This window comes from Podarcis melisellensis (genome assembly GCF_964234715.1).
Source record: "Podarcis melisellensis genome assembly, chromosome: 2".
In the NCBI taxonomy this organism is placed as follows: Eukaryota; Metazoa; Chordata; class Lepidosauria; order Squamata; family Lacertidae; genus Podarcis; species Podarcis melisellensis.
In genome coordinates, this window is record NC_138529.1 from 66,964,800 (window position 1) to 67,086,695 (window position 121,896).

The following is a 121,896-nucleotide window of genomic DNA, read 5'->3' on the forward strand; positions in this document are numbered from 1 at the left end:
ATAAAGGAATGCTGCCTGTCACAGATTCCCAAAACCGCACAGGCAGATACTTGAAATCTTCCATGTAGTTGGTTCTCAGCATCCATATCATGATGCTCTCTGCCTATCACTTACCCAGATCAGCACCCTTCTTGCTCTACATCTACCTTTCCCGCCCCGGCCTGGCCACAGTGATCCATGCGACGGTCATCTCCAGGCTTGACTACTGTACTGTAATTCGCTCTATGCGGGGCTGCCCTTGAAGCTGTCCCAGAAACTCCAGCGGGTACAGAATGCTGCAGCGAGGCTCCTCACGGGGTCTCTGCCATGGGAGCATATTCACCCAGTGCTTTTCAAGCTGCACTGGCTCCCGGTGGAGTACAGGATCAGATTTAAGGTGCTGCTTTTGACCTTTAAAGCCCTTCCCGGCCTAGGACCCTCGTACCTATGGGACCGCCTCTCCCGGTATGCCCCACAGAGAGCCTCAAAGTCCATAAATAGCAACACCCTTGTGGTCCCAGGCCCTAAGGAAGTTAGATTGGCTTCAACCAGAGCCAGGGCCTTTTCAACTCTGGCTCCGGCCTGGTGGAACGCTCTGCCTCATGAGACCAGGGCCCTGCAGGATCTGATTTCTTTCCGCAGGGCCTGTAAGACAGAGTTGTTCCGCCTGGCCTTTGGCTTGGAGCCAATTTGATTCCCTCCCTCTCTTTTTCCCCCTTTCTTTTCCTTCTCCTCCTGCGATGAGGCTACATTTTAATATTTTAATGTTCCATTATTTTAATGTTGTATTTTATTTTTGTTTTTAAGTTGTAATCATTCATCTTGTTTTTATTATTGCTTGTAAGCCGCTCTGAGCCCGGCCTTGGCTGGGGAGGGCGGGGTATGAATAAAAAATTATTATTATTATTATTATTATTATTATTACATCATTCTCTGGCAGCCACCTCCATCCCACTTCCCACCTTCAAAGAGGGGATTTGGCACTGTTGGCCATCTCCTATTCCAGCTTCCTCCAGCAGTATTGTGACTATGCACCTGTTGCCAGCTGGAGGGATGCCTGCATCTTATTGTTCCTCCTCCTCTTCTTCATAAGGTGATCTCTGGGCAATCCATCCAGGTGGTGACTAGCATGCCTTCCCTTGCAGAAAGATGGCACAACTGTGACCTGCTAATCAGATTTACCTTGGAATCTAGGAGCACTTCATTATATCCTTTCTTGGGGGAGGGAGAGCCACATGAGTTTCTGTCTGCCCTACTCCTCCCCAACACACAACACATCTTCTCCCTGAGCATGGCACAGGCTTCATTGACATTCCATCCTGATAGGTTGTTAGTGATCAGATAATTTTAGGAGAAACTCCTGGTTATTAAAATCAGACGCAAAATCTGTTGCAGCTGACCTGGTGTCAGAGATGCTATCCTGTCCTCTCAGAGACTGCATTGCTTTCTGGCTGCGCTCACCTAATTGCTAACACCTTGCCTGGTTTTCTAGTGGTTCCTTCCCATTTTGTTCAAAGCGGGATGCTTGTTGCTGGGATCTTGGTGATAGTTTTGAGAGTGTGTCTGTGAGACAGCCGCTGCGTGTTTCCACATAGCTGTGAGAATGGCAAGAGAAGCTGGTTGCTTGACTAGTAAAGGCCAAGTGAGCAGAGGCTGGAGATGAACTGTGGATTGATGGATTCCCCCTGTGAGGCCAGAGAGCGTAAGGAGAGCCCCCACTCCCCAGCTGTCGCATGGATCACTGTGACTGTAGTGCCCTTGTCTAGAGCGGAAATGGAACTTTGTGCAACTGCGAAGTGTCAGTTTGCAGAGGTGGGCCTGGAGATTTTGAAGTGGTAATTTCTGTATGGAAATTAAGAGAGACTTTGGAGCTCATTTGTTTCAACTCTGATCTGCATAATATGGAAGTGCCAAGCAGATCACAAGCAAAAAGAGACACCCTCAAAGAAGGTCAGAACTATGATAAAGATGGGCTTTCTGGGAACATTTGGTACTTAATGGCAGAGTAAGTGAATACCCCTACTGCTGATACCACTACACATACACACACGTACATAAATCCTTTAAGAAATGTCAGATTTTGGCCTTGAAGTGTGAGCTACAGATAATCATTACAATCTCAACATTTGGGAATGTGAATGAGCACCCCCTCTATCCCAAGTGGATTTATTTCAGCTCTGCCCTCCACTACCACTGAACTCAAGCAGTAGGGAGAGACAAATTGTACTCATTGGCCTTGCTAAGGCTAGACACTACAGAGTTTCTGCCTTCCTTTTCTGGTGAATAGCATGCAGGAAATTTTTCTCAGCCATCAGTGGACAGTGTTCTTACTGTTGGGGGAGCCTGTAGAGGCAATGTCATGGGCGTTTCTTTTCACCATAGCCTCAGTCTGCTGAATCAGGCTCAGGAAGGTCAAGTGCTGATGGTTTTTGCAGTCCCCCAGACTCCTAAATATTTCCTTGCTTCTTCCCAAAATATGAAGGGGCTGCCCATTCACTCCCGGACCTCACAGTGGCTGGACTAAATTGGCCTTCCTCCTAAGCCAGTTGGACAGGGTTCTTTTTTCATTAAAAAAAAACTTTTTAAAACAATGTCTGTGGAGAAAACAGAAGGTGAAACTTGAATGGAATCACTAATATTTAAATTGTTGGCCTCTGTCTGCCTCAAGAGACAATGGAGGGTGCCTGGGGGTGAAGGCAAACCGCTGCAGTGGCACCACAGGGTGCAAGCCTGGGCAGTCTGTATGGAGGGAGGTCCTGGGCTGCCCAGATGCATTGCTGATGTGGTCCAAAGGAAAGCAGAGCAATACATTTGGCACCACTTGGCTGCAGGAGTTGCTGGAAGGAGGCGTACAAGGCGCCTCCCACCATCTTATGGACTCCACTCCTTTGCTTTTTCTTCTCCCAAAGATGTCCTGCAAGCGGTGGAGGTTCAGGGCCAGAGTTTTCCTTCTAGATGAGCTACCTTCCTGGGTGGATGAGCCCCACCCTCCCCCTCGCTTCCCTCTACAGCACATGCAGAAACTGCCTTCTTGACCATTGGACCCACTATTGGTCTTGTCCTCTCAATCCACTGGAGCCTGCCTTCGCATGCAGGGAAAGGGTTTGAGACCCATTGGCTACCCTCGCCAGCCAGTCGAAGTCGTTCCCAGGTTGTGGCTGCTGTAGCATGCTGACAGTTTCAAAAAGCCACAGGTGGGGACCAAAGCAGTGGCGTAGTGTGGGGGGTGCAGGGGGGGCCGGCCGCACCGGGCACAACATCTGGGGGGGCGTGCACTCGCACTCGCAGCTCTCTGCCCCTTGCTAAAATCCACGGGTTAGGGGGCGCAAATTACTTGCCTTGCCCCGGGTGCTGACAACCCACGCTACGCCACTGGACCAAAGGTGGACAAGCTACTTCAGAAGGAGCATTTCATGTCCCCCACCAGAGGTACTACCCCTAAGCTAGCACCCCATACACCCTGATTTAAATATACCCTTCTGTTTTCCTGGGATATAGCTGTGTGCGTGCAAAGGGTATGTGAGTGTCGGGGTGGGGCAGGTCCAGCCCCTACCAGTACTGGTATATGACCCAGTTCTGGCATGATGCCTCTGGCAACTTTCCACTGGGGTTGTGTGTGTGTGTGTGTGTGTGTGGAATCTGGCCCTTAGCCTGAAAAAGCTTCCCTCCCCAGCTGCATTAGCTAATCCTCAACAAAACCAGCTGGTTTCGCCCTGCAGTGTTTTGAGAGGAGCTGCCTCTGGGACGAACCGCTTTGGAGAAGGAAGAGCTGGCAGTGGCTTTCTCCCCCTCCAAGAAGCAGGCAGAGGGAATAACTACACGAACAAAGCCAGTGGGGAGTAGCTTGGGAGTTTGGTCTTCAAAGCAAGTCAGAGAAGTGTGGTCTTTTCATCTGGAATAGTCGCTGGGCTGCCACCTTTGTCATGAAAGAAGAATCCCATCTCCTCCCCTCAGGTAACTACTATATTCTTTGTCGAGCCAGGAAAAATCATGTGCTGGCTGAAATGGCGTTCGCATTCATTTCCTCTACAACCTTGCCATTCCCTCCCTCCCTTATTCAACTGTTTCCCCTACTGATTTATTTTTTTATTATTGCAACTTGCACTCTGCCCTCCCCCCCTTTTTTTGAAGGAGCTCTGGCTGGTGAATGCAGTATGGAGCTTTATCCTCACAACAAGCCTGTGAGGTAGGTTAAGCTGAGAAGCACTGACTAGACAGTCAGAGTGCTTTACAACTGAGCAGGAATTTGAACCTCCTTGGACCACATTGAGCATGTTTAGCTGTCCATTTGGCTTACCATCATTGGATGTGAAACGCTGAGTGGGAACTGAGGTACACCAGTAAATACAGGAGAAGCTGACTTTAAGGAGACATATCAGTCGTTCTCTAATTCTTCTTAAGCCCCTTGAAGGGCTCTGGACTTACAGACAGACAGACAGACAGACAGACAGACAGACAGACAGGAGATATGATAGCCACCTTCAAACATCTCAAGGGCTGTCACATGGAGGTGGAGCAAGCCTGCTTTCTCCTTTTCTTAAGGGTAGGACCTGAACCAATGGCTCCAAGTTACAGGAAAGGAGATTCTGACTAAACACCAGGAAGAACTTTAAGATGGTAAGACCTGTTTGACAGACTCCCATGAGACGTGGTGAACTCTTCTTCCTTGGAGGCTTTTAAGCAGAGGTTGGATGGTCATCTGTCATGTAGGATTTAATTAAGATTCCTGCATCACAGGGGGTGGAGCTATATGACCCTCAGAATCCCTTCCAGCTCTACAGTTCTCTGATTCACGAAGATCAGATGAGGGGAAAACAAATTTTCAGAGAAGTGTCTATTGAAGATACTAACAATTTCAATATGCAAAGAAGCAAAAACACTTCGTCAATAACTCCACAGTAAGACTGTTCTGGAATCAGGCAGTCTGTGTTTCCCATCGGCATCAGTGGGAGTTTTTCCTCTCAAGGCAAATTGCAGCAACATACCTATGCACATAACCAATCTGGATGGACGTCCTCTCCTCCCCACATGCTACAGCTCCAGTCCCTTGCAGCTGCTATTTCAGAGAACAAAAACAGGCATGATGGGCCAGAGACATGATTTACATCCTCTCTAGCCTGGCCCTTAGTTTTGCCATTTTCACTGTGTGCTAAAGCTTTAACATCCAATTGTTTGTGGCTTCAAGCTAAGTCTAGGTTGAAGTTTTAAAAAGAGTTTCCAGCATGAAGCATGAAACATCTGGGGTCAGGATGCTGAAACTCAAAGGAGAGGATGCGCAGAGGCTTTTTCAAGCTGGTTTTGGATGAGCAGCAGCTAGTCTGACCTGGAGATGGAGTACTAGACAGACCTGTGATGGCACCAGATCCTCAGTGGGAAGGACTAAGGTCCTCTGCTGGCGATGGAGGGGACCTGTATGGAGCGTGTGTTATGATAGGGTGAAGGAAGGCAGCAGCTGGCCCAGGCCTTTTCTCGCCCACTTCAGCTTTTAAAGGCATCGGAGCATCTTGTTAATTGTTCATTTCCTGGAGCTACAAATGAAATTAGCTCTGCAGAGCATGCTGGCACATGGCAAGGAGGAGATCACCTCCCATCACAGACTGCAAGGCCTGCCTTTTCTCCTCTGCTGTCACCTGCTTCTCCTTAACCCTCTCAATTCACTGTTTCCCCCTTTTGCTGGCTTCTTGGCTTCCACCTGGCCCATACTGAACCAACAGTATGACCACTGGTCTTGCTTGCTAGGGATGATGGGAGTTGTAGTCCAAAAATAGCTGGAGACCCAAGTTTGGGAAACCCTGGTCTAGCCCCAACACTTTAACCGCTGTGCCACAGTGGCTCTTTCTCCTACTAACCCACAGTATGAGTTGCTCTCCAGCACTTGTGGTCCTAAGTCGACTCTTGCTGCCCCAAATGAGCAAGAGAGAGCTTCACTTGCCCTCCAACACACCAGCAATTCTAGACGGCAAGCAGATTCTCTTGCGCTACCTCAGTCTTAGTTCTGTTTCCCCAGGAATCAGAGAAGCTGTTACATATTGAGTCCTTTTGGATCCAGCTTCTTAGGGCTCAGTTCTCTTGCTTGAGGTTTGAGACTTAATGCTATCATGGAGTCACTGCACCCAGAGTCGGCTGGTCTGCCACACTGCACTTCAAATAGAATTTATAGTGCAACATCAATACGTTTATTAAGGGAAGACATGAGGTAATCTGAGGTGGAAATGAGGTTTGTGCGAAACAAAATGGCTGTGCAGAAATAAAATGCCAAACAATTTCTAATTTAAGATAGAGATTCCTAATTAATATTAATTTCTCAGAGATGCTCTAAGATTTCCTTGGGCGCCTTCTTGAGTTGCCTGCTGAAAGATCAACTCCTCATACTGCATGCAGTTCAGAGCTTGTTTTTGGTCCTTTGAGGATGCTCCATAAAATTCTTTGTTCTTTGCTAAAATTTGATAGGAAATCCCCCAAACAGGCTACATCTTCATTCCATGGTCAACCACATCAGCCAGATGTGGTGAGAAACTGGTTGTACCTTGGAAGCTCTTTGAGAAGAGGAGATGCTCACTGCACAGGACCACGAGCAAGTCCCATGGTCACAGCAGCTGCATCCACACACTCCCATTTGCCGACTGATGGAAGCCCTTAGGGACCACTGTTGGCCCACAAAGCCACTTGTTGCTGATTCCCACCTTAGACCCTCTATCAAAATCCTTCCTCTTTCCCCCCACAAGAAATTGACAATCAGAGCCTAGTCTGATGGCTATTAAACCAAACCATTGCCGCCCTTCCTGAAGCTAAGCAGGTCTGAGCCTGGTCAGTGCCTGGATGGGAAGACAATCTGTACACTGCCCTGGGTTCTATGGTGGAATATAAGTGGGATTTAAACATATGGAAATCTCAATAATAAGAGGAACATAACAGAGCTTCTTTCATGGGCACTAAATGAGCTACTATAGCAAGATCAATTTTGATCAGAGAAAGGAAAACGTAAAAACTCCAGTTTCCAAAGAGCCAGGCTGATACACCTCCCCTGCGGTGCATTGTGAAAACCCGTTAAAGTTTTTGACTGTGAGCTGTCAGATGAATTGCCTGCACCTATACCACCCTGGAATATTATGTCGTTATCAGAGTTTTGAGTCTGTTTTTATTTTTGTGATTCTGTTTCATTATTGACTCTATATGGTGATGGAGGGGTGATATACTTGTAGCTTTCATTGTTATAAACTACTTTGGATGGGCTTGCCTGGAAAAGTGGCATATAACTATTTTAAAAGAAAATATATTTTGAAAGAAGAAGGGGAGAGAGAGGGAGAGAGAGAGAATGAGGCTATAAGTTTATGGGGGTGATTAACAAGCACTATCTTGCATATGACGTCTTGGGATAGCTCAATTGGTACAAGACTCAAGGTAAATCTCAAGGTCATGGGTTTGGGTACCACATTGGGCAAAAAGCTTCCTGCCTCACAGGGGGTTGGACTAGATAACCCTCATGGTCCCTTCCAACTCTACGATTCTATTATTTTGACTGTCAAGTTGTTGTGACGGTATTCTGCACTGAATAAGTCCTCTTACCAGAGCTGAGAATGGGAAGCAACATGGAAGTGCCCCTTAAATCTGCAGAAGCATTTCTACTGGGTCATCTGTTCTTCTGGTTCCCTCTCTGTTCTGGCAGCCAAGGCCTAAAACACAGCAAGTAGGGGAGAGGATAGTGTCATTGCTAATAGGGCACCTTGACTGCAATGTTAACTGTGTCCAGCAACTGGCTGGGACCACTCTGTACTCCCGGGAAAGAGCTTGCCTAGGCAGCTGCATGACTGATAATAAGCCGAGCCAAGAAGGAGCAAGTGCTGCTGGGAAAGACAAGCCCAGATGTGGCACGAGCATCTCCTTTAGGACTATTTATCGGCTTCATGCAAATAGAAGAGGCTAATGAGTCTCCAACTTCACGCTGCCAAGTGGATGTAAATAAATATCCAAGGGACGGGACTAGTAAGTGGGAGCAAGTATGGCTTTGTCTCATTCTCTCGCTCTCTTGCCAGCCACCAAAGTGTTCCAGAACAGCAGGGACTGTGCCATGGCTGGGGCCTGTCACATTATTTGCAGGAGTTGATTCCTGGCAGGTATATGGCAAGGTCCTTCAGAAAGGCTTGGCAATTGCACATAATGTTGGAGGACAGGAGTGAATGGGCAGAGGAAGGGGGTTCTGGGCATGGCGAACGGACACCCAGAGGGAAGACTCTGCAGGACTTGTTGGCTAGGGAAACCCTTCTGGGGAAGAAGAGGGACTGTGGGTCCATCTGATGGTGTGTAAATGTGTCATCTCAGAGCCCAGGATTACATGGAGACAAAGTAGCACAGGAGACGCCTATCACTGCAACCACGTTCTCTGCCAGCGGACCTCATGAAAGCCACTCTTGATCAATTGTGCCCTTGCAGCACACAGTTCCACTTTTTAACTGGTGACATCTGTACTTATTCCAACAGTAGTGATTTGCAAAATTTGGAATATTTTGGCAAAGAGTCGGACAGCAGAAAGGACAAAGCTAGAGGAAGGGTAAACCAGAGAGAGTAAACCCGGCTTAAGGATAAGGGAGTAGGGTTTGATGGGGCAACACAACTAGTTTTTGAGAGCACAGAATACCCATTTCATTCTGACCAGTGGGAGCCCTGGCCAAGATTTTGTATATATTTTTTAAGGCAGAGCTTTGAAGCAGGCACAGTCACATCAGTTTTCACCCCTTGGGACCAAGGAAAGCTGGAGGCTTGCTCTACCACCCCCATCACACTCCCTTCAGACACACACACCAAGGTTCTCTGAAAGAAGTCAAATTCCATAATATATCTGTGCTACTCAGTGTGGTGTGTGCACATATACGTGATGTGGGAGAAAGTGTTGCAGTTCATAATGGTTGAGCCATGGGTAGGCAAACTAGGGCCCAGGGGGCTGGATCTGGTCCAATTGGCTTTGAAATCTAGCCATGGACGGATCAGGAATCAGCATGTTTTTACATGAGTAGAATGTGTCCTTTTATTTAAAATACATCTCTGGGTTACTTGTGGGGCCTGCCTAGTGTTTTTACATGAGTATAATGTGTGCTTTTATTTAAAATGCATCTCTGGGTTATTTGTGGGGCATAGGAATTCATTCATTTCCTCCCCTCAAAATATAGTCCGCCCCCCCCAAGGTCTGAGGGACAGTGGACCGGCCCCCTGCTGAAAAAGTTTGCTGACCCCTGGGTTGAGCCCACACTCTCTATCCTGGCAGAATAGTTTCAGAGGCACTGACTTCCTTTCAGCCGTTAAACAGTTCTTATAAGCAACCCTCAGCCTAAGCTAAAAGATGTGTTTCCCCTAACCCTGGCCACTCTCACCTGACACCAGGCCTGTTCTGCCCAGTTGGCAGCTCAGCACAACAGTGAATGCCTGCTCCCAGTGGCGTAGCGTGGGTTGTCAGCACCCGGGGCAAGGCAAGTAATTTGCGCCCCCTAACCCCTAACCTGCCGCCGCTGCCAGCTTCTTCTTGCTGCTGCCTGGTCTGGTCTGATGTGGTTCTCTCCCGCGCTCAGCGGTGTGCTGGGCAGCCGCTGCACTGTCCCTCCCCCAGATAGTCCCTCGCTCTCTCTCCGCACCGCATGCCTGGCACCCACCCCCTCCACAGTGGGCGGCGACCCGGCGGCTCGGATCAGATTCTCACAGCCAGCACTGCAGTGAGAGAGAGTGAGTGAGCCAGGTAGGGGCAGAGAGCTGCGAGTGCGAGCGCGCGCCTCCAGATGTTGCGCCTGGTGCGGCCGGCCCCCCTGCACCCCCACGCTACGCCACTGCCTGCTCCCCAAGTCTCGCTCTCTCTCTTTCTCTCTCTGTGTGTGTCTCATCCTATATTTCCTAAACTGCCTCTAACATTATCAGAATGTGTTTGTGTGGGGGGTGTTATCTGTCACTCTTGGGGCCATTTGCTGTCACCTTTCACTGACATCAGAAGAGCAGCCAAGTAACCAGAACATGACCACAAGCAGGGATCAGTTGTGCATTCACATTTACTTGATACTGCTCAGTACCTGAAATTCCTCTCCCCGTCAAAACCATTCAGGGGATGATGAACACCTGCTGGCTCATGGCCAGATCTTCCCCTCAGCCTCCCATCAGCTCTGGTCAATGTGTGCTGAAAAGAGGGGGGTGTTTCTATGGAAACCCCAGCGCTGGGCAGTGATGTCACTACCAAGGCAGTGTCTCATGCAAGGGGGTGGGGGGCTGTGGCTGCCAGGCTGGGCATCCCCTCAGAGAGCATCACCCCTTTTTTCCCCTCTGACATTTAAAGTGTTCCTGTGCTGCTGCATGCTCTTTGTAGGATGCTGGGACCTGTGGTGGCAGAAGTCAGGCAGTACTGACAAAGCAGAGCAGGCTCAGGCTGGGGTCTGTGGTGGGGAAAGCACCCTCCAGCGAGACTCTGGGGGGTAGGGCATGGGCCTGGCAAAAAAGCTCTCAGGATAAGCATACACACACACAGAGAGCACAAGAGCATTCTGTAGGAGGCTGCAGCAGGAGCAGATTTATTCAAAGTTCTATAACAGACAATTCCATTCAAAAAGCCCAATGCATTCTGGGCCACAGGGGAGTTGTGTGTGTTAAGAAAATGCAAGCTTTAAATAAGCAGAAGAAGGTTTTCTCTCTCTCTGTGTGTGTGTGTGTGTGTGTGTATTTAAAGGTTGTGAACTTCTTAACTTTGGCTAGACCTGCTCCTGCACCACCTACTTCCAAATTGCTCTTAGGCAGCCCACCCTGCTTGAGGAGCAGTCGAGGGGTGAGAAATTGGGGTGGGGAAGGGGTTACCCTCAGCCATGTGTTTTGCTTATTCCTTGGAGTGATGGGGTGAATGTATTACTGGCAGCAATGCCTGGCTGGCACTTGGTGCTGCAGAGAAGCAAACTGTGGCCAGCAGTTTCCCTCTCCACAAAGTCAGGGTAAAAGATGGAAGCCTTTATGCAGCTGCCAAAGAGATTCCCGGAGGCTGGATTTGGCCCCACTTCCCAGCGCCCACAAGACACACAGCAGTGCGTGTCTTGCAGATGAGGGATGGGAGACTCAGGCACAAAGCTCACTCGTGACCTTGGGCCAGTCCTTGCCCCGCAGTCTGACCTACCTCGCGGGGTTGTTGTGAGGACGGAATGGGGACGGCGAGAACCATGCAAAACACTTTGAGCTTGGAGAAAATGTGGAACATAACCAAAGGGTGGTATTCAGCTCCGCCCTACTCAGAGTAGACCCATAATGAATCTATGCGAATTCGGTCCACTTCATTCCAGTGAGACTACTCTGAGTAAAACTTAGTTGCAGAGGCCACCCTAAATAAATAAACAAACAAAGTGTAAGGGGGAGGCTCCCGCGTCCTGCCCTCCTAGTACCATGTGGTGAGCGTGGGACCTGGTGTGTTGAGCTGCGAGCCCCGCTCTGTACAAAGAGGCAGCGCTGTCTGCGAGGGTTGTCGCCCTTGCATCGCGCGCGCGAGAGAGTGCCCGGGGTCTGCTCCTGTTCCGTTTGGTCTTTCTGTGCGAATTGTCTGTTGTTCTTTGTGTTGCTTTGTCTCTCCGCCTCCCTCCCTCCCTCCCGCTCCCCTCCTCCTTCGGCGCGTCTCCGTTCGCCGTGTTCATATCCTGCGTGGTGTTGACATGCGATGTGCATGCATGCATGTGGCTTGCGGTGCAACTCTCCCCGCGATCATGCCATGTGCCCGCCGCCCTCCGTACGTGCGCCGGAGTCTGCCCGTCTTGTTCCGAGCCTGTTTTGTCCCGTCTTTTGTGTCTCTTCCTGCGAGAGCGGCGTCTCTCTCCTCTCTCTCTCTCCTTGTGTTGCAAGAGGCGCGGGCTTCTTCCTCGCCAGCCCCCTCGCCTGACCCTGGCGCCCTCCTTCCCCGCCCCCTCGCCGGGCAGGGTTGCCCCGCGGGCTCCTTCACACCCTGCGCCCTTCCTTCTTCCGCCCGCCCGCCTCTGCTCCCCGCCCTGCTGCGGCAGAGACGGCACCGGGAGAGCGCGGGGGTCCCAGGCAGCTCCTCAGGGGACGTTTGTCCAGAACATAAATGCCGGTGATTGGCAGTCCCTGCTCCAGACAAGCCCAGGACTGGAGTCCGGACCAGGCGGCAGCCGGACGGGACTCTCTGGACCCCTTGGGAACGAGGCCTTGCGCCCTCAGAGACGCGGGGGGGGGGGCGGGGGACTAGACCCCCTTATGAGGGGAAGGGTCCACTCTGCTGGAGCGGGGGGGGGGGCTTCTCCCTCCCTCCCTCCCTCCTTCCTCAGCCCTTCTCCCGCTCTTTCCCTTCTTCTGCGATGTGTGAATGCTGCTCGCTCGCCTCTCAGGAGTGCTGTGGAGGTGTGACGATGTCTCCCAGAAACAGCAGAGATGGCTAAGGGGGCGGCGGCGGCGGCAGCGGGATCGCTGCGAGGGGGGGCTGAGAGACCTTTGGCCCCGTCCTGTGTGAAGAGGGGGCTGGGGGGCAGGCTGGCCGTCGGCTGGGGGGCGGGACTGGGGCTTGCTTCGAGGAAGCCTGCTCGCCTCGCGCTGCTGCTGCTGCCGCCTGTTGCTCCTCCGGGGGCGGGTAGGGAAGCCTCGGGCCCGCGGGGAGGGAAAGTGCTGTGAGGCCGGCCAGCCGAGAGGATTCAGCCTCCTGCCCGTCCCTACCACGCTATATAAAAAGAAGAGACTAGCAAGCGCCGGGCGCCGTTGGCCCCCGAGCCCACCTCCCTCTCCGAGCCGGCGGCGGGCTTTCCCTCCCTCCCTCCCTCGCCGGCGTTGCCGAGCGAGCCCGGCGCGGGAGGTAGGTGCGCTGGGCTCCGCCTGGCGGCTGCGGCTCCCTCTCCCTCCCAGAGGAGGGCTTGTTTGCGTCTCCGGAGCTTGTCAGTCTGGAACCAGCTGTTGCTCCGTCCCTTCCCGTGGCGGAATCCAGTCCGGGTTTTGCAGCCCCTCGCTGGCTCTTTCTTCTTTCTCTTCTGCATTGCCGCGGACAAGGTGCTTGCAGCCAGCCCGGCGCTGCCTGGCAGTGAGTGGCAACGAGGGTGAGACAGGCAGAGAGAGAGAGAGAGGCAGAGAGAGATTGGCATACGCGCAGAGAGAGAGAGAGAGAGAGAGAGGCGCGCACACAAACACACGCAAGACGCACCGTCGCGCCGCCGCGACCGGCCGGCGAGGGGGTCTCTGCGGCTGCCCGGCACGGAGCTCCAGTGCTGGCTGCCGGATCGAGCCCCCTTCTCCTGCCGCCGCCGCCCCCTGCCAGCTGCCCCTCGAAGCCCTGGCGGCGGGTCCGTCCGGCCATGAGCAGCAGATGGAGCGCGCAGGGAGCCCGCGGCGGGCTGGGGTGCTAAGTGCCCCCGAGGTGCCTTGAGGAGTTGTTGCGGCGGCGGCGGCGGCGGCGCGGAGCAGACTCCAGCTGGGACACCCCTCCCCTCTCCAGTGCTCCCTGGGCCGTCCCCATCCCCTCCTCTCCTTTCCTCTCTCCCTGGGCCGGATCCTGCCCGTCCTCACACGACGACCCTCTCTCCTGCCGAAGGATGGCTTTATGGCAGCAGCTGGGAGCCGGTGCCCGCCTGGGCACAAGGCTATGGCATGTCCTGCTGGCTGGCACGATCCTCACTAGCCACATTCATCCCAGCGGTGAGTCAGAGCGCTCTTTACGCGCGGTGGCGTCGGTCTGGTTGGAGCAGCGTGAGCGGCTCTCGCGCTCTGCTCGGGTGCCTTCCTTGACGGGTGGCAGCCTCGGGGACGGCGGGGGGGGGGGTGGCGGCGGCGTGAGGGGGCGGCTGGAGCGGAAGATGCATCTGAGTTCGGTTCGACGGGGAGTTCGGTGGGCACTGGCGGAGGATGCGGCGCCGTGGCTTCAGCCAAGGGGGCACTGGAGCCGCCAGGTGGCATCGTCCTAGGAGTGGGCACGAGGTGTGTGTTATGGAAGCCAGGGGCTCGGCAAGCGGGAGTGGGCGCGGGTCGACTCGACAGGGAGCCACTCGGCATCACCAAGTGTAATCACAAACTTTCCAGGCCGACTGCACCCCCTGCTCTGTCTAAAGCAGCCATTGGGCTCGGTGCCATGTGCAACGCTGCCTCCGCCACCCGCTGCCCTGGCACTGCCAAAGTGTGTCTTGTGGCTGCAGCAGAAGGACCCTCTTTTCTGGAGCTCCGTCATGATCTCTCAGTGCTTGCGTTTCTGCCCATTGCTCCTGCCCTTTGATTGAGCTAAAACAAGAGCTGGGGAGCGTGGGGGTGTCTGGCTGCATCTCTGCCCCCTCCCCACCCACCCTCTTGCCACTCCTCTTGGCTTCAGTGGAGCTCACAGTCTTATTTGTCTTGCTTCTCAGATCTGGCAGGCAGCTCTTTTTTTTTTTTGCAAGGTGACCGAAAGGGTTTTGTAGGAAGGATGTGAAACAGAGACTGCTTGACTGCTGTTTGACTGCTCTGGCCTCAGCAGGATAACTGGGACCTCTCTGAACAGGAGGAATACTGGAAGTGGGACTTCCAACAACTATGGGGGCAGTTGTGCCTAGAGGCTGGCAGGGGAAGTTTGTGGTTGGGGTAAGGGGAGAAGATTATGGTACATATATTGAACCTGAAAAGCCCTGGGTCTGTGATGGGAACCCCAAGCTGAGGATTTGACGAAAGGTATGGGGCCTAGTGGTGTAGCTGCGTTCAGTTTGCCCTGTGCCAAAGAGAGGAATATTGATGTGGGAAGGGGTGTGTGTGTGTGTTATTAGGATGACAGAGGGTGTCTTCAGAGGGTTGGCTAATTGTTTCACATTCCTCTCCAACAAAGACACCCATCTGCTCACCCAGAGTTCACTGTCCGGCTGGGCTCAGAGGCAGTTAGTTTCCTGATCAGACCAGCATCCAAGGCTTGAACAAAAACCAACAGTGCAGCCCTCCAGCCTCCATGAGGCCTGGCAGGGCTTTGATTCCCAAAGTAAACTGTGGCGAACTGAGGCCCAGAGCTTTAGGGACATTGCCAAGGTCAGCCAGCAGGTCAGTAGCAGAGCGTGGAACCAAAGAAGGATAGCCATTCTCATTCCTACCACCCTCCTTCTCTAAGCAGAGTCTTGGGGAAGCTAACCTGCCATGCACAGGTGTGTCTCTGGAATTGCTTCTGGAGCCTCATCAGCAAAAGGATTTCCAAGCTACAACCCCAGCCACTCCGTCATAATGCACCAAAGATACACACACACACACACTCATGGACACACGCTTTTCAGGATCTCTTGAGGATTAGAAGGGTCCTTTGCAAATTGTTTGCAGCTCCCACCAACCCCATACAGCAAGAGGTTTGAACATATGCTAGGCACTCGTGTGCATGCACGACAAAGACAGACACATTCACAAATGCAAAAGATAATGTGCACATATACAAACACACACACACACACACACACAGAGGGTGATTGCATTGTCAGCAAACAACCACACATTCACGCAACTGCACACATGTTATGCTGCCTTTGATCATAACAACTCCTCCCTAGGCAACACGCCTCCTGGCCACACACTTGTATGTCACAGAGCCCTTCAGTTACGCACCTAGCCAGAACACCTGGCAATGAGAAATACATGCCCTCTACAGAGCAGCCACTACCAACTGCACAAACAAGCTGCCTATTGTAGAGCTGCACAGTGATTCTTTGAAAACCCACACATGCCACAGGCTGCTTTGAAGGATGAGGACCTGGACCTGGCAGCAGAGAGGAGCATGAGTGGATACTGTTTTGTCTTTTCACTCCGCTCTTCCCACTGATCTCAGTGCCAGCCTGTAGGGAGACAGCCAACTTTCAAGCCAAGCAGGGGGTAAGTCTTCCCATCTAGAGGCACAGTCACAAAAGGGGCCCACATAGAGGGGGGGGCTCTTCCCTGCTGAAGATGGTGGGCGTTCCACCAGCCTGGAGGCTGCGGCTCATCCTGGCAGCATAGGAAGCTTTTTGCCTATGGATGAGGGCAATTTGACCCCTTTGCACAGAGCGGGCAGGCAATTCCAGAATGCAGACAGTTTGTTCTGTGCTCTTCCAAATCTACAAGAGCCCAAGCCAAATGCATCACCCCACATGCCCCAAGTTATTGTGCTGTTCTGAGGACTCAGGGAGCCACGGCGGTATCAGCTGTAGCCAGGCACAGTGTCAGAGCTGAAACAAGCATTGAAAAACTGCTGGACTAATTGCCTCTCCCCCCCTACCAATGCTCCATAATCCTGACTTTCTCAGCCTGCTCCCTTAGGATCACACAACTACCTTTTTCATCTCAGATTGTCTTTGTCCCGTAGATCTCTTTTTGCTCCCATGCATTTCCCCCAAATTCATGTCTCTTGGTTTTCCTCACTGGCTTCTTAAGACGAATGGCCCTCAGTTCAGCTCTATGATCCTCCGCTGCCTTGATGCCAATTTCCCTCGACAGTTGTGTTTGTGGGGAGTGAGCAAGGAGATCATATGGGGAGAGGTGATCCGATCACTATCAACACATAATACAATATCACCCCATCTGATACTGCTAGCCTATGGTTGGGTGCATTCCCTACACAGCACCGAAGTGGATTAAAATCTTTTCCTCCATTTCATTTCCTCCAGAACATGGAAGGGGTCCACCCATTGACTCTTTTGGACTGCCCTGATAGCTTGATGGTTTGGTTAAAATAAAAAGTAGTATGGGGTAATTGATCTCTATTGAAATTGATCTTGTGACGCCAGCATGTGCTCCAACGGAGGGTTGATTGGAAAACTCACAGTGGACTAAGATGTCAGAAATCAACAGCTGTAGATGAAGGATGCCTCTGAGCTGTGCCTGGGGTGGGACATAAGGGGCCAGTGGATGTAAGTAGGAGGGATCTGAAGCCTTCATTTCAGTTGGTGTATTACTAGACTGCCTCTCCATTAGGCAGCCAGGTCTGTGATTTGCCCTGCCTATATGCCAGTGGTGAGATAAGACAAGGCATCATCTGTTTATTTTCACAACTTCATGGTGCCCCCAGAGTGCTACTTGCCTAAGCTAAGGAAGCATACAACCCCACTTCCTTTTGATAAGCAAAAGGAAAGGACAGGGTTGTCAGATCAAAATAAAAACAAAGGACACCCTGGAGATGTGCCTTGTGCTCCGCAGAGTTATGCGGAGGTGAAATGTTCTCAGATAAAAGGGGTGACCTGACTGCTTGGTGTTCTTGATTTGCTTGAATGTGAGGTGCAACCCTCTATAAAGCCTGAGATTTGGAACAAGTGAGCTAGTGACAAAAGACAACCCTGGGCGAATCCCATGGCAAATGTCATACGCTACCTGGTCTGGTGTGAGAAGGTATGTTCTCTCATTCACTCACTAGAAGATGCTGTCTTCATAAGGACCTTTGAGCTTGGACTCTGCAAAGGCAGAGAGAAGGATGTAGGTGGGGGAATTCTCTTGGCAGAACTAGAAAGGTGAAGGATTGGAGAGATGAAAGAAAAGACTGTGGTGGCAGGCGCCAGGTCCCTACATTCCCACAATTACATAATCAAATACTAATGCAGGGATGTGGAACCTGTGGACCTCCAGATGTTATTGTACTACAATTTCCATCATCCCTGATCACTGTTCATGCTGGCTGGGGCTGATGGGAGCTGGAGTCCACAGCAGCATCCCAACCCTGGTACAAACAGCACACAGTGGCCATGGGATGCCTATGGACTGTTGGAGGGAAGGAGAAAGAGCAACAACAAAAAACAGGGGTAGGGAAATGGAATGGAGTAACCTGGGAGAGAGCAGGGCTCTAGCCAGCCAGCCAGCCATGAACAGGTGCACTCCATGCTGCAATATTTTATTGTCAATCTCTCCATGTTATCATTCTTATGGACATGGGTGGTCATACTTAGAAGCTGAGTTATGAACCAAGGGCCCTGCTGTACAAATACTCAGCAATCAGATGCTACCCCAGCCCAGCCAGAAAACCTCAGAGGCATGCTTTGTAGAAAGAAAGGGGGAGCCAAAGAAGATTCCTGATCTAGGGACTGGTCTCAGTGCACCAGATGTCCCTCCACAGTCTTTCACATGCCTTATATAAGCACCTCTGAACTGCAGTGGTTTGCAGGATTTCCCAACCTGGTACCCTCCAGGAAGGTCTTGGTTGGACCATGACTCTTGCTATCCTTGCCCATTGGTTGTGCCAGCAAAGGATTATGGGAGTTGATACTCAAACATCTGGAGGGAACCAGATTGTGGATGCCAGAGCTGTTGTGCCCATGAATACCAGTTTCTGGCAACTGCAGGTGGGCAGAATGATGTTGGGCTCAAGTCCAGCTTTCAGGCTTCATCATCTGGTTGGCCATTGTGAGAACAGGATACTGGACTAGTTGGCCCCTTTGGCTTGATCCAACAGGGCTCTCTTCTTATGTGGAAGGCAGGGGCTTCAGGTATGGCACAATATATTCATTTTCTCCATGCCACAGAAACAGAGGTAAGGGCTGACTGCAGCCAAGAGCCATTTCTAACCACTATGGTGGTTTCCACAGTTTTGGAAGCCTTGGTTTTGATAATGTCAGTATGGCTTGGGTAGGATGGGGCAGTGAGAATTGTCAAATTTGCACCTTTCTGGAGCTGGAGAAAGGTAACAGTCCAAAACCAGAATGGGCTTTGAGAAGCCTTTCCTAGGCTGACTCCCTCCCATTGCCTAGAGATGAACCTCTATGGCTTTTTGTTACCTCCACCCCTTCTTCCAGCAGTCTTGGTGGATCACCGGCATATAACCTTTCTGCCCCCACAGCTCCAAATCAAAACCAGCCAGCCTACTCAGACTGACAGCTGAACGTCACCTTTCCCAGAGATGGAACTTGGGTGAGAGTTCTCTATGAGTCTCTCTGATAAATACATATAAAGATAATTTAGGGGAGCTGTCATAAAGTAACACATTTTTATTCCCGATTAATCACAGTCACCAATGTGGATTAGCATCACCACTCTAGCTTTTAATGCAGACGCGAGGAAACTACCTCTGTTCAATGGCCACATTCCTTCCAAAGGGCCACATGCCGGTGGTGGGCGGGGCCAGGGGCAAAAGTGGGAGGAGCAAGGGATGTAAATTTTGCCTTTGCAGACCTGGACAATTTCTAAATACACTCACACACCCAGGCACCCAAGAGGCATGATCAAAGCTCAAGGACACATTCCAGCCAGGCAAAAACATTCAAGGAGGGTGTGGAGAATCCTGAGGGCCATATAGAGGGGTTTGAAGGGTCTGAGGTTGCCCACCTCTGTTTTATTGTGTGTTCTCAAGATTGCTTAATGTGTGTTTAATCATCCTTTTGCTTTGCGTAATTGCAGAAGCTAAAGCATAGTAAGTTAATGGACTCCCACCTCCTTCTCTTTCAGTGCATCTTCTGGGGAGGGTACTCCCAATTCCGTGCTAATCTGTCCTTTTTATTCTGGGCTAATTAACACAGAGTGTTCCTTTATAATCCTCAACAGGTAGTACAATCACCTTCCCCTTCTTGGAACACTCTTTGTAAGAGAAAAGAGGGCTGGTCCACCTTTTTGCTAGTCTTCAAGCATTATGGTTATAGAGTGGTTTTTCATACATTTTAAAGTGTGTGGAAGGTTAGCCTTATATTATCTTGTAAACAACCCCTTAAATAAGCAGGGGTCATTGCAGCAGGAACGGGAAGACGGTGACGTTACCTTTGTGTGAATCGTGAAGACGAACATTGCTAAAACCTGCATCCTGAGCCCTGCTTATATTGCAGTTTTTTTATTTTATTTTTTAAAAAAACGTGTCAGTAAAAATGTGTTCATAAATCAGAGGAAGTAGGGAGAAGCTGTAAGAATAACTGGAGGGCAGGGAGCCCTGCCTTACCAAAGCAGTTCGATCTGTTTAGTCTCTCCAAGAGAAGGGTAAAGGGTGACTTGATCACAATCTCTAAGTACCTACATGGTACGGAAGGAGATTTCTGACGGCAGGCGGCTCTTTAATGCAGCAGACAAAGGCAGAATGAGAGCCCCCGGCTGAAAGCTGAAGGCAGACAAATTCAGACAAGAAATTAGGTGCAGATAAGCTGCACCCTCTTAGCATGGGGAAGAAAGAAAGTAACCACTGGAACAATCTAGCTAGGGAATTGCCAGACTCGCCTTGCTGCTGCTGCTTTTTTTTGGGGGGGGGGGGGAAGCCCTCCTTCACAATAGCCCCTTACGGCAGAACGAGGTATGTGCAAGATCTTTCATTATCTCTGCGTTCCAAGCAATGTGAAACCAAACGCTTCCTGGTGACTTTGGGATGACATCAGCTGGGCAACTTGCACTGAGCCGTTTCATTTTGTTTCTTACCAGCTCATGCTGGGGTCAGGTGCGTTCAGCTCCTTCCTTCAATATTGCAGGAGAAGGAGATGCGAGGGGCACTTTCTTCTTTTCTTGAACCAGAGAGGCGTTCGTGTGAAGTGAGGCTAAATGCCACCCAACCTTTCCAGGAGCTATATGTCAAAGTCCCTTTGAATGTTTGGATAAGAATCTCCAGCCCAGCAGGTGCAGAAACTCACAATGGACACTTCCAATGTTCTGATATTGGGGTCAGAGCTCAGTGGTAAAGCTTTGCATACAGAAAACCCTGGGTTCAATCCCTGGTGTCTCCATGTAGGACTAGGAGAGACTCTGGAAAGCCACTTCCATTCAGGGTTTTCACAATATTGAGTTAGCTGGAGCAATTGTGTGGCTTGAAATAAGGCAGCTTCTAAGCTTATACCTATGTCCCTACAGTTTTCTACAGTTCCAGGGTTTGAGATCGAACGACTTTCATCCTACCTGCAGTTCCTTGAGAATGCTCGGATGAGGAGCTTCAAGTCTTTTTTGCCTGTTATGTAGTTCTCAGCTCCTGGTGAAAGGAGAGAGAGAGATATGCAGGAATTAGTTCCCCGTGGTATGGTAGGGGGCCTCTGTATGTGTCCATGTGTGTATGAGAGAGAGAGAAACAATATCACAACTACGTGGACAGGACCAATCATGCATCTCTTTCCCATGATACTGAAACTGGCCTGCTACTGGAGTCGTAAGCAATGGGGAAAGACCCAAACAATCAGCTCTACCTGCATGCTTTTTCTTGCTGTTGGCATGGCTGGTCCACCCATGAGGCAAAATGAGACAACTGCCCCAGGTGGCAGGATCCACAGGGGCAGCAGATCCAGCCTCCAAGGAATGCATGTTGATTGATTGATTGATTGATTGATTGACCCACGACAGTAGGAACATTGGAACCCCAATAGATCAGACCACTATTGTCCACACCAAGGATGGCCACACTGGCTTTCCCAAAATTGTTGTTGGACTACTCCTATAATCTTCAAGTATTGGTCATGCTGGCTGGGGCTTATGGGAGTTGGGAGTCCAAAAATATCTGGAGTGTTACAGTCTCCACCCTTGGTCTATCCTGACTGGCAGGAGATCTTCAGTGTTTCAGGCAGCTATATCTGGAGAGACTGCAAATTGAACTTATGCAAGGGCTTTGTTTTTGCACACCAGGTTTTCCTTGTCCAGGTAGATAGAGGAAAACAATACTGAGTGAACAACCCCTGCAACAACTGCAGGCACTCGTGTTAATATAATCACACCAATATAAGAATAACAGAGATCCTGAAGTGCATCTAAATATGAGAATTTTGCCAGTGGTGTGACCCTCAGTCCCTGCCAGCATCTGCTAGTATCTCCATTTAAGATTCCTCCTATTCAGGCCTTTCTTGTACTGCCACCCCAAGTCTGACCCCCCCCCGGGGTTGTTCTGATTCTGCACACACACCCAATAGCCTACTAATTAATTATCCATAGTTGTAGCTCCCCCACTTCCGCTGTACCCAAACTGAGCTTCAAATGTGACCACAAGAGCATAAGCAAAGACCCACTGTCCCCAACGCTGGAAACTCAAATGACCTTTGGATCATCACAGGCAGGTCATGATGAAGATTTGTTTGTCCCCAGCAAGTGTTAATTAGAAGTAAACTGTTCCTGAATATAGAATTCCTTTATTCATTCTCATGGCTAAGACACATTGATCAAACTATCCACCATTAATTTGACTGATCCTCATGGCCTCCACCACATCTTGTGGCAATAAATTCCACGTGCTAATGATGTACTGCATGGCTATATTCTTAAGTATCCTGAGTCTGCTGCCAATCAATTTTTATTTGGATGATCCAGAGGTCCAGTATTTTGAGAGAAAAATCTCTCTATTCATCCTATTCATGCCATTCAAAATTTTATAAACCTCTATTATGTTCTTTCTAAGTCATCATTTTTCCTAAACTAAGAAGCATCTCCCTTTTTAGCATTTCCTTTTAGGGAAGATTCTCCAACTTCCTGATTTGTTCAGTTGACTTTTGCTGCGTCTCCTCCAGCTGTGCTGAGGATGTCCCTCATCAAGTCCTCCCTATTTAGACCAAGCAGGCTGTCAGAAATTAGGGCATGCTCCACCCCCCTTGTAAGCAAATATTGATTAAGGACTTTTTTCACTCATGACTCAACAGCACATGTATGGTCAGATACACCAGGGTTTCCCAAACTTGGGTCTCCAGCTGTTTTTGGACTACAGTTCCCATCATCATTCCTGACCCCTGGTACTGCTAGCTAGGGATGATGGTAATTAAAGTCCAAAAATAGCTAGAGAACCTAGTTTGGGAAACCCTGATATACACAGACACACAATGTATTCAAATGGGGGAAAGGCTCTTTCTGCAAAGTTAATTCTACCTCATACCCCTTCATACGAGCAGCTCTGCTGGATCAGACCAAGGGCTATCTGGTCTAGCATCCTGTCTTCACAGTGGCCAACCTGATGTCTATGGGAAGCCCACAACCAAGACCTCGTACCTATTGATAGCCTCATCCTCCATGAATTTGTCTAAGCCTCTTTTAAAGCCATCCAGGTTGGTGGCTGTCATTGCCTCTTGTGGGAGAAAATTTCCAAGTTTGCCTCTGTGCTGTATGAAGAAGTACTTTTGCCTGTCCTGAACCTTCTAACATAATTGTTTGCATTTGTTTATTGCATTTATATCCCACCTTTTTCTCCAAGGATATCTAAGAGGCATGCATGTGAGGTAGGTTAGGATGACAGGCTGTGACTGGCTCAAGGTCATCCAGTGACCTTTAGGGCCAGGTGGGGATTTGAACTCTGGTCTCCAAGATTCTAGTCTGACCCCTCTTAACCACTACACCACACTGGTTCTTCATTAGGGACAGGTTGCCTTATACTGAGTCAGGCAATTAGCTCAGTGTTGTCCACACAGGTTGGCCACAGTTCTCTAGGGTTTCAGATGAGACTTTGTCCTATTGTCCCAGCCCTACCTGAAGATGTCCAGGACTGAATCTGGAGCCTTTGCCATGGGCCAGGAGTCAGCTTCGCCTGCTGAACAGCAGCCTGAAGGGGGAGAAAGGGGAGTGACTCCACCTGCATCTGATCAACCTTCAAGGACTTAAGAGGAGAAGGTCTGATGAGAACAAGCTGGCTTCAGCCTTCTTAAGCAGAGCTTCAAGCAGCAGGTGGATGCTGGTAGCAATGCTAGTAGCTCCTGGCCCTACCTTGCTGTTTCCTGCTTGTTGTGACCCTGGACCCCATGATCAACAGGTTCCCTGGCCCCTGAACCATCTGACCCCATGGATCACTGTTCATCCAGCTGTAGGACTGGACCTGACTTTGGATGCTGCCTCTGCCTCCAGGCAAGTGCACCTCAGAGACTCTTCTTGTAACAAGACCATGACAACCTTCTGTATGCAATGCAGACTCTCAGTGGTGGAGCAAGGGCCATAACCTAAACATTCAGCTTCACTGACAGCCAGGGTTCTACTATTATGAGAAAAGCTGCTCTCTATCTGCTTCTTCCACACCTTGCATAATTTTGTGTGCCTCTATTATGCCTCCCCTCACTTACTTCCTCTCTACTCAAGTTTCGGAACAGAGGCAAATCATTCCACAAATACAAATGGTACTGATCGCTTGGGACTGAACCACCACTTCAGAATGCAGGACAATATTGTGTTTCAGTGCCCCCCCCAAACATGCAATCTCTTCTTGCACATAGAAAATGAGGAACATAAGCACATACAGAAGAGCCCTGCTAATTTAAATGGTGTTCTAACCTTTGGGAAAGATACAAGCAGAGCGTAAAAGCAGCAGCCCATTTTGTATCCCCCACAAGGAGTATTTGGGGGCTTCTGATCTGTACCATTCAGAAATGGAGGGGAAAGCTTGCGAGAATCCTCTCTGGCATCCCCCCCCCCCCACAGGCAAGAGATGCTTGGTGTGTTTTGTTTTGATGATGTGGAGCTTCCCCTCCTATGAGCCCCTCACCTGCATTCCAAAGTGGTACACTCCTAGGACAGCAGCACCATGTGCTATTTTTGGAGGTGTAGTTCAGCTTGGAACTCTTTCCCGGTCTTTCTTAGGCTGGATCGATCTTACTGCCTGAGGGCCCTTTCAAGTGCTAATCCTGTCTGAGTCTTGGATTTTCCTTCATTTGTCCCTGTATTACAAAACTAGTCCCATGGGTTGTGGGGCTTTGCATAATAGGCAGCTATGGGGGTTCTCTATAGGAGAATATAGGAAGTGAGACCATTGGTCCACCTCACTCAGCATTGTCCCTGCTGACTGGCAGCAGCTCTCCAGGGTTTCAGGCAGGGTTGCAAGGTGGTAAACGGTTATCTAAAGCTTCCTAGGGATGCCCTGGGAGCAGCAGAGCTCCTTTCTCAGACAACCTGGCCATCGATCCTCATATAGACGTGGCAAGCCCAGCCCCAGGACAGACTGGGCTCCCAGGAGGGATCTCCTAGACAGCTTGCCCTCTGATTTCTGGCTTCCGTATGAGAAACCACAGATGTGTGTGCAGGCCCAAATGCATTGAACAAGGCAAGTTGGTGTGTTTTGATGTGCATCAAAGTAAGGTAGGTGTGTGTGTGTGTGTGTGTGTGTGTGTGTGTGTGTGTGTGTGTGTGTTGGTATGGTGCCTGGGGGTCTGTAGCAGCTTGTGCTTATATCTCTGAACTGGGCTATGGATTAGCTTGCGGTGCTGAATGTCAGCCCAGGAGCAGGGACTGAGAAATGGATACTGCTCCAGAAGGGGGGCTTCTATAATTTCCAGAAGATACACCTCCCTCAGTAGCTGACCCACATGGTAGCAACCTAGATGCCCCACAGCCTCTAGAGTAAACCTAAGGGTTCCCACATCCATAGCTGTTCTCCAGGCAAGGTAGTTGGTTGTGTGCACATGTTTTTGAACTCCAGCTTACGTCAGCCATCAGGGCCAACGGTCAGGGGTGATGAGCACTGTCATCTGACAGCAGGGTGGCTCGTTCCCCCCCCCCATCCCTGCTATGTGTGCATGCATGGTGGAAGTAAGGGCCAGGGAGGAAGGATCAGTGACAGTTTGAGAAAGTTTCCTGCGGCTGTAATTATGTGCTTGGGTCATCAAACAAGCGCTGGAGCCAACCCAGCCATTTCGTGGAACGAAGCAAGGAGACCCCCTACTGGGCAACTCTAGACTAACTGGCCTGGAGCTCTCCCTACTCAACCTTTAGGAGTTTCCCCCAAATGTCACTCAAAGCCATTATGCTGCTATTTGTGTGCACATGCGGGCACTGTTTATGCAGGCTTGAAAGTGAAAAAGAAGCATTAACACCCCCCAACAACATCTAAGTAGAAATTGCATTTGAATTGCAGAAGAGATAAATACGCACACATCAGATGTGTGAAAAGGGCCACAGAAGAGGCTGGCTGGCTTTTGCCCTGGAATGGAAAAGGAATTGTATGTTAGGTCCGTGGCTGGTCATGCCCGTGTCAGAGATCTATCAGAGCTTGACAAGCCCCAGCCACACATAATAGATCTGTATGGTTTTGCGTTTTTGTTACTGTGACAATCACTATGGCTGACAGAAGCGGCAGGGCTGGAGCAGACCACAGAGACAGAACAGCTGAGGAAGGTGCTAATTGTGCAAGGCCTTACCTGCCAACATTTCCCTACTTCACAAGTCTGCTTGCTAAATAATTGCCCCATCTCCACATGGATGCATTTTGTGAAGGAGGCCAGGAGACAGGAAATGTGTGAGTAGCTGGAAATCACCCTATCTTGTGGGACACACCAGAGGCTGAACTGGGAGAGGGATTGCAGGGGGGGGTTGTGGTGGTGGTGTGGGGGCACCACCACCGCTCAGAATTACATCTCTCCTTCCAGGCAGGGCAAGTTACATTGCACCAAACACAATTTGCCCCCAGGGAGGAATAGGCAGAGGCACTCTGTGCAGGGCAAGAAGAGCCGAAAGCCGTCTTCCCTCATTGCATGTTCCTTCTAATGTGGGGCAAGCTTGGGATCCCATTGCTGGGCACTGGCTGTGCGTATGTGGGGAGTATACAGTGGCTGCCTCTGCCTGCTGCACCCCCCCTTCCTCCTCAAGGCCTCTGTCTCCTCCTCCACTCTGCAGCTGGAGGGACCAGGACTCAGGGTGACCTTGAGGCTCCAGCAGGAACGTTATTGAATCCAAGCGTTTGATCCTCAGTTGCAATTAAAGGAGAGGCAAAGAATTTGCTTGGCCTCCTGGAGCCACCGTGACACTCCCTACTGGAGCAGCTGCTGTATGTAGTCTTGCCCCGGAGGGTTGAGAGGAAGGGAGAGAAGGGGGTTCACAGGAATTTTCAGAACCTCAGTTTCTTCTCTCCCAGCCCAACAAATGCCCCACAGACCCCAGCAGGCACACCCCTATAGCTTCTCTTCTTCCACCTAGTCTTGCTTTCATCCTTCTGTCTGAACCTGGCCCTCTCCCGCTCCGCCACCACGGTGATTCCGACTCCGAGCTCCATCCCCCTCCCCATCTCCAACTCTGCAGCGGCCCCTAAATCTGGGACAGGTGGAAGTGGCTGTGGCAAGCGGTTGCTGAGGTGAGTGGTTGCTACGGCAGCACGGCTGATGCCTGACGACCGGGGAAGCATCTGCCATTAATCAGGGCAATAAGTGGGTCTCTCAAGGCAGGATGCTTGGTGCAGATCAGCAATTAGCAAGGGCAGCCTCCCTGTAATGAGCAATTGTGGTAACAAGGGGGTGGGTGAGGAGAGGCAGGAGGGAGGCAGCAGGAGGAGAGTACCCGGCAGCCCCTTTCCCTCCCCTCCACCACCCCATGAAATGCCTCTGTGCTGCAAGGGAGCTGTTAGCGGCTTCTGTGCTGAGCTTGTTGGAGCCCAGCTGCCTCTGCCCCAATTAGCCCAGTGCCCTTTCCGCTATAAGTCGATGTTACCAATGTCGGGTTTGTAGTCTGGCCTTTGAAAGAAGCGGCTTTAATGTATTCAGTGACAACTGGGGAGCTGTGTTAAGATATCGCTGTCAGACCAGGAACGCAAGCTCTGGATCTTTGTTGACCTAGACACTGTCTTGCACCCCTGGCAAAATAGCAGAGAGGTGAGCTGGTGTGTGAGCGAGGCTGGCAGGCTTATAGATGCTCTTATCTGTTCATCCTTCCTTATGTCCAGGCTCCACTGCTTTCTGCTGCTATTCTTGATGCACACTCCCTCCAACGTATGCTCTGCCCCAGGATTCAACAATGAGTTGGTCAGACTATTGAAGTGCTGTCCACGTCCGAAATACTGCCAGGTTTCTGATCCTAATTTAACATGACATGTGTTAATTCTTGGGCCTGATTCTCTTCCTCAGTCAGGTGATAAATTTGTGTTTACTTCAGGCTTCCTCAACCTCGGCCCTCCAGATGTTTTGAGACTACAGTTCCCATCATCCCTGATCACTGGTCCTGCTAGCTAAGGATCATGGGAGTTGTAAGCCAAAAACATCTGGAGGGCCAAGGTTCAGGAAGCCTGGTCTACTTCAAACTGCAGGCGGGAACTTGAGGAACTGAGTGTCACTATTCCGTACAAAATACTCCCTGCACATAGAAAACAAGCTGTCAAGTAGAGAAGTGTTCTAGCCTAGACTTTTCTGCCTGGCTTCCAGGGTCCCCCCCCCCCACTCTAATGTGCAGGCAATGTTAGGAAAACACTCCACAATTTAAGTCCCCACCCTGCAATTTGAAGTGGTAAAGTCTAGGCACATGTTCACCATCTTGGTGAGAATTAGTCCTAAGAAAGGTTAGTAGGAAAAAAGCAACAGAAAATGGAGTATGGCTGTTCCTTGGGCACAAGCATAGGAAGGAACGATGAGTTAAAAATGGGAAATGACGGCCTCTACTATCACAGCTGTGTCGCTTCAAAGCGTAGACCAGGGCTCCCACAATGAAATGCTATTCCACACAAACAAAAACTCCCTGTGTATAAAATGGTAGTATGTAAGGGAGATTCCTGTGCTTAGTAGAACCTGTTGCCTCTGGCAAGCTGGCTGGCCCCAGCTGTGTGATTGGTTTTTTCCTTTGATAGCTTTTCTAGGATCCAGTTACTAGACCCACACCACTTGGGATGAGCGTATGGGACTTGGCTTCCCAAGATGCAGAACTAACTCAGTAATTCCTATAAGACAGGAGCTCAGTCATTGTCACCATCACATTCCATAATGATGCAGATGCATTTTCCTGTATCAGGGATGAAGAAACTGTGCCCACCCCAAGTTGTTGGGCCCTAACTCTTGTTAGTATCAACCAGCATATCCAGTGCTTGGGGATGATGGAAGTTGTTGTCTTGATCAAGATAGCAAATTTAATTTTTAAAAAAATTTAAAACAACATTTGGAGGGCCACATGTTTGCTACTCTTACGCCATACATACCCCCAGCAATGCATGTTATCTTATTTTGCTCTGGTATTGGGGAATGGGGTGGGATCTGATTATGCTACAACACAAGCGTCAAGGATTTCTGAGCAATACACCCTCCATTTTTGGGATTCTGGGTGGTCTTTGTAGCCCAGCCCTAGCCCTGGGGATGTGCTTGTTGGCTGGAGGGGCGGCAGCAGAGATCTTTGCAGCCTCTAGTGCTTTGCTAATTGCATGTAATGGGAGAAGTGTTATCAGCTGAAATACTTAATTAGCTAAATTCCATTGTGATGCAAAACCGCCACTGACAAATTCATTTATAACAATCACTGACTTAATCAGCACTTGGCCCTACCGTTTATTGCGAGTACAACATGAGGCTGGGAACTGGGAACCAACTTCAGTCTCATGAGCGCAACTCCGTTTGGCTTTCCAGCCGAGAGCCTGGCGGCAGGGAGTGTGCTAGAAGCTGTGTGTGAGAGAGAGGCACTGGCTGAGGAAGGAGCTCCTAACCTCCTCAGGTGGCATGGCAAACATTATACCTTTGAAACATATCCTTTCCCTCAGAGAATTCTGGGCACTGTAGTTTACCCTGCACAGAACCACAATTCCTGGCAACCTTAACAAACTCCAGTGCCCAGAATCCTTTGAGGGAAAGAACATCCTTTGAATGTGCTTCAAGAGGCATAGAATGTGCAGAGCCAAAGTTGCAGCATCCAAAATTATGACAGTTGGGTCTGAAAAAAAATAATAAAAGGGTGGTGGTAAGACAGAATCAGATACACAGTTCTATGATGCTGGGTAAGCCATGAACTGCTGGGTTTTTAACTATGGTTTTAGGGCAGTTTCCCCCAGCTTGGTGCCCTCCAGATGTATTTCGACTCCTAACTCACATCAACCTCAGTTAGTATAGCTAGGTGTGATAGAAGCTAGTGTTTAATAACATCTGGAGGACACTAGGCATGGGGAGGTAGATTTAAATGGGCACCTGGTGCCCACTGGTACTGTATTGTGAAAGGCAGGGAGGCCAACAGCAGGTGGCGCTAAAGTCAATGAGAGGCAGAGCCAACTACCGTATTTTTCGCTCTATAAGACGCACCAGACCATAAGGCGCACCTAGTTTTTGGAGGAGGAAAACAAGAAAAAATAATTCTGAATTTCACAAGCCAGAACAGCAAGAGGGATCGCTGTGCAGTGAAAGCAGCATCCCTCTTGCTGTTCTGGCTTCTGGGATAGCTGCACAGCCTGTATTTGCTCCATAAGATGCACACACATTTCCCCTTACTTTTTAGGAGGGAAAAAGTGAGTTTTATAGAGCAAAAAATACGGTAATTCCAGTAACTTCCTCTTCCCTGCTGAATTCTATAATAGCAACACTAATGGTTTACCCTCACTTGCCCTACTCTTTCCAGACACAGGGCCACTCTTTAATGCTACATGCATTGAAGCATTTTCTTTTTTGCCCCAAACTTTCCCCGCAAAACCATACTCTTAAAGCTGAATCGGAGCAAAAGTCAGTTCAGGTTCTCCACGGATTGATATTTCCTCTGACTGAGCTTTAAAGAGTAGGTTTTTGGCAAGGAATGCTCTGGAGCAAACAAAAGGGTGCTTTAACACAGAGCTTTGAACCATGGACTATATCTGGAAAGAGCAGAGGAAAGGCAAGTGCAGTGGTACCTCAGGTTACAGACGCTTCAGGTTACAGCCTCTGCTAACCCAGAAATAGTACCTCAGGTTAAGAACTTTGCTTCAGGATGAGAACAGAAATTGCGCAGCAGGAGGCCCCATTAGCTAAAGCAGTTCTTCAGGTTAAGAACAGTTTCAGGTTAAGAACGGACCTCCAGAACGAATTAAGTTATTATCCCAAGGTACCACTGTATGGATAAGTGCTGAGACTAAGGAGGAAGCTGACAGCCAAGGCTGCCCCCTGGATTGGATGCAAGAAACGCATAAGACTTTCCCAATCTGGGTTCCTTTAGAACAGGCATGGCCAAACTTGGCCCTCTAGCTGTTCTGGGACTACAACTCCCATCATCCCTAGCTAACAGGACCAGTGGTCAGGGATGATGGGAATTGTAGTCCCAAAAACAGCTGGTGGGCCAAGTTTGACCACGCCTGCTTTAGGAGGAAGCTAAGGACATAAAATCAGTAACAACAGCAGCAACAGCAACAATAATTATTTAAAAGGCAGGCAAGTGGAGGCTGCTTAGGGCAGATTGAGATTGCTGGGGCAAACCAGCCTCCATTGCTGATTTATGATATGACTCCCAAATATAGGCTCTAGCCGGGGTTAATTTATGTCAGGACCCAGCCCTCCCTCTCCATAAATGTTCAGCACCATGGTAGAATAATAAGCATTTCTTGAGCATGTGCAAAGTGCCTCCTCCCCATCTCTCTCACCCACCCCAAGGTGTAAAAGATAAGGAGCTGCTTCAGCCCCGACCTCTGTTTCCAGAAATGATGCACCTGCTCTTGCCTGCTTCCATCCTGGGTGGGCCATGCTCACTCTTGACAAGCCCCTCATGGGAAGCTATATTTTGGAAATGGCACATCTTATCCTGTCAGTGATATTTCTGGCTTGATTTTGATAAGAGTGGGAACTCTGGCCTGTTTTGCATCCGACCTCTGCTGTATGGCAAAGCCCTTTCTCTGTGGCTGCTTCTTACGAAGCATGGGTCACATGTCAAAGTGCCACTCAGTTGGACTGGCCCAGGCCCCATAGGCACCACGCATGCCATGGATCACCCCCTGATCGGGGATGCAGGTGCCTAGGACTTTTACATATTTCTAACAGATTGCAAGGACCAGCCACAAGGAAGCTGCTTTGTGGTGGCAATCGCACCTCACAAGGACTTCCTGATGACAGTGACAGCAGCAGTGGGTCTTGGGTAACTCAGACACTGTCAGTTTTGGAGTTGTTTGGCACTGGGATTCACAGGGATTCCTCCAGGCAGGAAAGAGGTGGAGGTGGGTGAGGGAGAGAGCAGCTTTCTGTAAACCTCTTCATGGCTGACATGTCCTCCCACCCCTTTGATGCTCCTGGCTTCAGTCTGGCTGGTGGGCACAGTTCCAGGTCCACCAGCCAGGACCTCCTGCCAGATCAGCTTGGCCCAGGTGTGGTGGATGTAGCTTGCTGCTCATGCAGAGCCAGTGACATAAACAGTGCATGGATCTTGCAGAATGAGGTTCAGCCTGCTCAGTGCGTAAAAGGACTTGGGGGAACCCAAAGGACCAGGAAGAGGCCCCAGAAGTAGAAAGATTTTAGATCTTTCCCAATATTTTCAAAGGAAGACGTGTGTGTGTGTGTGTGTGTGTGTGTGTGTGTGTGTGTGTGTGTAACAGAAGCAAGGAACTTGTTGGGAGGTACTCACGTGGGCAGCTGGGTAAGCCTGTAAGGAATGTCTTGCACCTCTCTGTTCTGTTTTTTATGTCCAATTTTGCACAGTGTTCATCACCTAAGCAAGTCTTTTTTAAAAAATAGTAATGGTCCAAATATTGTTTTTCAATCTCACCCAGTTATGACTTCCCAACCTACCTCCACTCATTGGGGTGGGGGCATCAGGCTGATGAAATCTTATGTAGAGAAGAGCCACTTTTGCAAAGAGCATGATTGCAACACTGATTACAAAGAATTAGGAAATGAGTTATCAAGTTCTTTTCTTTTTGCAAAGGCATATAATAGCTTTTGCAAATAGCATTAGAGAAACCAACTGTCCCAGAGGCTACCAGTTACCAACCAGTGCAAGCTCATCCCACTTCCAGTTTATGGGACTGGAATATCCAGAAACCAGCTTGCCCTAATACTGCCCTGATAGTGTCATCAGGTGTAGTCTCTTCAGCTCCAGTACATAAGGAACCAAGGACCTACCATCAATATCCTCTGTGAAATGAAAGCCTTGGAGATAGCAGAAATGTTGCCCGTGGACTGCTTCTCTCCATTTGCATGGGGATCATGCCCAGTGCAGAATCAGGTCCCCTCCTGGGTTCTCTCCTAGTTCTGGGAGTGTTTGTTCTGCAGAGATCAGTAACCTGGCTTTTGTTTGCTTCGTAAACCATCTAATGCCTTTCTCATTGATGTACAAACAAGAAATCAGTCTAGAGGTCAGCACAGTGGGGACTAGATGTCAGGACTCCTGGGTTCTTTCTCTGGACATGGATGGATGAAAATAAAGAGGGGAAGGTCTCTTTCTTACCTTTGGCCATTTTCTGTTATGTGGCTTACTTTCTTTGCTTAGGTTGGGAAGGGGTTGTGCACTGGATCTAACTGTGTGTGATTTTGTGTGTGGCTTCTGACTCATTGTGGGGAGAGCATACATGTTTCTGGAGTTTTATAAAGCTGAACTTCTTGCTTTGGGGCACTTAATTTCCCTGATGTATCCAACTAAAAATCACTTGCCCAATGATTGGCTAAGATTTGTCTCAGTCAACAGGGAGGTTAACATTATTTTCATCGGTTAAGCCACAAAATGCTGAGATTTAGACATAAGTTTTAGGTCCTGTGGCTCCTGGCCAACTGGTGTCCTCTGCTACTGCCCCTTCCCATGAGCAGGCACCTACTTTCATCTCAACCTCCCTCCCCAACTTGAGTTTCCTTCTCCAAAGGAGCACAGGTGATCCCACAAAGTACCTCATTTCAAATAAATTTGTCCAGAGCCAACGTGTCTCGGCAATGAAAACTGCCAGTCCTTGTTGGCTGGCCCAGCTAGCCTTTCCTAACCTCACTTCCCGGTGGTCTAGAGACACCAGCCACAGCTTGCCAGGCCTAGCCTGTCTTTGGCTGCTAACTCACTGGAGCACAGCCCAGGTAGAATTGGTGCTTGACAACTCCAGCTGGCATATCCCAGTTTTCTAGTATTTGCCCAGCTGGATAGCCATCAATATTGCATTCCAGTGTCATTAGCAATAATGAATCGGTCTTCCTTCCTGACAGTATGTATCTCAGGATATATCTTCTCAACTGTCGTGCAGATTTCACTCCAGGTGCTCTACAAATGATCCGTCTTGGGGTTGGTATTATTGTGGGGCAGTGTGGAATTGGCTGCATGAACGTGGAAAGGCATATATTGGCTAGTGACCATGTCATCATTAATGATTAGCAACACCACTCCATTCTTCATGCCATACATTAGTTGTAAGTACATTTAAACACACCCTTTAGAGAAGGGATACTTACAATTGTATAGTAACAGTGAAAAGCCCTCACTCTGGGCCTGTGAAGTGGCAAAGACCAGCATGGCAAAAAACAGCAACAACCTATTTCCACATATACATTCACAGAGTCTGAACTGGTGGTGACTGAACAGGAAGGAGAACCAGGTTGTAGTGAATAGCTCAATGGCAATATTGACCCAGTGTGCATCAGCTGTGGAAAAAGTGAATTCTGTGCTAAAGGATAATTAGGAAAGGGATTGCAAACACACACACACACACACACACACAAAATCTGCCAATATCATAATGCCTTTACTGTATACAAATCTCTGGTGTTACTGCACTTGCAATACTGTGAACAGTTCTGTTTGCCTAACCTCAAAAGGGATATTGTAGAACTGGAAAAGGTTCAAAAGAGAGCAACCAAAATGATCAAAGGGATGGAGCAACTCCCCTTTGTAGAAAGGTAGATTTGGATCTTTTTACTTTAGAGTAAGAGGCGACATGATAGAGGTATGTAGAATCATGTGTGAAGTGGACAGGGAGAAAGGAGAAGTTTTCCGCCATTGCTCCCAATACTATGACTTGGGGCCATCCAATGAAACTCAGTGGTGGAAGATTCAGGACAGACAAAAGAAAGTACAACTTCGCAGAGTACTATGACCCACAAGAGAGCAATGGCCATAGACTTGGATGGTATTAAAAGAGGATTAGACAAATTCATGGAGGACATCAAAAATGACTAGCCACAATGGCTCTGTTCCACCTCCACTGTCAGAGGCAGCATGTCTCTGAGTACTAATTGTTGAGAATCACTAGTGCAGAGAACCCTGCTGCACTCGGGTCCTGCTTGTGAGCTTCCCATAGGCACCTGGTTGGGCACTGTGGGAACAGAATGCTGCTCTACTAGGTGGGTCCTTTTCTAGATTCAGCAGGACTGTTCTTATGATCCAGATGGTACTACTCTTTCTTTCTGCACTCCAGTGATTTGGTTATTTGTTCTTTAGTAAGGTCCCGTCCCCCGCCATCTCCTTGATTATGTTATGATGTGGTTGATTCTGAATCGTAACAAGCCACAAACGTCCACTCAAAATGCAAAACTTTTAATTCTCTAGGTTTATAGATTGTTCACAAGAAAGCTCAAGGTATCCCTGTGTGCTGTTCTCTGTTTCTTACATACCATACTCTAGATTTTGTGGGTAAGCCTTTGGGAGGTGGGAAATCAAGTGTGGATTTCTACCTCTATTAAAGGTAGAAAATGGGTGTATTTCTTGCCTCCTCCAGTCCTAGAATGCTATGCTTAATATAAATTATGCAAAGCAGTAATATGTATGCAATAATATGTATGCAAATACCTTTAATTAACATAACTTGCTCAATTGGCATATTTTCTTCTTAACCAAATATTTGAGTGTTAGGAGAATTTACAGTTCTTTTGGCAGAGAGTGGTGGAATGGCTGGATGGAATGCATGCATGGGTGGCAATAGGCGAACAAAGATGAAGGGCACAAAGGTGGACCAGGAGGCTAGGAAGAGCCACCCAAACTTGCTCCCTTAAGTGCTCCAACGCATAAATTTATTATGGGTGCAGGAAACCTGGCACTCCCATGGGTTGGCATGTTCTCTTGAGCACATTGATCTTTTCTCTCTACTGAAATTAGTGGGGCAACCTGTGCTTATTCGAGTTCTCTGTGTGCATCACATCTCCAGGCTGTGGCTCAGTGGCAAAGCATCTGCTTTGCACACAGAAGGTCCCAGGTTCAATCCCCAGCATCTCCAGGTATAACTGGGAGAGACTTCCCACCTGAAATCCTGCAGAAGAGCCACTGCCAATCAGTGTAAGCAATACTGAGCTAGACTGACAATAGTTTGACTAGGTCTAAGGCAGCTTCTTGTGGTCTGGATGGGTATTTTTTGATATTCTCTATGAAAACTAGACACACGTTTTGGAAAAAAGCTAAATTCTGCACCTGATGCCATACATACTTCTGTCCATACATAACTAATGATGTTGTTGATGATGGAGTCATATTTATAGTGGATCACAAACTGCATGTGCCAGAAAGTGTCATGTGCGATTGCACTGACTACTAGAGCACCAAGCCTTAGATAATATCACTTCACTTGGCACCGGATAGGTTGCAGCTGGAGGATGGTATGTCCAGTTTCAGTCACCAGATTTTAAGAATGCTGCAAAGAAACTAGAGGGAGTTCAAAGGAGGGTAGCTAAGATGATAAATGGTTTGGAATGCGAGACGTATGGGGAAAGGTTGAAGGAATTGGGGATGTTCAGCTTAGAGAAAAGAAGATTAAGAACATGATAACAGTCTTCAAATATTTAAAAGCCTGCTACGAAGAAAATGGGAAACAGTTGTTTTCCCTCACGGCAGAGCAGGACAGCAGAAAATGGCTTTAAGATGCAGGGAGGAAGATTTGAGTCAAATAGTAGGGGAAATGTCTAAGTTGGGCAACTGAGTACTCCCGAGGAAATAACAGAACATTAAGTCCCTATGTAGGGAAGTCATGGAACTGCTTTCATTTGTGATTTATAGAAAGTGGCTAGATAAACACCAATCAAATATGATATATTGGATTTAGATTGCCAAATGTGGCTGATTTCCCCCCCCAAGAATAACAACTAACACCCTTATTCTGAAAGATCACAGCTCCATTAAGCTTAATGGATGTGCCTTAAGTTATTCCAGAACACCTCTATGCATCTCTTAGGAAAGAAACCCAGAACTCCACATGCCTCCTCCTTTTTTAGACTCGCATCTGGCAAGTGTAAAATACGCTCTCCTTCGTTGTGACAGGTGGAGCGTAGACTGAGCCAAACAGTAGGCTGATCCTTGAGGTTCTTTGCAGCCCATTGAGTCTGTGAAGCTGTATGTAGGAGCCCCACTTCTCCCCAAAAGTGTTTGTGAAGCTGGTGGGGAGAAGGGAATCTCCAAGGCCTTCTTTCCTTGTCAGATCAGTTGTAGGGAAGGGGAAGCATAACACTTTCCATCTGGTATTGAAGGTGGTGCTGCAGTTTAGCAGATACCAAATGCTAGACCTCCCCTTCTCCAGCTTCATAGGTCACATCAGAGGGTACCTGGTAAGAGGTAATTTGTGTATTCAAGAGGAAAAGAAGGTTGGTCCATGTGCATTGCCTGAGACCTCAAAAAGCTGGTGCTATTTGTAACAGACTGTGTGAGGCCTGCCTCAAAATAAGGCTGCCTCATATGCCCCAATATTCACCATCTTTTCAGTGTGGTCTAGTGGTTAAGAGCGGTAGTCTCGTAATCTGGGGAACCGGGTTCGCGTCTCCGCTCCTCCACATGCTGCTGGGTGCCCTTGGGCCAGTCACACTTCTTTGAAGTCTCTCAGCCCCACTCACCTCACAGAGTGTTTGTTGTGGGGGAGGAAGGGAAAGGAGAATGTTAGCCGCTTTGAGACTCCTCCGGGTAGTGATAAAGTGGGATATCAAATCCAAATCCAAACTCTTCTAAAACATCTCCCAAGGTGCTTATACTTGAATCCCTCTAGGTTACCAGCTGATTAGAAAAAGGTTTGCTCTTGTACCTTCAGGAGCAGCTTGTTCTGTAGAAACCAGGAGAAGCGAGGAGGTGCTTTTTGATGGTACAGAAATCAGCACCATCACTCTAGTGCCTGTAGATGAAGCTGATGTTAAAGGCAGAGGAGCACAGGATGGTAAAAAATGTTGATAACCTTATTCCCCCACCATTGCCTATGGCTATTCTACCTGCCACAGCAGGTGAGCACATCTCAGACAAGACTATTTCCCAGCCTTGAAAGTTTGCTTTGTTTCTTGATCCCTGCAGAAATATGTAAATCTGCAATATGTGCAGATATGGTGCCTCAATATAGCATTTTAATCACATCTAAGAAGACAATTGGGGATGGGGAAGAAAAGTGCAAAACACAGAGCTGCCTTTTTTGGCAGGGGATAACCTGCTGCAGCGCAAACACTGGATGCATCTTTAATTTGGCAGCAGTTAAACGAGTCAGTGGTTGGATGCAAGAGCAGAAGAAGCCCTTCTGAACAAACCTCATGTCCAGCTATGTTTTTGCTTTAGGAAAGTAAGATTTCCTAAGCATCCTCTTGGGGCTTCAGTGCTGAGGGATGACAGGAAAAAAGGTAAAGCATATGAGCTTGCTAGGTGAAGCCACTGAGTGACTGTAGCTTACAGGGTTTCCTTGGGCCAATCTGTATTCCTTATCAGCCCAGCCTACCTCACAAGGTTGTTATGTAGATACTGTACAAAGAGAGAAACCACCAGGCCACCTTGAAGGAAGAGATGGCTCAAAATGGAATACATAAGTAAATAGAACAATAGAGCAACTTTTTTGTTGTTTAGTCATGTCCGACTCTCCGTGACCCCATGGACCAGAGCACGCCAGGCACTCCTGTCTTCCACTGCCTCCCGCAGTTTGGTCAAACTCATGCTGGTAGCTTCGAGAACACTGTCCAACCATCTCATCCTCTGTCGTCCCCTTCTCCTTGTGCCCTCTACCTTTCCCAACACCAGGGTCTATTCCAGGGAGTCTTCTCATGAGGTGGCCAAAGTATTGGAGCCTCAGCTTCAGGATCTGTCCTTCCAGTGAGCACTCGGGGCTGATTTCCTTAAGAATGGAGATGTTTGATCTTCTTGCAGCCCATGGGACTCTCAAGAGTCTCCTCCAGCACCATAATTCAAAAGCATCAATTCTTCGGCGATCGGCCTTCTTTATGGTCCAGCTCTCACTTCTATACATCACTACTGGGAAAACTTTAGTTAAGCCAAATTACCCATCAGGAGTGGGGGCAGCAGGGCTTTCATGTGATAGTCAAAATTAGGCACTTACTGTGTTTTTTAAATATAATGTCACTTGCACACATCTTACACATTCATTTTAAACGCAATGTTTACAAAAGCAAGCTTTGGGCGGCGGGGGTGTGATATGCAGTTTGTCTCACATATAAAATAAAACGTATGCTGTAACACATACGTTGCTCAGACATCACTGTCATTCAAAATAGAACGGTTTTCGCGTAGATGGAAGAACACACACACACATTGCACTTTTTAAAAATATAATTCTAGAGACTCGCGCGCCAGGTTAGGATCCCGCGGGGCCACCGTGGGGGCGGAGCCCTCGCATTTCCAACCCCCTCCCCTCCCGGGTGACTTGGCCAACCCCTCCCCCCACCCACAGCCTTTTCGCTCTGCAGGGTTAACACCAAAGTTTCCTCGTTTAGGAAGCGCCATCAGAAGCAATTATTGCTTTAATTACCTGCTGTCGGCGCGGGCCGGGGAGGTTGTAAAGTGCGCTAAAATCTTTCATTGTAATGGAGTGCCAGCCCCGCGGCGGGAACTCGATTTATAAGGCTCCAGATGGTATCTTTAACTCCGCCGTGAAAACCCGCAGATTCTTAAAGGGGCCCCCGGGAGTGGGCGGGCCCGATCCGGGGGGCGAGGAGGGAGGGAAGGTGGCGGGTCCGGCAGAGTTAGCCAGAGGCGTAGCTCAGGGCGGGGGGGGGGTAGAGGCAGTGGGCGCTGGGCGCCACACCGCAGGGGATGGCGCTTACCGCGGGGCCTGCAGCACGCACCAGCCACGCGTCTCTCTTGGGAGTGACGCGGTGGCTCGGGCGCCTGTAGGCTCCATGCTGCCCTAAAAAGCAACGAGGGTCTGAAGGCAGGGCGCCGGAGCGGAGCACGGCTCGGGTTCTGGGATTCTGGCGCGCCCTGCCCCGTCCCATCCCACGGGCACCTTACCCCACGCCCTGTGCGCGCCGACGTGGCACGGAGGTAAGAAGAGCTAGGCTGGAACTGGGGGTGGGGAGGGGAGGGGAAAGCGGGAGGGAATCCCGTTGCATTACGCTGACCAATCCTTTAACTTCCTAACCTAGAGGAAGGCTGCTTCAAAGCCTTTCTCCGCAACCCCTAATAAAAGCCTGCAGCCTGGTTATTTATTGGTAAGGTAAATAAATGCACCGCAAGTTTTCAGAGTTGATTCCCCTGATTTATTCTTTCGCCGGTATCCATCCAAATAAAGGGTTATAAACGCTTGTGAATCTTGGCCTCCGTTATGCCCCATCGTCAGTCCTGCTTCTCCACCCAAACATGCCAAGCGCAGCCAGCTGTCAAAAGTAGGAAGGCGAGGTGCAGGCCCCAAAATGTTCACATTCAAGAGTGTGTGGAAAAGGCAGAGATTTCTAGAAGCCAGCCGGCAGGGAGCTTCTGCTGCCCAGAAATGGAAAGGAAGGGAACGGCTCAAGGTCATACACCCCTCCTTCAAAGCAGGAGGGGTGCCAGAGAGAAGGACGTTTGGGGTATTTGGCCAGGAAGAGGAGCACAGGCCCCATAAGTAAGTGTTGCTGTGAGGTGAGGAGGTGCACCTCCCCATCAAGGATGAACAAACTACACTGGGAACAAGGGTGCACGGAAACCAATAGTACTTCCTATTCACCAAGAGGCCACTAGAGGTGGCAGTGAGGGGGACTGCTGAGGAGGATCCAGCCTCCAGGGAGTGCTGCTGCAGTTGCCAGTGCCACCATGACAGCAGGAGCGGGCAGTGTCTTCCATGGAGGCCAGATCTTCTGCTCCTGTGGATCCTGCCTCATCTTGACTTAAGGGTGAGCAAGCCCTGGGTATAGCATCCGAGGTTCAGTCCCAAGCATCTCCAGGTGGGGCTGAGTAATCCATCTAATATTTTGTGGAGAGCTGCTGCCAATCATAGCAGTTGTCCACCTGTGGGTCCCCAGGTTTCTAGAAGCCCATCATCCCTGAGCTCTGGCCTTGCTAGCTAGGGGTGATGGGAGTTGTAGTTCAACAACATCTGGGGACCCACAGGTTGAGAAAGGCTGGCTGAGCTAAATGGACCAATGGACTGATTTATTAAAGGCAGAACCTATACTCCTAATGTAGTTTATACCTCACTGAAGGCTCAAAAGGCACTCTCTGAGCTACTATTTCTGTGCTGGGAAACACAAAAAAGGAGGCCCTTCTTCTTCCTAGGAGGTGGTAGTAACTGGGGGTGTGAATGGAGTAGGACATGGGGTCACCCCAACAAGGAAACCTGTTACATTCCCTGCTTTCCATCCTTGGGCATAGCCAGGATTTTTCTAGGGGGTAGGCCTTTTGTTGGGGGGGGGGCAGAACCTCAGTTAGCTATGGATTTCTGTTGATTTAGAGGGGGCAGCTGCCCCCTTGGCTATGCCCATGTTTCCATCCCCAGAGAGTCTCCCCACACCCATAGGGTTTCCTATCTGGTTACTGTGAGGTTGGAGGGGTGGTGAATAAGCCTGCCCACCACTTAAGGCCTTGGTGTGCTGCAAGGGAAGTCTGTTTTGTCACTCAAGTGGATCGGTCTCACTTTATATTAATGAACAAGACAGTCAGACATTGGGTATAACTTCCTAAGATCACTAGGTAAATTGCACTACAGAAACAGCTAACCATTTTTTTCTACCTATGACCTTTTGTAGAATAAACAAGGGGGGTTTCAGGCCATTGCTGGACATATGAAAATGACCTTTGCAAATTTGGAAATGAACAGCTGAAATGCATTGTTTAAACTATGTGTCCAACTACAGGATACTCTTTTATTCTATGCTTTCTTGAACCAAAGCCATGAAACAGATAAAATGGCACATATTAGTAGTCCAACATCTAGTCCAACACATCCTTTTAGAAGGACACATAATTCTTCCTCAAGCAGCTCCTTTCCTTTCCCATCTGAGTTTTGTGGTTGAATATTCTTACACTAATGAAACTTGATATGAACTGGATCTACTGGAAGAAAGGTACTGTATAGCTCAGCAGCTTGCATATTGCCACATCAATAGAGTATTGATGTAGAGTATAGAGCATATTGCCACATACTGTAGAGTATTTTATGTGGCATCTATTCTGCATCTTATTCTCTGATTCTCTGAGACTAACAGAGCAACCAGCAACAATACCAGTCATAGTATTATGTCACCAGTAGCATAAACAACCACTTTGCATCATACTGTCAAGTTGTGAGTTGCACAGTTCAGGCTCTATGTTCTCTCTCCTGTCACCACATTTGGAGGCTGGCCCAGTACCTATCTGGAATCTCGGCCATGGATCTTGGATTCTTTGGTGCATTCCATTGGAGGCACTATTGATTTATTGCTTGTGAATCACTATTGTCAAAGAACAATGGCATCTTATCTTATCCATTCTTTATAAACAGGTGTCCACAGATCTTTCTAGCTGTAAACTCCACTTACTGAGAAATCGTGGACTGTACTTCAAAGTCAGAGGCAATGTTATTTGTCTACTTTTAGATTTTAATTAATAACAAGCTGAACCCCTCAGGGCTGTTTCAAGCCTTATTTTTTGCCAGCAGAAAAGGACTTTGTGATGGAGGTGGAGGAGGTGGATGCTGAGAACATAAGTCTTCATAATGTCATAGTAGTAAGGCACGCATCTGAAAAAACGGATGTTTATGCGATGTGCAGGTTTTCTTTTTGTTTTTTAGTCATATGAATTTATTCTCTCTGCTGGAATTTTTTATTGCAAGTTGTTCTTTTATTATATTGGTATTTTATGACATTGTATTTTAATTGTATTTTCTCACTTTATGTTTGTGAGATACCCAGGGAACAATGTTATTGGGTGGTCTCTTATACATACAGTAAATAAATCAAATCAATTAAGCTGCAAGCCAGATCTGGGGTGCTTCTGTTTGTAGACCTACCTTACAGTGTTGTTGTGGAAGCAAGCAGGATAAAGACAGTATAGTGCTTGTGCAAACTAGAAGTCCTTAAATAGGAGCAGTGGCATAGGTCGTTTGTTCGAACCACAGATTATATCTAAAGCAACAAGTTAATCTCCAGGAAACAATCATAATGTGTAATAACTAAAACTGCAGTTCCTTCCTTAAAGCTATTATACATCATAATGCTGAAGCAATAAAAATGATAACCACAAATACAGTCAACAAAATTTAAACTGAAAGGCATCAAGTTACAATTTTCCACATACTGTGCCTTTGCTTTAGGTGCAGCAGCAAATGCCACCCAATAAACAATTTTCTGATCCACAGCAATAAGCAGCTACTTGATTATTTGAATCCCTGCCAGATGCTGCTTGCCTTTTTTTAAAAAAAAGAAAAACCCCAAACAACCAGCCTCCCAACTAAAACAGGAGTAGCAGGCTTTGTAAGATCTGCTAGTTCTATGTCAGTTTGACATTTAACTGCTTGAACATTACAAAATCTCATGCCCACTTTCCCCCATTCTCTATGTCCAGATGAGAGTGGGGAAAGCTACTAGCTGGAGAAATGGATATAGAAGTCCACATACCTGGTTGTTGTTGTTGTTTTAAATTAAAATGGTAGCAGCAGGGTATGACTGTACAATGCCTTACTCTAATAATAGATTGGCCTCAAGACTTAATTTGTGCCAAGGCCAGAATCTATTTCTAACCCTAGGATCCAAGAATACACAAAACAATTAGAAAGCAGTCTGATTCTGAGCATGTGCAGTGCGCCAAACCCTAATCTGTCCTCACATTCTTAGGCTTGGGGACCAAGGTGGGGACTTTCTTTCCAAAAAGCAAGCACCCGCATCATAAGAGCCTAGGATAATTTTAAAATAAACCCACATTTAAAGTGAGGGAAGGCCTGGGATGGGGAGGACATCATCCTCTTCATACATTTTGCTTCGGTGTAGAGAAACTTCCTGGCATTCAGAGAGGCACTGGCCTCCAAAACCAGACTACAGCAATGGACATAATGACTCGAAGTACACTTGAAAGCGTTCACACGGCCTTCCAATAAAACCTAGCTCCAGTTTCCACGTAGAGAAGCGCGGTAGGAAGCAGGCCCGGCCCGGCAGGCCCCGTTTCCGGGCAGGGCGCCCTCGCTCGCTTCCCGCCCGGAGCAGGGCCGCGTTTTCCTGCCACTCCACCACCCTTCCGCAGCTCGACACTCCGGCGCGCTAAGAGATTCCCGCGCGCTTGTTAGGGGGCAATTAATTAAAAGCGTCTGGCCCGCGGGGCTGTCCCCGCGAGGGCGCTGGCGGGAGAGGAAGAAAGCGACCGGGGAAGGGCGGGAGGAGGGGAGGGGGTGGGCGCTGCGTGTCAGCTCCCCGCTTCTGGTCCCGCGGGAGGCTGCGGCTGCGCTAATGGGCTTCCCAGCTCCAATGTCTCCGCTTCCTTCTACCTGTCTGTACGCATCGCATCAGCCCGTCTCCCCGGGTCACAGGGGTGGGGAGGGGAGGAGCGGCTGCTTTTCTTCTCTCCCCCCTCCCCTCGCTTCCTGCAGGTGGCATCGGGATCTTGCTGAGCCTCCAGTTCCCGGCGTGACTCCGGCTCGCGAATGTTTTGGGAATGGGCCTGGCCAGCAGGGGCCACCCTCTCAGTAATTCAGCAAAAGGGGCAGCCGGCAGAGAAGCCCCGGAGGCGTCTTCGGAGCGAGTTTCTCCTCAGTTCGTGGCGCCCCCCGCCCCCATTCAGCGGCCACGGCCTGCATGGAGAGGGGTCGTCTTAGGGGTGACCCGGGTGTCAGGATGCATGCGAGCGGCCCCAGAGGAACCGAACAGACCAGCCTGGGCAGGAAAGCAAAGGGGAAAGAGGAGCATGAAGGGCAGGCCGGCAGAAGCGCCTTCGCCCTCATCTCCTGAGCAGCAGGCTTTTCTCTCCGAAGCGGCGGCAGAGTTTAAGTCTACGAACTGCAGGGGCTGGGGAAGAGGCAGGCAGCTGCAGCGCGCGGCGGCTCCGGGGCCTCCCTCGTGGCTCACGCCGGAGAAAGCCACGTGCCAACATGGCGCTGAGCGGCCACGTGCGCGTCTAGACGGAGGGCCATTTGTTATCGGTGGTACAGGGGGAGGAAGAGCGAGTTAGGAAAGTGCGCCTGGTGGAAATCATTTGAACTAGATTCTGGCTCATCCTCCAGTGAAGGACGACTCTCCGTTTAAACGCAAGGCGAGCTTGATAGGGGAAGCGGGGCGATTCAAGGACGCCAGACAGGGCGAGCCTCAGGAGGACGCATCCAGGCAATTGCTTCCACTTCAGAGGGGAGAAAAGAACTTATCTTCGGCCTTGTCAGTATGCTCACCTTAGTTACCCAATTAAGCTGTGCTGAATGTTGGGCCCAGGCAGAGCTGAGGGAACAGGAAAGGGCCAAGCAGCATTCTTGAGCCCTCCAACCAGAAATTTGTGACCCACAGGGGTGGCCTTTGGGAACATGGAGCCCTGATCAAGGACAAAAATTGATGCCTTCCCCAAAATATGTCTTGTTTTCACAATAATTCCTTTTTTACTTTAGTATTTTGCACTTCTCTAAATCCAGTGCTGGTGGCTGTGGGGGACTAGGTAGAAGTCTAGGGCGGCTTTTTCAGTGCTGGGGAGCAAGTGCAAAGAGCTTTGCCAGTCCACTAGTATGGAGCAAGGAATCTGAGAGAGAGCCTGATGGGAGATGGAGCTGAGGAAACATTGGCAGACAGGAACAGAAAGGGATGATGTGTCAGGAAAACAATCAAATTTGGGGGAGTAGGGGCACCAAAGGATTAGCTATCATTTATATCCCCATTTTATCCTCGCTACAATTTTATAATATATAGTCCCTGAGCCACATCACCAAAATGACAAATTCTTACCATATGAGATGGAAAATACTGAATGTAATTTTGGTAAGGAAATAGGTAGTAGACTTAATCACAAATTATATACATCCATCCCATTTCCCCCCAGTATAAAAAGAAAGGTCAATGCTGTAGAGGCAAGTCAGTGACAGGAGAAGGAGATGGGAGGAATTCAGCAATCTGGGAGTGAAACCTCAAGGACCTCTCACTAAGACATGGGAACAGGAGCAAACTACAGTGGTACCTCAGGTTACATACGCTTCAGGTTACAGACTCCACTAACCCAGAAATCATGCTTCAGGTTAAGAACTTTGCCTCAGGATGATAACAGAAATTGTGCTCCGGCAGCAGCAGGAGGCCCCATTAGCTAAAGTGGTTCTTCAGGTTAAGAACAGTTTCAGGTTAAGAACAGACCTCCGGAACGAATTAAGTATTTAACCCGAGGTACCACTGTAGTCTCTTGCAGGAAACAACTGTCTGGGTATGGCTGTGGGAACATCATTAGGGCTCACAGAGCCTGGTGAGGTGACCCAAGGAGTCCAGTGGTTCCAGGAAGTAGTACACAGAATAGATTTTAACATTTCAGCTTGGTGAAACTTAAGACTGGTGCCAACCTCAAACCTTGCATAACCATTAAGTTTCCTCTAGTGCTAAGATCCTGTCTGTATTCCACAGAATAAAAGTAAGAGTTTTTGTTTGTTCAGGCACGCTAGTACATGCTTCAGTACTTTCCAAGTAGAGAGCAGGAGTCAAGATTTATCTTGCCTGAGGTGCCTATAGGACAAAGAATATGATTGTAACCACCACTCTATGTAAGACTTAAGTGGCTAATGCACTTGCCTACTTGATAATGTTTTGTGTTACGACAGCCATGTGTGTAATTCATGCTTCACTTGGCAGTTAGCTGGAATTTGTTTACCTGTTCCCTGTCTCCCAGAATCTTTTTATCACACACCCATATATTCTTGGTTTCCCTTAGCTCTCCTTGTGTCCTCGCTGTTCCCCTATTAATATCTAACTTGGTGGTCTTTTATGCTGTTCTACATCCTTCTGAGACATCCTTGTGGCTTTCCCAATTCTCCCTCTCAAACATTAGGTGTACTAGTATTGAGGGGACTCTAATCAAGATCTCTGTAACAGAATACTCTATAGCCCATTTATTAGTTTCCTTCTTGTTACAGAAGCACAGCTTTGGATTGGAGTGGTTACACAAGAACGTAGCAAGTGGTTATGCTGAATCAGACCATTCTCCATCTAGCTCAGTATTGCCTACACGGAATGGCAGCAGCTCCCCACGGTATCAAGCTGAGAATATCTACCTGGAGATGTTGGGGATTTATTCTGGGACCTTCACCATACAAATCAAATGTTCTGCCACTGAGCTATGGCTGTTTTGTCAACAGCCAGCTCGTTTCATCAAAAATTTCCAGAGTTTTTCAGACAGATTAGATGCCATACATCATTGGTTCACGGTCTTGCTTCCTTCCACCTCACCTGCTCTCTGGTTTGGCCAGGCAATGTGCAGTCTACCAGGGGAACCCATTTCAGGAAGATCAACACAGATGGTGAACCTCACCTGTGGACAGCTCACTTCATCCATCCACTGTTGGCTGTTAGTAACTGGTGTTTGCTTGGTTCTGTGTTTTAGTGATGAACTGCAAACAGCTTGAACCAAGCTCCATAGAGGCATGGCTTGGAAGCCTCTTTTTCTGGTGCTCAGCCAGCATGCCTGAGCCATAACCTAGAGGGACATCCCCTCTGTGTGTTCTTGGCTGGGCTTACTGTGTATGTCCAGTTGGCTGCTTCCTTTGTCACTGGAGTTGTCATGTGCTGGGGATCTAGAGGTCTCAGCAAGCCACTTAGAGGACAATGGCCCAATCACATAGATACAGTGTGGAGCCTGAACACTGCCAGACCATATGTGCCTGTTGGGGACAATAGCCCTCCAGTTAATATCCCTGCCAGACGGGCCTCTCCTTTCAGAGAAAATGTTTCCTCTCCCTTTATCAACAAATTCAGAGCATAACTGGAAGGGCTGGAGTCTAAAATAAAGATTGCACCAAAGAGAGCACACTTGGAATGTGGCGGCTGGCTTCTCCGCCAGCAGAGGCTTCACTTGTGTGGGCAGAGGCCAAAAGAGCCCCAGTTAAATGCACCATGGGCCAGCGACCCATAGCTAGAGTAATGAGAGCCATATCAGCACCATGGACAGGTCAGTATGCAGTTCCTAGTTTAAAGCAGCTTTCTTTGAACCAGTGTCTGGGCATGTGAAATCCCTAGGCCAGGGGAAGGCAGAAGGTAGATCGAAACTGACTGGTAAGACTCTGGATGGTCTGAAGTAGATTGGCAAGGCTTTCAAACTCCCAATTTATTACACTGCTTAAATTAAGGAAGCCTGGGAAGGGGTTTGCCAGGAGTGGAATTTGTGTGTGTGGAAGTACCATAAGCTCAGTTCAATTCTGGTATTCAAAACCAATCACTTCGGCTCGGATTTAATTTTTTTCTAAGTGAATATATCTCTGGTTGGTGGATCTTGAGTTTCTGGAACACAGCAAAATAGATATTCCCTTTTTCTAGGCGGAATAGGCGGCTTCCTAGGAAAATACAAGGATTCAGTGCTGAGTGCAGTCAGGGTTCAAAGCTGGTGCAGCTCGCCTGAAATTCACTGAAAACTAGAGGGCTGGCAGTAAGGCACCCTAGAAACCTTATTGAGCTCTTTGAAAGGAGCTGTACTCTGTGAACACTTTCACACTCCACTGCCCATGGCAAGAGAGTGCCAAAAACCCTTTCCCCTGACTGGGGAAATCATAATCTTAAGCAGTCAAGGGTGATTTTGAGAGAGCTAAGTGTTGCAGGATGTGTCATGAATGAAGTGTGAGAGTGAGCTGCTTCAAGCAAGGATTCCGGAAATGTTTTTTGGAAGAGAAGTCCAGTGGTCCAGGACTCTTTTCTGTTCTGCATCTGCATGATCGCACTTTACATGGACAGAAATTTGGTGTCTGGTACATTAAACAGCACCCAGAGAATCTCTGTTTATATTTTAAAAGCATGTTTCTAGTCCATAACATACAAGAGATTTGCAAGTGTGGGAGTTATTTCGGAACCCTCAGAAATCAAGGGCTTTGTAGAATTCCCAGTCATCAGAATGCAAGGCCTTTCCATAGCTCCTTGGGATGGACAGAAACAAATAAATTATGCAAAGTAAGCAAATTGGTGCAGATTTGCTCAGCTTGCAAAACTGATATAGGATGCAAAAGTCAGCTTTACTTGACACAGAATTGGGGGCAATTTGGCATTGAATGTTGAACCCTTCTAATATACACAACCTTACCTATGAACTATATGGTAGAGTGATGAACCTTTTCTCCGTTTTGGCTGCAGTGTGTTACTACTTGGAAAACCTCCTGGGAAATTAAGAATAGCTACTGCTTTGCTTAGATGGCCTTGTGACATGGGCAATGTCCTTTCTTCCTGGGCTTGAGTGATGTCAGCTTGGGCACAAGAGAATAATAGGTTCCATTTGAGGGTTGAAGCTTTTCTCCACCCCCTCCATTCAGCTCCTCCAACCCATCCCAAAACAGGCTCCCAAGGCAGGGCTTCCTAGCATCTCCTTTTACCCAGCACATCAAAAGTGGCGTAAGAGGAGCTGTCTGTCCATTCATAAATGGAACATTCCCGCAGTGCTTAATTAGGCTCAGCAGCCGAGGTGAGCAGTGTGTTCCAGGCCTGATCTTTTGTTAACAAAGTCTGAGGGGACAGTAACTGTGGAGTGAGTGATGGCCACATGCCTTCAGACAGCGGAATTTAGAGATGCTGCAACTGCTGTCTACATCAGGGACAGGCTTTGGAGGGGCTAGAGAGGCAATTTGCTTTGGGAACAGGTAAAGGGCCAGATTTGTAATTTTGCCTTTCTTTTAATGTCTCTGACTCCTCCTCAATGGACACACACAGAGAAATAGTCCTTAGCAAGCATGGGAACTGCAAACTGACTTGGGAAGTGGGTAGGATTGGTTTCATAAATCTCTTCTGCCGATGATGCTATAAAAGGATGCATCACATGTTCGGGTCCCATTCCCCCCCCTCCCCACACACATGCACGCCAGTAGCTCCACAGCACTGGCAGAAGAAACAAAACACCACTCTGCTGTCTCGGCCACATCATAGTCCCATACTGAGCAGTATTACCAGGGTCTTGCTTGCAGCAGAAAGGGCTTGATAAATGGTCTGTGTCAGAGTCGCTCAGCTCTGTGCGCTAACATTGTCACTGGACTGGACACATTGGGCTCGTATGCTGATCTAACCCATCAGAGTAAAGCCCAACATGGTGTCAAGGCCTGTCTGCTCCCAGAAGCCTCACATGGCAAGATCCTCCCTCCCTGCTGGAGAAGTAGGAAGCTTGTAAGACCATTGCTTAAGTGAAATCCCAGGAAACTTGTTCTTGGTGAGCTCTAGCCACACATACTAAAACCCCTTTTGTGTTCTCAGACCAGAGGTAACAAGTTTGTTCACATTTTGCTGCGTTTATAACTCTTTGGAGTTTCATTTCTGGCTTCTCCCTGGATGAACACTACCTGAGTTCTGGGTTCATGGGGAGAGGGAAGGAGTGAGGGACACATTCTGCTTGTTACAAGTTCCTTGCGGGTGAACTGGGACAGTCTTTTCATTCTCTACTACTACTCCCCCTTAGATGAGAGGACAGGGCAGTGCACTCTCCTACTCTTTCTCAGATCAGTCGGAGAGTTGCTGCCTTGACTCCTCATGGCTGTTTTCTTTCTCTTGGTGGTGCTGGGCCCCTAACCGAATAGTGTCCTGTAGCTCATGAGCATTATGCAGGTGGGACATACCTTTGGGGGCAAATCATCGTGCTTGCTGTGCCTTCCGTAGTGGTCTTTGGATCGTAAAGAGAACAACAGCTAGATTTTCAGTGCAGACTTTTATCAGGAGAGATCTGTTGACAACACTGGATGATGGATGGTGGGTTTATAGTAGTAAGGGACGAAACCCTCCCAGAATTCCACTTCTTAGGCACTCAGATGTGCCTCTGGAGTAACGGTATGTGTGCAGTATTTCAACCCTTGTTGCGAAAGATTATTTTCAGTTCTGGAGCACATGTTAACATAATAGCCCTGCTGGATGAGGTCAGTGATCTATCCAGTCCAGCATCCTTTTCTCAGTGGCCAACCGGATGCACCAGCAGGACCCAAGCGCATATCCTGCCCTCTTGCAGTTTTCATCCATGGGTATTCAGAAGTATCCTTCCTCTGACTGTAGGAGCAGAGTATAGCCATCATGGGTAGCAGCCTTATCCACCATGAATTTGTCTAATCCATGGGATCTGGAGAAGGGGATAGAGCGGTTGTAGTATCGTGGTTAAGAGCCTGAGCTGTGAACCAGGAAATCTCACCTATGGCAAACCACTCTAGCCCTTTTCATGCATTACTTGCAGGTAGGGGCATTACCACGATTACTCTAGAGCGGGTTTGTGCTTTTAGCCCTCCCTTGGTCAGTGTTGCCCATGGTTCTGAAAGTCTACCCTGTGAGATCTTGCTCAAGTATGGGGCTCTGTAGATGTAAGGGTTGCTGAGGCAAATATATCTGAAGTTCTTTGGACTCTCCCAAGCACAAGCTGGTTGGTGCAGAGGAACTTTGTGGTGCCACTATTGGAAAGGTCCAACCACACAGGGGCCGCTGCGACACAAATGGGTATATGAAGAGTGAGTTGTAGATGGTTCTATTCTGCCCTATGCTGATAGCAGAAGGCCCTATGTTGAAAAGGTTTGCCTTCTCCAGGGATCAATGGGCTGCACATCTTTTTTAAGGGGCAGAGGACATTGTTCTGGGCTGTAGTGACTACTGTGTCAGGTTAATGTGCTTCTGGTTTGTTAAATCTCATGAGTACAGCTTGGTGGGATCCAGCTGGTGTAGAGTAATAAGCCAAAGCAGCCGCTGGGTCTGGAGCGCACACATTCATCACCCTTATTCATCCTCTCCCCCCAACCCCTGGTCTCTTCCAAATGCTCAGCAGCTCTTTGAAAATTGGCTGCTGCACTGGCTGCAAGCGGGATGTTTCTGAGGATCTGTGGCATTGTGCCTCTTGTCAGAACTGTTGCTATGCGCTACCTTGATTCTGTCAGATCCCTCATTATTGTGACTGACAGCAAGCGATTGGCCTCTCCTGTCTTTCATTTGCCCCACTGCAGGGGGAGACATACACATGCCTACAAAAGCAGCGGCCACTCACCTGAAGGTGGGGTTAGTTCCAGAGGGTCTCAGTCTCTTTCTGCCATGATAGCTGCAGTTCTTTTGCTTTGCTAGCCAAAGCCTCTACGCTTCTATCAGATTAAGAATGTGTGTGTGTGCACATGTGTGCGTAAATGTTTGCTTAAGTGTGTGTGCGCCTGGCAGGACCCTCCCGCAGTGTGTAGCTGCAGATAATATTTGTGCCTCTCTCACAATGCATCCATTTCCCTAAATGAGCTCACACCCTGGATGGCAGTTCTCTCCCCCTGTCAGGGCTGTAATAATAACTAACTGGGCTGGGAAGAGGTGAGCTTTTTGATGCTTGTCTCCCTTGCTCAGATACATACATTACCATAGCCAGAAATAGCCATATTAAGCAGCCCCTGAAGTGGCAGGATCTCTAGCAGTCTCTGGGGGTTCAATTCCTGAGCCATCAGGAGGGCACAGCAGAGGCCTGTTGAACCCAGATGTGCTTGGACAGTGTCTCTCCTGATTCTGAGACTGAAATTGCATCTTAGATGAGCATTACTACTACTACCACCACCCTATTATTATTATTTTCACTCATGAATCATTTCCCATGAGACAACCTGAAGCAATTTGATATATCTGTTAAAGCAACTGCATATATAAATACAATTTAAAAAGACATATATAAACGACAACACATACATAAAATCAATTCAAATCCGAAACAGATACCAATTGGGATAAAGATCTCCGTTCAGAAGGCTGCTTGAAAGAGGAACGTCCTTAGCAGTTGAGAAGGTACCTGTCTGATTTATAATGGGAAGGACACACTAAAGGCTTGATTCTGACATCACGTGGGACAGAACTGAAAGGATGGGTCATAGCCTCAGCGTAGGGCCACAATGCCCGTGGCTTGTTCTTTTCCTCCTAGAATTGGTGTGTTTGTGTGTGTTGGAGCAGCTTTGTTGGCACCATGACATTAGGCTGTCAAACTTGAGATGATCTGGTTCAGATTTGAGCTGGGTCTTAACTGTAGCGTGAGAGAGGCAAACAAGCCGGTCCTTTCCATGCCCTGCAATGCAGCCGCCTACTTTCCAAAGTATCTCAGAGAGGCTGGCGCAGACGCCTTGTCTTTCCCATTGTGCAATGGTGTGCAAAGGGAAGGGGGTGATGGATGATGCAAGTGGGATGGCAAGGATGGCAGACGATGGTGCATGCCTGCTTGGATCCTGCCAGCATCAATCCAGGTTTTGTTCTGGAGCTAATCAGTGGGTCACCAGGCCACTAGCCTAGGAATAGGCACCAGGTCAACTGGTCTCTAAATACAGTGGTACCTTGGTTTATGAACTTAATCCATTCCGGAGGTCTGTTCTTAAACCAAAGAGTTTTTAAACCAAGGCGTGCTTTCCCATAGCAGCGGGGGACTCAGTTTACAAATGGAACACACTCAACAGGAAGTGGAACATGTTCTGCTTCCAAGGCAGAGTTCGCAAACCAATACACCTACTTCCGGGTTTGCAGCGTTCTTCGTCCAAGTTGTTCATAAACTAAGCTGTTCTTAAACCAAGGTACCACTGTATCTCTACCACCAGAGCACCTGCATATAAGAAAGAGTCCCCACCACCACAAAGCTTTCTATCTGCACTATGCATTTAAAGTATCATACCACTTTAAATAGTCATGGCCTCCCCCCAAGAATGCTGGGAACCGTGTTAAGGGTGCTAAGAGTTCTTAGGAGATGCCTTTCCCCCTCAGAGTTAGAGCTCCCCATAAAGAGGGATTGTCTATTAAACCATATTTGTAGCTCCGTGAGGGGAATCAGGGTACCAAGTTCCAAGGCAAACAATGTACCAGGAGGGTGGGCAGCAGAGAGCACTCTTTGAGGACGCAGAGCTGCTGTGAGCGCTCTCTTCACTCATGTTTTAAAAACAACAACATGAAAATTAATGTTTCCTTGGACTTGAAGTCTGGTGGGGAGGCATATGATTAAGCGATTCCCCCCCCCCCCCAGTTTTGTCCCAAACAGTGAGGGCCAGAAACCTCTTTTCTGCTGGAAGTGATGAGCACATTCAGGGGATGCCAAGAGCTGGCATCCTACAAATAACAAATGCCAGTCAGCATCTCCATGAAGTTGCCAGAAGAGGCAGCTGTGAGACTCTCAGACACCCACCCACTTCACTGGGCTCAGCACCCTGGAACCATCAGCAGCAAATGCATTTGGGCCATGCTATTCCCCTTGCTCACCGCTACAAAACGCATAAATGAAATGGGCTGAATACAGAGCAAACAGCAGTGTTGACGCCACACTCCTGGTGCTCATCAAAGTGCTATAAGTGGAATCATGTGCTTTCCTAGGGAAGGTTTATTTGGGGGAAATGAGTTCTTTCAGAGCAGGGGTAGTCAACGAGGTGCCCTTGAGATGTTATTGAACTCCAGTTCCTATCAGCCCCAGCCAGCAGCAAATCGTCAAAGGTGTTGTAGTCCAGAAACCAGTGGTGGTGGGACCGTATTGGCTGCCTCTGAATTAGGGCAGCTGGTAGCCATTTGCAAGGTGTTTTTGTACTTAGGTACAAATACCTGTGTGCAAAATAGATGCATATCTGCATGCTCTGTTTATTGTTTTCATATTGTATAATGGGTGGTACACATGGGTGGCGCTGTGGATTAAACCACAGAGTCTAGGACTTGCCGATCAGAAGGTTGGTGGTTCGAATCCCCGCAACGGGGTGAGCTCCCATTGCTCGGTCCCTGCTCCTGCCAACCTAGCAGTTTGAAAGCACGTCAAAGTGCAAGTAGATAAATAGGTACCACTCCGGCGAGAAGGTAAACGGCGTTTCCGTGCGCTGCTCTGGTTCACCAGAAGCGGCTTACTCATGCTGGCCACATGACCCAAAAGCTGTATGCCAGCACCCTCGGCCAAAAAGCGAGATGAGCGCTGCAAGCCCAGAGTCGGTCACGACTGGACCCAATGGTCAGGGGTCCCTTTACCTTTACCTTTACAAATACCTGAGTGCAAAATAGATGCATATCTGCACGCTCTGTGTATTGTTTTCATATTGTATACTGCTTAGAATTTTTTGAAATATTAAGTGGTTTATAAATGCTTTTAAGTTAAATAAAATATGTTTTTTATGGCCATCCCAAGCATTTTTGGCATTTTCAAAGGACCCAACCTTTCTGTAGCTCATAATTCACAATCCTTTATGGTGCCTCAGATTATTGCCAAAGGTGTAGGGGCTTGTGGTGTATTGGATCTGTTGTGTTGGCTGCTTGCTGAAGGTAGGCCCTGCTATTGCGTCCCAGCTTGCATTGTAGGCCCCGTGGCTTGCTTTTGAGATGATGCAGATTAAACTAAGTTGGCCAAAGCAGATGTCAAAATGGAAGATTGCTCAAAATGGCTGATTGTGGGAGCTCTGTGAGAGAGAAACCCCGATCAGAGGCAATGCTGAAGGGTGACGCAAGCAAGAGAGACATAAAGGAAGGACAGACACCTGCTTAAGCTGGGAATTTTGCCCAGTTAGTTGTGGTTAGATTGTGGTAAGATGTTCTGAACTTTGCTATTTGGAGAGATTGCAAAATATATTAGTGGTTTGGCTGTAAAACAAAGGCCCTCTACGAGGACGCTTTGAGATGGTGTGGACTTTGACGGGAATAAGGGTGGCCCCTCTCTTGGCAGAAGGACCTCCTGAAGATAAGGTAGCATAATGATGGTTTGGCCTATGTAAGTGTTTCTGTGTTTTATTCTTATCTTTTGGCTGTTGTTTTTTTCCCCCCTGCCTAAAAGAACCGTATATTTGTATAGCTGCTCCCAAACCACACTGTTCTCTGGTAACCAGAGCAACTTCAAGAGGTGATGAACTTGTACCAAGGAAGTAGAGATGGGGAGATGCGCTTACCCAAAATTTGCATGTTAATTGAGACTTACTTCAGCGAGATTTGTAAGAACCAGTGTCATCAATTATGGAGGAAGGAGCTATCAAGTGCTCCAAGCCCTAATGAGGGATCTTTACACTCAAAAGGCTGTCTGAGAGGACCCTTAATGGGAAAGTTAGCCCCTCTCCACCCTTCCTGCCCCTTCCTCAACACCCTGCCTCTAATATCTACTTATACAAAAGAAGCAGCCTGTTAGCAGATGTGCTTACGTAAAATTTGCATATTAATTTGAGTTGTGGTTCTTGAGGTAATTAGTTTTAATATCCACCTGACCCTGTGCCAAGATTAGCTCACGAAGGAAGACGCCTTATAGTGAGTTGGGCAATTGGTCCCTCTGGCTCAGAATTGTCCCCACTGGCTCTCTGGAGTCCCCCCAGCCCCACCTGGAGATTTTGGGGAGTGAACCTGGGCCCTTCTGCATGCAGAACACATATTCTACTACTGAGAAGCACAGTTTATGGAGCCACCGCCATAAGCTCTGCATGCACTGCCTTTAAAAAGAAATGGTTTTCATAATATTGTAGTATGAGTTTGTCAGTGATCTTCGACCTATGTGAGTGTGTATATATATCTACAGTATTTGTCTAATCCTGTTCCTAACACAACTAAGCACGTCTGCTGCGCTTGGCGTAGCAGCCCAAATCTAGCTAGGGTACGTTTCATCATCAGTAGATATATTTTGTTTGTTGGCTTGTTTTCTTCTCATCCTAGTAGATATGTGTAGTGAACTGCTCTCTATTGTGCCTGCATCTGGAAAAATTCAAACATTCTGACCTTCACTGAAATCTCATTTAATTGCTGGCTTCTGCGATAGGCAGGAAGCTCCAAACCCCCTGGTGGCTGTGGCTAGTGGTGCAGCAGTAAAACTGCTAGCACATTTGCAAAGCTAAGCAAATTGGATGGGGAACGGTGTGTTGAGATTCTTGCATTGCAGGAGGTTGGACTAAATGACCCTTGGGGTCCCTTCCAACTCTACAATTCTAAGATGAGCTTCTCTTGATATGCCCACATCCCCAGCTCTCTTTTACAGGTCTCTTACCAGCCAATGTATTTGTAATAATAATAAAAAACCGTTGTACCATAAGTGTTAATCAAAATTATGATGCAACAATAATATTTATTATTTATAATTATTATGATTTGCATTTGTTTGCCACTTTGAAGCAACTTAACAGAAAGAAGAAATACAAAACAGGTAAAATCAATGAAAAACTTAGTAAGAAAAGGAAAACAATGTACAATACAAAATTCCTAAAATGCCAATCTGACAATACAGTATGAAGGAAATGTCCCACCCCATGCATTCTACAATGGCATGCCTGATTTTGCCACTGTGGGAAACAGAATGCTGGACTAGATGAAGCTTTGACACTGGGCCTCAAATGTTAGCTGGCCATAATTTTTTGGTTGGTTCAAGGAAGAATAGGTATGAAATTAGGAATTCCTGGGAACCAAGATCCAGGTTTGGAGCAAGTACTCTTTGGTGAGAAAACCCAAGCAGAGATTTAAAATCACAAAACATGCAGTAAAGTAGTGTATGGAAATATAGCCTGTTAGGCCTTTAAAATATGCCCTTCTGAATTTCCTCGAAAGTTTCCCTCTTCCCTCAACACAGGAAAAGACCACACATTTGGTAAATTAAAAATTGGTTTACTTACAAACTCCTCAAAGGTCTGGTTCATGTGCTTTTCCATATATCTGAACAGAAAGGTTGCGCAGACAGTAAAAGTTTGGCAAACGTTCCTAAAATATTGGTATAGGAACTTGAGTGGTTTGTGAGAGGCATGTGGCTAAGCCGAAGCAACCAGCTTTAGTCTCTTCACACTCTGAGCTTCTGGAGGGGAATAATGACTTAATGACCTAGTCACTCCCAAGGTGAGCTAAGCCTGGCAGGACAGCTTACTATAGAGTCTATAGTATTAACCCAGGCATAGGCAAACTTGGCCCTCCAGATGTTTTGGGACTACAACTCCCATCATCCCTGACCACTTGTCCTGTGAGCTAGGGATGATTGGAGTTGTAGTCCCAAAACATCTGGAGGGCCAAGTTTGCCTATGCCTGTATTAACCCCTTCATGTATCAATTAGACTTAAGTGTATTGGTTATATGAGGCTGGTAAGCACACAGTCTTTTTCTCACCACTGACCCTGACCCTTGTGGCATAATTTCTGATCACCTCCAGGCCCTAGAGCAGGGGTGTTTCCCATGGGCATCTGGTTATCCACTGAGTGAAAGGCATGCAGGACTAGATGGAACTTTGGCCTGACCCAACAAAGCTTTGGCCCTTTGCCTAATGTTATGCAACTTTTATGGCCTACTTTCAAAGTCCCTTTGCAAACCACTAGTTTCAATCTTCTGCAAGAGCATTATCTTCCTTCCTTGGCAGCCCACTAAGCAGGCATGGGGGAAAACCTCTGGCCCCCAGATGTTGCTGAGCTACAACTCCCATCACTCCTAGCCATTGGCCATGCTTGCTAAGTCTGATGGGAGTTTTAGTTCCATAAAATCCAGAAGGTTAGAAAGGTTCTCCCCACACACACCTGCACCAGAGGAAGAGGAAAAGAAAGGGGGAGAGAAAGAAGGGAAGGAGGTGTCAGGAAGAGAAAGGGCAGAGAGAGAGAGGGAAGGGGTGGCTGGCTTTGGACCTGAACGCAGTCAGTTCGCAGCCACCAACGGGGTACCCCTAAGGGAATGGGGCCATTGACAGGAAAAAGAGAAAAGGTTGGTCTAGAGCAGCCTTTCTCAACCGGTGGGTCCCCAGGTGTTGTTGAACTACAACTCCCATCACCCCTAGCTAGCACAGCCAGAGCTCAGGGCTGATGGGAATTGTAGTCCAACAACATCAGGGAACCCACAGGTTGAGAACCGCTAGTTTAGTGCAATTGCAAGGGCAAGCTCTGGTTCTCCCTACCCTGCAAATCCAAGCTGGGTAAGAGCATCAGGGACCCTTCCTGCTGCACTGAGAGAGTTGCACAAAGTAGTAAAATGCCTCTCTGCTTTCTGGGTGGCTCCCTGTGCCAGATGAGGGAGACTTCCCCATTCTCCTCCTGAGCCTAGAGGAGGGCAGCAGAGTTTATTGAAGCCCATGCTAGGTTTGGGAAGGCTCGTAAAGGGCTGAGACCCCTCTCTGCTTTCCTGTCCATTCTCAAACCAGCACTAGGTCCATGAGGTCCTTTATCTGTCTCCAGGCTTGCGAGAAGGGGCAAGGAAAAATGTGCTCACCAGCAGTGGCAGGTGAGTGAGCTCATTTGTGGGGTGCTTGACTTTTTATCTAAGAGGACTCTATTCAGGTTCTTACATTGGTATGGACCAGAGTGCGATGGGTAAGAATCCTGCCTCCTCTGCAGCCTAGTAAGCTGAAGCGAAATGATACATTTCCCAGGTGATTGTGTGTCTTGGGTTTTTCCTTTTCTTTTAGAAATAGCTGTGGGGGCTTGATCCAGATCACTAAAATAGTACCTCAGGAGAAGGGATTTACCCCTGAAGGTGACATTTCCTTCAATAGCACCTTTGAGCCAAATTATAGTTTCAGGGGGATTATTTTTTTGGGGGGGGGCTGCATTTACTGCAGCTCCAATCCATTCCACCCCCTCCTGCCCATTTCTGAAAGAAAAACAAGCCTGGAATAAATGATCACATGCCAAGCGTATTGTCTAGTCCAGGACTTAAATTTCCCTGTGGGTTGAAAAGATTTTAATCTTTCTCTCTCTCGTACAGATTTGCTCACTGATAATTTCTGAATTATAACACACCTGTCTTCCATATCAATATATCTGTACGCTTGCTATCTTTGGAGATAATTAGTTGGATTCAGACTCAGGTAGGTAGCCAAATTGAGGCCCAGTTGAAATCTGTTTGGAAAGTTAATGATGACTCATTATGCCCAATGGACTTCAGTGAGATCTAACTAACTTAGTCTCGATCCAACCCAATATCTCTTCCCGATTGTGAAACCTTCATAATAAGTGATCCCCATTCCAGAGCTGGTCTTCTACCAGAACACGGCTGTAGGAACAACAGCAAATGAGAGAACATCTACCGTATACCTTACTGTTGTTTTTGTTAAGGGAGATGTCCTCTGGAACCACCAGTTTTATCACCAAGGCCTTCATGATCAGTTGTGATAGTGAGTTTGTTGGACAGCATTTCTCCACACAAGTGATTCTAGTTATGCACAGCCCCTCTTCTCCCTTCATTCACCAGACAAGGATGTACAAGTTGCAAATGCTGGAGCATCCTGGGAGATAATGGAAGCCAATGACTGGCAGGCGGCAATAAATAACCATCTGGAAGAGTGGAGCCATATATGTGAGTTACACAGTCAGTACCCTAGGAGAGTAATAGTTTACACCAGGCATGGCCAAACTTGGCCCTCCAGCTGTTTTGGGACTACAACTCCCATCATCCCTAGCTAACAGGATCCAGTGGTCAAGGATGATGGGAATTATAGTCCCAAAACAGCTGGAGGGCCAGGTTTCGCCATGCCTGGTCTACACAGACTCCTTGTATAAGAAGGGTTAACTTTGAGAATTCCCAGCTTGCTGGGCTGATGGGAGTTGTAGTCTAAACTAGCGTGATTCAGATAACCAGTCCTGTCTCTGCCTCCCTCTCTCCCTCACCCTGGAACATAGGTCTCTCTCAGAACTACGAAAGCAAAAAAGAAATGTTTGAGAATCGGTGTGTCATGGTTAAAGTGGAAGAGTAGGACTTGAGAGACCAGGGTTCAAATCCCCACACAATCATGAAGCTCGGTTAGGTGCTTCACAGGTCATTGACTGAACCTCAGCCTATCCAATCATGCAGGATTTGATTTGAGGATAAAATGGGGAGTGGGGTGAGAATTGCCTGCCCTGAACTCCTTGGAGGAAAGGACAGATACACATGTAAAATGAAAATAGCTTTCATGCATCATGGTGATTAAAACAATTAATTGGAAAGTCCAAGAGGACATGGGGGTGATGCCCTAATGCAAAGCAAGACAGCAGGGCATGGATTTTGCTAACAGGTTCCTCCCATCTGGGAAGAGAGTCAGAATGAGTGCAGTGGACATCAATATCCGTGAAGGTGAGGAGGAAGAACAATTGGTGTTGCTTTATGGATTAGTGTCTGGTGACTACTGGGGATAGCTTGGTCCTAGTGCAGAGAAACCCAGCAAACATAACCTCAGTCATATAGTGTCTCATCTGCACAATATACGCAGCCTCTATGAGGACTGGATGCTATCCATTTATGGCATGCTGAGCAGAGCCCAATATCAAAATGGAAAGGCTGACGCCCAGCTGGAAGTTACACCAGCTGACCTTGAAACCTCTCCATCTCTGTGCGGGGGCTGATTATGGGCTTGTTCAGTGGTGAGAGGAAGGCTCTCTATACATGCTCAAAAGCACACTCTCTCATTTCAGCAGTTTCCATCTTCCTGGCTCTAGAGGCAAGCAGTATATTGGACTACTAAAATAAACAATCCAGTGTATTTTCACAGCCTGATCAAGTTGCTGGTCTGCCACTGAGGCTGCTCCCCCAGCTTTTACCACCACCCCTGCCCTTGAATGCCTGCCTCACTGGCAATATCCCTGTTCCCGTGTTCCTGGGGAAAGTTCTTGCCCTTGGGCTGCTCCCTCCCTCTTTCCACCTGAGGCTTGGGGCAAGAACAGCCAGAACTCTCTCTGCCCACACCCCACCCTGCAACACTTAAAGGCATCACTTTCTCTATTCAACACTGCTGGGAGGGATAATTGATACTAAAGCCCTAGTTAATGCACTGGCTTTGCTGGGGGATTTATCGCTGCCGATAGCGTCTCCTGCTCCCAATTACCCATTTAGCTGCTGAGATAACAGGCTGCTCAATCAGCCCCATCCCCATGGTTATATACTGCAGCTCGATGCTCATAAATACTGTCCAAGCACAGCTGCAGGCACCTCCTTGCAGGGTCATGGTAGGAGCTGCTGGCATCCATTCTGCAGAGTCTTGCCTCCCTTCCACCTGGCTCAGCCCTTGCTCTCCCCCAAGGCCTCACCTCCCTTTCCTGCTCCTTGTCTGGGAAATGTAGCTGAGATCCATCACCTAGGTGACTTCAAAAGCATTGAGCCTGTTTCCATGACAATCCTGATGCAGGTGAGCAGGGCAGCAAAGGCAAGAGGGCAATCTGAGCCTGCCTCCCACTGCTCCCAGGGGTGCAGGCCTCCCTTGAGGGTGCCAAACCTCTGTCCTGGGAAGTCTGGGGCACTGTCTCAACTTGGCAGAGGCTGCAGTGCTGGAGCAAGTCAGTTATAATGCTACTTTTATGTCGCAGGGTTCCCTCCCTGTTTAACACCCCCCTGAACACCACTGGCACAGTCTCAACCCCATCATCTGTAAAATGGGGATAATTGCACTGATCCCCCCTTGAAGGATCTAATAAACAAATACAAAGGTTTTCTTAAACACCACAGGAAATGCTACACAAAAGCAAGGGCATAAAATTCTCATTGCTGAAACATTCCCTGCCCAGAATTAAAACTGGAGGTACCCTTCAATTGTACAGCCAAAAATATTTATTAAGTGTGGAAGCATTGCTCACCTGCTGAAGCCTACATCTCATGTAGGAAACTACCTTCAACCAGGTCTGGCTATTTGCTTATCTAGCTCCGATATGCAGCCAATCTGCAGAGTCTCGGGGCAGAGGCTTTTGCCCCATTGCATGCTCCTGATTGTTGTTTTCAAACTGAAAATGTCAAGAGAAGAACCCAGGACCTCCAGCACACAAATGTGGGATGTGCTATGGAATGGTGGTCCCCTTCCTCTCTGTTTCTGCATGAGTCACTAGGATGAGAGCGACTCCTGGTGGGATGAAAGCACAGGAGCTGAGGGCAGTCACGCAGACAGCCTCTTCTGAGAGCAGGTAACTCTGCTCAGTCCCTGCATCAGGAGTGATTGGATGAACCAGTCACATGCGATGCCAAACTATACCCTGCCCTGCCAGTGGAGAATGATCAAAAGGAGGTATGACTGGAGCAGTAAATTGTTGCAAGATGCAGCAGGTGACTAATGAATGAAGGCTTTGGGCTCATAAGTGACTGTATTTCCCATGGTACATTGTTTGGGGATCGTAGTGCTAGGGATAGTGGGTTCTATCCAATGCCAGTCCTACTCAGAGTAGACCCATTGAAATGAATGGGCATGACTAGCTTGGGCCTATTCATTTCAACTGGTCTGTTTTTAGGAGAACTTGGCTGGATGCTACCCAGTGCCAACAGCTACTGTATACCTGCCACCCAGGTCCTCGCAGCATGTTGTCCCACAGAGCTAATTCAGGGGCCCTTTCCCCTCATGGCAACGAGTCTTTCCTGCTGCCCCAGCAAATGCCAGCTCACCCAAAATGGCAGGCTCCTCTGCAGCAGAAGGGCTTGGATTTTGCATGTTTCCCTGCCATGTGTTCGTCGCTGTGTCAAGTGGTACAAAAGGAGGAGTTCACTATTACAACCATTAGTGTAATGAAAGGTGGCAGCCCCTTGTTGTTGCAGCAGCCTGGCATAAGGAAGGGATTCGCTGAGCTCCCACACTCTGCCTCCACAATCTGTGCCCCCAACAACACATACACACAGCCACACGGCCACATCCCCAGCTATTAAAGGGGCCGGGAAGATAATGAGCTGACAGGGAAACACAAAATCAAGGCAGCCCCCAAGCTCCCGTTGTGCTCATAGAAAGAAACAAGATTGTAATTACAGGGACAGCGGGCAATTAAGTGGGTTGAGGGCTAATTAGTACCATCAGGTGGAGGCCTGCCACAAGGGACTTTCCCCACCAGCTCTGCAGGGATAGCAGTGATCGGGGCAGTTTACTAGGGGCAGGAGGGGAGGCAGGGGGCTGCATTCCGGCTTGCGCTCAAGAGCCAGCCCCAGAGAGGTCCCTATCCCAGCCCTATTGCTGCAAGAATAAGCAAAGGTCATAGAATCTTTGAATTTGTAGAGTTGGATAGGGCCACAAGGGTCATGTAGTCCAACCCTTTGCATGGCAGGAATATTTTGCCCTACGTGGGGCTTGAACCCATGACCCTGGGATTAAGAGTCTCATGCTCTCCTGACTGAGTCATACAAATCTTTTGCCAAGTTAATATCAGGGTGTAGGTATGGATCCAGTCATTAGAGCTCCTATATGCAGGTGTACCCTACGCGGGTGGCAGGACGCGGGTGGCACTGTGGGTTAAACCACAGAGCCTAGGACTTGCTGATCAGAAGGTTGGTGGTTTGAATCCCCGTGACGGGGTGAGCTCCCGTTGCTCAGTCCCTGTTCCTGCCAACCTAGCAGTTCGAAAGCATGTCAAAGTGCAAGTAGATAAATAGGTAACACTCTGGTGGGAAGGTAAACGGGGTTTCCGTGCGCTGCTCTGGTTTGCCAGAAGCGGCTTAGTCATGCTGGCCACATGACCCGGAAGCTGTACACAGGCTCCCTCGGCCAACAAAGCGAGATGAGTGCCACAACCCCAGAGTCGGTCACAACTGGACCTAATGGTCAGGGGTCCCTTTACCTTTATGCAGGTGTACCCTAGGTCTCTCTGTGTGTGTATATGTGTATGCACTAGATTCACATTTGTTGTCAATGACAATTCTGTTTCCATGCTGGGGACAAGCTATTCATTGACATTTGAGGCACAACCTTTGTGAATTCAAACCTTTAGGATGAATGTAAAGTTACTACATATGAATTCTGCCTCCTTCCCCCTAAAGACTTCAGTGCAGCAGCAACAACGCCCCTTCCCATTTTATCCTCACAACAACCATGCAGGATAGATCAGATTGAATGCTGTGACCTGCCCAAATCCATCCAGTAAGCTTTGTGGCTCAGTGGAGATTTAAACCTGGGTCTCCCTGGTCCTAGCCTGGCGCTCACACTCTGCTGCATTGACTATCAATGATCTGAACCCAGACCTCCCCATTCTTAATCAGCCGCTCAGACTAGTACACTGCAGATAGCCTAGCATTGTCCTGATTCCTGCCTAAAGAGCATTGGGAATGGGTCCAGAAGGCCACAACTTGTTCCAAGCCAACATCCCAGTCTTATATCTGTGTTGGAATTGTGGGTTTGGCATGGATTCCTACCAGGGAATGATTGAGGAGCAAAAGAAGATCCTCACAGTTAACATGAGGAGGTGTGAAGGGTGCTTGTGGAAACCTGCCGTTCTGTTCATTAATAGTTTGGGGGCATGTCACTGAAATCAGGAATCCAACAGGTGTTTATACTGCAGTTTCAGGTGCAAAGGTTCTGGTGGTTAAGGTCCAAGTCTGCTAAAACGAAGGGTTATGAACAACCAATGTACGGTAGCATTGTGACTGTCCCTAATTTCTGTACTGAAATCCTGAATTTGCAGAATTGAAATGAAATCTGTCAATCCAGATCCGTTTATGCATATGCGTGTGCATATCTGATCTTAGGCTGCTGTCCTAATCCCACTTACCTGGGAGTAAGCCCTATTGAATTCAATAGGACTTACTTTTGAGCAGGCATAGTATTGTGCTGTTAGTCATTGAGCTACTCTAAAAACAAACAAACTATGGCTATGCAGTGTGCATCATCCTCTCCACCCAAGCAGAAGTATGACATAAGATCTGTTTAGCTGGCCAAGGGTTTCTGTGAAAAGATTTCCCGGTCTCAAAGTCCATCTGCACTGTTTTGCTGCTCCGTACCTCCTACATTAAAACATTTCTGTTGCTGCTGTCTTGTTACATTTATACCCCACCTTTCCCCCAAGGAGCTATATGGTTCTGCCTTTCCCCATTTTATCTTCACAATGACCCTGTGAGGTAGGTTAGGCAGAGAAACAGTGTCTGGCCCAAGGTCACCCCATCACCCCGTCCAGCACTCACTCACTCACCCAGGGTGGTCACACACAGTCTCCCTTTCAATACTATTTGCACCTGCAAAGTTTTGGGAGTGACCACATTGCTTCATTTCCAGTCAATGCATTTCCTGTAGCTTCTTGCAGAAATCCCATAACTTTTTATACCACAAATGTTCTGGTTTATTTTTGTCCAGCTTTTGGTGCGCTATAGCCCCTCTGGACAGCAATAACATGGCTGTGTTGGGGAAGCACTGCAGGACCAACCCAAGTGGAATAAATCTAGTACTATGCATTATTATTGTGTCCAGTGCTTTTTTTACACAGGGGTACACATGCCCCTAAACACTTTGTGAATCTAACAGGAGAAGAAACTAAGTTTCTTCTCTAGCACGGTGAATCTTCAGTTCTGTTGAATCGTCAGTTTCGTTGTTACCACCTCCGATGGCGGCTTCATTTCCTTTCCCAGTGATTTTCTTGAGTCAAAATGAGAGCAGTGGCGTAGCGTGGGGGGTGCAGGGGGGCCGGCTGCACCGGCCGCAACATCTGGGGGTTAGGGGGCGCAAATCCATGGGTTAGGGTGCGCAAATCCATGGGTTAGGGGGCGCAAATTACTTGCCTTGCCCCGGGTGCTGACAACCCACGCTACATCACTGAATGAGAGTACGCCTAAACATTTTTAAGAAAAAAAAACACTTATTGTGTCTATAATATGTTACAGAGGACACCTGCAATGAAACATCTGTCTTGGGGGGGGCAAGTCCCTCTCCAGGCCATGCCCCCCACCCTCCTTAAGAACTTTCCCCTGACTCTTACTAGCCTGGATTTGTGCAGAGGGGTGTAGGGCGTGTGGGTGTACAAACCGTTGACTGTGTGACTGAAGTGCAGACTATATAATTGTAAGAATCACCTCCCTTGCTATTGCCTCTTTGGTCTCTTGCCCTGCTCGTCATTGGCATGTGGCACCTGCAGGGGTGCCAACTTGAATAAAATATTTTGAGGGGGCAGGTAATCCTGACCCCACATAATTAATCACAAGATGCAGCACACACACACCGCATTTGAATGGCAACACCCATTAACCTTTGGGGCCCCGGCTCCCTCAAATATTTTATTGAGGGGACCGAAGGGACCTTGGCCCCCTAGGAGTTGGCTCCTATGGGTGCCTGGGAAGTCCACCACAAGAGGATGCTCCCCTTGGGCTGGGAAAAGGTTTGCCACACCTGACGTAGCCCGTCGTATGTGGGAATGGTTAGCGAATTAGTCACCGAAGTACTCATCCTAGAAATTGACTAATATGTTTGAAAACATTTGATACTCTGTTTCTGTAACAGCTCAGGAGGTTGGATCTAGGATATTATCATCTTGTTAATGAAAAGGAATGGGGTGGGAACACTTCTATTATGCTTAAGAATCTCAGAGCCTTTTCAGATCATAAAAATTTGGAGGTTTACCTGTGGCGCTCTCTTTGCAATAGTCCTGATCCGGTGCCAGTTGCACAATCATTCACCCCCACATAATAGAGGAGGGCAGTCGTTTTGCGGCTGTTTGCCATTTGTTTTTGCTAAGTAGAAGGCTGGGCGATCACTCCAGGGCTGGCTTTGCACAGCAGGGGAGCACACAGGCAGCAAGAAAACGGGAAAAAAATAGCTTCCACGCAAAGGTTCCTGAAATGGCAGTGAAAGGAGGGGGCCGTAGGGGCAGATGTCAGCTTTTGGGATGTTAAAAACAACCAAGCGAGTGCTGGATGAGCTGTTACATCAGGGCTTACTTTGTGCATCGGGGAAACACGTAGCCATCAGCAAGATAAATTATTATCTTTTAAAATAAGAAGTGCCTAAAATAGAAGTTGGCAGAAGGATCCAATCACAAGGCAGAGGAGTAGGGCATTTATTGTTCAGCACTGGCACTGGCAGAAACAGGATGACAGAAGGCAGGTTTGTAAGTAGCCACTCACCTGGTTGCCTGTGGTGAAGGCCAAAATGGATGTGGCAATAATTTACACACTTCATAATATTCACACAAAACCAGAAAATGGCACAGACAATTGGTACCAGCCTTATCAACGCATATTTTATTTCAAGCCTCCAGATTTGCACAAACCCAGAAAATACACAACCAACTTTACAATTTCCTGGTTGTGTGTTTTTGCACACTTCTTGGTGGTGGAGGTTGTTGTTTTAAAGCAGGGTGCATGTAGCTATCTGCACTCATGCCCTACTGGTACTTAATTGGCATAACAGAATCAAGAAATTAGAAGGCAGCGACACACACAAAACAGAATGCCTACTGGTATGAACAGCAAAGACAAGTCAAATATATGCAATATACAAATTCATGTGGGTGCAAACTATTCTTTTCAAGTTCAAATGGAGAAGCCCATAGTTGTATGTGGGCTCAGCCCCCTACTGTTCGTTCCTCATTGGCTGCTCAAGATTGCTTGGGAGGTCACAATGCTGCAGAGACCATTGAAGCCATGACTGTGAGAGTACCCTGTTAGGATTTAGAATCCACATCTAGTACCCTGAAGCTCAGGTGTGAGGAACCTGTGGACCTCCAGCTGCTGCTGAACTATAGCTCTCATAATCTTTGGCCACCAGCCATGCTTTCTGGGGCTGATGGGGCTGATCTGGAGGGCCAAAAGTCCCACACATCTGTTGTCTTCTCTTGGCCTCCTTGGTTCAGAGGCCCCATATCTCCCACCTGCTTCCTTAACACAAACAGTGTTCAGTCCCAGTCCTGCTTTCTCCTTTCTTCTACTTGCTTGTCTTCAGCACCCTGTGGCGCCCAATGTCTGTGTTTGCCTTCCTTGTCTCTTCAAGGGCCTAGTCAGCCCCTTGGTTCTGCTTTCACTGCTTAGGGGCTCCCTGCACCTTAGCTTTTCAATATCTTTTCTTGTACCTCTTGATTCCCAGCCAAAGTGATGGCTTTCCTTTCCTTCGTAGAAAATGGATTTCAAATTGTTTAGTTCCCCGAGCAGGTAAGCAAACATTCTGAATAATCTCACCCGCTCAACCAATGAGCGCCAGGTGCTTCTCCATCACAAGTGCAATTCAGTATCGATGTGTTAGTTGAAGGGGAAATGCCGTTTTCCTACAGGCAAAATGCATGCTCCGCAGTTTGGCTAGAGCAATTCTGTTTTCTGGAGCGCCGCCATTCCTAACTTGTGCGGTGCATTGTTACCCCGACTTCCTCTCCCTGCCGCCTTCACCTCTGCTAACACCAGACCCATTCCTGATCTTTCTGCACCTCTTCCTAATCCCAGGTCTGTGTTCCCATATGCACAGCACTGCAGATGTTCCCCACCTTCACCCCCATCTCGCAGTCCTTCCAAATAAGGATATATGGGCAATGTTCAGTGCTGCCAATGCACCTACTACCAGCCAGCAGCAAACTGGTGGCTTGTATCTGGGCTCCCTCTTATTCTGCCTCACCTGCTTCCTTCCTTCTGCACTCTCCCCCCTTCCACCGTCAGCTTCTGCTAGCACCCTCAATCTTCTACCTCCACACCTCTAAACCTCCCATTTAGAGCTCCCTCTCAACAGGGACCGTTGCTTGCGCTACTGTGCTAGATTGTGTGCATTAGTTTTTGTGACAAAGCTGAATGCCCAATTTTAGAGGCTGCTAAATTCACTTCACCTGGTGGGATTAAAAGCACAGGGCTTGCTGCAGCAGCAGCAGCAGCCCTCTTGCATTGCCAGGTGCTCTTTCCCTGTGCCAGGCCCAAGAGGCCTTTGGCTGGGGACGGAGAGGAGAAGAAAAGGGCACATTGCACTTTATTGCCATAATGTGGCTTAATGAGGAGTAAATGGAATAAATAAAGTGGTTTCCAATAAGATGATGTTTCTGGCCGTAGGTGGCTTGCCTGGCAATAGATGAATTGGGCAGATGCACAGGATATGTTTGTGTAAGACCATAGGAGGCTGCATAATCCAGGATTACAACCAGAGTATTTGATATGTGAGTGGAGTGGCTGTCTGGCAAACTGATGTGTATATTTTAAGACACATTTTTGAGCATCTCATGTGCATCTTGCAGAGCAGTTGCATGGCAATTGCATTTTATTTCACAAGCCTTTCACTGGCATGTATACACAGTGCTGTGTTTGAAGGTGCATAGATTCTGGGTACCATTTTTTGAGTTTGCTGCAGCTAAAGAGGTATGAAGGAAGGATGCAATGTGTACTTGATGTATTTTCTGAGTTTGTGCCTCTACAAGTGCATTTGCCTGCAGGTACAGCGCCATGCTTGCTGCATATGTACATTTTATGGCACATCTGGCTGACAGGCTTACGTGTGCACAGTTCCTTGCGCATGCAGACATACCTGTGCTAGTGTTTGTTGGACCCAGATGCCCCCCTGCTTGAGCTGCAGGCAGCTAGGCTAGGGAGTGGGGTGGGGGGTTGAGAGTTGTTAAATCAGTGAGTTATGAAATGCCTTTATATCCAGGACAGGGGTTTTAATTAAATTAATTGCCAGCAACGCTGTAAAAGTGCTGAGGGGTAATAACCGGAGCGTTATGGCGCCGTTTATCTTCCCCACGTAAATTAGCTGCTGCACCTTACTACTCTCGGCAGCCAGACGTGAGCAGGGTGCAATGCCTGGCAGGTTGAGTCTCTGGGAGCTGCCAAGGGCAGGGAGGGGGAGTTCTCCTGCCCCAGGCTCCTCTTTCCCAGCTGCAGTAAGTGGTCTGTGCCATTGCACATCTGGCTGACATGGGGCCAGTTGTGGCGGGAGGGGGGGGTGCGCGTTTGACTCAGCAAAGGCATTCTCTCTGCACCAGTCCATACTGCCCTCTTCTGGTTTGCTGGGAGGCTGCAGGGCACAGAGCATCCTTCTGGCTCTCTGTGCCAGCCTGACTGATGAGAAAAGTGGGTGAAAGGAATGCTGTTTAGACAGCGCCTGTTCACCGGCTGCTATGCCTGGGATGGGGCTTGTAGGGCTTGGTGCAGGAGCAGGTGGAAAGGGCCTTGGGACACTTTGCTCAGTAACACCAGGAGAAAAGAGGTCTCCCCAGTGTTGCAGGCAGGAGAAGAGGCCAGGGACCCCAAAGGCAGGGAGCCAAGATCCAGGGGGCATGAATGAGGCTGCCAATTGACCTAAGACTGGACTTGGTAAAAGAAAAAGGGTGGTACACCATCATTTTCAGGGCCGGTAGCTGCATTCCCTTGGGTGAGGAGTAATCTAGGACTGCATACCAGCAGTGGGGAGAGCCAAATCCAAAAACATGCAGGGACAGCTCTTTTCTGTCTTTCCTTATCTGTCTGTCTCCTCCGTTTATGTATCATCTTATGTATTCTCTCTCTCTCTCTCTCTCTCTCTCTCTCTCTCTCTCTCTCTCTCTCTCGTACTCACACTGTTAACTTGCACCCATTTTTACATGGATAGACACAGGCTCCCCTCACCCTGCAAGCTTGGCTCCCTCCTTCTGGGGCCCTCAGCTTTCACTCACTCCCAGCCTCTCACCCATTCATTCATTCATTCATTCACTCATTCATTCTCCATTCATCCTCTCTCCATCCCGCCTCACACACACAGGTTCCCCCCTGCCCACCAGCCTCCAACCCTTCCAGGTAGGAGGAAGAAAGTAATGTTGGGCACCTTTTTTTGCCATAGAAAACTGTTGCTACTGAAACTCCAGATCTCAGAGGCTGGATCATTCCCAACCGCCAAGTCACCTCTAGCCTCAAATTCCACAAGGGAGGTTGATGGGGAAAGTGCAGAGCTGCTACTCTGACTGCCTTCCCTGTGGGCAAGAAGGTTTCCTCATTGCCTTGCCCTCCATTTTGGGTGTAGCAGTTCTGATACACAGATGAGAAATCTCAGGTTAAATGGGGCCCTCAGGCCTCTTTATCTGCCCCTGGGGTCTCTCTGAAGCCAACAGCCTTTCCCCAAGACATGCCCTGTACAGTAGCCCTGCTTTCCACCCCCTCGGGCTGTTTTGGCCTATCTGGTTTTGCTCTGCTAATGCCTCCTGTCTGACTGGATGGAGGACAGGCAGGCCCCATCCACTGTCAGCATGTGGCCCCCAGAAGGTTGCTCAATGAGGAATGTGGCTCCCAGATGGAAAATGATTCTTCACCCCTCTTGTAAAAGCATTATTTACAACAGAGTGTGAGGGCACCACAGGGGTGGAAGCTGAGGCAGTCTGCACTTGTGGGAGCTGGTCAGAAGGTGAAGGCCTGGGCCCTGCCCTGCCCGTGTCCCGGCCCCTCGCCTTGTCCTCCATTGTGTTCTGGGCTTGATGAAGCACTGGTGGCAGCAGGGGGCTGCGGTGGTGGGGCTGCATGCAGCTCCCTGCCATGGAAAACAAAGCCAGAGCTTGATTTGAGATGGAATTTGCCCCTTGTATATTATTCCAGCAGTTCAGAAATAATTTCCACTTACTCACAGATGATGATTCTATATTTAATCTCTCCTCTCTCGGATGAACATAAAATGCCAGTTTCTACATCTCTGCAATTTCTCACTGTTTAGTCAGCCAGTCTTTTGGTGGCAGCGAAAGAGACTTCCTTGCCTTAGCCATGATGTTTTTTTTTCTGCTGTCAAAAGGTTTAATAAACAATTCTTACCCTCTTGGCATGCATCACTCAAATAAGCCAGAGCTTCTTATCTGCACATTTGACAGAAGGTTTTGTTGTTATATTTCCATTGTGAGTCAGACCCTCCCCCTCCAACGCTCTAACATTTAGCTCTTCCTCCAATGGACGGGGTTCTCTGTCTTCTTTCTAGCCCACGCTAGACTAGGGGGTTGCAAGACTTTCTCTCATTCCCTCTAGCTGGAATTCTAGGGGCTGCCAGAAGATTCTGGAAAATCTTTTACCTTTGCAGAGCCCAGGTGAGGGTGAGCTTGAGGTGACAGCTCAGTGGGATCCATGGGGCTCAGCTGTGCGGTAGGATCTTATTTCTAGACAATGAGCTTCTATCTTTCCCTCCAAGGGAATAACTGTTTGCTGGGGGCCACAGTTATAACTGTGTGCTACTTCCAAAATCACCATCCTCTGGATTCAGTCTCACAAAGCCATCTTTTCTCCTTCTCCTCTTCCTCCTCCTCCTCCTCCTCCTCCTCCTCCTCCTCCTCCTCCTCCTCCTCCTCCTCCTCCTCCTCCTTCTTTTTCAGCCAGAAGTGTTAGCATATGTCAGTGGATCTGCTAATTTTGACATCATTCTGCCATTTAGATATGGATTTTTGAAGTCTACATAGAGGTTTGGTTTTGAAAGCAATGGAATGGAATGGAATGGGGGAAGTCCATGGTGATGGAGACAAAATGGTGGGAAAGGCAAGGGCTAATGAATCATGTTCATCTGGGCCATGCTGTTCTATCATGCAAAATGGAGATGGGGCCCATCTTTGGGGGGCTTTAGTGTGGCCTGGTCACTGATGGTGGACAAATGGGAAGTAGCCATCAGTTTGTCTCAAAGCCCTTTGTTCCAAGCACCTGAAATGTACCTGGAGTTAGATCTTCAGCAGAAACTAGTTTTTACCTGGCAGTGTGTGAGTGAAGGAAGACCTGGCGGGGTCATCTTGTGTTTTAATACTGACGTTGCTTTCACTTTGGGACTGGTACTACTTGCACTATGGACATGCTACTGCAGCCCTGTAATACCCATTCAGCCTTTACGGATTAGTAAATAAAAAATAATGATTACAACATCACAAGTCTCTAGGGCTCTTTTCTTCAAAAGAAGCTGCCTATGTAAAAGCTGCCCTGAGCATTTTTAGACAAAGAATGCTGAACTAGATAGACCTCAGTCTGATATAGCAAGCTGGTTAAGAACCTGAGGACAAGTACAAATATTATATTTTTGTGGCGGCTTCCTCTTTATAGCTGTCTTCAGATTGTTTATAGGTCTCTTCAGTCTCATCATTATGCTTGGGGTAGATTCCCATTTACATCTAGTTAGTTCCTTCTAGCAACAGTTTAGCTGCCTATTAATTTTTTTATATCCTACCTTTCCTCCAAAGAGCTTCAAGTTCTATTTGGTTCTCTTCCCCTCCACCGCCTTCCCCTGAGGCTAAGCTGAGCAAGAGCGTCTGGCCTAAGATCACCCTGCGAGCTTCCTGGCAAATGAGGATGCGAGCCAGGTTCTTCCCAGTCCTAGCCCAACCTTTTAGCCCAGGGGTACTGGAGGAGATATTGGTATCTCCCCAACCCCTCTCCGGCCAAGTTGGACAGACGGGAAGAATCACCCATCAGTGATGGCAGGTAACCTTTTTTGCCTACAGGGGTCTTCAGAAGTCCCTATTAAAGCACTCTCTCAAGCGGCACTTTGAAAGAGCTTCAGGACATCTGACAACCAGCTGATTGTTGAGTCTCCAGAAGCTGCTTTTGAAGGGACGGGCACTTTGAAACGGACTTCTGAAGAACTGAGAAGTCAATCTAGTCTAGCACATATTTTGGTGTGGCAGCCCCAAGGATCATTAAGGGGGTCCAACAAATGCCAGAAGTAATGCCTGCAAGGTATGCAAGAGCTGGAGGTGTCTTGGGGGGCATGGGGGATGTCATATGAAGGCATATAGTGAATGTGTGCGCATTCTGAAATTTGCAGGTGAAAACAGGACATAAAAGAAATGAAAGCACAATAGTTGTGTCTGTGAAGGATGCACTGGTTTATTTTTCATTTATGGCCCACCTTCCTTCCATTCCATGATGGAAAACAAGGTGGCATACTTTGGGTTCCCAAGAGGAGTCTCCCTTCCAGGCCCTGATCAAAGCCAGAACTGCTTAGCTGCAGCAAGGTGCTCACCTCATGTGCTGAGTCTGAGAGGTGCTTGGGGTGGAGCATAAAGGGAGCTCAGGAAGTCGTGAGACAGGCAAGTGAGTCCAGGGATATTTGCATTGCACATGTGAAATGTCTGGCAAGGAGAACCTGTAGGAAGCATGTAGGTGGATCGAAAATCTTGGAAGCCTGACAGGAGTGTGAGGGAAATCACTCTACTGTCAGGCTTCCAATCCCTTCCGGCACAAGTGGGCATTCTGGCATGAGGGGTGCATGTGGGAAGCCCACAGATGAGGACTGGAAATGTGGGGGGCTTTGTGGGAGGCAAACAGGTGGGTGTGGAGCATGTGGGGAAGGGGTATATGTGGGGAGCAGGTGGAAAGTGTGCAGGTGGGCGGGGAGCAGGCGGGGAGCAGGCGGGGAGCAGGCTCGGCGTTAATTCCCCTGCATTCCATTCTGTTTAATTGCTTATTAAATTCTAAGCAGCCAATTATCAGCAGCAATTACAGCTCCGCGCAGTGACACAATCGCCGCTTTAGCATTTGTTAATCAAATGCTTATTTAGGAGTCCGCTTTATTAGCTGTTGTTGGAAGGAGAGCCCAGTCCCTGAGGCTGGGGGAAGGGAGCTTCAGGGTTCTCCCCTCCCCACATTCTCTTGCCTTCCATGATGCGCCTTGACTCTTCTCTCCCTTGGGGTTTCAAATGCCTCTTCTCCTGAGATGCGCCAGATAGGCCGGCCAATCATCCAGAGTGTGTAGAAACCAAAGCAACCTCCGCCATTTGGTGCCTCTCCATGAAGGCATCACTTCAGGACATTGGGAATGAAGTGTTCATGCACCCATTGCTGGGGACCGTGACTCAGTGGCAGAGCCCAGGTTTTGTACATAGAAGATCCCAGTTTCAATCCAGGTGGAAGAATCCGCCATGCAGCAGACTGAAGCAAGCTGATTCTGGAGGCCAAGCAGGGAGCGGGAGGAATAAATGCGGCAGGAATTTAATGTCTGCGTAGCACGACTTTTAAAAAGTGATGGCTAGGGCATCCTTTGGAATCTGCTTCAGCTAAAGTCTTAGTCCAGCGGTGAAGATCCGGTAGCAGGTGATGGGGAAAGCCATTCCTTGGAAAGCTGATGCCAGTCAATGAACAAAGAGTCTGACCTGGTATAATCCAGTTTCCTATATTCCTATGATCTGGAGGAACGCACATGTGAAACTCTGCTTTATACAGCCGGAAGAAAGGGCCTCGGGGATCCTAACAGAAAACAACAACCCCTGCCCCCAGTCTAGCCAATGGCGTTATTGAACATTCACTTTGAGTGCTGTAGCTGCATTGCCTTGGGGAAGGGCGCTGCCTCATTTCAGCCACATCCAGGTAGCCATAGCCAATCAGGGACAAGGAGATTGTCCCCAGTCAAGAGGCAGGAGGATGAGATAGGCAGCTACTGGCAACTAATTGGCTCCCTTTTTGCAATAACGGTACATGTTTTATGCATTTGGGCATGAAAAGAACCATTCCAGATATGAACAGAGAGATGGGCGAAATGTGCAAAGAGATCGTCCTGTGATGTAGAAATTGAGTGCATGATTTGATGGTATGTCTGTTCCAGGTCAGCACTGAAACATGTGTGTGTGTGCCCGTGTGATCAGAGTGATTAAATAGACTCTCACATGAACAAAATGTCAATGTAGGGCCTCTTAAGGGCAAGTGAAGGAAGGATGTCACTTCTTTTAAACATGCAGGAAATTTCAGTTCAATAAACAAAACTACTGCTATGTATAATTAGAGGGGGAAATGTATTTCTCTTCACTTTTGGCTTGTCTACCAAGTAATACTCCCTAAGACAGCAACACCCTACTGTCAACGTGGCTTTGGAGGGGGAATTCAAGTCTCATCCATGCTAAAGACCCAAATTGTAGGAATGCATTGGCACTGATATTAGCTGTGCACTACCGTTTTTTGTGATTACAGTGGTACCTTGGTTCTCGAACTTAATCCGTTCTGGGAGTCTGTTCGATTCCTGAAACTGTTTGAAAACCAAGGCACGGCTTCTGATTGGCTGCAGGAGCTTCCTACACTCAAGCAGAAGCCGCGACAGATGTTCAGTTTCTGAAAAGTGTTCACAAACCGAAACACTTACTTCCAAGTTTGCAGTGTTCGGGAGCCAATTTTTTCGACAACTAAACCATTTGAAAACCAAGGTACCACTGTCCTATTAGCACTAGGTCAGGGGTGCCCAAACCTTTTTCAAAGAGGGCCAGGATGAAGTGAACATGCATGAGGGCCAACTGAAGTTGTTGAGCTTTTTTTAGATTTAACCCCAAAGTTGTTGAGCTTCTTTTACAATTTTACCCCAAAGTTGTTGAGTTTTTTTGGATTTTACCCCAAGACATATACTGCCACAGGGGCCAGATTAAATCGACCGGCGGGCCAAATTAGGCCCCTGAAATGGACATGCCTGCACTAGGTGGAAAGGCATAGCTACTGAGGTTTTACCCTGAAATGCTAGTTTTGGATACAGACTGGAAGAATTTATTTATAAAACTTATACCCCACCATAGGAAATCAAGTCAGCTAATGAAATCAAGCAAACAAATATCATATACACCCTCATTCAAAACAGCAAGAATAATAAACCCCGTGTTAATATAATGAGCCAAAAATAATGACTGTCATTATGTGACCGATGAATAACATAGAATAAAAAAAATATTCTGGGAACAGCAGTCAAACTGCAAGTAGCAATATCAATTAAATTGCATAGTATTTATGAAGATCCAAGTTTCACCAACTGCTGAAAACATTATTATAGCACCTTGGGGGCCTTGGCAGAGAGGTAGTAAATAATTGCAAAAAAACAAACAAATAAGAGTGCCAGGGCTTGACTGATCTCAGCTGGCAGGGCGTTCTGCAGGGTGAGTGTCACTGAAGAAAAAGCCCCATGTGCGGCAGCTAAGCTGTTTGCTTCACAGAGTCAATGAATCTGGAGCACTGTGTCAGGTGATGACCAGAGCATGCAGGGAGAACCATATGGAAGGAGGTTGGTCCTTCAGAAAAAAAACATATTGAAGGTTCTTTTTAATCAGCTTTGCTGCAGGGAGAAAGGAGTTAGTATGCTGATGTGGCTGTGTAGTGCATGTGCACTTTGCAGGTTTTCATTCAGAGATGAAGACTGTGAAACTATCCACACCCCAAGAGGGGGTGCAGCAATTGAGCCAACATCATTCCTGTTCCACTACTCCCTTTGCACCTCCCTCTCTTCTGCTTGGTGGTGGTTCGGGGAGGGGGAGGCAGAAAGATTCCTGCTTCCATGTCAATAGGAAAGGAGGCTGCATCTCTCAGCCCCACCAATTAATGTTAATCTTCAATTAAAGCTTTTGTTTATTGATCAATTGATCATATTGATTTAAGCTTGCAGAACTAGATAGTGTATTAGACTGAGAGGCCTGAGGTGTGTTAGGGTCCCTCTCAGCTGCAGATTCTCTCGTTTGCCTCAGTTCATGATCTGTCCAATGGAAATTTAAATAATGACTACCTCACAAGGTTCTTGGATGCATAATGACCAAAAAGATTCTTGTTAGTTTTGCTTATTATGGATTTATCCCACCCTTTTCAACCAGGAATTCAGGGTGTCATACGCAGGTTCTCACAACAACCCTGTGAGGTACGTTAGGCACAGAGATAACAACTTGTCCAGGTCAGCCAGTGAGCTTAGTGTCTACATAGCGATTTGAACCTGGACTTATCTGGTCTAAAGGTCAAAGGAGATGTGATAGCAGAAAGACTTTGATCAGACTTCTAGTGGTTCCATCCCCCCTTTAAGGGGGACTGATTCTGAAAAGATGACCGTCTCTTGGAATTACTACTCTCCTTATGGGGCAAAACATACAAAAGTAACATATGGTGATCAGGTGTATGTGCACAGAATTGGGAATATTATTGCTTTATTATTTTGTTTGCTAGCTGACTAATGCCAAATGGTCTTTAGGTGACTCACAACAATTCTAAAGCTTGCAAAATTTTAGAACAACAAAGATAAAGCAACATTATAACATTTCACCCACCCCACCCCAAAACCCACAGCTCAGATTTGAAATAATTACAGCACAGGAACTGGCACATCACATGCCTGCGAAAAGAGCAGTGTGGGAGCACAATGCACTGAAACTGCTCCTATCCCATGTGGTGTGTGGATGATAGGTAGCAAAGGGTAGGTCCATTCAGGCTTGGGAACTACCTGCATATTACAAATAATCTCTAGCATAGAGACACTAGGAAGCTTAGGAGGTGGTGTGGTGGTGGTAGTTGTTGATCAGATACATTCAATGTGCATTTAAAGCACACAAGTCCCCCATGAGAATCCTGGGAACCATAGTTTGCTTGTTTGCAACGTTTGAAAATAATTATTTCATTTTATAATGTATATAAAACAAGAGAGAGCAGTTATAACAACAAACGGAAATTAAAAGATGAAGGGCAAACCTATAAAAGAGGCAAGTAGAAGGTGACCAGTTGCACCTGGGTTAAAATCACGAAGTCCAAGTAAAGACGATCTTGAATCACAGTTTGTTAAGGTTGCTTAGAACGGTAGCTCGGTGAGGAGGGAAACTACCGTCCTTAGGCTTCTTTGGGGGAAGTCAGGTGCTGTAAATGTGCCCTGGGTGTGCTTTAAATGTACAGCAACGGGTGGGCCGGAAAAATGAGTAAGGGGAGCAGTCAGGTGCCGAGGAGGACAGGACACTCCAGTGCCCGTCTTCAGTGGTAGTGTACAGTACAAGACGGCACTTGGGCGGCTGCAGCTTATCTCATCATTGTAATGCTGCAGGAGTGAAAATCCCCTCTTGTTGCGCGCGACCCTGAGAGGTGCGGGAGCCTGCGCTGCGCTAAACCGGCCCTTCCTGCTGAGGAGGAAGGGAGCAGCAGCAGCAACAATGGCTGTTGAAAAGGGATGCAGAAGGGAGCGGCGGGGCAGGCGAGAAGAAGCGCCCGCTGCGAGGAAGGAGGCCTGTCCGAAAGGGGCGCGCGTGTTGCGACTAGAGAAGCGGCCACGCGAAGTCCCCGCGTGTTTTGCTCAGGCTCGCCGCAGTCCTGCTCCCGCCAAAGGAGCAGCGCGGGGCCTCCCTTTCGCCGCGGCCGGTTTGCCTCGGCGAGCAGGCCTTCGCCGGCCTCCCTGCGCACGGGCCGCGGGGCCGGAGCTGGCGGCCTCGGGCTTGCCTGCGGTGGCGCTGCCCTTGCGGAGAGAGGCGCCTGGAGGCCCGGCGAAAGCGCGGCTGGGAGGCGGAGGGGAGGGAGCGGGATCAGCTCAGCGTGGCATGACGAGACGAGGCCCCCGGAGAAGTGAGCTATGTCCCTTATTGGTCACACTACATTTCTTTTTCATTAGCAGTTAAATGCAGACATGAGGGATCGGCGCAGGTTCACTGGGCGCGCGCCGTGCGGCATTTCCGGCCGTGATGGATTAGCCCCGGTGGAGGCGGCGGCGGCGGGGACGAGGGCGGGAGGGGGGAAAGCCTGCTGTCAGCAGCCCCAGCTGTGGACGCCTGTCATGGGGGGAGGTTGGGGGGGGGAACACACCGTGACACACGTCTCAGCAAATAGGAAGGACAGGGAGAAGAACCAGGGCCTCGCATTAGGGTCCAGGGATGAGGGCACAGTGGCGGATGAGGTGGGGCCGGCTGGGCGGGGAGTAAGTTGGTTGTGTAGGCAAGTGTACCTATTGGCATTTCCTCCTTGTGTCTGCTAGTTGCCGGCACATTCTCCCCATGTATGTGTTTGGCTGGCTTTTTTGTTTTGTGAATGAGTCTGGAACCGTCCTCAGCATACACTTGTGCTTCAGAAATTCTGGAATTGTAGCGTCCAGGCACGTGGGCGAAGCAGAAGAAAATGTGGCACTTTAAGCATTTGCATATACATTTTAGATGATAGGGCAATTGACATTTTGAAGCGAAAGATTCCAGAATCCTTAAGTGTCAGACAAACTGTGTGCTGACCCCCACACTGAAGTGGATTGTAATCTCTATGTTAGCATTTATGTATTCTTTTTTTAAAAAAGTGTTATCAGCATCTAGCCCACCCCATTCCCAGGACAGCCAGCAATGTGCTATTTTACTGCAAAATCGCATCGCTTTAACCTCATTTGTGCTATCCCAGCTCAACACAGGCCAGTGACAAATGGAAAGCAGTGCAAACATTGCGAAGATTTTTACCTAACACATATTGGAGGATATGTGGGTTGACTCTAGTGAGACAGAAGGCAGAGGGTTCTAGCTCTCCATATCTGGAGCAATGTGAGTCACATCTAATAGCTGGTTTTATCTGAGCCGATCATCTGATTGGGCTTCCTGTTCCTCAGGTGTAGGAAGCTGAATTTAAGGCATAAAGGAGGGAATTTAAACCTGAGCACTGTTCCTATCCATACATCACAGGCTGCCCACTTGTCCCAGTAAGAAGCTAAAAGGGTATTTTTAGACTTAAGTTTGAAGAAGGAACCCCAAGTTCATCCAGGAACATTATTAACAAAGCAATGAGATGGGATGGGGGTGTGTGATTGTAGGTTAAAGCCAAAGGGCATTGCCAGTATTTTGCTTGGGAAAGTACACACAGGCAAGTATCACAATTGTTAGTAGCATCAGGCCATAGGCGCCGACTCCATGGGGCCTGAGGGGGCCCGAGCCCCCTCAAAAATTCGTTTGGGGGGGCTCCGCCCCCCCATAATTTAAGAAAATTATTAGTTATATTATGCTTTGTAAAATCACAAAATTATGTTGGTATTTTTTATTTTCCTTGTTTGATGATAGTTACCTTTTAAAATACATTCAGTAATGAGTTAAAACAAAGCCACTCCCGATCTAGAGAGGGGGTGGGGTTGCGGGCTCTCGACCCATCAACAATCTCGCGGGCGAGAAGCGGGGATTCCCCCTAGCTCATTAATATTCACCGCCCACGGCGGCAGCCAATCGGCTGCCGCAAAGGGCAGGCCCTCACAGGTTCACTTAAGGTCGGGGCAGCCCGGGGCTTGCCCCTTTCGTTCCCCCAGCAGCAGCGGTTTGGAGGTCTTGGGCCCCCCCAATATTTTTTATAAGTCGGTATGGGCCCCCGCCCCCCCCCCAATATTTTTTATAAGTCGGCGCCCCTGCATCAGGCATAACCAAGAGTTATTCCATATTGTGAACAGTCAGGAAGTAAAACAAACCTACACACATTCAGTGAGCATCTGCTTCACATGCAGAAGGCTGTGGGTTCAGTCGCGGGCATCTCTACCTAGGGGTGGGAGAGTGCAGGCAGTTTTGAACTAGATGACCCAGTGGTCAGACTCCGTATAAGGCAGCTGCCGACTACCGCACCATCTGTAAGTGTGCATTCCTGTTGAAGGCAGTATCTAGAACTATTGCCTCTGATTATCCCTGTTAATACACAAGCCTGGGATGATGTATCATGTGGCATTGTAATGCTCTTAACTTACTCCTCTGAAAGTGTTTTCTGACATCTCCCACCAGCCTCCTAAAATCTTAAAAGAGTTACTGGTAAATGTCAAATGATGGTGAGTTTTTGACACTTGCCGGATCATACTTAATAAAGAGGAAGTACCTCGGGGGGCTTTCTGTTGGCCCTTACCCCCAGTGGTGTTTGGTTGGATGCGGCAGGACTGAGAACATGGCCATCTGAGTTGGCTGTGGGGACAGCAGCATGGCTGAGAGCTCTTGCTGCAGTTGCTTTCATTAATGTTACAGACCAATTAACTGTGTAATTAGCCGAGATCCCCAAAGAGCTGCTGCTGCTCTGATTACAGTGAAGGAGAGTTGAAGCCTTGCCCTTTAACTGAAGAAGTTTGATCTTAGAGGACTGCGGGGTTTGGTGGCCAGCAGAGCAAAGGCGTTTTGCATGTACTGATTTAACCTTGAGGTTTGGCATGAAATCCACCTATGCAAGGCCCACGGTGGAAACCTGACTCTTCATGGCCTCTGTGAATGTTGTGGTTGCTAGTGTGCCAGTTTCTAGCCCCTCTCCTCTCTGCCCAGGTGCCCAGCAGAGTGCCACAGTGCCCATCCCTGTGCCTGGCTCTTCCTCAGACCTGCTCCCTCACTTCCTGCTGGAACCGGAGGATGTTTACATTGTCAAGAACAAACCGGTGACACTGGCCTGCAAGGCCACGCCTGCCACTCAGATCTACTTCAAGTGCAATGGCGAGTGGGTGCATCAGGGCGACCACATCATACAGCGCAGCATGAACAAAACCACGGGTGAGTGCTGGAGGGGTGGGGCATCAAAGGGCAGCAGAGGAGTCTTGTTTTGATGGCTGCAGGGCCAACGCTCAGCTCCTGTCCCACTGCTGACCTGGAGTTAGGAGGTCTCATATTTATACTGTCAGCATAGCTTTTGTGCTTCTTTAGCTGCTGTGTTCTCCTGAGATTTCACTATTACATTTTGAAGTTTTTTAGAGATTTCTCACATGCTTCTAAGCATATATTTGCAACAATCAGAGCCAGAGACATGTTTGCCCCCCCCCCCCACTTTTCTCATGATACTTGAGGTTCTCTGGAAACTGAACACAGCAGCATTCTGCACACTTACTGCACTTCCACAGAATTGTGACACCCATTCATGTAGCGCTCCTCCACCCACTGATCTCTCCCCCCTTCCCTGTTTTCCCCCCTTGCCTCTTTGCCCCCTGGTGTTTTGGCAGGCCTGCCCCTCATGGAAGTGCGGATCGACATCTCGCGGCAACAGGTGGAGAAGATCTTTGGCTTGGAAGAGTACTGGTGCCAGTGTGTCGCCTGGAGCACGTCTGGCACCACCAAGAGTCAAAAGGCCTACGTGCGCATTGCTTGTGAGTGGCGCCCTGCTTACCCTCCTGTCTGCTCAGGGGACCCCTCTAGGACTTCAAACCACCCATCTTCCCTCTCCTGGTGCCTCATTGTCATTCCCCCCACCTACAGCTGAAAACCAGAGCCTGTTCTTTCATGTCTGAATCGACTACGATCAATTGGCTGCTCATGTTGGCAGGGAGCAGACAAGGCTGTGGCCTAGTATGACCTGGGGGGTCTTCGATGTCATCTTGACACCGCTCTAAGCCTCTCTTCTTTCCAGATCTGCGAAAGAATTTCGAGCAGGAGCCCCTGGCCAAAGAGGTCTCCATTGAGCAGGGAATTGTGCTGCCTTGCCGCCCTCCAGAGGGGATCCCACCAGCTGAAGTGAGTCCTGGCCCTGCATGCTTAATCCTGGGCAGTACTGAGGGGGCCATTGGGGAGAACGGTTGAGGAAGCCCACTAGTAGCACAAAACCAAACCAAACCACTTCATGGGGACCACCCGACGTTGGAACCCGCATCTCCCCAGCATTGGCTTTGCCACCCTGCAGTTCCTGCAGACGATCTAGGTTGGGTTCGTTGTAGCCCATTCGCCCTCACCCTCATTGCAGCCACTTGATTGACGCCGGCCTGTCTCTCTGCAGAGCTCATTAACGCACATTTTGGAGCCTCCCTGGGCTGCCCTGGTGCTGAGTGGCCTGTCAATCTCTGTCCCTCACTAGGTCAGTGCCAGAATGTGCTTTCTTCTGAGACATGTTGCAGTCGCAGTGTCCTTAAAGGCTATGCGGCCTGACCCAATCCTCCTGCCCTATGTGTGGCTTGTGTCTCCCCAAGGTCGAGTGGCTGCACAACGAAGACCTCGTGGACCCAGCACTGGACCCCAACTTCTACATCACGCTGGAGCACAGCCTGGTGGTGAAACAGGCCCGCCTGGCGGACACGGGAAACTATACCTGCGTGGCCAAAAACATTGTGGCCCGTCGTCGCAGCTCACCTGCTGCTGTCACTGTCTATGGTAGGGCCCCACCAGGCGATGGGATGGGTGGTCCCCAAGAAAAGGGGACCAATGGGTGAATAGCAGGTCTCTCCATAAGTCTGCAGGGTTGGGGGCAAGGACAGGAATCTGGTTTCTTTGGAGGCTTGGCTGTAGCTCAGAGGGGAAGATGGAGCAGTGACAGGGCCGGCTCTACCAGTAGGCAGAGTGAGGGAGCCGTCTCAGGCAGCAGATGCTGGTGCAGAGGGGACGAGTGGCAGCCTCATGTTAGGGAACAAAGCTGGGTGTGCCTCTAAGATCACTTGCTGCCCTCAGACGGGGTGGGAGATGCTAGTCCACTGCCAGCACTGAAGGAAGATTTGAACTGCCGGAGCCAGCCAGCTTTCGTAAAAGGAAACGGGAAGAATTGTGTGGAGGTCAGCTTGTCCTTCCCTTTGGGCAGCACTGTTTCTTGGGCTGGCCCAACTGTTTTGGGGTGTGATGAAGAGGGGACTTTGCTAAGTACATGCACCTCAAAATGGAGGAAAAACCCATCCTGGAGGGAGAGAGGGGGTGGACGGGGGAGCCAGGCTGTGTCAACGCGATGTCGAGAAAGCGATGCTCCCGCAGAATCTCACAGGAGAAAGCGGCATGACCCCCCTACCCCACCGCCTCCTCCAAGTGTCCGCCCCTCTGCTTGTGACTCCTCCTGCATCCCCCCATGTTTTCCTGTGTATTCTCCCCAAGCTGTACACACATACCAAAAGCAAGAGGGAAGCTGGCACCCCAGAGCCGGCCGTTTTGCCCCAGGAGAACCCTGGAAGCGCTCGGCTCCTTCTCTGGGCCCAGACAGAGAACCCCACCTCCCTCCCTGCTGCCAACGACTGGCCCTCCCAGGGTGCACTGTCGTTGGGAGCTCTAGCTGATGCTGTCCCTTCCCCCCAGTGAATGGCGGCTGGTCGACGTGGACGGACTGGTCAGCCTGCAGCACCAGCTGTGGACGGGGCTGGCAGAAGCGGAGCCGGAGCTGCACCAACCCAACGCCACTCAACGGGGGGGCCTTCTGTGAGGGCCAGAATGTGCAGAAAAGTTCTTGCGCCACCCTGTGCCCAGGTACTGCCCTGCCACTGCTGCGCACCTGCTCCGGCGGCTCTGTTTTGCTGTACTCACTCGCACCCTTGGCCCCTAACACATAGGAAGCCCAGAGCAGGCTGAGCCACACACATCTCCCACTCTCAGTCCACTCCAAGCCCCCCTTTTTCTGTTTCAGCCCAGAGTTCGCTGCTCACACAGCTTTGCCTATGCACTATCCCACCACTGTTTGGTTGCCACTTCCTTTTCCCAAAGTGACCTCGAGCCCAGAATGGTGCTGCATGTTCCTGGGACTTTTTTTTTTCAGTGCCTTCAGCCCTGTTTAAGCTACTGGTCCCAAGAGAGCAGCTGGCCTTTGCCTCGCCTTCCCCTCTTTGCTCTACCTGTCTTCCCCAACCCATCCATGTGTCTGTGTTTGTCCCTTCCCATCTCTGAGCCCCTTCCAAGGCATGTTACAAGTATGGGAGGGGCCCCCTTGTCCCATTAGGAGTGGCTTCTGCGGTGGCCAGTAATGGGTCAGCCCTGAGCTACTTCAGCCCGGTCCCTCCTCTCTGTAGCTGACATCGCCCAACAGCGTCCTCTCGACCCACCAAGCTGCTGCAAGCATCTGGCTAGTGAGATATCTGCTTGGGCTTGGCGGGGTGGGGAGGTAGAATTTATGCTGAGGATGAGAAACCGTTTGAGATTTGGGATTTTGGTCCCTAAGCCTCTGTACTGCCTCCTCCTGTCTGGCAGTGCCTGGCGGTTGGTCAACCTGGAGCATGTGGTCAGTGTGTGGTGCAGACTGTACACACTGGCGAAGCCGTGAATGCTCGGATCCAGCGCCCCGGAATGGTGGGGACGAGTGCCAGGGGCCTGAACTGGAGACCCGCAACTGCACCAGCGAGTTATGCACTCATGGTGAGTTCCTGCTGCTTTGGGGGAAATATAAGACTCATGCTGTGGGTGGAGATGGAGGGGAGAGGTGCAGGTGGTGGCATGAATTTGACGAGCATCTTCTGGCACAGGTGTGCCTCTCCAGAGTGTCTGTGGACATAGGCAACTGGTGCTGCCTCCTGTTGCGTAGCTTTTTTTGAGCGACCTTCCATTGCAGGCTGATTGAGATGTAAGGGCATTGAGGCCTGTCAGTTCTGGTCTGCCTATCTGTCCACGTAGGAACTAGCAGCCGTCTGCCCAGCACAGATGGAATGTCTGCTGCCTGGTTTAGCGTTGCCTCATAGCCAAAGGCTAGAAGGCAGAAACCCACCTTGTCAGCGGCACCCCCTGGCCCACGCGTCCCGCCACAGGCTCCGTCCCTTAATGAGGAGGCCCCAGAGCTCTCTCCTGAAAGATCACAACTGGTGCGCACTGGCCCAGCAAGCAGGCTGTGTGCCACCCCCACCCCAAGGCAGGAGAGCTCTGCGCTGGCCCTGACAGGGCGGAAGAGTGAGTGACAGGCCCCATCCTGGCTCATTAACTGTTCTAGCTTGTTAGGCCTCCTAGGGGTTTTCTCTTCCTTTTACATCAAATTAACCATTCTCACAGCTGAAATGAAGCAATGGCCCCCTGCCCTCCCCAGGGGGACTCAGGCTGACAGTTTGACCCAGCTGGCAGTGGGGGTGGGGAGGAGGTCCGTGAGGGATTCAGAGGGACAGCAGGGCAAAGTGCTGGTTCACAATGCACGCGCGCGCACACGCACACGCACACGCACACGCACACACACACACACACACACACACAAACCTGGTTCATTCGTTCATTCTTCCTCCCTTACATACAATTCCCTGTACATACGTTGCCTCATAAACCAGACTAATGTGTGTGTGCTTGCTTCCGTTAACACAGAAGCCTTGTTTGTTCTCCCTCACACACCCACACCAGGCCTGCATTCTTTCTTTCCCCCCTTCCCCCTTCAACCCCCACCAACCTGCCTTCTTCTGTACAGAGGCTTCACACAAAGGACAACACACACTCACACTCTCTTGCACAGCTGGGATTTTGGCCATGGAGCTTTGAAGGTTTCTACTTACTCAACCTTCAGAGATCATAAGCAAGATCCCAATTCTCCCAATTAAAGACTGTCTGCCTTTACTTAGAAATTATGAGACAGGAGCAGAAGGGCTCCTTTCAACCCAGGCTGCAGCCTTACTAACCCTGCCCAAACCAACCTCTGCCACAAAACTTTTCCTGCAGAAGCACCCTTTGTGTCTAGTCTGTGTCTAGTCCTCCCGGAATCACATTTCAGATCCCCTTCTGAATTATTATTTCTATAAACATAAAGATTTTTAGATAACACACTGGTTCGACAGACAGGGTTATTGTTCTTATGAACAATTAAATGGGCTTGTGTCCCAGGCACAATCTCACACTTACGAGACCCCTTTTCTGTTTCAGTCCCGGGTTCACCATTCACCCAGCTTTGCCTGTGCCTCAGCACCCACTGTTCCCCAAAGCAGCCCTTTTCTTTGATAACATGCTGGTAACATGGCTGTAGTTATTATAAAAGGGAACCACAACAGATGCTCATAAAATACGCTGCTTGTTTTGAATGTCATCTTGCATTTATCTAAAAATGGGTTGAGAATCTTATCCTGCCACCACTACCCCGCCTAATTCAGACCCTGATTCCCAAAGGAATCTCTCATGCTTTCCACCCATTCCTCTCCAATATGGATTTCGCATCATTTGTTAGACGGGGACTCAAAGAAAGCTGTGAGTTCAATACCCAGCGCAAAAAAGAGGAGGTTGGAAATGTGACTTTGCACTGAAAGACAGGGAAAGGGCAGGGGTTTGGGGTGGTTTTTTTTAAGGGATCATAGGTTTTGGTTATTAATTCCTTGATGACCCTCATTGCAAGAAGGCCAATGACATTTCATCCAGTGTCTCTTCCTTCCCTAGAGACATTGGCGGACTTCCATAGATAATTGCGCACCATGCAGATGAGCGGTGCGCTTCTTCTCCAGAAGGCGATGCCATTATTTTATGCAGTGCAACAACTGGCTCAGAATTGCACACCTCTCTGTTCTCTCCTGCTTCCCCTTTTAGGAACGAATGGCTCTGAGGATGTGGCTCTGTATGTGGGCCTGATTGCTGTCGCTGTCTGCCTGGTGCTGCTGCTCCTAGTGGTAACCCTTGTCTACTGCCGCAAGAAGGAAGGGCTGGATTCTGACGTGGCTGATTCTTCTATTCTCACTGCTGGCTTCCAGCCGGTCAGCATCAAGCCAACCAAAGCAGGTGAGCATCACGCCAATTTTGGGGCATCCCGGGGATTTTTGGAGTCCTTTGCAAGCAGCCTTCCTGGAGCCACAGTCAGCTGCCAGGTCTCGATGTGGAGACGGTGTTTGTCTCTTCTACGACTGCAGAACAGTTAGGTAAGATACAGCCGCAGTGTGTCTTGTAGCAAAATAGGATGGTGCCCGCCATTTTAAGAGTCCCGTGACTACTGTGCCAACTCTTAATGTGCTCTTCGGGTTTCCTCCCCTACTCTGTTTCTCCTTCCTGCTGTTACAAGTGCTACAAAAAATAAATACGAAATGATAGTATTCAACAAACTTCACATACTAGCTCAAGGGGATTTCCCATCCCTCTATTCCATCTGCACTATTCTCACATTTATTCCAGAGGGTTGGGGGAAACCCCAGAACAGATTTAGAGGGAGGGGGAGAATGTTTCGTCGCACGCACACACACAAAAATAATTTGACTGAGAGAACATTCATTGTAGTGCTACGTTGAACAAAAACCACAGATCTTAAAAGCACAATGGAACCTGGTGACAACTAAAAACAGTGGTTTAAAGAGTTTCGTTGTTTAAAAAATGGCTTTCTGGAATAAGCTCAGAATAAGCTCAGCTGGTTAGAGCATGGTGCTAATAACGCCAAGGCTGCAGGTTCTGTCCCCATAAGAGACAACTGCATATTCCTTCATTGCAGGGGGTTCGGCTATATATGATCCTCAGGGTCCATCCCAACTCTATGATTCAATTCAAGTCAAGTGAGCAAATGGGAAAATTTCTGATAACAGAAGACTAAAACTGTTTAAACACCTGAAGGCTTCCTACAGTAGGCAGCGTAAGCAGAGGATATCTGCAGAGGACTAGGTAGGAAAAACCACAGACCCAATAAACACACCAAAAATCTCTTACAAAATACCGTAATTATAGCCAGAGACTCACCTCTAGCCATGCATCTCAACACTACTAAGCATTGCCTTTGCCAAAATAAGATGCAACACCAGAGGGTTAGAAACAGGCCATCTGCATATTTTGTGAGAACCTGCTAAATTACCCTTTCCAGTTACAAGGCCTTAATGCTTCCTGCCAGCTCTCACTGGGCTACAGGACACCAACCAGTAAGGGCAGCCCAGCACTGGTCAGAACAGGAGCCTGTACAAGAAGGGTTTTCTAATCATCCCACCCCCAGCTCATCTGCCAGGCATTCTTCAAGTATTTCTGAACTAGTTAATTAAAGTTGGTTCCCCACTAATCAAGAAACATGAACTTCTAGAGGAAAAGTAGTTGCTGGAATGGAAGATGCAAGACCTTGCTGGCACATCTCTGTCACAGTGACTGTCACACCCCCAGGAAGTTAAACATGTAGGGAACCTATTATGTAATCTAGAGGAAGTCAGTAAAATCTAATGGCCATCATAGGTAGTTGTATAGTAAAATCACACTTGTGGATAAGCACATCTTTCATCCTAACCACTCCACTCTGTCATTTTGGAACCGGTTTACAACTAGCCTGGTTGGCAAAGCCATGGCCCAAAGGTTTTAGGCCCTAAAACAGACCATGGTTTATTTTGAACACAGAGCCATGGTCTAAAATGGCCGATCATGAATGAGCAGAGTCCTGTTGTGTGCTGCTCTTCCTGCTTGCCCCCTTCCTTCCATGTGCTGCTTAGGAGCTGAAAGAAACCAGATCCCTGGCCTCATATTGCATGCAAACCAGCACTTGTGGTTTTGTTTTTCTCCAAGCAAACCATGAGCAGTAACCATTGTTTTTTCTTAGCTTACTGTTTGTGGTTTGCTGGGAGGGAAACAAACCACAACTGTTAATTTGCATGTAAGACTAAGCCAGTGCTCTGGTTTATTTCTACTGCAAGGCAGCCGAGGGAGGAGAGAGGCATGCACAAAGAGCAAGGGCTGGTCTGTTTTAAACAATAGCTTCACATACATGTGGACTGGGTCATTTATGAGCATCTAGGTGTGGGCGGAAGAAGTATCCTACCATCATTCCATCAGCCACTCAACTTTCTCATCACCTCATGATGCGATCTTTGGCCTTTGAGGCTCACCTCTTTGCACCCTGACAAGTGGTGGGGCGTTAAAACGACAACTGTGTCATGCGGCCAGCTCCCTTAGTCATTCTGCATTTGGATATCCTGCCCGGATGGGTTGTGTGAATTAGCCCAGACTCCTGGGCTCTGCAAGGGAGACTGTACTGCATCTTTAGGAAGCTGTCTCTGGGAAATAAAATGCATAACCTTATTAATACAAAAAGTGATGGTTTGAACAGGGATCTTTGTTTCTTGGGTCATTGCAGCAGTCTGTTACCCCTGCTGGTTAATGTATTTTGTGCAACATTGTCTGATGAGATGATGTTATGTGATTAGGCTGCTATCTACCTGAGGTGACTGAAAATATCTGCATTTGCATCTGTAAGCAATATAGGTCTGTGTATTGTGCTAAGAATGAACTCTCTTTTCCATTCTGCCTAGAGAAGAGCTTTCAATACGTTCAAACAGCACATGTATTTTGACCGACCCAGTTTGTTGGGTTATTAACATAAATGTCTCTCCTTCTTTGCAGATAACTCCCACTTGCTTACTATCCAGCCTGACCTGAGCACCACCACCATGACCTACCAGGGCTCACTGTGTCCACGCCAGGATGGACCCAGCAAGTTCCAGATTGGCAATGGGCACCTGCTGAGCCCCCTGGGCAGTGGGCGCCACACCCTGCACCACAGCTCACCCAGTGCGGACCCTGTGGACTTTGTCTCTCGGTTCTCCACCCAGAGCTTCTTCCGCTCCTTGCCCAGGGGTGGTGCCAACATGGCTTATGGAACCTTCAACTTCCTGGGTGGACGTTTAATGATCCCCAACACAGGTGAGATGGGAAGAGAAGGAAGGCTGGGGATTTGGGAGGCTGAGCTAGGTAGGGAAAAGTGTAGAGGCTTTATGATGCTCGTAGTTCCCTTCTGGACCAGCATTCAAGCACACACATCCAAGAGACAGAGGCTTCCTGTTTGGCCTGTATAGGAATACGATAAGTGATTATTTTGTGGATAAATTCCAGATAGAAACCGCATGTACCATTTCCCCACTTTACGGGGAAATTGTCCCGATACTGAGCAGCCCCTTATTGATGCCCAAGGGTCAGCTTGCCCAAGAGAACATGGAATGTTTCTTTCAAGCCTGGACCCATAGGAAGGTCTGACAAGGGCTAGTCCACCCACGAGGCGACTGCCCCTGGTGTCAGGATTCACAGGGGCAGCAGATCCTGATGTTGATCTTCCCCCCTTGTTCCTCCCTCACATCTCCTTCTCTGTTGGGGAGCGGGACATCATTTTGGGGTCTGTCCAAGGTGCAGAAATGTCTTGGGCCATCCATGGACACTGTATATTGCATCCCCTTGAGCAATAATGTCTGTGTCCTTTAGGTGTCAGCTTGCTCATCCCACCTGATGCCATCCCGCGAGGAAAGATCTATGAAATCTACCTGACGCTGCACAAGCAGGAAGATGTGAGGTATCCCTCTTACCCTTGAAATCCTTCAACTACCCCGTTAGTGGTCAGTGGGACCCCTAATTTCTCATATACCAATTTGACTCCAGTCCACTGTATGCCTGCCCCGTATGCCCACCCATCACCTGTGGCGCATAAGGGCTCTCCTACAGGTACCTGTAGAATCCACAGGGAGTTCTTGGACAACTGCATCCCTGTAGACCTTGTCATGCAGATGAGCTGCAGAAATTTGCCTCCACTCATGAGGTGGAGGGAGCAGCATGAATTGAATGTCACTGTGGAAGGTCAGCTACAGCATCCAGAAAGGAAACAAAGTCTTGACATACACATTACTCCTCTTGCTGGAAAATTCTCAGTGTATCCCTTCAAGATACACAACTCCAGATTATCCCATTCGGCATTTCAATCTCTTACCAGGCACACACTTGCCTGAAGGAAACAAAACTGATTGGAAATAGGCCTCATCTACTTGTTCTATATGTACAGAGGCTACAGGGCCAGCAGCACCCCAATCCTGAGCATTTTACATCAAAGCTCTAGTAATATCAGTCTAGCGCTTCCCACGTCATGCTCGCAAGATTGAACTATATAATCAACAGAGATCACCCGCCATTTCTAGGCAGATTTCTCTCTCGCAATCTTAACTACATCCTAAAATGCTACCGAGCATGTTTCTGATTTAATGTTTTTGTGCTGGCCCTTGACAGCCCACTCTTGCCTGCAACCCTCTGCTCACAGCTGCATCAACAGCAAATGGAGAAAGCATGCTTCTGTCATGGCACATTTAGTGTCAAGAATCCCTTTGGTGCTGGTTGAGGATTGAGGTGGGAGATTTGATTAGGACATCTAAAGCAACCTGGCCTGGAGCATGAAGGATAAGTCATGTTAGCTAAGCGGGTGAGATCTGCCAGCCAGAAAGGACCTTGCCAGGCTGCTCAATGGAGCATCACCCTCTGGCTAGTCATCCTCTAAGGAACTTGACTGCTGCACACTTGTACAATTCCTGCCCCCGCCCTGTCCCTGCTCCCTTCCAAAGAAGGATACCTAATGCAACTTATTCATCGTGGATATATTCTCTGAAACGTTTTTGGAGTTCCCACTTTGCAGATAGCTCCAATAACAGCTGTCTGCCATAACTGAGGCATTTCCACTTTCCCCATGAACCTTATGCCAATTCACACAGACTCCCATCTAGCTCAGCACTGACTACACTGATGGGCAGCAGTTCTCCAGGATCTTTCTGGATTACCCAGAGACGCCAGGGATTGAACCTGGGACTTTCTGCAAACAGGCGCTGTGCTATTGAGCCATAATCCTTCCCTATTCCCTTATGTCAGCATCCATTTCCAATGCACTTACTGAAGACTGCCAGCTCCAATTCCCTGCTTGGATTGCCAGTAGTACACGCTGACTATAACCCCACCCAATTTCTCCACTCTGCTTCCACCGCGCAGTGGTGAGAATGCAGATCCTGTTTGCTTTCTGTGCCCATTGGAATGATAACCAAGGGAAACTAGCTAATGGCAATAGTCAGAAGCGTCTGTGCTTGGCTTTGTATGGCCCTTCTCTTTCCAACTCTTGATTTTCTCTCTTTTTTGAGGCTGCCCCTGGCTGGCTGTCAGACCCTGCTGAGTCCCATTGTCAGCTGTGGGCCCCCTGGGGTGCTGCTCACCAGACCTGTCATCCTAGCTATGGACCACTGTGTGGAGCCAAACCCGGAGACCTGGAGTCTCCGCCTCAAGAAGCAGTCGTGTGAGGGCACGTGGGAGGTGAGTGCTTGGCCTCAGGCAGTCACAAACCAATCCGAAGGCTTTAAACAAGGCTGTATTGTACTTTTTGCTTTACAAAGCAAACAACCTTCCGGGCCAAAGTAACCTAAATTCTGAAACCTGCTTAAATTATGCAAATCACTCATATTGTTCATATTTATTTATTTTTTGCTTTCTTTGCAAAATCTATACTGTTTCTGCTACTTCTGTGAAAGAGGAGGAACCATGCGTGATGCTGAAGTCTCATCCTTGGGAAACAACGGAAGTCTTATTCAGCTATCCCTGTAGCTTTCTCAGGGCTTCGCCATACACTCTCAAGCATATCTTTGCATCCAAATGTTATAGAAACATGCTTTGTAATATATATATGAAAGCTGGATTCTGCCTCCAGTATTACAATCTTACATTTCCCCCCAGAACTGTAGAATATACACTGCCCTATTTTCAACATTAGCAGAATCTGATGGAGTGTTTACTGCCCAGCACTGGCACATTTGATTCTGATTTGTGTTCTACAGTGGAGGCTGTGATGGATCCCTCAGAATAGCTGAAGATAGCTCAGTCAGTAGAGCATAAGACTCTCAATCTCAGGGTTGTGGGTTTGAACCCCATGTTGGGCAAACAATTCCTGCATTGCAGGGGGTTGGACTAGATGGCCCTTGTGGTTCCTTCCAACTCTACCACTCTATGATTCCAGCTTGAATGTAGTGCAAATGTTCCTATATATGCCTAAAGAGCAACAGTCCTCCTATCCTCTCAAGCTCAGTACTTCATCCTTGGTCCTATATACCAGCTGTTTCCTGCTGATACCCCACCCATACAGATTCATTCTCCTTGTGTGTTGGCCAGCCATTCTTGCATAATTTTTTTTCCAGAATTAATAAACTGCTCCGGATTCAAGGAAATACCCAAGCACTGTACTTCTAGCGTATTAGTCAGCATTCTCCTTCTGACACCTGTTTGTTTGCCAACAGACCTTTGCAGCTGCTTAATTTTTGATTAGCCGGTCACCTTAATGATTATTTGTTCTTTTAAAATGCAATTTAATTTTTTTAATTGATGCTTTTGCAGTGTACACCACCTTGTACGGTACAGAAATGCTTCTAAAAATAAGCCATAATCTGCACTGGCTCCCTTGTGCTGCTTCTGTGCTCATTGTGCCAGTAACTGTTGATCAGGGCGGTTTTTATCTCTCTGCCCACCCCTCCACCGCCTTTCCCGTTTCCTCAGGATGTGCTGCATCTGGGTGAGCCCGTGCCCTCGGAACTCTTCCACTGCCAACTGGAACCCCAGTCTTGCTACATCTTCACAGAACAACTAGGCCGCTTTGCTTTGGTGGGGGAATCGCTCAGCATGGCGGCTTCAAAGCGCCTCAAATTGGTCCTTTTCGCACCCACTACCTGTACTGGGCTGGAATATGATGTCCGCGTGTATTGCCTCAGCGACACCCGTGATGCACTCAAGGTATTACCCCACAAGGCCAAAATACTGCCCTGGAAATGCCTCAAACATACACACCTTGAGCCTCTTTCCCACAAATTCCCCACCTGCTCCAGTCTCAATAGCTCATTATTTGCTCAAGAATCACGGCTGACCAGCCTTAATGCTCTAGTAGTAAGGCCTATGTGTTGCTTCAGTGACACTGACCACATGCCCAGTATGTTGCTCTATAGTTGCAGGGTGTCCGGCCTCACCTAGGCCTCTCCCTTCCCCACCATCCAATGATTTTGTTCCCTTGCAACTCCACACTGTGCCTCCGCAGAAGGCAGAAGACACCAGGAAATGGGTGTTGATGGGTTCTAGTCACTCAGCCTCTGCTTTGTCCATGCAATTCCAGGAAGTGGTACAAGTAGAGAAGCAGATGGGGGGGCAGCTGATTGGCGTGCCGCGGATCCTGCACTTCAAGGACAGTTACCACAACCTGCGCCTCTCCATCCATGATGTGCCCAGCTCCCTGTGGAAGAGCAAGCTTCTTGTCAGCTATCAGGCAAGTGGCCCATGGGCTCTGGGAGTGTTCTGTATCCAGAGTAGGCTCCCTCTTCTTCTGCCTGCTGTCATCGCGCTATGTCACCTCCCTTTTTCATCTCTTATTTACTGGGATTCAGTGCAAAGCCCCATATCCTCAGGACCAGGAATACCCCATCTGAAAGATGCTAAAGCTCCACCCACTAGCTGTAGTTGTGGGGGGGGGGCAGGTATTTATCAGTCTGCTTTTATAGTTTGTCTAGTTCCTAATTCTACTAGCAGTTGCTGACATCATGGGCCTGATCATCATGCTCCTAGGAGCCTCATTCCTTACCACTGAGGAAATCCACACATACCCAACCCAAGCCTGCTCTCTTTCTCTCTCTCTCTCTCCAGGAGATTCCCTTCTATCACCTTTGGAGTGGTCTGCAGCCTTACCTGCACTGCACCTTCACGTTGGAGCGACTTAGCACCAGCACTTGCCAGTTGGCTTGCAAAATCTGGATCTGGCAGGTGGAGGGTGATGGGCAGAGCTTCAATATTGACTTCAACATTGCCAAGGTGAGGGCAAGGACGTGGCCATGGGAGGGCTGGCCAAATGACCTCTGTGGTACCCTTTTGGGTGGGAACCTATCTAGCTTTTGAATGGGTTTTAAATACTTTATGCGCACTTGCGGTTATTGTGTCGAGGACCGTTTCATAGAATTCCCATGGAACAGAGTCAAAAGTGGAAATGCAAGGCAGGACAGCGTCAATAGGTCTATCCTAACATGAGGACAGAAAACTATCGCAGGCTGGAATTGTGTGCACATTCAGAAAAAGCATAGAATGGGCCAGTTCGGACATGGCTTTGTAACTAACGATAGTTTATGAAGCCAGGTGGAGTGTTGGCTCTGCATGTCCCCATCCCACTCGCCCTTCCTTCCCTTGCACACAAGCTTTGGCGTGGCGCTTCTGGAACTGCATTTGAAATTGGGGTTTACAGTTGTCCTTTTTATTCTTATTGCACCCTGTCCTGGGACTTTTTTTGAAGGGCAGGTAACAGGTATTCATAATAAATAAATACTAACTAGAATATTAACCAGGGTCAGAGCTTGCTTTAATTATCCTGGTTAACAAACCAACACTGGTCCACCTCCCCACTTGAGACGTTATTAGGAACTCTTCAGTTCCAAGATCTGTGCATCAACACCAACATGCAATCGGTGGAGGAGAGTGGAAAGGAAGAAGCATGTGGGCCCATTGCTCTGCCATGGCTTATGAGACTACATGTGAAGCAGCCCAGTGTTATGTGAAGTGTGAAATTTAACATCTTAAGAACTTCTTTTATAAAAGCAGGTTTTTTAGTTACTTTAGGGCTGTGAAAGTGTGGCCAGTGATTACTGGAATCTCAGAAGCCAGAGGTGTGGCTAACTATCAATTATGCTTGATTTCCATAATCTGTAGAAGTCACAGGATCCCATTTTTTCTCTTCGCAAAATACAGCCGGCCCTGCGCATCGCTGCTCTTTATGTCAACAAAAGCCTCCTTTCCCCCGCAGCAGTGAGCCTACCCTTTAACTTTTTGTTCCCCTTCACTCCTCCTTTCCCAGTCAAGCGGGAGATATTCTTTGTGATCTTTAGGTATCCTCCTTCGCTAAACCTGTCAAGTAGACAGAATTACCCTTCTGGGGAATATCTGGGAGAAAATCATATTGTGTCAGGGAGGCCTCTCCACCTTACTTAAAGCAGCATCAAACTGAGAGAGAATATAAAGCAGAAACAGCCTTGTCTTCACGGGCACTCTCTCCTCCATTGCCTCTTCTCACCATGAAGACTTTGTTCGCCTTATAGGTCCTAATAGCTGCTCTCCTTTTCCCAGGATGCACGGTTCTCGGACTGGCTGCCCCCAGACAATGAGGCTGGCTCCCCTGCCCTCGTGGGCCCCAGTGCCTTCAAGATCCCCTTCCTCATCCGCCAGAAGATCATAAGCAGCCTGGATGCACCAGGGGCCCGTGGGGCTGACTGGAGAGCATTAGCCCAGAAACTGCACCTCGACAGGTAAATCTCTATACCAGGAGAAACAAGCTGCAGCTGGCACAGACCCTACCTGGTGGATGAATCTTGCTTTAGCAGGAACAAGTGAATAAGGTGGGAGGAGGGGTTTCTGTATGGCAGGCCAGCAGGAACAGATGCAGTCACATTGTTTTTTCCTGTGACATAGTGGGGGCAAGGAAGGAGAGGAAAACTGGGGGCTCATCTGGACTTCTTTTTGTGCTGTGAAAACCCGCTCTTTACTGCTGAATTGGAGCAAACAGCAATCTGCAGAAATCCAAAATTGCCATTTGTTCCAATTCAGCATTAAAGAGCGGGGGTTTTGCTAGGGCAAAACAAAAACGCTCAGACAGAGTTTTAAAGAGCAGGCCTGTGCCTAGAAAGCATGGGGCAAAAGGTGTGTGTGAATAAGTGCTGCCTTGGGGGCTCTTTCTCCTGGGTAATAATGGCCTCTCCTCTTTCCACAGCCATCTAAGCTTCTTTGCTTCGAAACCCAGCCCAACGGCCATGATGTTGAACTTATGGGAAGCCCGTCACTTCCCCAACGGGAACCTCAACCAGCTGGCGGCTGCTGTGGCGGAGGTGGGCAAGCAGGACAGCTCCCTCTTCATGGTGTCGGAGGCTGAGTGCTAAGGCACTTGGTAGGGGCAGCACAGGCCTTTGCTGGGGGATGGCAGAGGGCATCTCCGCTTGAAGGAGGCAGTGTTCCCACACTTGTCCTGCTTTGAATACGCCTGCGTGCTCCGTCGGAGGCATCCTAGCCTCACGCCCTCTGTTCCTTGTGCCAAATACAACTAGAAGGCAAGCACACCGGGCTCAGTCTCTAGTAGCCATGGGGTGGTGGGGGAAACTACTGAATGCCTGCCCTGCCACTGCCATGGAAGCTCTGGGACTGGCCGAGGGAAGCTTGCCCCATATTTTGCAGTAGGCTGGCAATGGATTCTGATGTACTTCTGTTGGGCTTAGTCATATACCCAGGGCCCTCTTCTTCCCCAGCATGGGAAGAAAGGGGAAGGGAGATGGCTGGCTTGGTGCTTGTGGGGAGTGACCCAGGACAAAAAGGTAAGCTTGGTCCTGGAGCCGAAAAGCCCGTGCCTCTCCCACTGCAGCCCCCAGAGCGTCCCATGCTGCGATGAAGCAGAGCCGGGAGGGGGGATCCGACAGGTTGTTTCCAGAGCCATCTCTGTATATTTTTGCTCCAGCCCAAGAGATACCCGTGACCTGGTCATAGTGGGCTGCCCTGGGGTTGGTGCTGACACTGGGGACCCTGGGGGACAAGGAGAGGAGATGGTCAAGGGCAGCCCAGGGAGGTGGGCCATGCTGTGCTGGATGACAGGATCTGTGCCTCCTTAGTCCTTGCCCAGTGTATATGCAAAGGGAATTGTGCGTGTGCGTGGCAGTCCAATCCGTGCAGTGAACGTGTGCTGGGCCAGGCGGGCCCATGCCGTATTGTGTAAAGATCGTTTTTTATTCTGTATTCAAGTGCATTCAAGTATTTACACTTGGCCTTATGTACATATAAGCGTCCCGCACAGGGTTTTAGCGGGCATGAATGTAAATAAATTATATATATATATTGCTACATGGGACTTCTTGTGTCTGTACTCAACACTAGGCCAATGGAAGCATTGCCAGGTCTGGGAAAAAGCAGAGAGAGTTCAAATCTGAGCAGAGCTTCCTTGACAGCTTAGTAGGTGTAGAAATGTCCAGGGTTATTAAGAAGGCACCTCCATTTTAGCACTCTCAGTCTGTGTTATCTTTGGGCTTGGATTGTTGGGGGGAAATATATATAACTTGGAAAACCAAGTGGCAGCAGGAATTTGTTTTATTGTTTTCCTCGCTTGAACATGAATCAGAGATGGTAAAGAGAGCTATAAAGATGGAAGACCGCTGCTGACACAACTTGCCTTTCCTGCAGTTTGGCCACAGAGAAGGGTGAAACACATTGCTGTGGGTCAAGGTCTGGGCATTGTAGAGAATGGCTTGGTGTCCTCGTTACTGGGACATCTTTATTCAAGTCAAGTGGATGGTTTGGTTATTTATGGGCCACAGCAGCAATCAGTGCAGCCCCCTTCCCTGAACCATCCTCTGACAGCAAGAACTTGACGTTGCAGTTTGGAGCTATCAGAGCCGTCGTCTTATGAAGCTTTGTTGCAAAGCTGAGAACAGAAAGGGAGCATGTCCGTGAGGAAGAGAAAGCAATGTTCAGCCAGTATCACACCCTCCCCTGGTTACATGGTTCTTGGACATACATTATTGCAGCTTTCCCCTCTTTCCCTCACCCAAAACAGGGGCAGCATTCAACTTTTCTAGGCAGGTGCTGCAGAACCCCATACTCCAAAGAAAACCAGGTACTGCCCATACAGCCTTACTGCAGCTTAGGAAGAACCGTCCTTTACCATGCACTGTGTCTCCCAATAAGTACTAAGGTCCTCCAGCCTAGCATGGGTCAGTAATGGCTGAGTTTCTCCCCATGCATCAAAACACAGTTGTTGTCATCTCTGCCCAACCTGGTCTTGCCATCCATTGGGCAACTGAAGTTTCCATTCCCCTATTGGCACTCTGTTGGGTTGAGGCCTTGCTTGCCCCGCAGTTTAATGAAGCAAAACTGACTCACTAAGGATGCATCTTGTAGAGTGTCCCATCCACGCCAACTGTTATATCCAGCTTTGACGCACGACGGTTCTCTCGGATCTTCTCCACAACTGCAGATATTCCCACTGCACACATCTTAGCGGCACGTGACGACACGGCACGGCACACATCCTTTACCACCAAGGCATCCTCCGTAGATACACTCAACCCATATTCTTCCAGAATGTTACACACGTAATGGTGACCAGGAGTGCTGCTTACAGAACATTATAATCAGCGGTGGAACTGCTTGAGATACCTATTATATTCAACAAGAGCTGTTGCCCTCTTAGAAGCTAAGCATTTCTAGTCTCTCAGTTTTGCAGATGGGATTCAATCACAAATGGGCAAATTCAGGCTGCACAATTTAACTTGATTTGGCGTTCTTGAACAACAAACCAGCTTCAATCCCAAATCAGTTTTGTTTTTGCAATATGGAAAGTGGGAGATTGTCTGGTGCAATGTTGTATAACTTCCCCACGAATAAAAACGGATTTAACCTCCCCACAAACTTTGTGCAAACAAATCATTATGGATGCTGTATAAACAGGTGGTCTGGAAGCAGCCACATTCATCCTGAAAGAACCCATTGTTCCCCAAAGGGTTCGTGCGGCAGATCATGAAGGTTTTTACATTCCAAAAGGGGGGGAGGGGAATCCAGGCAATGCCAAATTACTGAGAATTCTGCATCAGCAAGACTAAAGCTTGGTGCTCAGAATGTATTATTGAAATAAATACAATATCTAAAAATTGGCTTGCTTTCCGTAAAATCATTTAAGTTTGCATGCTTGCAATATAATCTGGGACAAGGGGTACTTGCTTGTCAGAAGATGATCCAAGCCTAGGTAAGGTGAAGTTAAGAATGAGGGGTGGACAGATAACCAAGTAGGACTTAGAGTCTTTTACAGGTAAAGACCAAAAGAAGCCTCAGGAATTTGATTTCTGCACCAAACCTAAATTCTACATGAAAAGAGAATGTTACGGATACACACTTACTCCTCAACATTTGTTAGGAATTTGGTGGGGAAGATGTTTTTGGTCTTCAGTATTTCTGATGGGCGACCCCTGAAGATGACCTTGCGCATTGTTAGCTCCAGCAGAATATAGCGCACAATCTCACCCAAGTACATGCCACTGATGAGCTTTTCATACCTTTAGGGGAAATGGAAATGAGTGTCACACCCTGGAGGCAGCCATCACCCCAGATCACTCCCAGGTACCCGGACTCACCTTTGCTGGCCAGCATTGATGGATTCTGCATCCACTTTCTCATCAAACTGTGTTATGTAGTGCTCGAGGCAGCCATTGTCTCCAAAGCCCCCCCATTCCATATTGATACACATTCTGCCCTCGTCCCCCTCCACAGTGCCCACATTCCTCATCTCCTCCATGTAACAGGCATTGGTACCCGTACCTGAGAAAAAGGGATGGAAATGAATCACTGATGAAAATGGACTGTCATATTTCCCCCTGCTCAGAGCAAGGAAAGTATTGGGATCAAGCCTGGAGGAAGAATCTTCAGCCCACTTGGCGATCCATTCTAAATCTCAAAATTACAGAGAAAGGCTTACCTGTCAGGGAGCAGCCCAGATTCTGGTTATAGATCCCCCAAAGAAGGTAATAGTTTCAAGAAGAGTGCAGGAGGGCATCTGCTGTTGGAAATATATTCCCTTGGAAAGCACCACATGTATAATCCCCTTGCCCCTAAAAGACAGATCCCGCTCACCTATTCCCAACCACCCTAGGAATTTTATCAAAGGGCAGAGCAGTATACATTTCTAGAAAACAATAATTAAAATAATGCTGCCGCAACCATCTTACCGACGATGAGGCCAATCTCACAGTTGGGGTCCACATAGGCACATGCCATCATGGTTCCTACAGTGTCATTCACTATGGCAACCACATCTATATCAATGTCCTGGGAAGAGAAAGGGAGGGAGAGACAGAGAGCAGCAAGATGTGTTACCAGGCAACACGATTCCCTATCACCACAGTAACCAGCAGAGACCCATAGGCCCTGTCGCTTGGGAAATAGGCCCCCTCTCCCTGCCCCCCCTTCTGAAGGCCCCTGGGGGCATCAACCTGAAGGGAGCTCTCAAGCTCTGTCACTGTCATCGGGCTGGCTTACCAAATGGTTGCTGTTAAGCCTTCCACTTTCTCAATGGGCTACATAGCAAGTGACCCATCATCACAGAGTAGACCTAGGGGTGGGGACTGAGAATATGGAGCACCGTAATGCTTTGAACACGCAACACAAACTTCTTGGGCCTGCTTGACATACAAGTTGGTTCACCTCAGAGTCGTGAGGGGCTCCTTACGCCATATCCAAACTGAGTGAACTCTGCCAGACACATGCCCCATTTCCCAGGTCTGACAAAGAATAGAGGCGAGGCCCTTTTCTACCTGGTGCACGCTCTCACTCGCTCACCGATAAACATGGGAGAGCTGTTGTTAGACTAGAGGCACGCATCACACGTATGCAAGGGAAATAGACATGCGATGGCTGCTTTTCCTTGGGACTGGGGAAAGCAAATGTCTGGAGGCATGCTTGACCATTTGCCTGCGGCTTCTCTGCTTCAAATTGTTGCCTGCAAAGTCATTTCTTCCCAGGGTTCCACATAAGGCAAACCCAGATTTGGTGAGGGAGGCATTTGGAGCAGAGAATTAAGAAGCAAGAATGTGATTAAGCACCCATTCCTCCTCTCCAAAATCACACCCTTTTGAAGATGGATTTCCCTAAGAAAAACAGGTGCCAGGCCTGCCTTGCATGGATATGCATTGTTAGTACCTACAGTATATGTATAGTGTATGCATGGTTGGTACCTAGAGCTAAGGTGAATAAAAAAAAGAGGTTCTATCATTATAAGCTTCAAAATTCTATAGCTTAATAAAAATGGTATCTGCTTGACTAATAACTTCAAAGCTGGCCTACCTGATTTGCCTGATGAGGTATACAAAAGTGCCAACTTCCACATCAATCTGATAAAAATTGCCAGCATACAGCAAGTTTAAAGGATTGGAAACTGACACTTTGGCCCCCTTTCCCCCAGTTAAGAAAGCATATAATATATATTCTTCCTAATTTTCACAAAAACTACTGAGAGTGGTTATTCTCTTCCAGTATTTAATACCACAATGACCCTATAAAGCAGGTCATGGGGGGAGGGAGTGGATTAGCAATGCATACCAGTGAGATGCATGCCTTGTGTTTAACCAAACTACTAGAAGAGACTACACCTCATAACCACACATATACCCTGTGCTGAAAACTTCTGCCCCCACCCCATGCTGCAAGCCACCAAATGCCCAAATGAACCACACCCAAGGCCCCTTGTACACATTCTGCCTTAAGCTTGCCACACACTCCACCCAACACAAAAACCCAAGACGCACCTCACCCTTTGCACTGAACCCCCCTCACCCCCCCTCCTGGTGACATACACACCACCTCACACTGAAACCCACCCTTATACCAAACCCGCTCCCACACACCCTGCCCCACAGTGAACCTGCCCAGGAGGATTATGAAGAAGAAGACGGCAGTGGTTCTCTTCCATTATTTAACCTCACAGTGACCCAGGGAGATAGATTATGCGTTGAGATAGCAACAGTGGCCATGTGTTTAACAAGGCTCCTGTCCAAAACGGAGATGTGGGGTGGCGGTTGGGCTATTGGACTGGGTGAAAACAAAGAATGCATTTCACAGGGATATATCATCACAGCCGCTATCTCTGGGAGAGAAAGGGTATACTTGTCTATATGCAGGTGGAAGTGGTCAGAGTGCTGGCAGAGGGGAAATGAATGCATCAAAAGTTAATTAAGCTGGAACTGATTAGAGGGTGTCCCTTGTTTTGTGACTGGACAGGTCCGGCTCTGGCAGCCATTTTGTGCTGTTGTCTATGAGCTTTTCAGATGTCCAGATGTTCCCATGGGTCTAGAACGGCTAGTTTTTGCCAAGGTCTAGGGGCCAGGAGACAGATGTTAGAGAGCTGGGGGTGTTTTTGTGAGTGTGAATTAGCCAGTAAATTGCCTAAATGACATTGTGATTAGGTCACAGGTTATTTTTCCCTGGGGCCTCAAACCTTCAGATCAGTGGAACAGAACTAGAGCTGGCGTTTTTAGGAGTGGCAGTACTACTGGCAGTTCAAGGTAGCAAGGAGCACCTCCCATTGTGCAATGAAGTATTATGGCATACAACTTAGGCCCAAGCTATCTGAAAGACTATATTCCCTCAGATGAACCTGCCCAGGTTATGAGAGCTTTGGGGGAGGCCCTTTTCTTGGTCCCACCACCCTCACAGGCATGCGTGATGGGGATGCAGGAGAAGGCCTTCTTGGTGGCTGCTCCCAGACTTTGGAGCTCCCTCACTAGAGAAGTTAGACTAGCACTCTCCTTGCTGTCCTACTAGCAAGTGAAGATCCTATTCCAACAGGCTTTAAGGAACTGACTGCTTTTAATTAATTGGGGTTTGGGGGGGTTAATGATGGAGGCAGTTATTTTCTATGTTTTAAGCTGTTCTTATTTTATCTGTAAGCCGCCTAGAGTCCCTGATAGTAGATTTAATAAACCAAGAGGAACAGGGATCAAGGGGGCACATGATCAAGCATATTGCTGCACACACCTTATTCATATTATCTGTTGTATTAAATAAAAGACAGCATTGGACACTTGAGTTGGAAGGACTGCAACTGCTGAACCAAAGTCTCTCTGAAGTAGTTTTGAAAATAATCCACCTGTTTCATAGATTTTAAAGAGGCAACACTAAAAGCTGCATTTTGGCAGTGTGGAGGAGGTGAATGCACTGATTCTGAGTAGGAATGAATTGTTTTCATTCATTTCATGTTATTTCAGTGAATTTGTAGGGCAGTGCCTCTTTCACACAAAAAAATAAAAGAGCCTCCAACAGGGACTTATATAGAACATCATTAGACAATTGAGCTTACAAATCTTAGCCCACACATCTTTTCTATTACAAACTGGTGTTGGGAGGGTGCAATCTGAAGCAAAGTGGTGTGTTGGAAGACGGTGCTTAACCCTTTCCAGGCACTGGTCCAGGAATAAAAGCTCTGTGTCTGAGCATTGTTGTTGTTTGCCCTGGAGATTTCCCAACGAAAACCCGCTCTATAGCACTCAATCAGAGCAAATGTCAGTTTGGGTTTCCTGTAGATTGCTGTGTGCTCTTATTGAACTCTAAAAGATGGGTTTTCATGGGGAAGGCACTGGAGAAAAAAAAGAAGAAGGGGGGGGGAGAAGGATGCTTGAACACAGAGCATGAAAGTGTGGGCCATGCATGGAAAGAGCAGAGGAACGGTAAGTGTGGATATGCCCTTATTGTAGTGACAATTTTCTTGTAAATTGCTTAGAGATTTTACTACTTTGAACTGGTATATAATTTTTGATAAATGATTTTTAAATAGAATTTTAAAAACCCTCCTCCCCATCAGGATTTGGGCTTGAAAGACCAAGGAGAAGTGTGGGTACTTAGGGGTGAGTTGTACACAAGTGTAACTTGTGTCCTTGAACAACAACTTTGCTGATTATGGGGCACATCTGATAAAGCATTAGCCTCAGCTTCCAGTTTTCTGGCTTTGTGGAGCTTGAGCCAACGTGAGATAGCCTTAACTCTGATTTTAAACCAGCGGGTTTTGTGATAATTTAAAAGCCTTTCATTTTGATAAATCAGATTAAGTCTGAATAGTCCAGCCCAAACTGTAATCCCTAGCAAATCTATCCAGAGCTCGTGCCCCATATCCCACACATACCGTTTGACGCTTTACAGCCTCTCTTAGCAACTGCACAACATCTTCTCCCACACAGCCTGTGGCACTGAACCCCTTGGTCCATCTCAGCAAGATGCCCTGTGAAACCAAGAGAAACAAGGAATTGTGATAAACATGAAGGTGCAACTGGACTGCTTTCTCTGAGCTGTTTGCCCTTCACATGTTCATGGATGATTCTACTGTAGCTAAGCTGCAACAGAGAGATGGCAGTAGGAGACATGCAGATAATGCAGGGACCTGCCTCTGCAAAAGTTCTGCAGGTCCTCTAGCTACTGAGTTTTCTTTAGGCATTGCTCACCCAATCTCAAGTTTATCCTTGCAACAATATGGGCTAGAAACTTGCCAGTGCCAACTTGTGCAGCTTTTCTGCGCTTCCACAGAATTGTAGCATACACACTAGGACAGAGACTGGATCTATTAGAGAGAGATGCCTAACAAGTGGGGGCAGGGGGTTCAACAGGGGTTTTTCGCAATGGACAGCTGAATTTCACAATTTAGAAATCCTACAAGCTGAGCTTTCATTTCAAGTTATTTGTAAATGGTTTGAAAGCTATGTTGTTCTCATAGCGTTTGGAAATTTTTCTCTTTCTATCTTGGGGAACACAAGGTAGTTCAACCCCATTTCTCTCCCTTCCCATCTACCACAAAAATACATTCCCAGCAGGGGGCTCCACTGGCTAACCCAGGTAAGGGAGGAGCAAAGTCCTAATTCCCAGCATCACCACATGAGCAGCAGATCACTTCCATAGGTGCTTCATACCTTGTCCAGGTTCGTCTGACTGCAGGGAAACGAAAAAGTGAAGCCCAATGGCAGTGTTCGTCCCACAATGCTATGCTTGCTATGGAAATCATTAATGCATTGAACAATGTGATCAAAGAGCTGCAGGAAAATGGGAGAAAGCATGAGGCCTTATGAGGTAAAGACAACTTTGGAGAGGAAACGCCATCAATAACAGTATCGCCCATCCCCACAGTTGCCAGTGTCACAGATTTAAGACCCAGCCAGTCTGTAATAGAGGCCAGTTCAACCCAGCCATGTCTTCCCCTTTCTTGCACCTACCTCTATTGCATTACTCTGGGCCACTTCGGGTGGAATTGTGTAAGACTCAGAGACCATGTGTACACCACCTTCTTCTTTGCTTTTCACCTGCACCATAAGCACTCGGAAATTGGTTCCGCCCAGATCCAATGCAAGGAACTCCCCTCTCTCTACAAAATGTAGAAGGGACAAGAGCTTGAGTGACATAGACTCTCAACTACAACCCAACACAGTCACTGCAAGGGTCTCCTTCTTTGGCTTCTTTGCCTGAGGCCAACATCATTCTCACCAGTGCTGGCAACTTAAACTATAAAGCCTTGGGAAAGCATCCCACCAGCCCTCTAGAATATTGGTTGGCAACTGAGGGGTCAAGACCCACTGGCACCATACCAATATTTGCTAATAAAATAAAATGCATATTTGTGCTATAGGCGGGTGCAGGATCTGAAAAGGTTGGAGACTCCTGTTGTTACTAGCAGTGGTTATGCTGCACCCTTCTCAGTGAGATGAACATAAGTAACAATAACAACAGCCCCATATCAATTGAAAGATATGGGCCCCCCAAAACTCGGAAGGTTTTCTCTGGGCCAAACACAACTTCCCTGAGACTTTTTTTAAAGCCCCCTTGAGCTCTTCAAAGCTCTTCCCTCCCAAGATAAAGGCCGTTCCCAAGAGGTTGTTCTCTGGCTCTCACCGCTGCCGTCAGGCAAATGGCGGACGTAAGTGGGCAACATGCGGACGGTGGCTGTACTGTGTGTCTCCTTTGACAGACCCTTCTCCATTTCCTGTCTCATCATGGTCCGCAGTGTGTCCATGTCGGACATAGAAAGTCGGAAAGGCGCCAGGACCTGGGCTACTCCTTCCTGTTGGTGTTTGAGCCTCAATGTCGCAGCTGCTACCCTGGCAGCCCCAAAAACACAGCCATGTTCTGATGTGGCAAAGGTGACAGTGCAATCAGGAGCCAGTGATTTCAATGTTTCTTGCAATATCTGACCATACCTGGAGGGAGAAGAAATGTCAGAGACCTTGAAGCAGGGTGACTGGAAGTAACCTTTCTGGCCTTTCTGCACCTGTCCCCTAGCTTACTATGCCTTTGCTCCAAAAGGAATGTGAAAATTTGCTGGATGGATGAGTCTTTGGGTCTGTTTACATTATCCACATTTTCTAAAATGGCTGAACTCCCTGAAGTTAACAGCCTCCTAACTTTGGACATGTAACAGACCCCCTAGCCTGGGAAACCCCAGTAACCAATTTGAGAGATTCAGATGGATGGATGGATCCATTTATCTGAGTAGTATAGATGGGTTACTGTCCTGGAAGGAGCTGTTATGGCAAGAGAGAGAGGATAAAATATGCTGCCTACTGAGTTTCTGGCAACAATGAATAGCTAAACTGACTTAATGGTTCTCTGGGTTGAGGGAAAATATTTGTATATCTGGAAGAAGACACTGGAAGAAATGCTTTCTTGGCCAGTGATTTCAGTCCAGGAGAAAGCTTGCTCCAATAACCTGCTCATGAAAGGAAGTCAGGGAAAATATGATGGTTAGTCCAGTGGTGCATAGGAAAGTGGGATTGGTGGGTTTCTTGGTTTTGATTTAGATGAGGGGCAGCCAATATGATGCTCTACAGATGTAGCTGGGCTACAGTTCCCATCATCCTTGATCATCGACCATGCATATGGCCATTATAGTTCAACAATATCTGGAGGTCATCGCACTGGCTACTCACGACACGAACAAATATTTATATGCCTGGTACAACTCCTTACTGTGGTCGGCTCTTGTACAAGTCCCCGTCCACTGCCACAATGATTTTCAGGTGTGGCAGCCCTTGACTGATCCGGATATGAGTAAGAACGCCAGCCAGTCCAGCAGCACAGAGCTTGGCAGAACGGACATAGACCGCTTGGCATATTTGCTGCACGTTGAAACAGTCTTGGTTGCTTGCCACCATTCCCAGGCGGACAAGGAAGTTCTTGGTATTGGCCAGGCCAACTTTTTCACTGCAGTTAGAGCATACATGAGTTAAAGCAGGGTGGCAGCAGCAAGAGGCATGAGGGAGACTCTGGTTAACTGTTAATTGATCTCAGCAAAGAATAATATTGATTCCAAATTGAAATCACTGAACTCTCCATCTATAATGAACTAGGACGTGTGTGTGTGTGTGTGTGTGTGTGTGTGTTTAGTTTTGTTTCTACCCATGCTGACTTTTTAGAGACGGACACAAGAACTGTAACAAGATAAATATTTCAGAAAGTAGATGTTGTTAACATCTCATTGATATCTAAAGTTTTGTTTTTAACGTCTGTTACTTGATTATGCTTTGTTTTATTTTCTTCTTTTATCTGCACTGCTGTACAGGCCCTTTTTACAGTCAAAAAGCATTATAAAAATTGTTTACAAATAAAATAATACCACAAGGGCCATAGCTCAGTAGTATAGCCCTTTTTTTGTATGCAGAAGGGGCAGGCAGCATGGGAATTCATCTGTTGGTGCTGAATAACGCAGAGTATTAAATGATTGTACTGGGGGAACAAACAGTGACATGTCACATTTACCAGTTCTGATTCTTAGCCTTGTGACACCTTTGCTATTCCCTCTTCCTACCTGATGAGAGATATACTTAATGAATGGCCCACTATAGACACTTTTCTTTAAAGCCTTCTTCTTTTAAGACATCTTACTTGAACAAATATCTCTGGCAGTGTATCTCTGGGTCATCCTATGGTGTATTTAAATGTGCAAGTTGATTCAATCATTCATTCATTCATTCATTCATTCATTCATTCATTCACCTGCTTCAGTGTTGTTGTTTTTTATGGGCTACAGATGTAATTATTTATGTGGGTCCATTCCTCTTGGCTGTTTTTCTAGGGCTAGGCTAACAAGGCATGCCAAGACACACTCTGCTGCTACTGAGGATATCAGGTTGACCAGGTCTCCCAAGACGCGTTTGAGGAACTCACTTACTCTATGATGTCCACAACATCTTGGAGCTCCATTTTTCCCTTGGTAAGCAGGGTGGGAGTCAGGACACCGCTGAAGATATCACCTTTCTCAGCCAAAGTAGCCAAAGTAACACGGATAGTATCACACAGATATATGCTACTGACCAACTTCTCAAACCTGCCAGTGAGAAGAAAGAAGAAAATCAGTGCAGAAAGAGAAGGAATTGAAGTGAAAGGGTTGGCAGATAACTGGTCAAGTCACCCTGTCTATAGGAGAAGTCTTGGCCATTTCTTACAACATTTGCTGCTAAGACAGACAATATCATAGGTGGCTTGTTTGTAGACCACCTGTTCTATAGGGTATTCATGCTGACTGCACAAAGTTCACATAAGGTTACACAATGTCAGCATTCATTCAGGACTTATACAGGAATGACCATTCCCAGTGGCTTCATGTCACCCTAATCTCTGAGCAGAGCACGATTCCAAAGGTACCAAGTTTGCTGATCAGGGTCTGTGTTTCCTTTCAGACAACAAGGCACAGCAGAGATGGTGTTTTCTTTATGATATATGGCTTGCTTACACATATATGCAACCTGAACCTGGGATGGAAGGGTTTCGAGCATTACTCTCCAAGCGGGTTCCATTTCTTCCACAGCTGCCACCTTAGATTCAATCTGTCAACTCACATTGCTCTGACTCCCCACCTTCTCCAGCTTGCAAACACAACCATTTTTCCTCCAGCCTACACCACGCAAACTGCAATCCTCCAACAACTGCTTGCCTTCCTTGACTTTGTATTTCTAACTAATTCTGAGTTGAGAGGGAGGGGGCTTCACCCATTTCCCAGCTGGCACAGTCTTAGCTTTGCTGATTGATTTCTTAATGGGTCACCCTTCACCTTTTGCTCTTTCAATGGCCCATCTCTCCAGTGGTGTCCAAACTTTTTCAAAGAGGGCCAGATTTGATAAAGTGAAGGGCCATGGGTGCCGACCAAAGGGCCAACCAAAGGTATAAACTGCCACAGCAGGCCAGATTAGGCCCCCGAAATGGACTTTGGACATGCCTGCTCCAGACGATTACTTCATCAGGAAGCCAGCCTGGCTTATATTTTAACATGTTAAATTCAGCGCCTGACACCCAGGAATTAGAAGGGGAGTCTAGGCACCCCACAAATGTATGACAATGTTAAATAGCATTGGGGATATAACTGTGTCCTGAAGCATCCCATGGTGTAACCACCAGGGGGCTGAAAAGCACTCTCCCAGTGCTCCTCTCTGGACCCAGTACTGTCAATAGAACTGGAACCAAGGTAGCACAGGGCTCCCAATTCCCATTCCATGGAGTCGGTGGTCAATGGTATCGAAAGCCACAGTCAGATTGAGATGCAGGAGCGAGGTGACCCTCCCCTTGTCCTGCTCTTTGTGAAGGTCATCCATCAGGTGACTGAACAAAGATGGGTACTGAACAATTGCAAACACAAATTTGGAGTTTGATTATGCAGAAAATGTGTTTTTGGACACGGAGCACGACTAACCTTGATTATTCCAGTGAATCCCGGGCACCAGTAACCAATGACTCATTTTTTAAACAGATTGTTACTTCCTTTACTGTGACTCACTTGTTTTTGCCTCGGTCCATGGACTGCTTATCCATTTGCAGGTCAAACTCTGTCATTATGTCATTCAACTCGCCCAGCTTCCCAAAAGAGCTCCATTCGGTGTTGATACACATGCATCCAGCACCATGCTCCAAGCCTGCTATATGCTGCAACTCCTCCACATAACCACAGTTAGTGCCAGCATCTACCATATGCAGGAAGGCAGGACACAGGGAGAGAAGCTCAAAACAGGAGAAACAGCATTTTAATAAAGCTTCCGGCCGCACGGCAATGAGAAAGTGCAACTGTCCTGTAACTGTCCATCTATATGCCAGTATCCTAACTCTCACAATAGTTAGGGCCTGCCATTTTGATGAAATGCAACATCTTCCTAGAATGTGTGCTTAGAATCCAGCTCCCTAATTCTTAATCACCAGGGAATTGGTTTCTAGCCCTGTGATGTGGCTACATACTATGCTGAGATTCTTCCAATCTAGGAAGAATAGCCAGTTTCTTGGCACCCCTGCCCCCCACATCTACTATAAGGCATACGCAAGCCTTCCAGCTCAACAGCTTGCTAGCAAGTCGCCAGCACCATGCAAGGTTTTGCTTACCTATCACCAGCCCAACCTCACATGGCTCTTTCTCAGAATGGCAGCTCAACAAGGTTCCCACAGAGTCGTTTATTACAGCAATGACCTCAATCTGGTAGTTCTGGAGAGAAAAAGATTAAAGTGACTGTCTCATTTTCTCACCAGAAGCACACACACACACACACACCCCATGCATGCTTCAGTCACAGCTGACACAGGCGCTGTCCTCACCTTGCAAGTCTGGTTAAGAGCTGTTTGGATCAGTTGTGCCACATCATGCCCCTCCACACCTGGCCACCGGCAATCCTTGCTCCATCTGATCAGCTTACACTAAGGGGAAACCAAGCAGGAAGGCCACTGAGAAACTTCAACAAACCACTGAGAAACCCAGCCCTGCTTCCTACAAGCAAAGTATTCAAGCAAGAGGACCAACGGGGTTATTCATGAAAACATGTCCTGTGATCTTTGAAAAGTAGAAGAATCCAAATCTGAGAATGACTTTGACAATTCATTTACTCTATATATCCATTCAGTAACAAGCTCTATATTGGTTTAATCTGCTGCCGCCAGTTTTGTATTTGGATAATGGGTTTGTGTATTTTCTAAAGAGCTGTGTTATGTTTTATTCTTTTTATGTGGGCTGCCTTGGGAGGATTTTCCCTCCGAGGCAGCGTGCAGGTTCTGAAATAAATGAATAAAACAAATAGCGCAAAATCAGTATGCTGATGACACCCAGCTCTATCTCTCTGTTCCATTTGAGTTTGGAGAGGCAGGACAGGTGCTGGGCCTGTTTGGAGTTGGCAGCGAACTGGATGTGGGCCAATAAATTGAAAATGAATCCAGACAAGACCAAGGTGCTGTTTCTTCCAGGTTATTGAGATCTGGATGTGGGAACACAGCCTGTTCTGGATGAGGATGCACTCTCCCTAAAGGAGCTGGTACTTTGCCTGGAGGTGCTCCTGGACTCAGCACCACCAAAGGAGGACCAGGTGGCTTCAGTGGCAAGAAGCACCTATTTTCAGCTCTGGCTTGTTTGCCAGCTAGTCCTTCCTGGACAAGGAAAATGTGGCCACAGTTACGTGTGTTCCGGTAATTTCCACCCACCCAGGTGGACTACTGCGATGTACTGTGCGTGTGGCTTCCCCTGAAGGTGGCCCAGAAGCTGAAACTGCTGGAGAATGTGGCGGCTTTGCTACTGACAGGTATCACTGGCCAGATGCACATTTTATCTGTTTTGAAAGATCTGCAGTGATAGCCAGTTTGCTTCCAGGCTCAATTCAATGTGCTTCTGTTAACACAGAAAACCCTAAATTACTTGGGTCCCAGATATCTGATGGAGTGCTTCTTCCAATGTCAATTTGCATGAGCATTAATATTTGCAGGGGAGACTCTAGTCATGCTGCTGTTATGGAATGTGGTTTGAGAATAAGTGGTGAGCAGAAGGACCTTTTCAGTGGCAGCCCCTAGGCTTTAAGAATGTGCACCCTTCAGAGGTGCATATTGCCCAGATACTGTACAACAGCAGTGAGGAACTCAATCTGGCCCATGAGTCAGTTTTCCCCAAACCCAGTGCCAGAATTAAGTATAAATTAAAAAAGCTATAGCTTAGGGCCCCCCAAAAAATTAAAGGGGAAAAAAGATATACATTTCCAAAATATGAGATAAAAAACAAATAAAATAAAAGCTACATACAGCAACAGTATTTTGGCTCCTATCATGTAAGTAATGGACCCCACCTACTAGCCTGCTCCCTAAAATATCACATATAAAGGGCCCCATTACCTTCAGTAGCTTAGGGCCACATCAAACCTAAATCCGGCCCTGCCCAAACCACGCCCATATGCTGCACCCTTGACATCATGTTATGTCAGGTGTGGGGCACATAAAGACATGACTGCAACGGGGAAATGGGGAGTCTTAAAGTGCACTCCTGACCATTCCTTGGCAAACAAAGCTTGTTCTCAATGCCGGCCAGCCAAGTGAAGTGGGTCAGGAAAGTGGGTACAAGATCATAGCTTTAAAGTTCCATCTGGATTTCCTTCCTATCTCCAGTCTCCCGTACTGTCTGCTGCTGGGCCAACAAAGTATTCACCTGGTTCAGCGCGACATGTTCACAAGGAAAGGGAAAGCAGAAGCACAGCGGCAATTTTTTGGTGTTGAGGCCAAGTCCATCCAAAAACGTGGCCACACATTTTGCAAGGAATTCAAAAAGCTGGAAAAGAAAGCACGGTATTATGAGTACGGTACATTCCACTCGCCTCAGGGCACGATGCCAACAAATGACGACAGCAAATATTTGCTAGCAGTGTAGAACCTGAAATTTCACCAGTAATGTGATCTCACCAAATCACCCAGTAGGGGTTTTTTTTTATCAACCTCTTACCAATATATTATTATTATTATTATTATTATTATTATTATTATTATTATTTAAAAAACAAATGTACACAAGATAGAAACAAATATTTTTAAAAGGGAATGGCTCTGACGATGCTTAAGCAGTATAACTGAAACCAGCATCAAGACAGGTTCTGCTAGATACACCCAGAATCTGACTCAGTATAATGCAGGTTCCAATGTACGTGGCAAAATCTGTCTTTTTCCTATGGGGACAAATATCTGTTTTGGGTAGGGAATTTAATTCAGAAAAAAATATATTTGCAGGGAGAAGGGTTAATCTGCCCATTACCCAGTATCACAGTCACAATATGATGGGGGGGGGCGGCTTGTAGCTACTTTCCGCATTTGAATGCAGGAGATACTGTTAACTGCCAAGGTTAGGGAAATTGTAGGGAAATTAATAAGGTAAAGGATCTAGAGCAGGAAGAATAAGAAACACAGGAGGAAAAATAGAGGAGAGGAATCAGAATACATGTTAGCCCCTCACTGCATTCAGTGGGGCTGATTCCTGTGTGTGTGTAAGATGGCAGCTGAAGGGCCCCAGGAAGAGTAAGTCAATTTTAAGGAGCCAAACAGCTACAGGGAGGAAAGGTGCTCTCAGGGCATTGGGCAGAGAAGAGTGCCAGAAGAGTAAAATGATCAAGGAGGGGCAGGGTGAGATGAAAGAGCAGCTAAGTGGGAGAATGAGAAAGAAAACATCTGAAAATCAATACAATAATTTTAAATTCAAGACAAACGAAGAAGCTTGTGAAGAGAGCAGAAGGTGCATTCATGATTATTTGTGCTCATGATGGTAACTGGTTGGATATACTGCTTCATTTCCAGTCAGTGCATGTCCCATAGCTTTCCATTGTCATCCTGTAATTCGTCATATCACAAATGTTTCAGTTTTGGTTTGTCTTGCTTTTGTTATGTTATAGCTCAAGAAAGTGCCCTCCCAGGTGGCAATGATGCAGTATCAGTGCAGAAGCACTGCAGAGCAACTAGCAAAGGGGTATGGTGTGCAGACTGTCCAGTTTCAATCCAGCACTAATGCATTGCTATTCCATCAAAGACATACTGCAGAAGACATCAGCAACCCAACCCAACCCATAATAACAAGCAAAATGAATTAAGTAAGCTGAAGAACTCAAGACAGAGGAATGATACCTGCTCCCCACTGCCGTTGACAATATTCTCAGTAATGGGAAAGTCCTTTTTCTTCATCACCACAGGCTCATCCTTGCGATCTGATAGTTGCAAGAGCATGATCTTCACTTGATCCTTCTTCATTTCTAAACCCAAAAAATCCCCCGTCTCTGAAAAATAGATGTGAACATTGGGATATATAGTGATCAAGACCGCCTATGTCTCATTCATATGGTTGCCATATAAATTCCTTTTAAATTGCTATGGGGGGGGGGAGAGCTGGAACTGAGGTGGGGGGGGGTGTCTGTCACCAGGACTGTTTGTTTGTTTGTTTAGCCCAGCTTTGCTGCTAATCAATGGACAATCTTAAATTAGAATGTGAATTATTATATAGTCAATAAACACTGATAGATTATTTCCCATGAGGGAGAGGAAGCAACTTTCCAGGGTTTCAGTGGCACACAATAACAAATACAAAATGCAGTAGGCCAATCATCACTTAGGTTCATGATCATCATATGTGACTAGGTGCTGAACGGTGATAGTAATTCAGAGTCACCAGGCTCCATGCATAGGTTTAGAAACTAAAACCAGCTCAGTTGGTTAGAGTGCGGTGTTACTGGTGCTAATAACACCAAGGTTGCAGGTTCGATCCCTGTATGGACCAGCTGCACATTCCTGCATTGCAGGGGGTTGGACTAGATTAATCTCAGGGTCCCTTCCAACTCTCCAGTTCTATGATTATATAATTCTGTTGAATTATGATTCTATAATTCTTGGCTAGTCTGTGGAAGTGATTTCAACCTAGCTGTTTCTGCTGTTGATGCAAAGGCAGGAGCTGTCACTGCATAACACATTATTATTACGATTATTATTACTATTTATATCTCACCTTTCCTCCCAAAGAGCTGGTAGTAGCACGGTACTTTAGAGGGTATCTATGTGTTTTTAAGGATTCTACTGAGCTTCTACTACAACACAGTTCTGCCCCTGAACAAGAAGGGTCATAGCTTAGTGGGAAAGCACCTGTGTTGCATGCAGGGGGTCTCAGGTTCAATTCCCGGTATTTGCAGGTAGGGTTGGGAGAGTAGCTTCCTTGTCTGAAGCCCTGGTCAGCTGCTGCCAGAAAATGTAGACAATACTGAGCTAGATGGACCAATGGGTCTGACTCAATGGTCCAAGAAATGTACAAAGGTGGCAGGTGCTGCTTGGCAATCTGTGCTCAACAAGACCGCAGTTGTATGTGTTAGCCTACCAAGCCTCACAACCCTAAGCCCTTCATCCTCACTCAGAACCCAAGCCCTTCATCCTCACTCAGATGACTGCCTGCTGTATCATTCTGCAGGCCACCTCTCAGCCAACACTAGCATTGTTACCACCAAGCTAGACAGGCAAACTGTGGACAGATGCAGATTACCAGATTCTGGGTCATTCTTGCACATGCTAGACAAACCAGGAAATCGCTCCTTCGCAAGGCTCTGTGCATGATATAATAGCATTTCATCTTTCTCTTTGTCTCCCCCCTCCCAAATATGTGCATCCCTGTGTACTCTCAGAGATTCACAAGCTAGTACTTGGAAGTTTTGAAGCCAAATGTGGCAATCGGGAAGCCAGGATGTTGTGGAAAATAATGTGGAGCAGGAACAAAAGTGTGGAAAGGAATGGTATTCAAAGTACAGCTACATGGGCTGTTTAAAAAATTGGTCTACACAACAGTTCAGGCAAACTGCCAAAAAGAAAGCACACTTACCAGTACCATCAGTCAAGGTACAAACGTAAGAAGGCAGCATGGGTAAAGGGAGGCCATCTTTAACCTTCTCCTTGAGGCCACTCTGCATGGCTGAATACACAGAATCCCTCACATGTTGAAGCTGCTCCTTGGGTAGATGAAAGGCCTGTACATGTTTCTGGATCTGGTCAGAAACAGGAGCGTTTTTAGAGGGAGCACGGTGGGGAAGCAGTTTGTGATCTTCCCTGCCCTCAGTACTGGACGTGCCCACAAACGAACTTCTCTTTAACCTGGGAACAAAATTCATCTCGCGGGAGCTTTGTGGTGAAGGTGAAGCTATAGGTGTAGATGTACGTGATTGTGAAAAGGCGACAGCTAAAAAAGAGGACTCGCTGGCATCAGAGTCCCGCTGCTTGGGAAGAGGGGGGAAGCCTGAATTACGTCTGGAGTCGAAGGAACTAGGTCCTGAATTAAGAGCGAAAAATGTGTTGGAGGCCGAGCTGGAATCCAGCGAGGAATTTACCACTAAGGAAAACCTATGACGGTCCTCGGAAGCTGGATTGGGACCTGACATGGAATTTAGCAGAAACGAAACTTTAGAACACAGATCGTCATCACTGTCTCTCCGACTGGCTCGGCCCCGGTCAGACATGGTGTCATCGGTCACAAAAAGCCCTCTTCTGTCAAGTCAGCAAAGGGCGGAAAGCGCGAGGGGGGAGTGGGGGCGAGGCAGGCCAGCATGTGGGGCTGGGAGTTGAGTCCGGCTCAGGGTGGGGCGCAGAGTGAGGCCGAATGTGAGCGGGCCAGTTTTGAAGCTGCGCGAGCGAGGCATGAACAGACACACGAGGCAGGGTGCAGGAGGGAGAGGTGAAGTAGAAAGAAAGCAGAGTGGGAGGGAGGGAGGGTGGCAGAGGAGGAAAGGAGAGAGAGAAAGGAGAGGAGGGCTTGGAGCAGGAGGCAGTTGGAAGATTCCTCAAGCGAGAGAGTGGAATGGAAGCGGGGGGGGGGCGGGGAGTAGAATGTGGGGCCACAGAGTTATAAAAAGGGCAGAGGAGACCATATAATTGTCTGCATAGGCTGTTTCATGGTTCATACTGAAAAGCCGTTTTTTTAAATAGCCTCTGGAGCTGAGGGCTGGGGAGGAGAGTCCCCTGAGGGGATTTTAACCTTGCTGTGACTAGACCCCCAGCAGTGCCCACCTCCAAATAAAAGATAGCTGTGGAATTCACACACTTTCTACACTTTCTATCTTGTAGGAAGACGTTTCTTTCTTTCATTCATTTGTTTTCTCCACCATTGAAAAAATAGCCTTGCCAATGGAAATTCCAATGCGAGTGCAAACTTTTGTCCCAATTGGTTGGTGGGGAAAAGAGGCCTATGACTAGGGACAGGGGAGCAATTTTCAGTTTGCATTTAAAGCCAGATTTATCAAAGTTGCGCTTTCCAAAGCAATATGAGGACTGAAACATAGCTATCCTTCAAGCTTCACACTCATCTGAATTTTGTGATGCAGTTCTCCAGTCAAAAACGTTCACAAAAATGCATATGTTAGGGGAAAGGGTGCATAAAAAGGAATTTATATACAAAAATAACATACAAAAATAGATTCCATTAGGGGAAAATGCTTGTTAAAATGTGTTCACCAGTCAAAAATGCATATAGAAATGTATTTGTTAGGAGAAATTCGCACTAGTATGCTGAAGAATTTTCATGAGGGTTTTTCCTTTAAAACAACAACAAAAAAACTTCACAAACTGATGCTGAAATGTGGAGATTGGAGTTTATGATTTGAAAAACAAGAAATAGAGAGAACCAAAATTGACAGATTCTTCCATTCCAAACTATGTCAGCCTTTCACTGAGGTTCACTTTGGATATCACAGGTTGAGGATCAAGATTGAGACTAAGCCTGCTTCCAGACTGTCACCATTTTGTTCCAGTGCATTCCAAAACTTTAGGCTTGCAGTATTAAAGCAGATTAAATCAGTGTTTCCCAACCTTTTTTGGGCAAAGGCACACTTGTTTGATGAAAAAAATATCGAGGCACACCACCATTACAGCCCCGTGACGTCAGTGCGGAGCGTCACTTGAGCTCCTTCTCCTGCTCGTTCAGGGCCACAGTGGCGTAGCGTGGGTTGTCAGCACCCGGGGCAATGCAAGTAATTTGCGCCCCCTAACCCGTGGATTTGCGCCCCCTAACACTAACCCCCAGATGTTGCGCCCGGTGTGGCCGGCCCCCCCTGCACCCCCCCACGCTAGGCCACTGATCCATAGCTAAAAGCAGAAGTCGACAAATGTGTCCTGTTTTTTGCTCTTCAAAATATGGCAACCCGAAGACCCCCAGGGACCGTCCAACCAGCCTAGGAAGTGTGCTCTGGTCGCGGGGGAGGAGACACAAGGCATTGCCATCCACACCTGGAATTGAGGAGGAGCTGGAAAGGTCCTTTGGTTTCACACCCAGGACCCATTTTTTCTCTCTTCTTTTGAGAAAGGGGTGGGAAACGGGATTTGGAGGGCGCATGTGTGCGCGTAGCTGAGCTCCAGTTGCTCTGGGCATTTCTGGACGGCGCCGGTAGCGTCTCTCCTAACCCCTCCCCACCCCGGTCTCCACCCCCCCCACGCCCAAAGGCTTCCCCCTACCTGGCCAAAGTTCCACCCGAAGCTGGAGATGCGGTTCGCGCTACCCACGAAGACGACGCCGAACTCGGAGAGGACGTATTCCTTGCACTCAGTGCAGCGGCGCAGCTAGCCGCTCAGGGGCCCGGGGCGGCGCGCGCGTCCTGCAGCCAGGGGCAAGTGCCATGGGGGCGAGCCATGGCAGGGCGCGCTGCGTGGAGCCTTGCTGCAGCCTCCCCCTCAGCTGTAGGGAGGCTGAGGCGGTGGGCAGAGGCCAGAGCGGAGCTTGCGGGCAGTTCGCCCGCAGACGCATGGCTCAGGCACGCTGCAGGCGCCGAGGTGTGGCGCCCAGTGCCCCCCGCCTCGCCTAGCTACCAGTGGCATAGGAAGGGGTCTGCGGTGGGTGCGGGGCTGAAAGGACATGCAAGGCTCCATGCTGCTGCCCGGACATGCCGGCCTCCTCCTCGTCCGCTGTCTCGCGCTCCTCCCTTTTGCGCGCGCTGCCCCGCCGCCGCCCCATTGGCCGGGTCCTGTCAGCTGATCCTGTGTTATTTCCTGTGTGTGTGTGTGAGGGGAGAATGGAGAGAGAAACCTCGGCACCGCCACCGCGGAGCCGCCCCCGGCTCGACGCGGATCCTCGCCGCCGCCGCCCCGCCTCTCGCCCGCCTCCCTCCCACGGCACACCAGGCAAGGTCTCGCGGCACACTAGTGTGCCGCGGAACACCGGTTGGGAAACACTGGATTAAATAGTTCTGTCACAGACCACTTTTAACTGTTTCCCCTTAGTGCAGCCCGCTCTACCATTACAGTAGCAACATCCTAAGTGCAGACCTTACTGAGCGTGAAACAGTCTGCTTCAGGAGGCAGTGGGCTTTTCACCACTGGAAGCCTATAAGCAGAGTTTCCCATCCCTCAGGTGAAATGCGACTTAGCATCAAGTGGGGAATGTGCTTACTGAATGAGATCTGATTGTGCAACAAGATTTTCACCTCCTCTCCTCTCTCTGCACACGCCCTAAACTCATAGCTGTCAACTTTTCCCTTTTCTTGTGAGGAATCCTATTTGGAATAAGGGAAATGCCCTTTAAAAAGGGAAAACATTGACAGCTATGCCTAAACCTGCCCTGGGGTGTTCTTCAAATCCACAAGAACAGATTTAGGAGGCATAGGGAGGAGGAATGGGGGGAAGACATGTTGCACAAGAAGACCTTGTACCAGAGCATGCAACAACTTAGTTGAACGCTGCCCAAAGCAACAAGCCCAAATTTATGGCAAGCTTTGAGAACAATGACAGAACAGCTAACCAAACAGGTCCATGCTTTTATTACCAATTGATTGGCAGCTAGAGAGAAGTGCTCTTACCTTAGACTCATTGCACTGGCTTTGCATAAGAGCTGCTTCCAGGAGCTTTTCCCGCTCAGAGTTCATTAGAACTGAGCACCTGGCAAGATACACTGTAAGGAGACAATGGATTGGGTTGAATTCCGCATATGCTTTGCATGCAGACAATCTCAGATTCAATCTCTAGGTAGGAATGGGAAAGGTTGAAGCCTTGCGTGGTCTAGAACTGTTCTTGGCTTCCTGCAGTGGCGTAGCGTGGGTTGTCAGCACCCGGGGCAAGGCAAGTAATTTGTGCCTCCTAACCCGTGGATTTGCGCCCCCTAACCCTAACCCCCAGATGTTGCGCCTGGTGTGGCTGCCCCCCCTGCACCCCCCACGCTACACCACTGGCTTCCTGCTTGTGGTTCATCTGTCTATGAGTCCAGGTTCGCCTGTCATGACCAGCCAGACTCTGATTTTTTTCAAGTTTGTTTCCTCTCCCATGGGGGATGAGCAAAATGTGCTTTAAAGAAACCATGGTTTAATGTTGTGTGCAGACCACCTTATTGCCAGTGTAGTAGACAATACTGCTAGATGGACTAATGTCTGATTAACCCAGCAGATGGCAGATTCTTCTGTGCTTCCTAGTCACCTTACCAATTCTAGATG

The 121,896-nt window shown here is 48.2% G+C and overlaps 2 protein-coding genes across 4 annotated transcripts; one reads left to right on the forward strand and one right to left on the reverse strand.

Annotated features, from left to right (window-relative positions):
- Positions 1–13,126: 13,126 nt before the first annotated feature.
- On the forward strand, positions 13,127–99,022 carry UNC5A (unc-5 netrin receptor A). Of its 3 annotated transcripts, none has more exons than XM_081901010.1 (16): positions 13,127–13,614; positions 82,097–82,318; positions 82,762–82,905; positions 83,166–83,269; positions 83,719–83,899; positions 84,803–84,970; positions 85,685–85,849; positions 87,974–88,162; positions 90,737–91,036; positions 91,589–91,676; positions 93,274–93,442; positions 94,673–94,906; positions 95,280–95,429; positions 95,804–95,968; positions 97,268–97,446; positions 97,908–99,022. In XM_081901010.1, exons 1-16 carry the CDS (start codon positions 13,512–13,514, stop codon positions 98,071–98,073), a joined length of 2,727 nt encoding a protein of 908 aa, XP_081757136.1. In that variant the 5' UTR covers positions 13,127–13,511; the 3' UTR covers positions 98,074–99,022. The 3 variants fall into 3 exon arrangements, with proteins under 3 accessions (XP_081757136.1, XP_081757138.1, XP_081757137.1); XM_081901011.1 differs by lacking the exon at positions 13,127–13,614 and adding an exon at positions 79,018–79,415; XM_081901012.1 differs by lacking the exon at positions 84,803–84,970 and having other exon boundaries at positions 13,129–13,614.
- Positions 99,023–99,247: 225 nt separating this feature from the next.
- HK3 (hexokinase 3) lies at positions 99,248–118,279 on the reverse strand. The gene is made up of 17 exons (XM_081901001.1): positions 117,315–118,279; positions 115,586–115,734; positions 114,129–114,248; positions 112,268–112,366; positions 112,058–112,157; positions 111,465–111,648; positions 109,866–110,021; positions 108,665–108,898; positions 107,591–107,895; positions 106,918–107,066; positions 106,618–106,737; positions 105,840–105,935; positions 101,896–101,995; positions 101,305–101,488; positions 101,071–101,226; positions 100,058–100,288; positions 99,248–99,599 (listed from the first exon to the last, which is right to left on the reverse strand). Exons 1-17 carry the CDS (start codon positions 117,943–117,945, stop codon positions 99,476–99,478), a joined length of 3,138 nt encoding a protein of 1,045 aa, XP_081757127.1. The 5' UTR covers positions 117,946–118,279; the 3' UTR covers positions 99,248–99,475.
- Between the last annotated feature and the right edge of the window lie 3,617 nt (positions 118,280–121,896).

What these genes read in the sequence shown, in the direction of transcription:
- UNC5A (XM_081901010.1), top strand. Translation starts at nt 13,512, where the DNA reads ATGGCTTTATGGCAGCAGCTGGGAGCCGGTGCCCGCCTGGGCACAAGG. An exon ending in TGCTGCTGTCACTGTCTATG is followed by an intron (nt 83,900 to 84,802) that starts GTAGGGCCCCAC and finishes CCTTCCCCCCAG; the next exon opens with TGAATGGCGGCTGGTCGACG. An exon ending in CAGCGAGTTATGCACTCATG is followed by an intron (nt 85,850 to 87,973) that starts GTGAGTTCCTGC and finishes TTCCCCTTTTAG; the next exon opens with GAACGAATGGCTCTGAGGAT.
- HK3 (XM_081901001.1), bottom strand. Translation starts at nt 117,945, where the DNA reads ATGTCTGACCGGGGCCGAGCCAGTCGGAGAGACAGTGATGACGATCTG. An exon ending in GTCAGACGAACCTGGACAAG is followed by an intron (nt 105,936 to 106,617) that starts GTATGAAGCACC and finishes TTGGTTTCACAG; the next exon opens with GGCATCTTGCTGAGATGGAC. An exon ending in TGAGATTGGCCTCATCGTCG is followed by an intron (nt 101,489 to 101,895) that starts GTAAGATGGTTG and finishes CCTTTTTCTCAG; the next exon opens with GTACGGGTACCAATGCCTGT.